The sequence below is a fragment of the Lissotriton vulgaris genome, chromosome 2_1 (assembly GCF_964263255.1).
Source record: "Lissotriton vulgaris chromosome 2_1, aLisVul1.2, whole genome shotgun sequence".
Lineage (NCBI taxonomy): Eukaryota > Metazoa > Chordata > Amphibia > Caudata > Salamandridae > Lissotriton > Lissotriton vulgaris.
The window spans coordinates 1,516,138,472-1,516,282,650 of NC_141687.1; the positions used below are offsets into that span (position 1 = coordinate 1,516,138,472).

Below are 144,179 nucleotides of genomic sequence, written 5' to 3' on the forward strand. Positions count from 1 at the left end.
GAGGTGTAGTTCAACAAGCATGGCATTTTAGTGTGCAGGGGTGCCTGTGTGTGTGAGAGTAGGCTACCTAGATGAGTACTGTGGTTGGCTCTAGGAGTGCTCCCTGTCTGGGTAAGGATACCTCTCTGTGTAATGCCTGTTCGGGTATGGGTGTCTCTAGGTTTACCTTACCTCTCTGTGAAATCCTTGTGTGAACACGTTCTTCTGTCATTTGTATCAGTGTGCACATTCGCATGTATAAGTTGTGTCTGTGTGTGCTTTTATTCCCTCAAAGTTTAGTATCGCTGCGCGCATTTCACAGTTTGCTTTCATTGCTTCACACAATACACCGGAATCTCACACATCCTCTTCATATCCTAAAGTACTCACATTACTACCCTTTTAAGTTAGAGAACCAATCGTTTGGATACATATCACCGCCGCTATTATCAAATCAAAATATTATGATCCGAGCTTTCTGGAGCTAGTCACTTAAATTAACGAGGACATTTCACAGAAACCCTGTTTTAAATACATTTGCATAAAGCTCACACTCAGAATCCATTAATAGGTGATACAAATGTGATACAAATGTGATTCAGTCTATCTGTTTTAGGTTTTGTGCACTTAACAATGTATGAGATACATTTTTCTAGAATACTAGCTGATTTTTTTTATCTTAAAAAGCAGCTGGTAAATCCTTGAGCTAAAAATGTTTTCTTTTACACAATTGTGATAGATGTTTATGTTATTTGTAGCGCATTCCCCTGACGAAGGTGCATACCGAAATGCATTGGGACATGGCTTCATAAGTTGTTTGAGGAATCCATATTTTCTTTGATGAAAAAAGAAGAATAAATCTATTTTGAAGAAAGGAAACACAAAGCATTGTTTGAAGATAATTTATTTTGGTGTTTTTTCATGTTTTCAGCCCAACGTGTATAAATGTTGATACAACTTTCTGAACAGTAAATATTAACTAATTGTTTTTTGATTTAATATTGTTGAAAGATGAGTAGACAAAACAAAGGATAAAACTCAACACGTAATTGTGTATATGTGAACAGTGCACCCCATACCACAGGTTTCTGTGAATTCATTGTAATTTGTACCAACTTGACTAGGGGCTAGTCAAGATATGGGTTAGCACCATTTATAATTTTGATTAAACTTAGATTAAGGAGTTAAAATAGGAGTGCTTAGCACATAACATTATTAAATCCTTGAGCTAAACATTATATTGGGTAGATGCATAAAGCATAATACTTAATATAATGTACATATTTAGAGGGCTAGATTAGTCCACATACCAAATAGTGAGATCCAATTAAAATTTCCGGAATGACTAATAAATATGCGACTAATGCCCAATGAAAATCATTGTATGGAATTTGCTTCTTTCATGTACATTGTGAAAATTCCGGAACTGTCAAGAAGGCCACTCTCAAATAAAATGAAAATAAAACTGGTTTTAAACCCGTTTTATTATGGTTTCATTTAAATCCACTATACCCTTCCCCAGGACTCTGAAGAATCTTGGGGGTGGTCCAGAGGATGACACTGCTGGTAGGGGAGTGGTAGTGCACTCCCTTCACTGCGCATGAGAGTTTGGCCGGCCATCTCAGGCCAGCCCAAACTCTCTTGCGCAGTAAAGCTCTCTCAAGCCCCAGCTGTGCCTAGAAGCAGGAAGATCGCGATGCGGTGAGAGATGGCGTTGTTAAGGTAAGTTTATTCATTTTTATATTTTAGCCCTGCACCCCTCCCTCCCCTCCCTAATTCCCTCCCACCTGCAGCTTACCAATTTAGCAGGGGATGGGCCGCTACTGGTCCCATGTCCCCCTTGTCCCCATCCCATTCATCACTAATTAGGTTTTTTTAACTCACAAGAGAAAAACGAGCAGAATGCTACATATAATCCTCTCCCACGAGTCTGTAGCCTATCAACTCTATACTTACCCGGCATTGCTACTGTTTTTTAATGTCTCGCTCAACATGGACGATGGGGAAGGAATACTATGCAGGGATTGGCCCACCAACAAAGTCATTGGATTTCTGGGCTCCAGGCAGGGTTGGATTGGGATTAAAAATCGGCCCGGGCACGCATACAAAAATCGACCCACATTTGTATAATGCCTTCTCTCAAATCACAGCTTCAGCGTAATTTTACATAAAGGGGGGAGGGGGGAATATGCACGCATCAGTTTACACTAGTGAAACACCCCTGAAAACAAGTGAGGCTACTTCTGCACAGGGCCCCTGCCCCGCTCAGTATGCCTACATTAATGGGAGGCCCAGCGAGAGAAAAGGGGTGACACCTCTACCTGTTGCTGCTATACAGGAGGTAATGAGCGCCAATCTCCCTCCAGAAAGGCGACTCAGACGCCCACTGGGCAGCTGGCGGCATCGAACAATAGAGACTCCACCCAAATCAGCCCCCAAGCTGATCAAAAGCAGCCCTCAGGTGGAACTCAGACCCCAGCCCCTCAGGCATTGCCCGAATGCCCTCGTTACCAATCCGGCGCTGGCTCCAGGTCAGCTTGGTGGGCCTTGGAAATGTCAGGTGTCTCTTCTGCGCTGCTGGGCTTTGCAGGAGAGGCAGAGGAAATGGTTCCTCAGAGATCTGGGGAAGCTGAGCATCTTGCAGATCAGCTTTTTGTGACACTGTACACATTTGCTTTCTGTGGTTCCTGCGCATGCACGAGGATTGGAAGTTCACAAATGCGTGATGGTGAGCTAGTTTGGACTCCTAGTTAGAAGAAGGAGTTTTAAGGTGGCAAACACAAGTAATTCCACATAGCGGTTTTTGTTACCTGTGGAATTGTGAAATAATGAGGAAGTGCATAAAAGGAGCTGGGATGTGTCCTTTTCTTCTAATTCCTCTTCTTCCTCTCCTGTGAGGCCTCGATCTGGGGGGTTTGATGAGTGGCTGAATCACTTAATTAGAGATGCGGCAGGAGTCTTTTAGAGCCCGTTCTCCTGGGACCTCGAGTTCAGAAGAGGATGTTCTTGGGCTAGAAGAAAAAAAGGTAAATGTAAAGGGAAGAAGGTTTTGCCTGAACTGTTGACACATGTTAAAGACAACATGGGTTTCCAGGAGGAGGTGGTGCCTGCGACCTCATCTTCTGGATTACTGTGGCAAATCTAGAGTGCCTCAGAAGTGGATTCTCCAGAACATCCTTTTATTTTGGAAGTTCTAAAAAGGGAATGGGAAGACTCAGACGAAATAATTTCGCCCTGCTTCATGGCTAAATTGTATCCTTTGAAAGACATACATATACGTTTACCTGATTCTGTGCCTTTGGATTCTTTTGTTGCCAGTTTGGTGGGCAGGACCTACATGACAGAAGATGTTATTATTAAAGACATGACATATATAAAGGTGGATTCTGCCCTCAGAAAGGTTTATTCTGGTTCTCACTTGGCACTGAGAGCGGGTATTTATGGTTCCTATGTTTCTCAGTCCTAGCTGTCTGACATCAATAAATTGTTCAATGCAGTTGATGGGTCTTCTGACTGCTCCTCTTGCTGGACCATATTGGGAAACAAGTGGAATTTGTGTTGGACATTGTTTTCGATGTTATACGCACTTCTGCTTTTGCTGGGGGTGTTTGTATCACTGCTATGCGTAACCGGGTTCTGAAATACTAGCAGACCATTGCTGCTTAAATATCCTCTGTTTTAAGACTGCCTTTTCAGGGTCCGCAGCTGTTTGGTTCAGACTTTTAAGAAAAACTGCATAAGGTATTCAAAGAGAAGAAGCACTTCTCATCTTTGAAGCAGTCTGGCTCAGACAAGGTGAATATCCAGAAGCGCCCTTTCTTTCATCAAACCACTAGAATAAAAATATTATCCTAACAAGGGGGGACAGAAGAAGCCTTAGTCTCCCCCTAAGCGGTCCTGAACCTTTCTTCAGGACTTTCAGTTGGAGGCAGACTTCTTCACTTCGGTGCAGCATGGGAGGCCTCTACCTCCGACAAATGGGTTCTCCGCACCACCAAAAAAGATTACAAGTTTGAGTTTGTAATTCCCACCTGGGATTCCGGAGTAAGGCAGATTCCATGGCCCAGGCTGAAGAAGACGCAAAAGGCTCTGTCTCAAGGGGTGGAGTCTCTGCTACTGCAACAAGTGATAGTGCAGGTGCCTTTTGCCAAAAGGGGTCAAGGGTGTTACTCAATCGTTTTTCTGGTGAAGACGTTTTTTGGGAGGATTTCAGATGATCCTGAACCTGAAATCTCTAAACAGTTTGTGCAGGCAGCGCCCTTCAAAATGGAGACTTTACAGCAGGTGATTCAACTACTCATCAGCAACCATTTCATGTGTAGTCGGAATGTCCAGGACACTTATTACCATGTGCCCATTCATCTCCTCGATCAGAAGTACTGCGTTTTTGTATTCAGAACCAAAACTTTCAATTTTGAGTCCTGCAGTTCGGCCTCAAGACGATCCATGAGTCTTACCAAAGGTGCTGGTTCCACTCTTTTCCTTGTTCCACCTTTAGGGTGCCTGCATATACCCATATCTTGACGACTGGCTACTCCATGCTCCATCCAAGTCCCAGTTATGTCAGGAGCTCGAGGTGGTTTACCAGGGAGTCCAAGATGTTGGTCTTGCAGTCCCCGCCTCTCCAAGTATCCAACAGGCAGTCTCTTTCGGTGAAGTGTTGATTGAAACTCATGGGTCATATGGCAGCAGTCATGTTCACAGTTCCATAGACCAGGTCCCATATGTGACCCTTTTGGACTCATCTGCATGCTTGGTGGTGCCCTGCTTCGGGGGACTGCAAGGTGCAGGTTCCAGAGTCACAAGACATTAGGAAGGATCTTCTTTGGTGTATGGATTCCTCCTATCTGGAAAAGGGTGTTTTTCTTTAACCCAACCCCTTCTGAGTACGTTGACAACGGATGGCAGCTCATTCGGTTGGTGGGCTAGTCTGAAGGGGCAATCACTTTTAGCCAGATGGTCCCTACAAGACAGTAGACACTCCTCTAACTGGAGGGAGCTCATGGCTGTGTTTCAGGCTCTCTTGGACTTTTAAAAGGATCTGGATGGTTGCAATCTGGTGGTCCAGCTGGACAATATGTTGGCAATGGCATATCTCTCACAATCATGGGGGATCCAGGTCCCATTCCACGAATCAGATTGCAGCCTAATTGTTGCAGTGGGGAAATTATCACCTGGCGTCCCTTCATGCAGCACACATTAAAGTAGTGGAGAGAATGGTGGCAGAGAAAATGTCCCTAACCAAAAGGGTTTTTCTCCAGATTTGTGTCAGGTTTTTGGAAACCAAGCCTGGCTCAGTTTTCCTCCTGCAACAAAGCTCAGATTACCCATTTTTGTGCTAGAGTTCCTCAGGAAGGAGCTTGGGGGTTGGATGCTTTGTGGACTCCCACGTCCTCTGATAACAAAACTCTTGGCCAGGTTGATGTGGGAACACAGGGAGTTTATCTTGGTGGTCCCCTTTTGGCTTAATCGGTCATGGATTCTTCTTCTAAAGTGCCTCACTGTTAAAGATCGTTGGTTTCTATCTCTCTTTCCCTCTCCTCTGCAGGTGTCTCATTTTCTCTCAGTCCAGAAGCTCTACCTCTCGGTGTGGGGGTTGAAAGGAGGACATTGCTGAACAAGAGATTGCCCAGACATTTAGCTATCGCCACTCAGCAATCTTGGAGGCCTTCTACCTTGAAATCCAATGGTCATCACTGGGACAGTTTTCAGAGGTTGTGTTCCTCCTTGAATCTTTCTCCTTTGGACTGTACTTGGTAAAAAAGTATTTCGTTTTTTGGGATGAGTTTGAGAAGAAGCTTTCTGTATCCACTCTGCATGCTCAAAGGGCAGCAATTCGAGCTCCAGATCGCCCCCTCTCTGTACCTCTTGCAACTCACTATTCACGCAGTTTGCCCTAGCAGAGAAGTCTGACATCCTTGCTATTCTCAAATCCCTCAAGTCAAGCTCTCCCTCTGCCCCGTGCCCAGCCAGAGTCCTGGCTGGGGTTGCAGATATTGTGTGCACTGAAGCTACTACCATTCTCAACTGGTCACTTCAGTCGGTGACTGTACCGGGGCAATGGAAGCAGGCTAAGCTTCTACCTCTTCTCAAGAAACCAACGGCGGACCTCTCTGTACCAGTCAACTATCGCCCAATATCCTTACTCCCAGCACTGGCCAAAGTTTGCGAAAAGGTGGCTTTCCGCCAACTGGAAACCTTTGTGGAAACATCTGGGGCTCTGCATCCGGCCCAGTCAGGCTTCAGAACATCTTACAGCACAGAGACAGCACTGGTGGAGATGGCGGAGGCAATTAGGGAGTGCCTGGACGGGGGCGGCAGAGCGGCTCTGATTTTATTGGACCTCTCTGCCGCCTTTGACACTGCACCTCACCAGCTTCTTCTTGCCCGCCTCTTTGCCATTGGCATCTCTGGGGCAGTGTGGGCCTGGCTGAAATCTTTTTTGGAAGCCCGCACTCAGCATGTCTGGATGCCTCCTTTTTCATCCTCGGCCAGGGAGGTCTCGACTGGAGTCCCCCAGGGCTCGACTCTGAGCCCCTTGCTTTTTAATATCTATTTGACTCCATTGATCTCCCTGGCTGAAGAGCTGGGTGCTAAAATCATGGCTTATGCTGACGAGACCCAGCTTCTATACACTTGGAATTGCTCCGACCTGTGCATGGGGGCTGCGCAGAGTTGCATTGCCGCCATGTCTACATGGCTGGCACAGGCCAAACTCAAGTGCAACAAGGGGAAATCTGAGATACTGTTGTATGGGCAATTTCCACCGCTTTTCACAGAAGCCTTGTGGTCCCCTGATTTCCCCCGCCCAGTTTCTGAGGGTGGTCTGGCTAAAAACTTGGGAGTTTGGTTCGGGGAGGATCTCAGGTTCTCTGAACTCATCAAGAGACTAACGGGTGTCTGTTTCGGTACTCAAGTCGCTGAGTAGATTCTTCCCTATGCTCCCTCAGCCGGCGAAGGAAATGGTGGCACGGGCACTCATCCTGTCCTGTTTGGATTACGCCAATGCGCTTTTTATTGGCATCCCAGGATACTTGGTGAATAATCTTCAACTGATCCAGAACGCGGTGGCCAGACTCTTGTTCAACATCTCTAAGAGATCCAGTATGAGGTCACACTTGCGTGACCTTCACTGGCTGCCCGTGGTCCAGCCGGTGCAGCTTAAGGCCCTCACTTTAGCTCACAGAGCTCTGCATGACTCAGGACCCTCCTATATTAGGAAATGGGTGGCCTTTTACACCCCGCATCGATCCCTACGATCTGCTTCCCACCGTCTGATGGCCACTCCCCACTTCCGCCGTTCTAGGATGGGGGGGCTGTCACTTTCGGCCAAGGTAGCTACTCTCTGGAACAGTCTTCCTGTTCCTCTGCGCCACACCCAGGACTTCTGTTGATTTAAGAAACTTCTCAAAACCCATCTTTTTAATCAGGTTATCTAACCTTTCTCCTTCCACCAGTCTGCAGTTCATATCGCGCCAGGACACTCATGAGTAATTGAGCGCGTTACAAGTCTCATATAACATATAACCTAACATAATAGATCTCCCTGGGGTAATCTGGCAGAATCTGATGATGTGGTTGCTTGTTTGTTGAAATGTTTCTCTATTTTCAGGCTTCCTGGTTTTCCGTCCTTTTGAGCATCTTGATACTGTGGCTGTTAAATGTTTTTACAATGAAAGTGGTCTTTCTTGTCACCATCACTTCTGCTAGGTGCCCAGGGATATTGGGTGCATTGTTGGTAAAAGAGCCCTTTCTTTACTTCTGTAATGATGGTGCAGTGTTATGTCTGGACCGTTCTTTTTGCCAAAGGTTTCCTCTAAGTTTCACAGAACTCAAGTGATTATTTTGCCTGCTTCAATTGAGGAGACTGGGTCTATGGGAGATTTTCAGTGGCAGCTGATGGATGTGAAAATGAACCTTTGGGTGTATGTGAATAGATCCAAATCCCTTCATTGGTCTGCCTCACTGTTTGTTTTGTTTGGTTCCTCCAGTAGAGACGAAAACGCATCCCCAATGTCCATTCGTCACTGGATTAGATAGGTGATTTTCTTAGGCTTATTCTTTGTCGGGTTTTCAGCCTCCCGAAGAGATTCAGGGGAATTCAACGAAATTTATGTCAGCCTCTTGGTCAGAAATACATGGGGTTTCCATTTCTGAGATTTGTTGTACAGCCACTTGGGATTCTCCAAATAGTTTTGTCCACCCTTATCTTTTGCTTAATGTATTGTGGGTTGGTGCCAATTTAGATATGGGTGTGCTGCAATCTGCATTATATTGAGTTGCTCTTGTATGCTGCTTTATAATGTATGTATGTACTGGGTTTTGCAAGCAAAAAGTGGTTGGTGTGTTCTTTTAATTTTTATTCCTGCTGTGCTTGATGGCTGGCTTGAGGTTGCTCTGGTATTCCTCATTAGTGATGAATGGGATGAGGACAAGGGTGACCCAAGGCTAATGTCCTATTACTTACAGGGAATCTTGATTACTCATGGGCCTATTGTCCTCGTCCCATTTGTTATTCCCCTCCCTCTCTCCTGCCAACCTGACCTACTGTTGGTGGAGATCTGGGATTTCAGGAGGAATGCTGGGTAATTATATCCTTCATAGGCTTAAATAGGCCTTCCGTCTGTCCTGGCATTTCAGTTTAAACTCATAATTCTGGGACTCCTAGTTTTACTTTTAATATTTAATAAATCCCAGCACACAAATATCCTCAATACAAATTCACCATTTTTTTGGTTTGGGATACTAGCATAAAAAATCACTGATTCCAGCTTTTATCACTCTCAATAGAATATATGGTAGCAAGTAATTTTACTTAGAATGGAGAATCATATCCAGATCTGGGATTATAAAATCCTTTTCTATCTATTTTCCCTATTGCGGGAAGTATAATGGGCCCAAACCCATATCCGTTCATCACCTGCTTGTTTTGTTTTTCCCTCTGGTTCAGCTGGAAGGGGATGGGTCGTTTCAGGGCCAGGAGCATTGGGGAAAGTTGAGAGCGCGTTTGTGGCATCCCCATAGTGCAGGAAGAGGGCCTGGCTGCCATAACTGCTTGCAGCCTCAGCAGCTCCTCTGTCAGGTCTGTTCTTTCCAGGCAGTGGCGACTCCTCCACTAAGATGGATGTGCGTTGCCCCATGCTTCAGCTGCAAGCTGAATATAAAAAAAAAATAATAACAGCGTTTGTATCATGTGTTTTCTGTATTCAGCTCGCATTCGAAGGCAGGCGAGGCTGGGCTGGGCTGCCCGTGTCACAGGGGGAGGAGTGGTGGCAGCACCTAAAGCTAAAATTGGCCGGCCGTCTCAGGCAGGCCAATGCATCATGGGCACACTGCATGTTCTCCACGCGCCGTGTATTACAGCCTGGGTGGATAACATGCACAGCCTGCCAGCCCCTGTATGAGCACTGAACCATGGCGCTCAGACTAATCACAACACTGTGTGGGTGTCCAATGCAGATTTGGCTAAGAACATATTTAAAAAGAAATGTAGCGCTTAGAATTCTCTGTCCTATACCCTTAATCCCTAAGTTTTGGACACTTTCCAGAACACAGGCACTTACCCCACCCACACAAATCAGGTATCATTTTACTCAGGAGACTAAGAGGAACGCTGCGGGGCAGGACATTTGTGCTGGCACGGTGATTCCCTGCAAAAATATGTGGAAAATGTGTTTTCTTCAGCTAAATTTTAGGTTTGCAGGGCATTCTGGGTAGGAAAACGTTGGGGGATCCATGCAAGCCATACCTTATTGGACTCCCTCGAGTGTCTAGTTTTCAGAAATGTTTGGGTTTGGCAGTTTCCCAAGATAGCCGCTGAGCCCGGGGCCAAAACCCCAGGTCCCCCTCCCCAAAACCAGGTAGTGTTGTTATAGGTAATTTTGAAGTCCCCACAGTATGATTTGGGCCATTTCCTGTTGCAGCCACTATGCCTACCCACACATTTGGGGTACTATTTTTATCGGGAGATCTGGGGGAATGCTGGGTAGTAGGAAATTTGTGTATCCACGTAGATTCCAGAACATTTCCACACAGAAGTTTGAGAAAAAGGTGATTTTGTTCAGCTAAATGTACAGTTTGCAGGGGATTCAGGGAAGGAAAACATTGGGGGACCCACGCAAACCATACCTCACTGGACTCCCCTGGGTTTCTAGTTTTCAGAAATGTGTGGGTTTAGTAGGTTTCCCTACTTGGCCGCCAAGCCCAGGGCCAAAAACTCATGGGACCCCCTTGCAAAACCAGGTTGTTTTGTGATAGGTAATTTTGATTTTGCCTCAAAAGGTTTTGGGCCCTTGTCTGTCGTGGGTACTTGACCCACCCATGCGAGTGAGGTATAATTTTTATTGGGAGACCTGGGGGAAGGCTTGGTGGGAGGAAATTTGGGGATCCACGCAGATTCCAGAACTTTCCAGCACAGAAATGTGAGAAAAATGTGTTTTTTTACACATTTTGAGGTTTGCAAGGGATTCTGGGTAACAGAACCTGGTGAGAGCCAGTCTAGTCACCCCGTCCTGGATTCCCCTGGGCGTCTAGGTTTAAAAAATGTTTAAGTTTGCTACGTTTACCTAGGTGCCAGCAGATCAAGGGCTCAAAATCTACATCTAGGCACTTTGCAAAAAAAAAGGACCAGTTTTCACTGTGAAAATGTGATGTGTCCATGTTGCATTTTGGGACGTTTCCTGTCGCGGGCACTAGGCCTACCCACACAAGTGAGGTACTATTTTTATCGGGTGGCCTGGGTGAGAGGAAATTTGTGGATCCACGCATATTCCAGAACTTTCCACCACAGAAATGTGTGGATTTTTTTTTTGGGGGCACATTTTTAGGTCTGCAAGGGATTCTTGGTAACAGAACCTGCTAAGAGCCAGTCAAGTCACCCCATCCTGGATTTCCCTAGGTGTCCAGTTTTAAAAAATGTATAGGTTTCCCTAGGTGCCGGCGGAGCTTGGGTTCAAAATCTACAGCTAGACACTTTGCAAAAAAAGGGTCAGTTTTCACAGTGAAAATGTGGTGTGTCCATGTTGCGTTTTGGCCCATTTCCTGTCGCAGGCACTAGGACTACCCACACAAGTGAGGTATCATTGTTATTGGAATACGTTGGGAAATGCTGGGTGGGTGGAATTTTGTGGATCCATGCAGATTCCAGAACTTTCCACCACAGAAATGTGAGGAAAATGTGTTTGTTTGACAAATATTTAGGTCTGCACAGGATTCTGGGTAACAGAACCTGGTGAGAGTCAGTCAGGTTACCCGATCCTACATTCCCCCGGGTGTCTAGTTTTAAAAAATGTATAGGTTTGCTAGGTTTCCCTAGGTGCCGGCAGAGCTAGGGTTCAAAATCTACAGCTAGGTACTTTGCAAAAAAAACTGTCCATTTTCACTGTGAAAATGTGGTGTGTCCACATTGCGTTTTGGGCCATTTCCTGTCATGGGAATTAGGCCTACCCACTCAAGTGAGGTATCATTTTTCATAGAGGACTATGGGGAACGATCAGTGGGTGGAATTTTGTGGATCCACGCAGATTCCAGAACTTTCCACCACAGAAATGTGAGAAAAATGTGTTTTTTGGACACATTTTTAGGTTTGCAAGGGATTCTGGGTAACAGAACCTGCTGAGAGCCAGTCAAGTCACCCCATCCTGGATTTCCCTGGGTGTCTAGTTTTAAAAGATGTATAGGTTTCCTTAGGTGCCAGCGGGTCTAGGGTTCAAAATCTACAGCTAAGCACTTTGCAAAAAAAGGGTCAGTTTTCACTGTGAAAATGTGGTCTGTCTACGTGCGTTTTGGGCCGTTTCCTGTTGCAGGCACTAGGCCAACCCACACAAGTGAGGTACCATTTTTCTCAGAAAACTTTGGGGAACGCGGTGTAGGTGGAATTTTGTGGAATCACACAGATTCTAGAACTTTCCACTAGAAGAAATGTGAGTAAAATGTTTTTTTTTGAAATTTTTTAAGGTTTGCCAATCAAGTCACCCCATCCTGGACTACCCTGGGTGTCTAATTTTCAAAAATGTATAGGTTTGCTAGGTTTCTCTAGGTGCCGGCAGAGCTAGGGTTAAAAATCTACAGCTATGCACTTTGCAAAAAAAGGGTCTGTTTTCACTGTGAAAATGTGGTGTGTCAGCATTGCGTTTTGGGCCGTTTCCTGTCACGGGCACTAGGCCTACCCACACAAGTGAGGCACCATTGTTCTCGGAATACTTTGGGAAACGCTGGGTGGGTGGAATGTTGTGGATCCATGCAGATTCCAGAACTTTCCACCACAGAAATGTGAGGAAAATGTGTTTTTCTGGACAAATATTTAGGTTTGCACAAGTTTCTGGGTAACAGAACCTGATGAGAGCCAGTCACATAACCCCATCCTTGATTCCCCTGGGTGTCTAGTTTTTAAAAATGTATAGGTTTGCTAGGTTTCCCTAGGTGCCGGCAGAGCTAGGGTTCAAAATCTACAGCTAGGCACTTTGCAAAAAAAGGGTCTTTTTTCACTGTAAAAATGTGGTGTGTCCACATTGCGTTTTGGGCCATTTCCTGTCGCGGGCACTTGGCCTACCCACAAAAGTGAGGTACCATTTTTCTCTGAGGACTTTGGGGAACGATGGGTGGGTGGAAGTTTGTGGATCCACGCAGATTCTAGAACTTTCCACCACAGAAATATGAGGAAAATGTGGGTTTTTTGGACAAATTGTTTGGTTTGGACGGGATTCTGGGTAACAGAACCTGGAGAGAGACAGTCAAGTCACCGCATCCTGGATTCCCCTAGGTGTCTTTTTTTCAAAAATGTATAGTTTTGCTAGGTTTCCCTAGGTGCCGGCAGAGCTAAGGTTCAAAATCTACAGCTAGGCACCTTGCAAAAAATGGGTCCGTTTTCACTGTTAAAATGTGGTGTGTCCACCTTGCGTTTTGGCCCGTTTCCTGTTGCGGGCACTAGGCCTACCCCAACAAGTGAGGTGCCATTTTTATTGGGATTCTTAGGTAACTCCGAATTGTAGAGCAACTGCTATTACCTATTGACTTTTGATGCATTTCTGCCTTTCAAATGGAAGACAATGCGTAAAAAATAAGTCATGTTGAAAAATGGCCTATTATTCTCATGCTAGTATGGGTGCTCTCAATTTCGGAAATGTGCAAATGTCTGCTGTTTCTAAACTCTATATTTTGTTCAAATTTCAGAAATACATAGGTGTCTTTCATAGCGATTTTTCCATGTATGTATTTTCCCAAATTAATTGCTATGTACCCGGTACATAATATAAAACCATTGCAAGACGCTGCTCAGTTACTGCCTCTGGGTTCGTCAGATTCTTGGTCCCACAACGAGAAATTTCCAGCGGATGTAACGGTATATTGCTTTTAAACAGCTATCACAATTAGAAGAAGTTACAGGTGAACACATTGGCACTAATGGCTGTTTTTTTAAAACAAATTTTCAAGTTTTCCTATATTCAATTGTTAATTTCTATAAAGAAACCTTGAAGAATTTACACAAATAACCCCATGCAGAATTCAAAATGTTGTCTACTTTTTTAAAATGTATAGTTTTCCAGGATCTATTATTGCTTTCATACCCGTTTCTACCATTAACTGGAAGAAGGTTGAAAGCACAAAAAATAGCAGAAATAGGCTATATCCCAGTAAATTGCCAAAAATGTTGGTTTTACGACTAAAGTCTGCCAGTCCCTAAAAGCTGGGGAAATGGTATTTCAGCCCCACAAACCCTTTGTTGATACCATTTGCAGGGGAAAAAAGAGACACTTTCATTTGCAGCACTTTTTAAAAACATTTTTCCCCCAAAAACAAAATTTTGCTGTATTTTGGCTAATATCTGGTTTCCCTCCAGGGCAATCCAATAACCCTGGGTACATTTAGAATCCCCATGATGTTGGAAGAAAAGGACACACATTTTGCAACGGTTACCTTATGTGGTCAAAAAGGTACAGGGGACTAAGCACAAACTCCCCCATATACTCATAAAAGGGTTTAGCGCAGGGCGTTAAAAGGCCTAGCAGTTAAATATTAGCCGTAAATGAGGCACAGTTTTATTTCAGTATATTCCAATTTGATTCATCAGTCATGCTTATACAAGTTACACATTTTATTTGAGGGAAGGAGGGCAATAAACTTTGTTACCCAGGGGTTAGCTAGTGTTTCTTTTCCACTGCAAATACTGGCATACTTGGGGAAATTCTTTGCATGTGAACACCTGTGGCAAAAGGCCTGTAGTAGAACGCAGGAGGTAATTCTTGGCATAAAGGTGGAAGACCTTGCATATGGGATGGTGGCAACCATGACAAAATGCTGGCCCTGACATAGTGAGGTAATTTTTGATGGAAGGGCCACCCATGGATACAGATAGCATAAATAGCAAAATTCTAGTAGTGGCAAATTTTATGGCATGTTTGATATAAGGAGCCACCCATGGAATAAGGTGGCATCCATGAAAAATCGTCAATCCTGGCACAATGGAGGAGTTTTTGACATATGGTGGCACCCATGGCCCATTTCGAAAACATGAGGTAAACTCTTGATGAACGTTTGGTTTCATTGGCTTAGCCCACCATGAGGAGATATGAATATTTAATGAGTGCCTTTTCATTGCATGTCATTTTATCAAGTGTATGTGAAAATGATGCTTTAAAATGCACTATTTCACCAAAATATTTTCAAATGTTCCTCTAAATGAGAATTCCTATATACAAGGTCTGGCTTACTTGCTTCGCTCACTCACTACAATTCAGGACTAGTAATATGGCACAGACCTTGCATAGATCAAATCAGCACCATAATATTGGTGGTATCTAAAATAGACATGTGTCTGTGTTTTTTTGTTATACTCATAATGCAGTTGTTATGAAGCTTCAGAAAAGTACATTTGTGTTATGTTAGGGTCATGTGACAAGCCTTCCTGGAAAAAAACAAGGTCAAGAGTCATATTATGGTCAGTTCCTGTGAAATCAATTGGATCAAAGTGTTTGTGATGTCACTTCCGCTACCCCAGGCACTTTGGTGTATTGACGCCAATGAACTACACTAATTTTATTCAGGAACACGGGATTTGAGGTCTAGTCGATTCAGCTGAGATTGGAACCTGTTGTCCTCTATTAACAAACTTATCTCTGCAGTGAATACATTAGTCACCCAAGGGGTTTGGGGTTTCTGTCGAGAGACAGGAAGTATGCCCATGTATCTTTTCTTTTTTGAGCTGCGTTTTTATTATTTTATGAGTTGTCTTCGTTCATTGTCAATTCGAAGATTTATCTCAATAATAACTCCCAAGAAGGCTCACTCTTTGATTTTAGTCATATTGGTGTTGACATTTTATTACATCTTAGTTTTGTTTTATTGCTTTGTGTTTCGGGTTAGGGTGCACATTAGCCATTTGTTAAAGAAAAGAAGCAACTGTGTCTATTTCGCCTTCATTTTATGAGCTGGTACCACAAACACTACAATATGTATGGTGGGCAGGAGTAGAGAGGGCGAAGATTCCCAAAAATAGGCTGATATTGCGCTATTTTAATGAATTCCTTGGTAGTTTCCATCATTATCCTTTTAAGTTTCCCTTAAAACATTGGTACCAGGTTGCTTTTCAGTTGTTGTGAGATCCGCCACAAGCTGACCCCTCCCCCTCATGCATTGTTCTCCACTCTCTGCCTTGGCCGCTGCACCTCCTGGTGGGGCAGGTGACGGTGGACCCTAAATCTGTAGATACAGGTGTAGTCAGGGTTTCCCCAGTTGCTGAGCACTCTCAAGCGGATATACTGGAAGGTGGTCGTCTTGTTCTCCTAAAGAGGGACCAGAAAGGAAGCAAAATACAACATTAATGGCTATTGTGGTGCTAGTGTAATGAAGGGCTATTCTGCAACAGATCAGGTGTCAAGACTTTGCACACTTTATTGGGGGACTCTGGCTCTCTTTTCGCAGGAGTGTACTTTGGTTTTGGAAGGCCAGATCCATGTAAATATTTCAAGATGTCCACATGGGAAACATTTACAGATGGGCAGTGCTTAATGCGTAAAATGCAAATATCTGGACCGGGATACTTTTTCAGGAGGCCAACATGGTTGACACTATCCTCAGTCTCTGCCATTACTGCTATGTACTAACCATCACACAATACAATTGTGACATTTGTGACTATTCCAGGTCACCTAAGGTTGTAAATATGGCCTTAACCCACTGCTTTTAATTTTTTTAATCTGACATACAAAAACGTGCCCCCTTTCTCAGTGAATTTATGAGTAAGGACCAGATAAACAATTTCATTAAACCTTGGTATAAATAAATATACCGGACTAGGTTTAATGAAATTGTTTATCTGGTCCTTACTCATAAATTCACTGAGAAAGGGGGCAAGTTTTTGTATGTCAGATTAATATAGGGTCCAGCCCTCCCTCAGCCCCGCCAAGGACCTATCTCCCTTTGTGTGCTTTAATTTTTTTAAAGCATACTTTTAGACCAATGAAAAAAATCGGAGTTTTGCTCCAGCAAATGGCTGGAGTAACTCCACTTCTAGGGTGGGAAGGGAAGAGGACCACTTCCAGACTTGGAATAGGGTGTATGGGTTAAGAATGTTCTCTGTAGTGAAAAATACTCTCTCTATAGAGAATAAAAGAAAAATGTGCAATTCTACATTGGGTTCCATTTCGTGGGTTTCTGTAATTGTACATGATGTACTATTACGCAATGGGGAGCATTCAATATGGAATTCCCAGTACTATACCTGGAAATCTCTGAATGGAGAAGCTTCCCAGGCACACTACTGGGAATGTTTGTAAAGTCCATTAAAAGTAGTCAGAGGCTTATTTACAAGCCCCTTGCGCCGCCGGTGCATCACATTTTATGTGCTAAAAAGTGACATCTTGGCGACGCAAGGGGCTTGTGAATAAGCCATTCAGGGGCAGATTTACAAGAAAGTGACTCATCTGTAGTGATGCGTCCCTTTTCCTGTGCAACCCTTGCACCATCATGGATGCACCGTATTTACAATATGGCTCACCATGGTGCAAGGATTGACAGATGCATCAGAAAATCTGATGCATCAAGTCACACATTGCTGGAGTCGTGTTGCAAGCATGATGCAACTCCAGCAATACATTTTGAGGCCTATTCCCACTAAACTGCATCACTCATTATGCCTGCTTCAAGCACGTGTAAGGTTTTGACACAGTGGCACAGTGAAATCTTGTAGATTGGACTGCATCACTTTTGTGAGGCTTTCATGCGTGGGAACGCCCACTCTGCATACATTATACCGGACACAGGTATAATGTGACCAGAGCTTTACAACATGACACATCTCCCTAGATGTGTAACGTTTTAAATTGGGCGCAAGTCACAAGTGACGCAACGACGTCGCTAAAGTGTTGCAAGGAGCTTGTAAATATGCCCCTCAATCTGTACCATGTGTTGATGTTACTACAGGTGCAGATTTAAAGCCTAAGGAATATAAATGGAAATCACTCACATAGAGGCTAACCAGAAGATCTCCCTCTTGAACTAATATTGGGAAACTATAACCTGTTGTTTTTTACTCTCAGCACAATATCAATAACATAATCAATGAAAGTGATTGCACCCGCAGTGGCCTAACAAATGCCTAAGTATTCCATTTATTTGATCGTTGTACTGTATGCATGCAAAGCATCTTGTATGGAATTAAGGGATGTTCCATTTTATTATTGATGTTCACTACTCGGACTCCTTCTGTTCTGCTATTAAGATGATTCCTCAAATTAAGAAAATGTCAAATTCGGTTAAAGAGTATGATGTAGTTATACAGAAAATGTGATCCCACTTATGTTTCATACCAAAATATAAAAAAAGTAACCATAGCAAATCTCAATGAGTTGTTAGTAGTACTGTGGTGCTAGAGCTGCCACCAATGATACATGCAAAATACCCGGGTGCCTATTTACTTGCTCCACGCAAGCTGATGCAAGGGCGATGTAAGTCCTAAATGAGATTTATGAAGTCACGCATGGCCACTCTGCATGGGCCTGAGTGGTTCCATACATCTGGAGTAAAGCAACACTGTGCAAATCGCTGTGTTGACTGACTCAGCCCTGGCTTAGCATTCCATGGGTGTTGCGTGGGTGTTCCCACGCAATTCCCATGTTTTTTGACACATTCCCAGATTTATCAGTACTGATACGCATTCCCAGGAGTAACGAGGAGAAATATCTCTCCAGCACACATCGAAAGAGGACTATGCCTCTCAGGATTGTTTTGTTCCCACGCAACTCCCATGGTTTTTAACACATTCCCAGATTTATCAGTACTGATTAACCTGGGAATGCACCAAAAAGATACGCATTCCCAGGAGTAATGAGGAGAAATATCTCTCCAGCACACATCGAAAGAGGACTATGCCTCTCAGGATTGTTTTCGCGCAGGAAGGTGCCCATTCCTGCACAAAAACCGGCAGATAAGAATGGTGTTGGATTTTCTACATTATGTGAATACAGCCTACTTCTTTGGTGTCTCTATAACTCTCATAGACAACCTCGCATCAGCCAGAATGGAAATGCCTACTACTAAACCATGAAGGGACCTGAATATCCCTCAAAGGAAACTAGACCCCAGTGTCAATATTAAAATAAACATATAGTTGGACGCAGTGGTTAACCACACCTTTGGACCTCCGTGTCTCTGCACCTACTGCACTAATGACAGCTAGATTGGAGGGTGCCCTTTCAGAAATTCTCAAAGGGCACCTTCTCATATAACTGCAGCGGGTGGAGCGCAAACAGGTTCTCCTCCCACCTCCGGGCTCTGGTGCCACTGCACCGCCTGTTCTAATGGTAGCTATGTCCCTGTCCTTTTGGATGTTGAACACCCACTCACATTTTCTGATATTTAATTTGAGTGGACCCCAATGAAATACCAAAAATATACGGTGGCTGGAAAAAAAGAATTGATGGAGTGACAATTTGTACCATTTAAAACAATTGCACAGCTACCGTGTTGCATGTTATTTCACTGAGTCATGCGCCACAAAAATGACAATGATCCCAATATGGAAATTATGTTACTTTTCAATGTACCTCCAGAGGAAAGGTTTGGACTGGTTCGCCTTCAGAATTGTAGGTGAATTGCCCTAGAAATGTTCCATTTTCCTCATCTTCTTCGTTCAGGCCCTGAAAGGTTGACAATCACTGTGTTAAACAGGATATACATGAAATAGTCAATGTTGATTTTAAACCCTGCAACGTGACTAAAATGGGGTTTCGCATTCACTATTAATTTTTTTTCACTCTCCTTACAACGTTTTTTGCCTTTCCTTGCCATGAAATCATTTTCCATATCTTTCCACCCACAAACAAACCTGATCATCTAATCTTAGCCACCAGAGTTCTTTTTTAGCCTGTTCTTAGTCCGCGTTTGACCCAAATGTCCTTCATAGGATAATCTGAAAAGTTTTAACCACAGTCCAATTGGTGGTACACACCTCTCACCCTCACAAAGGGCTTTACTGACTACGCATCTGCACTTTCCTTCAGCCCACACAGGCAATCCTTATAACTTCCTTTAATGTAAAACCAGAATTAATTTCTTGCTCCCACTCTTGAAGTGTAAATACACTTGAACCAAAGTTAAAGGCATCCTGCAGAGAAACCACTGCCATTTCTTTCCTACTGGCGACTACACAAGGTCCATCAACTAATTCCCAATCCAACAATTTAAGAGAAAGTCAGTCCGCTTGAGCATTCCACCTTCCTTGCACATACAATATAGTGAAATATTATAATCTGGCAGCTAGTCTCTCCAATCTTGCAGAACATTTCCCTGTGCCACTTGGGAGCAAAACTTTCGTCTAAGGTTTGGGATCAATTCATAACACAATCAGTGTTCCCCACAAATATGTGCAAAGTTGTTCTGCTCCCCGGGCCACTGCCTGGGCTTCTGTTCAATGGCGGAATAATTCCTTTCTGAAGACATAAGAAATCAAGATGCAAATGGCACTGTGTTTTCTTTCCTTGTAAATAAGGCACCCTTTCACGCTGTATTTAGAGTGAAGAGGGAGGGCAGTTGGTGTTGCTGGCGACGTTCCACCACAACACTCACTGATTTTGATTCTGCCTCCTATTTACAAGGGTGGTGTAAATAGGAGGCAGCACCAACATTAAGACCAGGGGAAACTTGGTCTTAAACAGGCGAACCAAGTAGAAATGCTTTATTCCACCTCGTTTTTGCTGTTTCCATGTGTGCTGCCTTGTGCAGCACACATAGACACAGCAAATTGCCTATGATTGTTATGTGCGGGAATGTTCCCCTTCCTGTACATAAACAATCATTTTAAAAAAATGCTGTTTTGCAACTTCTATGTGTGCTGCATTAAGCAGCACACATAGAAGATACAAAAAGGCATTTAAAGATTGTTTATGTGGAGGAAGGGGGACCTTCCTGCAGATAAACAATATTCCCCTCAACACAGGAACCCTTGCACTATGGTGCAAGGGTGCCTGCATTGGTGCTAGGCAACTACAGTTGGCACCAGCACAGGGGGAAACGCAGGGCTGCACCATATCATAGTAAATATGGTGCAGCCCTGAGTTTCTAAAGTGACGAAGCTTGTTGTCAACCTTCTTGGCTTAACGACACGCTTCTCCACTTTATTGTAAATTTGCCCCTTTGTTTTATCAGCAAATTTAGAATAGCATTCAATAATGTCCACTAAGTTTTAAAACAAAAATAATAATGTCCATTAATGACCTTAATTGATCCTTCTAAGCAGGTGAAGGTGCAAATTCAAGTTGATGGCATCTAAAAGACTTTGTTTGGGTTTTACACCTTCAGTTGATATGGTCTAAACTAAATATTCAATTTGTTCTACTCAAAACTTGCTTTTATCTTGACGCAATGTTAGACCTGCCTCTGCCAGTTTGTGTAATACTTGTTTCAACACCAAATTATGTTCTTAAACTGTTTTACCAAAAACTAAAACATCTTCCCAAAAGTAGACAACATTGTGCATTCCTCTAAAAATATGTGTCATCATTCTTTGAAATACACTCGCCACTGAGGGCAAACCAAAGGGCACACGTATAAACTGAAACGTACCCTCCATAGTGATAAAAGCAGTAAGTCATTTGGATTCATCATGCAAGTGAATATGATGATAACCATTTTTCAATTCTAACTTTGAAAAAGACTTACCACCTTTCAAAGACAACACAAGGTCATTAATGTTTGGTATTGCAAAAGCTTCAACCACCAAATGTTGATTCAAGGGCCTAAGGTCCAACAAAACCTTAACTGGCCAGTGTTCTTCACTGTGATCATTACAGGGAAACCCAACTGGATGCTTCTACTGGCCCAGGGATACCTTCTTTAGGCATCTCATCCAATAGTTTCCTTACCTCATCACAAGCCACTAAAGGAACCCTTCTTACTTTGTACTGAAACAACATGGCATCAGATTTGGGTATCCAAGCTTTGAAGTCCAAGCTTCTCATTAAACATTCCTTGCCCCATTTGTAATCTCAGTTGTACTCTTATCTTCCACAACCATAATTTGTTTAGTTGCTCTAGGATTGATTGTGATATGTAGATCACATTGATACATCCATCCTAAATTAGGCAGCCCATCTACAGACAAATACACCTTACGTTTCACTTCACATTCCTCAAAAAATATGGTAGTTGACATATACCCTAAAATGTCAATACTGTCTCCCTTGTAGTCTCCTGGACAAATGTCTTTGGGGAGAAGAATGACATAAGCCAATGCATATGGAACCATTTGTTGGGTATACTACTGTACATAGATCCAAGTCCACCATAAGTTCCACCCATTCACCTTTTATGACAAAAATGGGTCTGCACATTCTGCCCTTCTCAACACCAACAGCTTTAGCACTCAAAAATCGATCTTCAGTATCCTCCCTGTGTCTTTCGTCATGCACCCCACTAAGCCTGTTCTTACTACCACCTTTGAACATGCATTCAAAATTGCCCTATCCCCTACAGTCTTTGCTAATTGCAATGCATCCCTTTGATGCTGACTCATGATACATCCTGCCACATCCCAAGACGGCTAGGAACATACTGACTGATTGCACACTACGGAATCCGCCCAAGAATTCTAAATACATTGAACTTAAACAATATAACCCATTTGAGCATAAACAATATAAAACTATGCAAAGTGCATACTTCATTAATGGCTTATAATGGTTGACAGTTGGGTACAAAGCAAGGCTTATAATGGCTGACAGTTGGGCATTAAGCATGGTTTATAATGGTTGGTGGTCGGACACTAAGCTTGGTTTATAATGGCTGATGGTTAGGCACTAAGCATGGTTTGAAATATTTTACAGTTAGGAAGTAAGCATGTTACTTGCTTTCTTAACAGAATGTGTGGCACTTGTATAGAAGGGGTTCTTTATCTCAGGAGCACCTGGTGCTTGTTAGAAGAAGACGTAAGACTCATTCTAGCCTCTTTACCTCATCCCTTCATCTGCTCTGTTCATTCTCTACTTTCTCATTTCATAAATTCCTTCTCTCCTTTCTATTTTCCACCCTCGGTCATTACTTTTTTAGCTGCCTTTGTTTCTTCCTTTCACTTTGACTTGCAATGCTTCCTTCCATTTCTGTGGTTTACTTTTTTCTTCCTCCCTTACTATTTGTTGGTGCACGTAGATGAGAAACAAGCCTCAGAACACTAGTTTGAAATGGCACCAAATGTATATCACAGGTTGTTCCCTCTATTTAAGATCTTTTTAAGATCCCTTCATTCCTTTTACATGCCTTCTCTCTATCCTGATGTGTGAATAGAACAGCTGTACCTGGGAATTAGATTGGTCTTGTTAGGGTTGTCTGTGAGAATATCACAAACAGAAATATTGTCTGCCATGAATGTCCTGTTCTGAATATTGTTTAAAAACCTCATCCCATTAAGTGTTCATTTTCTAATATTAACTCAAATTGTCTATTATTTAGCAGACTATATTTATGTCTGACATATTCTGACAATTATATAATGGTACCACATCTCTATGGGGTACACCCTTTGATGTTCTACTATACCTTTTTTCTGCATTTTGTATTCTGCCTCTTACTTTGTGTTCAGTATTTGACTTACATAAATAGCAAAATCCTTGGGGGCACTAGTGATCTCCGCTAGTCGTGGAATTTCCATAGCAATGTGGTGCAAGGTTACAGCGGCTGGCTGGATCTTTTCTGCCAGCTTCACCAGAATCTGTCCCTGGGCACTGGGGAAAGGCCAGCAGTTTCCAGGATGGACATCAGGCTCCAGAATGACATCTGGGTTTGACGTAAAGCTCCACAAAGCAAAGTTGTGCCAGCGCATCTGGGCCAGGTTCTTCCTATAGCCTCCTGAGGTCCTGCTCCTCACAATGTTGGCGCGGGCAGATTTTAAGGCATATTCTGCTATTCGAGTATAATTTTCATGCACTGTTTTCATGGCATCATTTACTATTCCTGTAACTTCCTGTGAAAATGAAAAATACATCCAAAGTTTTCAAACGGAAAGAAGACCTGTAAGTCACACACACCAAATAAGGCATTCAGGAGTCGGGAGGTATCTCCACATCTACATAACTTGAAGATATATATGTCACCAAGGTACACTTAGGTATAGAAATGTATAGAAACTTACCTTTTGATATTTTGTTCCTTGATATTGTGGTAATAATATTCTCTCCCTTTGATATGTGGGATTCAATATTTCTAGACTACACCATTTGACTGGCAATGGATAAGAGATACAATACTAATACATGCCAATTTCATCCTGATATTGCACCATCTCTTATGATACTTCTGTTTATCTCTATACAGAAAGGGTGTTGTAATGTCATAGACCGACTGCTCTTATCTCAACATAGTTCTGATGCAATGAATGAGCCTGTCATAATAGTAATACGACTGTGCGCGATTTAAAATCTCAGTACAATAAATACAATTATACAATTTTTATTTTAGCAACATTAAATAAACAGAATTATATTTTTCGAATAAATATTACCGGGTAGATTCAAGAGCACAAAAGAAAAGTGTCTAAATAGATTTAAAAGGAAGAGATTAATACATATTTTTTGTTCCTGTTTAATGTTTTTTTCGTTTTACTCAATGGTAATCATCTAAAAATATTACAAATATATAAAACAAATGTCCATTTACACATGTTCTTATTGTTAGGCTGATAAAGATTTTGAATCTGATGAGAGAGAAGCTTTCTGTGGTTGTCATGCTTTGTCAAGTATTTGCAATGTGTGCTTCCAAAACGTCACTACTGGAGGATGATGCAGTTGCCTTTGAGGGAGAACTTATGCAACAGCTGATTGGATGGCCCTATTAGCCACTTTGTTGAAGATCAGTCAAAGATAATTGTTACACAAATCTGGCATTGCTGAACAGAGGGCTTAGGGCACAGAGGTGACAGACAGGGTTTGCTCAGGAATCCCTCTGCAACAATCCTTGAATTCTAGGATAGAGAGATACAGCAAATGATGAGCTTTTAGAATTGCTTTACCTAGCCAAGTCCTGGGTGGTACCAATACACCTGACATTGCCACTTCATTAAAGTTGGAGCTAGCCAAGACTGTAAAACAAATCAGAAAGTGAAGTAGGCAGAGTTTAAATAACCTTCACTCTGAAGTGCTAGTACATTTAAAACCTAAAAATAAAAAGCATTGGCAAAGTCAACAGTATTTGCTGTGACTGCAGAGCTGTTTGCTGTATCTGTTCTTATTTCTTTTACAATATTTTCTTTTTAGTCGATCATTCCAAGAAAATGGAATGCTAAACTAATTATAAAGTGTGGAAAAAAGCATAACAAGACAGCTTTGAGTGCATATGTGCGCAGACAGGAAACTTGTAAATATTTTTGTTATATTTTGTCAAAAACATTCTAAGATTGCCACTGATGCATGCACATGCATTCACATGCATGCATACTCAGTTATTGTCCCATTTGAATGATTCATGAAAATAATTTACTGTCAATGCACCCACATGCACAAGCAGCTGTTTTAGAAAATTGTTCACAAAGTATAGCAGAAAACATTATAAAATGACTCCCTAGGGTTGTATGAATGCATGTGTAGCTTTAGGAAATGTGATTACTGATTGAGGGGGTTAAACCTACTCAGGCACAATCACAATTGTTGTCAGGGTGGCACATGAGAAAATCCAAATTAACAACCCTCTGGTAGCTTGGCACAAAGGAGTCCGGCTTAACTTAGAGGCAATGTGTTAAGTATTTATACAGCACTCCAAACAATATTCAATGAAAACACAACACCAATTTAGAGAAATCAAGTAATATGTAATATATTATTTGACACCAAAATGACAAAAACCAAATAGGTAGAATATGAGATATGCAATTTTAAATATTTAAGTGGAAATAGTGCCTAACGGCATGAAGCCATGCCGAACCAGGACAAAGTCATAAGTTCATGCCTCCATGATGACACACAGGCCAGACACAGGGACCAAGTTAGGTACACTGAACAAAGAAATTTAAATCCAGGATGCGGAGCATTGAGAGATCCTGTGTGGAGAATGCTGATGGACTACGATGTGAGGTCCTGCATTGAGAATCCAGAAGGATTTGTCATGCAGCAGTGATTCTGGGGTGCTGCAGGGGTGCGATACGAGGTCCTGCATCGGAGATGCAGCAGTGGTTCCGAGGAGTTCTGGGGCTGTGATGTGAGGACCTGCGTTAAGGAGGTTGCAAATAGCTGTGTCAATTCTGCTGCGTATCCGCAAGGAGATGCGTTGCACTTCATCAGCTCTGTTTGGATCAGAGATGGGCTGGCAGAGCATCTTGAGGCCCACTTCAGAGTGTTCAAGACTGGGGTGGCACCACTTGTGGGCAGGACTTGAAGCAGACAGAGTCCAGGTGCTGGGTTCAAAGTGGTTGGAGCTTTTTCTGTCCCTGACACTTTGATCAGGGGGTCAGTCAACTAGCCCTTGGAGTCACTCTGGTAGTCCTAAGTTCAAGATTCAGGTCCACTCGCTTTCACTCAGGGAGAAGAGCAGCAGAGGAGCAGGGCAGGAGTCTTTCTTTCAACAGAGTAGCACAGACTTCCACAGGTCAAGAGGTGTATTGCAGAGCTAAGACTCAGAGTCCACTATGTATCTTTGGTGCCAGGTTTCAGGTTGGAGAAGTTTCTAGAGAGCTCCACCCCCAGAGATGCTCGGAATTTCCTGGGTCCCTGTTCTGGCCTCAGCTTTTGCTTTATCGCCTCAACCTCATTAGGTGCATGCTGGGCTTTCTTGCTGGCACATATTCCATCAATGATCCCCCATGTTGCCCATGTGATGGTCCCTCACTCCAGATCGATTTGCACATTTTCTTTTTGTGTACATTTTATTGTAATCATCGTGAGAGATTTTTAATTCCAATTATGCGTAGGCTTAATTTTAGGCAATGTCCCCCAGCCCTATACTTTTTATGAATGTTGCTCGACCTTTTAACCTGCTTTTGTGTTGCTTCCTTCCTATGTCTAATGTTGATAACCAGGAAACTGTACATTTTTTCTAGATACATTGTTTTTTAATGGGTTCTTTTCTTTTTAAATGTTTTGATTTCTTCATAGCTTATAAGCTTATATTTGTGATGTTAATATGAACCTTTATGAATAAAATTGTATTAATCGAATAAAGTAATTGAATCGAATCTAATCAACTGGAGGTGTCACACGTTTACCCTAATTTCTAGATAATGTAGTAAAAGAAAAAGCAAATATTCACTATGAGAAATTACTTTTGCCTATATTTTTTATAGTGTACTCCCTTAACGCTCGCTACATTTTCAGTTTACATGCAATATTTAACATTTATTGAATATTGTGAGAAAATATTTGTGTCTCAGGTGTGCCGGAGAGCCTACACCCACGGTGGTCAAAGTTTAGAAATGTTCTGAGCGTTGACACAAAATTCTTCGCAATCCGCATCTCAGCTCGACCCCATGTACCAGAAGATCGCTGAGACTGCTCAACCTATCATGCTACCTCATTGGGAACCCTTCTGGCCTGCCACAGCGCCTGGTTCAGGAGGAGGGCTGTCCTGCTGCAGTCTTGCAGCCTGGCATGGCGAAGTGGTGCCATGCACCACAAGGCCCTGATTACACCGGAACAGGAAGGAGTGGAGCCACCAAGTGGTGCACCGGAGGATTCGACTAATATACGTAAGTGGAGATGACCTCCGCTCATAGAAGGAACAACCATCAGGCCAGTTAGGGTGCTGGTGAGAATGAAAAAGTGGGGAGGTGCCAGCTGAGAAGACTGAGTGGATTCAGGTGTGGCCTCAGTGAGGGTGCATGGGGATGAGGCCTATTCTGTTGCCTAGCAAACTTTACCAGACGGCGTGAGCAGGGCTTGCATCATCAGAGAATCTGACTCAAATGGATTGAAGTGTTTTCATGGGCCATGAGTGAACTGTTTTGTCATCTGCCCTAGAAAAGAGCAGAAGACTTTTGGGACGGAAGTCCAGTGTACAATGTATGCTGCTGCTGCTCAAGCTTGCTTTGCTATTGGGTGATATGTCTTGACTGCTGCATGCATGAATTGCAGAAATTGGAAGCTACTAGAGTCCGTGGAGGCCCACCATCACCAGGTAGCTGAATTGGACAGAAAGCTCCTATTGGCTAGTGCACTGTGGGCTGTGCATGCTTACGCCTTTGCATGTCTTCGCTATTCACTGTCCCCCTGCTGTATTTAATGTTGATGTCCTCGTTGTGCTCCTCCTTTGTGGCTGTAAGTATTTTTAAAATCTTATCAAGAAACTGCGGGGCAAGGTCTGAGGCCTCAGTGAATGAGGTTAGCAGATAGTGTCAACTGCTACATTGCCCTGTCTACTGCTAGTCCTCGACCGACAAATAGTAGGCATTATAATGGGAAAACATGACCAGGGGAAACAGCCTTTACAACGCGGGCTGATCCATGCATGCCATTTCCCCGCAAGTGTAACAATGCTTGCCTGAACCACACATCTGCCTTAACCACTCATATGCGTGGTTAAGGCAGACAGCTGTCTAGTGTCAAGATGGGCGAGGAGAGAACATGAAGCATCGGAATAGGAAGCTCTGGATGCGAACAGGTCAGTGGGGCTTGGTTTGGGGGTAGTTTTTAGGGGAGGGGACGGTTTTAGGGTGAGGGGGGATCGGGGTAGTTTTGTTTAAGGTTGGGAGAGTTGGGGTAGTTTTCAAGGCTGGGGCAGGGTTTGGGGTAGTTTCTAGGGGTGGGATTCAGTTTCAGGGCACGTTAGTATTTTTAAAGGGAGGCAGGGTTTTATGGCTCAGGGAGGGGACATCGGGGTTGTGTTAAGGGTGGGTCGGTTTTAGAGCTCAGAGCAGGGAGTTGGGTAGGTTTTTTGAAGATGCAGAGTTTTAGGGTTCAGGGTGGGGGAAGAGGTAGAGGTAGTTTTAAGAGCAAGGCAGGAATAGATACGTTTTGGGGCTCAGGGCAGGGGGGGCTGGGATCAGGGTAGTTTATGGTAGCGGGCAGAGTTTTAGGCCTCAGTGGCAGGGCAAGGTCGGCTTTGGGGCTCAGAGTGGGGAATAGGGTTCAGGGCTTAGGGTAGGGAGAAGAGTTTGGGGTAGCAAACATGCTTTATAACAACATTTGTTGTAAAGACATGTGTGATAAAGGCATGCGTGTTAAAGGAATGCATGATTAAGATGCATTTGTTGTTGCGACCTCGTTGTAGAGCCACACGTGGTTCAGCCATGTGTGCTTCTGTCATGCAACCCATTGCCAGAAACAGGCAAAATTGCCTTTTGAAAGTTTTAAAGATCACATAATTGAGCTGAAGACTGAGGAGGAAGACCATGATATGGGATGTATGGACCACATGAAGGAGCGCATGAAACAACAGGTAACATGCATGGACATGGCAGAGAGGTATATCTCCTGCATCAGTTGAAAAAATCCCCTCAGAATAGAGAATGTACTGGACATGATCTGTGCTAAATTTGAGGACTTGGAGGCGTGATCACACTCCAATAATAAACCTGTAAGAGTAATACCAAAGGCCATGAAAATAGGCAGAATAGAAACATTTTTGCCGTTCGTCATCGAAGTATTAGAGAGGCCCGTCTCTTTATTGCGGAGTGGGCAGATCGATGATTTGACCCTCGTCGAGTCACTGGGCCTCCCCAAGACTAATGCACTTATTCTGAATTGCAGGGAGTAAAATACCATGTTACTTGTAGCTAGGGAAGCAAGTGGCATACAATTGCAATCTTCTTGGACTTCACCATTGTGATCCAAGAAGCAATAAGAACCTTCCTGAATGTTAAGAAAGCGCGTCAACATATCTGCCTCAATCAGTCTGAAAATACCAAGGACAAGGTGCATATATTCAGAGATCCCAAAGCTGCAATGAAGTTTCTTAAAACTCCCATTGTGAGAGACGCAGTACAGAGGTCAGAACCTCTGTAACTGGACTCTCCATTGTACCTTGATGACACCGACTGACTGTGGGGTGTTGACACCCTTCTGATCTGGAACACCTCTTGATATTCTGGAATATGCATTCACCTTGTGCACCCTTATGGTATCCAACCTTCCTATCCATCATTGACAATGAAAGTTGCTTACAACAAGTGTCTAGGAGTTGTTAACTAAGTGCTGACTGGGGAAAATATAACCAGAAATTATAATATAATAACAATTCTATTTCTATTCTATTTTTGCCTTTTATTACAGCTAATTTTTGCATATATGTGCTTGCCTCTAGGTTCTCACACATTGAATGTGAGATGAGGGTAGATTTCCAATGGATTGAGATGTTTGGACTGAGTGGAGAAAGCAGAGGGTCCTGGGATGACGGTTCATGTGTGCTACAGAAGATATGTTGGAGAGCAGTGAGATCCTTGAGATTGAGAGCGGGAATGGTCACATGACGGGTGGCACGAGTTAACGACTCTGTCGTGTGCATTGCTAACCATAACAGATGATTTTTTGTGGTTTAAGCCAGAACCATCGCTCCCTTTGAGCTGTTTTTCAGAGAATGTTGTTGTTTTTTATGATTTTCATAATTTTCAGATCATGCTGTCCAGTTTGGCCTTGCCCAAAAGGAAGGAGAGTCGCTACTGTTGGTGCAGCAAGTGCGGTGGCACTGGGGCAAGAGCTTTGAGTGAACCATTCAACCTTAATATTTGCTGTATTTTATTACCTCAACTGCAGACAAAGGGGCCATTTTCTTGGCTTTCCCATGCTAGGCTACACAGCGGTTGGACGCAGGTATGCCCTGTGGCCAGACCTTGCAACTAACTTGCAGAGAGGTTTGGCAGAGGGCCTGGTTTGTGGTCAGGACTTGCACTCTACCTCCTGACTTTCATGAAAAGCTGGAAACTCATTTTAGAGTTTGGTTTTGCTTGTTCTTTTTTTTCTTTACACTGCATGCAACTTGAGATTCCGTCTCAAGAGTCAGGATTAAAAAGGTTATCGAATCTGCACTTACAATTGCCACCAACAAGCTCAAGAGTAGGGTCTGACTGCAGGGCAATGCACCAAAAAGCACACTTACCTCAAGAGGGGCTCATATTTTTCAGTCTTTTAGGTACTCCTCACCACTGTGCTGGAGTTGGTCACCTTTTAGAGTTGTCACCCCCCATGGCTTACTTGCAAGTTTCCAATGGCAGGGAAAAATATTTCAGTCCTAATCCAGCTACTCACATTGTGTAAAAATTCAAAATGTGATTGCCAGAATTAGCTAATGAATTTAACCTAAAATGATGCACATACGTGCTTAATCTTTTAAATCCTGCCAGTATCTTTTTCAAATGTGAATATTTCAAAAACTACTGTACAGTTTTACACCAAATTCAAGAAGCACACTTTCTGAAATAAGCTGGACTTTTATATCAACTTTGGTGTAAATCAGTTCAGTGTTTTTTGCTCTCCCCTCGGAGACCGAAAATAGAAAATAAAATACTTTTTCACCCCAGTTAACTTTTGTTTTCACATGGATTGTTCATAACAGAACTTGCTATGCCAAAACCTAGCTGCCTGCGTTATTAGATTGGAATGTTTTGTACAAATCCACCCATGGGGGTCAAATGTTATAGGCAAATCAAAAATGCATTTACAACGAAAAGGGTGGCTGAACCATGCTTACGCAGTAATTATATTTGTAATTGTATTTACATAGCGCTTACTACCCCTGACGAGGCGCCGTTGTGCTTTTTGGAGAGTAGCGCACTACTCTGGAACCCAAAAAGCATTAGTGGTGAATAGGTATTGGGAAATATGAATTCATTTGAGTGGTGGACATGTGAGTCTGTTAGTTGAATTGCAACCTGCGCTTACTACCCCTGACAAGGCGTCATAGTGCTTTTTGGAGAGTAACAAAAAGGATTAGTGGTGAATTAGTATAGGTAAATATGAATCAATTTGAGTGGTGGACATGTTATTTGGATTGAAAACTAATGTTGATAGACAGACAGACAAAGAGATGGAAGGATAGATAGACATTTTTAAACAAAGGTCTTATCTGACAACGGACCTAAAATGCATCTGGAAAGGTTATTTAAAGCAATATGTTGACTTCCATCCTGAATGACAGCAAGTGCTTGCCACAAAGTTGTATACACCTTTTGAGTTCTCAAGTTTAGGCAAGACACTTCTAAAAGGTCAGATAAGGTAGCTGTCTTGCGATGCCATGTAGTCACAGTGCAAAGTTACCGAAGAAGCTACACGTGATCTTTTTAAGAACACGGGGAGCAGCAGGCAATATCTATTTTTCTTCAGCACTGGGAATCCCTGCAGTGTTCCTGTATTCAGTTTCTGGTCAATATTCAGGAGAAAGATATACTCTTTCGTATATTGTATGTCATTGTTGGCCAAACGAAAGCAGACGCTTTAAGGAGACAACGGAAATGGTAAACAACACCTCCTTTGTATCTTAAACTCTTGTCGAAAGGCCTGTTCAGGATACAGCATGAGAGACTGTGATAGAAAGAGGTATGACGTAAATTCACCTGCTCGGTCAGTTCTCCCTTCTCCCGTTTATGCTGGATGACTTGTTTCACAGCGCCGAGGGCTGCGCCTTGAGCCAGCTGCATAATGTTCCGCATCTCTGCCTTCAGCCCTTCAACCGTATCCTGGACAGGCTTGATTTGTTTGTACAGGACCAAGTAGTCATCCCTTAAACAGAGTGATGGTAAAAAACACATTAAAACAATGAAGGCGAGCAGCATATTTTCTTCCTCCTATTTGAAGGCGTCAATAAATGGAAATCATGGGAGCTTGAGGTCACCCTAGTTATTAATCCTGAGCTACACGTTCTCTAGGTAAACAACCGGGGGACATATTATCTAGAAGTGCGTTAAAAAACGCACATCGCACATCTTCATATCGCCGACTATCGCCGGATTTTTTCGCAGTGATAGCGCGTAATTATCAATGCACAGCACGTAGGCGAAATTAAATCCGGCGATAGTCGGCGATATGGAACATTAGCGCATGAAAACAAACGTTGTTTTCACGCGCTAATATGTGCCTTGATAATATGGGGGGGTGGATTCAGCGTTATGATCCAAACCCCCATGTTATCAATGCCTTAACGCCTGGTCAGAGCAGGCGTTGGGAGACCTGCGATAAACGAGTTTATCGCAGGTTTTTGTCTCCCAACGCCTGCCTTGGTAATAGGGCGTTCCCACCTCCAACCACATTTTACATGTGGTTGGACGTGGAACGCCCACTTTGCATGTCATTAGCCATGTTTCTTGCTTACATGCAAAGTGGGCTTGTGGCAGGCGTTAACATGCCCTTGTGGATAGGGCTCTAGAAGTATCGCCGCTTTCTCGACACAATTTGCCGAAAAAGCGGCGATACTTCGCCTTGTTACTATGCCCTCTGGTTCCTGTACAGTAGGCAGGGCCACTGACATTTTGCAGCGGGAGATCAAATTATGTGGCAAGAAAAAGGCAAACAATGCTGTGGGAGGCGGCACGTAATGTACAGTATTATTTCATTTTGTTGCCGTTTAAACACATATTACTAGTATTTGTGACCAGTTTAACCCTTAACTAGAACAGTCAGCAAGCAAAATGTGAACATAAAGTCTTTGCAAATAATTGAGCAGGAAACATTTATGTATTGAAATCAGCAAATTATCCAGCACATAATGGATAAGTGGCAAGTGTGCTAAACCCACAATAATGCTGAAAATTCCAGTGTCTCAGAATTGCTTAACTCCAGTAGTCTGGATTATAGGTTAACACCTAACTATGCTGATTTTAAGGGAGCTTGAATATGATTCTGGCAGGATGCATATACATTTACTTCGGGTACTGCTTGTACAGTAGTTGCCAGAAATATGACTCCTGTTCCACACAGAGTTCCTCCACATATCAATGAATTAACCCCTAACACATCCCTAGTCATGATTAAGCTTGCTTTATCAATTTGACACAGCCACCAGAATTATTCTGCCGGGGAGCATCAAATTATGCGGCAAGAAAAGGCAAATTTTGCGGCATAATGAGGCACATTTTCGATACTACATTACATATGGTAATTTGGGCAAATATTCCATCTCATTAGCTCCGGTTGAACAACCAAAAACAGAAATAAGCAACTGAAAAATAACCAGCCAGCATTTTAGAAGGGCCTCCTGCAAACATGTCGCAACGTTTTTAGTAACTTTTGGGCCATTTGGACTAGAAACTATTTTGCTTTGTTGAAATTTGCAGATTATTCAGCAGACGAAGAATATTTGGCAAGTGTGGTAAATCCAAAATTATGCAAAAAAGCTGCAGCCACAGAATCGCATAATTCCAGCATCCCTGCACTTTGGTAAATAGGGGGCCATCTTAAATTCATTTAATTGCTTCCACTACGGCCATTTCTCTGAATAGAGGAATTGCAATTTGGGTATCTGTCAGATAGTCTGAATGTTAGATCAAAAAGTATAGCTAGCTGCTGTGTTGTCGATAATGGTGCACTCATTTTATTTTACCAAAATCCAGATAATTGTTTAAACACTTTTTTAATTACCTATTCGGAGATTAAATTTAAATCTAGCATTTGTCTATTCTGTAAACGCATAATTTATGGATAATACTTGGATTTTATCATTTAAAACGTAACAACATGTTCAAAAACAAAGGGGAATATTTACAAGCCCCTATCGTCACCAGAGAATACATTTTTTGAACGTAGGGGTGGCGATAGTGGCTTCACCTTATTAAGAAGGCAGCATTAAGCCACTAAACATGGCTTAACGCTGCCTTGTAAATAAGGTACTCTCTCTCGCTATACTTAGAGTCAAAGGGGAGGGCACTGGGTGTTGTGGTTGGCGTTCCACCACAACACCCATTGATTTTGACGCTGCCCCATATTTACAATGGTGGGATAAATATGGGCAGCACCAAATTAAGACCAGGGAAAACCGAGCATACATTTTTAATTTCTCCTTGTTTTTGCTGTTTCCATATGTGCTGCGCAGTGGCGTAGCTAGAACTTCTGGTGCCTGGGGTTATCCCTCAGATTGCTGCCCATGGCCGATAGAGGGAGGGGGGGCTGCGGAAAAAAGGACTTATATGCTCCGGAGCCCCCAATGAAGTCAACCGTGTAGCTTGGCTCTATCGCGCCAAAAACCTCCAGCTTGTTATTGATATATAGAAGTTAATTTCACACAAGGCCTAGTGACTTAGAGAAATCGCACACTGCTTTTGTGTTCTGACATTCTTGGCATGCTTTAAGTCATATTGTTAGACATATTCCATTCCGTTACCATGTATTAACATTATTCCTCATCACCACATTCAGTACCTTCCAGCCTGGGTTGTGACCCCTAGCTGTGTGTGTGCCCACCCATTTCTGGTGCTTGTATCTAGCGCAGGACATTATGAAGTTGTCTGCTCCCTCAGTGCAGAACCAGTTTTGAAATGCATGTTAGCGCCCAGGACTTTATGAAACTGTCTGCACCCTAAATGCAGCACACTAGTGTGCAGGACATTATGAAGTTTTCAGAACACTAAGTGCATAACCTGTTCCGCAGTGCACGCTAGCGCAGGACATTATGAAGTTGTCTGCTCCCTAAGTGCAAAACTTGTTTTGCAATGCATGCTAACGCCCAGGACATTATGAAGATGTCTGCTGCCTAAGTGCAGGGCTTGTTTTGCAGTGCACGCTGGCTTTCAGGACATTATGAAGTTGTCTGGTGCCTAAGTGCAAAACTTATTTTGCAATGCATGCTAACGCCCAGGACATTATGAAGTTGTCTGCTCCCTAAGTGCAAAACTTGTTTTGCAATGCATGCTAACGCCCAGGACATTATGAAGTTTTCTGAACCCTAAGTACAGAACCAGTTCCGCAGTGCACGCTAACGCAGGACACTATGAAGTTGTGTGCTCCCTAAGTGCAAAACTTGTTTTGCAATGCATGCTAACGCCCAGGACATTATGAAGTTGTCTGCTGCCTAAGTGCAGGGCTTGTTTTGCAGTGCACGCTGGCTTTCAGGACATTATGAAGTTGTCTGGTGCCTAAGTGCAAAACTTGTTTTGCAATGCATGCTAACGCCCAGGACATTATGAAGTTGTCTGCTCCCTAAGTGCAAAACTTGTTTTGCAATGCATGCTAACGCCCAGGACATTATGAAGTTTTCTGAACCCTAAGTACAGAACCAGTTCCGCAGTGCACGCTAACGCAGGACACTATGAAGTTGTGTGCTCCCTAAGTGCAAAACTTGTTTTGCAATGCATGCTAACGCCCAGGACATTGTGAAGTTGTCAGGTGCCTAAGTGCAGGGCTTGGTTTGCAGTGCACGCTGGCTTTCAGGACATTATGAAGTTGTCTGCCCCCTAAGTGAAGAACCAGTTTTGCAGTGTACCCTGGCGCGCAGGACAATATGAAGTTGTGGGCATTCTCGCTGTGCCAGAAGGCTGGTCTGACAGTTCATAGTGTAGGCCGGTTTCTGGTCTCTTGGCTCAGTTTTTACTGTTGATTTCCCCGATATTACCGCACACATTGCCTTCAGCATGCAGTTTCCTATACCTTGCAAAGCACATACACAGCGTCTCTTTACAAGTTCAAAACTGATCCAATTTGCAAATGTGGGCTACTTTTTTAAGTTATCAGTTTAGTTAATGGGGGTCCCTTTATTTTGGTGTAAATGTAAATGTATTTGAGCTTATATCCGGGGCTATTTTCGGTCACAGACCACCATGTCCTTGATGGAACCAACACCCGCGCTGAATGTACTTTTTCCATATTTGCATCAGTAAAAACGCGAAAAAATCGTAGATATGTGCATAAATTGCCACAATTTCTCTCTTGTCCCAAGCCCAAGTATTTTATCCTTGTTGGCATTTTATTCTTCTTTTGATGTTTCTGCAGCTCATAGTTTGTTAAATACACCAGAGCACAGATACTGAAAATTAGGAGTATTTCTATAAGGAACATCGGCACTTAAACCTTCTAGACAAGTACCGCCTAAGGGAATAGCTGAGGTGTGAAATAACCAAAGCTAATTATCCTAATTGCAAAATGTCCAGGTCAGGGCATTACAGTCATCAACGCTGCTTAGGTCTCAACTTCCGCCCTCTGATACACCAACTGAATACTAAAATAAATCCGAAGGCAAATTCAGAAGTGGTGCAGAGAAAAGGAAAACTGCAGTTGATAACACAATATGCGTGTGAGTGCTCGGCAGCACACCAGACAACTCCCAGGCCATTGCTTCCCATCACTCTAGGTAAATCACTTAAGAGAAGGCCATTCTACACCTCCAACTCCTGTTTGGTTCTTAAAATATACATATTAAAATTGACACATTCATACATAAAAATGCACACATAAGGGACGATGGGTTCTAAATAGTTTTCCAGAAAAAGTATCAGATAAAATGACCTGTCACCACATGTCGGAAGCAGGGACACAGGGCCACCCAGATGTGCCTCGCGTCAGCGGAAGAGGCTGTCAGGACCCAGAGGCTGGTGCTCCGCTAACCACTTTGGAAACCATGGATGCAAGGATTTCTGAGGTCACAGGTATGTGGCAGTGGGTCCAACAGTGGAATGTGCCGACAGCACTAGTGATAAGGACATTACCAAGCATGTGCTGGCGATATGAAAAAGTGCCTCACTGAAGCAACATCACTCCAAGGTGGCGACAATGGTGTGACACAGAAGCCATTACCACTCCCTCCACTCTCCAGACTCGAGAGTGCGTGGTGGTGGCGCACGTCACTGCAATGCTTTCAGCGCATGGGGGCTGCCAAAAATGATTCCCAGAGCCATCATTGGTAGCGCTTTCACACGCTACAAGATTGATGGCTCTGGGACCCACATATGCGGTGGCAGCGCGGCACTGATGGCCCATGATGGGGGCCTTTATAATTTATTTGGGGACACTGTGTCAGTGTCCGAAAATAAATTATAACGGCCGCCGCCATGGGCCATCAGTGCTGCATGGCCACCATCCCAAAAATAGTGCCGCCTGGGGCGGACCGCCCCCACCGCCCCCCCCTAGCTACTCCAGTGGTAGCTGTGTTGTGCAGCACACATGAAAACAGCAAAACGTCATTGATTGTTTATGTGCAGGAAGGTGTCCCTTCCTGCACATAAACAATCATGAAAAAAGTTATGTTTTGCAACTTCTATGTGTGCTGCATTAAGCAGCACACATATAAGTTACTAAACACCATAGAAATATTATTTATTCGCAGGAAGGGGGACCTTCCTGCACATAAATAATCTTCCCATGCATTGCAGGCACCCTTGCAATATGGTGCAACCCTGCTTTTCATAAGTGGCAGAGTGTGATGTTAAGCCAAGAGGGCTAACGCCGCACTCTGTCACTTCCATTGTAAATATGCCCCAAAGTGTGTCAGCATATGATGTCTCTAATGCTTATAATTACCCATATTACATGCATAGGACACTATTCAGCTACAGATGCACTAAAATAATTGATCAGCATATTGAAGATGGCAGCAATGTAGTCTAAGATCTAAGAGGCTAACCTTTGGCCCTGGACACTTGATTCTAATCTTGACTTTGTCACTTGGGTAAATATTAAGTAATTTAGGGCAAATCATTCAGGGCCTGATTTAGGTCTTAGCGGACGGGTTACTTCATCACAAGGGTGACGAATATCCCTTCCGCCGAAATATAAATCCTAATACATCCTATGGGATTTATATTTTGGTGGATGGGCTATCCATCATCGTTGTGAACGAGTAACCCATCTGCCAAGATCTAAATCAGGCCTTTAGTCTCCCTGGGCCTCAACTTATAAAAGTGTGAAGTGTAAAAAATTAGCTAGATAAAACCCAACTTAACATAGACAATCTCAAATTTACTCTTAAGCTCCTTTGCTGTTCTCTTCATAAATGTCATGTACCGCAATCCTTTGTTTAAAGGCAATTTGCTGGCTTTTGAATTGAATATGTTCTTCAATGCACCCCTAGTTATGATTCAAATTGTTAAATCACTGGCCCATACGTTACCTCAACTTGCCCTCTGTGCACACATCTCACCCATATGTGTACAGAAGCTGCTTTTGTGTCTTCCTTTGGGCACAGCTCCCACCACACCCAAACCTTTCCATCAAAATCAGGGGCTGCATTATTAAAAGAGCACTGGGTGCTAACAGGAACAGTGGATCCTATTACAGATAATGCGCTGCCTCCAGGGCAGGCCCAAACGCAAGCCTACCCTGGTGGAATTTCGTTAGTGAGAGGTGGAGCAACTGTTTGAAGGTTCCGCTCCATCTTTCAAAATGCAGGTGGCATGCAGCCTGCTTATCATGAGGGCAGAGATTCCTCTGCAGGCAGGTGCAGTGTGTGACTGCACTCACCTGCAGTGGGGAATCCATGGGACACCCTTCCTCCCATTTCAAAGGGCACCCTCAGGGGGCCACAGTGGCTGTACGCCACCTCTTTGGGGTGCACAGGCAGTGCACTTCTCACAGCCTCTTAACCATCTTCACAACATGGCACGGGAACAGAGACACAGTGTTCCCCTCATTTGTATTTGCTCCACACCCCAATAAAAACAAGCATTTGCAAGGCAATAGTTCTCGCATTCATGCGAGTTTGAGCTATTTGCATTGTAAATGACAATGCCTTTAACTTATGTTTTGGGTTTTAAAACATAAAAGGCATTGTCATTTACAATACTAATAGCCTAAAATCTCGTAAATGCGACACCTATTGCATTGCAATAAAGGGCCTCTCGACCGCTAGTTAGATTGTAAATATCAGAGGAAGAGACCGGCCTGTGATGTCTTCAAAAGTAGTGATGAATAGTGCAGTGAAGATGTGTAAGTGTTGTAAATTACACAGACACAAAGTGTGAACTGAGAGATACATATGATACAAGCTATAAACACTAGGAAAGTGCTCCAACACCTCTTGCTCTGTCATTACATTGTTGTGGCTCAGGAGGAAGAGTGGGGGGGGCTATTTCCTGCCGTCTCCGTGCTTTTGTGTGCAGTGTGGCATTGCGTAATGTCATTGCTATCTTTGGCCTAATAAAAAACACTCCAGCTGTAGTAGGGCCCAGGCGTCACCTCCTGTTGCAGGGTGGGCTTATGGCAGGGATGGAGGGAGAAAAGGATAGTCTCGGCTGCAGCTCTGGCCTCATACAGTGCCCCTGCTATTGCTAGTGGGCGAGAGGCACTGAGGTGATGGTATTGGTATTGGTGGTGGTGGTTCTTGTATCTATGGTGGTGGTGGTAATGGTGGTGGGGGTGAAATTGGTGGTGGTGGTCTTATTTCTGGTGGTATTGGTAGAGGTTGTATTGGTGGTGGTGGTATTGGTGGTGGTATTGATGGTAGTGGTGGTATTGGTGGTGGTGGTATTGATGGTGGTGGTGTTGGTGGTGGTGTTATTGGTGGTGCTGGTATTGGTGGTGATGGCGGTATTGGTATTGGTAGTTGTATTGGTGGTGGTGGTGGTATTGGTGGTAATATTGCTGGTGGTATTGGTGGTGGTTGTATTGGTGGTGGTGGCATTGGTGGTGGTGGTGCTATTGGTATCAGTGGTGGCGGTGGTATTGGTGATGGAATTAGTGGTGGTATTGGTGGTGGTTGTATTGATAGTAGTGGTATTGGTGGTGGTGGTATTGGTGGTGGTGATGGTATTGGTTGTATTGGTGGTGATGATGGTATTGGCATTGGTGATGGTATTGGGATTGATATTGGTACTGGTGGTGGTATTGGTACTGGTGGTGGTACTGGTGGTGGTATTGGTATTGGCGGTCGTGTTGTTGGTGGTGGTATTGGTGGTGCTTGTGGTATTGGTGGTGGTGGTATTTGTGGTGGTGGTATTGGTGGTGGTAGTTGTGGTGGTATTGGTGCTGGGGTGGTATTGGTGGTAGTGGTATTGGTGGTGGTATTGGTATTGGTGGTGGTGGTATTGGCATTGATGGTATTGGAATTGGTGGTGGTGGTATTGGTGGTGGTTGTATTGGTGGTGGTGGTGGTGGTTTTGCTGCTGGTACTGCTGGTGGTATTGGTGGTGGTGGTATTGGTGGTGGTGGTATTGGTGGTGGTGGTGATATTGGTATTGGTGGTGGTATTGGTGATGGAGTTGGTGGTATTGGTGGTGGTGGTATTGCTGGTGGTGCTGGTATTATTGGTGGTGGTATTGGTGGTCGGGGGATTGGTGGTGGTTGTATTGGTGGTGGTGGTATTGGTGGTGGTGGTGGTATTGCTGGTGGTATTGGTAGTGGTGGTATTGGTGGTGGTTGTATTGGTGGTCGTGGTATTGGTGGTGGCGGTGGTATTGGTGGTGGAGGTATTGGTGGTGATGGTATTGGTGGTTGTGGTTGTGGTGCTATTGGTGGTGGTGGTATTGGTGGTTGTATTGGTGGTGGTGATGTTGGTGGTTGTGGTATTGGTGATGGTATTGGTGATATTGGCGGTGGTGGTGGTATTGGTGGGGATTGTATTGGTGGTAGTGGTATTGGTGGTGGTGGTTGTGGTAGTGGTGGTGGTGGTATTGGTGGAGGTGTTGGTGGTGGTGGTGGTAGTATTGGTGGTATTAGTGGTGGTGGTATTGATGGTGCTGGTGGTATTGGTGGTGGTGGTGGTATTGTTGGTGGTGGTATTGGTGGTGGTGGTGATATTGGTGGTGGTGGTGTTATTGTTGTTAATACAATAGGCTTTTAAAAACAACCTGTCAGGTGGCTTTAGTGCAAATAACATGTAACACAGAAGTGCTGTTACTTCAGCCCATTAGCACATGATAATGTGCTACCTGGAATTCACATGACTTAATTTGCTAATCATTTCTAAATCCATTTTACTAAGGGGGTTGAAACAGACACAAGATAATGTCCGGTTAATGTGATTGAAAGCAGGCGCCTGTGTTACTGGGACAGCTGTGCTGCTTAAAAAAACACAAGCAGTTTCAGCTGAAGCAGCGCGTGTCCAGCCTGCAGAAAGAGAAACTCAATAAAGTAAATAGTGCTTACAGACTAAATAACAGTTCCTGTGTCACAACCAAAGTAAAGAGGCCAGTCGCCATGGGAGATTACAAATGAAGACAAGGCCATATTAAGGAGGGACTAACAACCCTAATAATGAATCCGAAGGCAGTATTTACGAAAGACAATGACACAAGCCAATGAAAAATATAGGCGGAGAGTGGGGGCAGTTTTTCTCCAATACTCTACTACAGCAGTCTCGCAGAGCGAGTAGTGCACGTGTGCTGCCGCTAGGCTCGACCTAATGAGGGAACAGCTCTTTAGGATCATGCTGGCACTTTAAGTGAGCTGGTGTGATGGGTATGATGGAAGAGGCTACGCAAGCTTCTGTGGCGCATTCTATAATACCAATGTGCCTCGAAAATTGGACACTCATCACAGTTGCAACTCACAAGCACTTTGTATAAAACAGCCCCAGGTGTTCAGTCATTAATAGATCTACAGGTATTCAAACTTCTAGTTGTTGACCTTCTTTGATTTTATATTATCAGTTTGTATTACTTTTGTTTTACTACAAATCACTCTATTTGTACGGCCCTACTGCAATTGGGAGAAACAAGACAATATCAAAATAGAACCACTTGGCTGACTAATCAGCATCTGCTTTGGGGTTGACTGGGTTATGCCCCAGCAAATATCTCAGTTGAATGTTTTGCTATGTTTATTGAATATACCGGAATTTCTGCTCGCATCTAGATACACCTCTTCATTCCTTTACAAAAAAGACAAGCAATTTTACTTACTGCAATGAATCCAGACTATTCTGACATTGTCGAATTTCCTACAAAAAAAGAAAAACAAGTCAGTAATCACATTGAAGATTGATGAAGTGCTGTAAGGGAAAAGCAGTTGAGGATTTAACATATGGCTAGGATGCCATGGGGCATATTTAAAAGAAAGTGATGGAGCACAGATTAGCTCCAAAATTGCTAACACCGCTCTCTGTCACTTTAGAAACGCAGGGATGCGCTGTATTTACAATAATACGGCATATCCCTGCCTGTCTCCTTGCGCTGGTGCTAAATTCAGCTGCCTAGCGCCAGTGCAAGCAACCTTGCACCATAGTGCAAGGGTGTCTACGTTAAACGCATGAGTGTTTATGTGCAGGAACGTGTCCCTTCCTGCTCATAAACAATCCAGAATGGCAATTTGCAACTCCTCTGTGTGCTGCATTATGCAGCACACATTGAAGTTGCAAATCATCATTTTTTTAATGATTGTTTATGTGCAGGAAGGGACACCTGTCTGCACATAGACAATCATTCACAGCAATGTGCTCTTTCTATGTGTGATGCACATAGAAACTGCAAAAATAAGGAAAAATAAAGAATTTCTCCTTGATTTGCCATGTTAAGACCAGGTTTTCGCAGGTCTTAATTTTGGTGCTGCCTCCTATTTATGCTACCCTTGTAAATAGGAGGCAGCATCAAAATCAATGGGTGGTGCACACCCATTGCCCACCCCTTTCACGCTAAGTGTAGTGTGAAAAAGGGCCTTATATACAACTCTGGGGTATCTGTACAATAGAAGTGGCCGAGCATGGCATTACCCTCCTTAGCTTAACGCCACTCTCCGCCACTTCTGAAACGCAGGGCTGCACCATGTTCACAACAATATGCTGCAGGCCTGCCTTTCCCCCTGTGCTGTACAAAAGGGGGTGGTGGGGGGGGGGGGTGATTGACGGAGCATCTGAATCAATCAAACACTCACACCCAGTCAAAAGATCTGGGTTTAATCCATCACCGTTCTTTAGCCCACTCTGCCACCCCAGTTCAGACATGGCTATATGCAAATCAGTCTGACCCTGTGCCTCATGGGAACAGTCCAGCCCGAACTGCCAAGCCATGTCTTCCCTGGACCGGAAACAAGCTTCCGAGGACCGGTTTCTGGCATTCCAGCCGTCTTCAGCCCGGCTTGCTTGAATCCAGTGGCAAAGTGAGCAAGGGACTCACGTCTGAGCATACCCTGCCACACTTATGGCGGCCAAAAGCGGTACAAAAGGGGGTGGTGATGGACGGAGCATCTGAATCAATCAAACACTCACACCCAGTCAAAAGATCTGGGTTTAATCCATCACCGTTCGTTAGCCCACTCTGTCACCCCAATTCAGACATGGCTATATGCAAATCAGTCTGACCCTGTGCCTCATGGTGCTAAAATTAGCTACCTAGCGCTAACGTAGGCACCCTTGCACCATAGTGCAAGGGTGCCTGTGTTGCAGGGAAAGATTGTTTATGTTCAGGAAGTTGTCCTTTCCTGCACTTTAACAATCTTTACATGACGTTTTGTAACTTCTATGTGTGCTGCTTAATGCAGCTCACATAGAAGTTGTGAAACATAATTTATTTAATGATTGTTTATGTGCAGGAAGGTACACCTTCCTGCACATAAACAATCAATGACGTTTTGCTGTTTCCATGTATGCAGCACTCATGGAAACAGCAAAAAAACGAGGAGAAATAAAAAAATTCTTCTAGTTGTGCCAGGGTTAGACTAGGTATTCCCTGGTCCTAATTTTGGCACTGCCCCATATCTTCACTTGTAAATATGGGCAGTGTCAAAATCAATGGGTGTTACAGTGTAACGCCCCCAGTAACACCCATTGCACTCCCCTTTCACGCTAAGTATAACGTGAAATGGTGACTTATTTTCAAGGAAGAGTTAAGCCACGTTAAGTGGCTTAACACTGCTTTGTAAATAAGTAGCGACCCCTATCACCACCACAACGTCATGAAAAGAGACATTGTGGTGGAAATAGGGGCTTGCAAATATGCCCCATAGAAAGGTACGCCTCCAGTACAAAAAAGTATGCTTTGACACAGTTTAACACTTTCCCCACTCTGTATGTGTGTTGTAAAAGGCAGCACAACTGCAAAATTGGAAACCTTTTGTGAAAAGACAGCTTTATTCAAACGTTATGCCTGCTTTGAGAAGGTGTACATTTTTGGCACAAATACTCGTCTACCAATGTTAGTAGATAGGGTGAAAAAATCCATCGGTGGTTGCTTGCAAGCGCCCAGGAACAATGCTTGGAGCTCCCCCTTGACACAAAGTAGCCAATCGCTATAACTTTAGGCTACTTTACAACTGTATTTCAGTTAGAAAGTACTCCCAATCGGCCACTTTTTAACAGGGTTGCGTCACTTTTTTGACCCAGCACAATGTGTTTATAGATTTCTACCTTACTATTGCAAAAATCTCTCCGAGTTCTATGGTGCTTGAAAAGTAATCTTAAACTGAAAGACATTTTACGTCCCTTCGATCTACCCCCTTTGATCATACTAAGTTCCTTTAAAAAATGATTGCTGACTTTGATTCCTAGTTATTCTAGGGCTTAGAAGAAGTAGAAAGAATATTTGGACTGGCACCTCAAACAGATATTGACTACCATACTTGCTTACGTGGAAGTCAATACTTTCCAAAATTTTAAGCATGAGAGTATTTAGGGGCAGATTTACAAGCCCCTTGCGCCACGTTCACCCCACCTTGCATGACGCAACATCGGCGTAAACGTGGTGCATTCCTGCGAGGCATTTACAATGTGACGCATCTAGGGAGATGCATCACGTTATAAAACCCAGCACCACAATGGGGGCATTCCCACGCAGGGAGGGCGTTCCGCCGCCTGAGCGCCTCGCAAAAGTGCCTGAGTGAAATTTACAAGATTTCACACAGGCACTTCGGCGACGCTGCTACGTCAATTCCTTAAGCCTGCTTGAAGCAGGCGTGAGGACTGATGCAGCATGTTAAGTATTGGGCGGCCCTGAGCATTGCTGGAGTTGCGTCGCGCTTGCGACGGGACTCCAGCGATGCGCCGCCCTTACGTCATGAGATGCATCACGCATCTGCCTACCCTTGCGCCACGGCGCACGGCATTGTAAATGCGGCGCATCTGCCGTGACGCAAGGGTAGTTTTGCGTAACGCATTTGTTCTGGCGTATCTCTGCTGATATGCGGAGATTCGCCAGAACTCGTAAATATGCCCCTTAGACTTTAAAAAATCCACTTACATCCATTTTGTTAGACATATGGGGGTATAGATTCTCTCCTTAATACGTTCTTAAAGTACTCTAGACAGTTAAACCATTAATGCAGAGGACACACTGGAAGCTGGGAGCCATTTGCAGATACAACACCGATGCTCGGAACTTCTGTATATGTATTCAAGAAGTTTCTGGTGAAGGGACAAACCTTTAGATCTATAAAAGCAAATGAAGGCTAGTTGCAGTGTAGACGGAGTCATATGAGGGATCTCACCTCCCATTCAAAAGTGGATGGCTCATCTGCAATGGCCAGAATATCTTCTGTAGTATTCAGGTATAATGACTCCTCCATGTTGATGTATAGAGTGTAAGCCACAAACATACCGAAGACAGTGTTCCAATCACAAATGTGTCTGCAAATAAGTCAAAGAAGGAGAGTTCAAATTTGTGAGGACAATGAGCATTATGTGCTCCTAACAATTACCTGACTGGTGAAACATACACATACCCTAAAATAAAGGTCTTTTAGATGCAACAATGGTAATCTCAACCAACAAAACAAATAGCAGAAGCGAAATACCACTTATAAGCCTTTTAAATTTCTTAGGAGACCAGATTCATTTGTGGAACGGAAATATGAAGTAGTCATGCATTTTGGTTGGCCATTGGCAGGATTTCAAGTTGTTTTGCAGGATTTGATGATCTATGACTCATGACCACCTGCCCATTGATAGGGTAGTACAACATGCATTTTGGTATTATTTATGATTATGAGATCTACTAAGCTCAGCATATGCAAAGTTTGCCTTCAAGGTGATGAACACAGGATTGGGTCAGACAATGTATTCTACAGGGCATTTCCACAGTGGGCTTGCACCAGTGCATGGCGGTTCTGAACGCCGAGGAGCCATTCCTAGTGCCTCTGTCCTCCTCCTTAGCTCCTTGAGGTTAATTGCAGCAGGCAAGGGAAGGTTCACGAGAGCGGGAAAGAAGGAAAGGAGAATGGGGAAAGGTAAGGAGAAAGTGATCCAAGACGGAAACGTGAGATAGGGAGTTGAGACGGACAGGGATGAATGAAAGGAAAGAGAGATTGCACAATGAGACAAAGGGAGAAGGGCTGGTGTGAGCATTTGTGCCAGGGCTGCTTTTGGTTCCCCTCTATGGCCCTGCTTTTACATCCCTACTCTTTCTGTTGTAACAAGGCAAATGATGGTCTCAACTAACTGCTGATTCACAACCAGACCTATTCACAGTTGAATCATCCATAACGTGACCCATAGCAGATTTGCAGTTGACTTTTCTGAGAAATTGATTCTAAATGACTCTGTCTACCTCCTAACAGGCCACTGCTGCTTCTTCTTCAACCAACCCTGCATTGCCATGCGCTTTCAACATGCTAACAGGATCATAACATTAGAACAATCCCTGGTCCACACATGGGGACAGAACGCTGCATGCACTCAACTAGAATACAATTAAACCTTGCAACCAATCTAATACTTTGAGGCCAATAAAAAACAAGTACTTGCATGCTTAACATCGCACCTATCCAAGAAATCACAAATGGTGTAAGAAGTAAACTGAACATGATTGTCTATAAGAACAAATTCATATGCCCTCTCTTTGCTATAAACGTCACAGCAGTGGCTGTGCATTCATTGGGGCGTTGGGGCATTGCCCCATTAATGCCACGGCCCCATTCATCGTTTTAATACATTACAAATAACAAATTCTTTGTTCTAGAACGAGGGACGCCGAAGGGGGTGGGGCTGCGGCAGCACTCAGAGTTTGAGTGACAGTGCACTAGACAGCAATAGTGCGCATGTTCGGTTTTGGGCTGGTCGTATGACCAGCCTGAAAATGCGCAGTAGCCTTCCCTTTAGGAGAGCGAGTGTTGCTTCATGCCGCAGCCCCCGGTCTCCAAATGGGCGGGGAGTATCCCTGCTGAAGCCAATCCTGGTGCTGCTGGAACAGCATCTGGATTGGCTGAGAGGGGTTGCCAGCCACTCCAGTGACGCAGAAGACGTTGAAGGTGCAAACGCGGGACCCCTGCCAAGCAGCCGAGGTGGCGCGGGTCAGGTACGTTTTTTTTTTAACTTTATTTTTTACCCCCCCCCCCGCAACCGTGTGCCCCCTCCTCCACTAGTATTGTGAGCCGTGACTGTCAGTTGAACTGCAATGGTTGCATTCTGTCCTTGCACCATTTTGGTAAGCATACCCCATTACACAGTGCCGCCTCCCACCTAGCGCGATTTGCACACAAAACAGGTGATGGACCGAATGTGGATCAATGTCACACATTCACCCCAGTCCGAAGATCTGGGCCCAAATCCATCGTTTTTTTGCACTCCTCACCACCCTGGGTTAGACAATGGTGATATGCAAATCAGCTCTGACCCTGTGCCCCATGGGAACAGTCTAGTCCGAACTACAAAAGCCATGTCCTTCCCAGAACGGAATCAAGCATCCGAGGACCGGACTGGTTTCGAGGTAACACCTCTCATCAGCCCGGCTAGCTTGACTCCAGTGGTGTGGAGTGCCTGGGACCCACGTTTGAGCATCCCCAGCGCTCTTAGGGCGGAATTTGCATACAAAACAGGTGATGGACCGAATGTGGATCAATGTCACACATTCACCCCAGTCCGAAGATCTGGGACCAAATCCATCGTTTTTTTGCACTCCACACCACCCTGGGTTAGACAATGGTGATATGCAAATCAGCTCTGACCCTGTGCCCCATGGGAACAGTCCAGTCCGAACTACAAAAGCCATGTCCTTCCCAGAATGGAATCAAGCATCCGAGGACCGGACCGGTTTCGAGGTAACACCTCTCATCAGCCCGGCTAGCTTGACTCCAGTGGTTTGGAGTGCCCACCTAGCGCGAAGCATTCTATAACATAATCCAGGTGTCGTCGACTTTGCCTACCCTAAATCATCCTTACGCAATAGGAGCAAAGAGGGAAAAAGGCGAAGGCTACCTCCACTCACATTCATTTAATCAACAAAACCTGCCCCATATTTAATAAGATCTCTTAGACAACACCTGTTTCCCTAATTAGTGAGGATAATTATAGTATGTGACATTTCTGCAGTACTAACAGGGTGTTACCATCTCCTTTTTAAAATCTTGGCTGTGTCTGTGTCTCCACAAATTCCAAACACCCTTCCAACTTAAAGAGTGTAACTTGAAAAAAGTGTGTGCAAGGTGGGAAGGAACCTCACGGAAACGACCACCAGGGAACTACTAACAGGTACTCATCAGTTTGTTCCTCCCACCAAAATATTAATAAACGTGTAAGTAGCGTGTGCAAATTAATGGTAAAACTGGCTACAAGAACCTACTACAATCTGAAGCCTTAGCTAGAACACCAAGATCCACTGTTCTAGCCCACAAAAAACAATCTAGGTACTACTAGCACTATGATCAACTTTATTCGCTGCTGGGTGTCGGCTCACATTAAAAACCAAAAGCTACTGTTGAGCTTCGTTTTAACATATATGAAGCCAACATGTTTCATTGCCTATCATTCTTTGTCGGCAACTTCTTCAGGCTATGGGTCAGTCCAACCCTACTGTGACTTCACAGCAGTAAAGACCTGTAGAACACAGACACAGACACAACACATAAAGACATACACAGAGTGACACAGATCAATAATTGCCCCAGGAACAAAAGTTTAGTTACATTGTAATTTCTCATTGGACATACAGTTTTACCTGGTGGTTGCCACTCTCTGGCATACCTGCAGCCACCAGTATAAACAACGTGTGCGCATCCACGTCTGGTAATCCCAATTGCACTCCGTCAACCTGTAAGCGGGATACACACATATACTGCCATTTCAAAGGCCTTGGGGTTTCTCATATACACCAGGTTTAACTTCTGCCACACTGTTAAATATTGCTCTCATAGGGCTCGATTCACAGAACTAACTTAAGATAAAATCCTAAACTTACTACCATTTTCGTACTCACAGAAGGCACTTACTCATTTTGGTATTCACAGAAGACACTTACTCATTTCGGTATTCACAGAAATTAGGAGTCCTAACTTTAGGACTCCTAAATGCCATCTGTGAATACCGAAAGTCCTAAAGTTAGGATTTTTATCAATTTAGTAGTAGTAAAGTTAGGCCTCCTAACTTTAGGACTCCTAAATGCCTTCTGTGAATACCGAAAGTCTTAAAATTAGGATTTTTCTCAGTTCAGTAGTAGTAGAGTTGAGAAAAATCCTAACTTTAAGACTTTCGGTATTCACAGAAGGCACTTAAGAGTCCTAAAGTTAGGACTCCTAACTTCTGTGAATACCGGAATGAGTAAGGGCCTTCTGTGAATACCAAAATGAGTAAGTGCCTTCTGTGAATACCAAAATGGTAGTTAGTTTAGGATTTTGTCTTAAATTAGTTCTGTGAATCGGGCCCAAAGTCATCAAATTCACCCCCACAACACAATGTAACACCACCATCACGGGTCCCCTCTATCCAGCGCACTGCCTATGTGTGGCGCATGAATTGTAGTGTTGTTATCATCCCAACTAATTTATTCTTTTGCCGCCTGCTTCTCCGTGTCATGACATCAATGCACCGCGTAAATTACACACGGCCCCCAAGAAGGCTATTCACTTTCGGATTTACACCCACTGCTGACACATATTTCCTTCTATTGCGGTTCCCCTGCGCCCAAATCATTCCAAGTGCGCTGCAGAGTACACCTGCATCACACTACTGCAGCGGTTACCTCCAATTACGCAAGCCCACTCTTACCGGACCTTGACCGATGCATTCGGTATCAAACTCGCCGCTATGCTGCTTCTCCAACACAGGGCTTTTAAAACTCTTCCACCGGGCGAACTCGGATGCCCTTACAACCTGTACCCTCACTAGTCATGTGATACGTGACTACGGCGGCTATCTTAGAGTGGGTAAAAAGTCCAAACTAACCAATGTACTCCCCCTGTGCTCATGATATAAGTACAAATCTACAGTTTCACTCGATGTACTAAACTCCTACTCCTATGGACATATTTTTAGGAGGCATAAGTTAAAAAAAAGAATATTTTTTAAAAAAAGGCCATGTCTTTTAGAAAAAGCCCCAAACCTTCACTCGTAGTTAGCTAATGGTGCCCAGCAGAGCGGATTGCTATTCATCACAGAGAGAAACATGTTTTTATCACGCCCTCTCTACCTCCCTCCTAAAAAAGAGGGGGGCATGGAGGGGCAAGTTTATGATGATCCCCAAACAATAGATTGTACACGAGGCATCTGAAGAATTCAAAAGGATTGACACAATCCACTGATAAATGCGGTAGATATACTGTTCTACATGTCAGTTTATGAGGCTTTGTGCGTGCTATTACTTTATTCCTCTCGATCACATCGTTCAACCCTGTTTTAACTGCCTTCTCCTGGTATATCCAATGGGCTTCCATGGAGATCAATCTGTTTTTGATATACAATGGATCACCCCATACTTTCTCCAGAACAACCCATCTGATGTCCCTGAAGCCATGAGTTTTTTCGCGGCAATGCCTTACCAGTCGAGTTGTCAATTTGCTGGCTTTGATAGTGCTGAGATGTTCCTGAATGCGGATTTTAATGTTACGTGTGGAAAGACCAATGTAGTGAAGCCCACATGGACAGGTCAGTCGATAAATAACATTGGCAGTGTTACAATTCGTGAATTTATTCAAGTGCCACGTTCTTCCGTCCACCAATTATACACTGCTCACTCGCTTTGTGAAGTCACACACAGAGCATCCACCACACGGATGGTGCCCTCCATCTTCTTGCAGGGCACCATCCGAAAAAAGATTGATCGCGGAATGTTCCCCGACTCTGTGTTACTCTTGTATCACAGTGTTTCAACCAAATTCAGCCAATCGCCACCTTGCAGAATTGTGAAACGTGAGCTGGCAAGCAAGATTTGGCATCCCCTAGCATGCTTTTCTAATGTAGGCGGACACTTTCAAAGGGCTGCTTTTCAAGTAGATTTGCTGCAGCTCGAGTAGATTGTCTGCTTGATTGGTAGCAAAATCATCTTGAATGGCCGCCCTGAGCAGTTCTTAGCCATGTTATCCAATGGGAGGTGGATAACATGGATAGGAGCATAGGCTCGGTAATGCCTGAATATCACTGAATTTTCAGCGATATTCATGCATTGCAGCCGTTTATTATCGCATTTGCGATAAACCTTGGTAATACCAAGGTTTATCTGCGATAAAAATCGCCGCAGCTCAGCGGTAAATTTTTGTCTCTAACCAAGCAATAGCGATAATTATCGCTATTGCTTGATAATATGCCCCTTAGTCACATTTTTTATAGTACTTGGTTATTGTATTAAAGATCCAAAATCAATGCAATTAAGTAAGCAGTTCTGTCATGAGTCTCACAATGCGAAATATAAAATTACACATTAAGTTAAAATAAAGCTACGGCTGATTACAAGAATCCATAAGAGGATCATTTAGGTAAGAGTTTCCGAACACCTATAAAGGCAGGAGGATGGTTTCAGTAGAGATCTCTAAATATGACAAAAGGGATCAAGCTAAGTCCAATAAGGAAAAGTCCATGGGTAAGGGGAGTGGAGCAATAATCAGGAAAGATCAGCTCTGGTATGTCATCAGGCAGCCCTAAGGTGTCCAAAAGGTATGTTCAAAAGCAAAATAGCATCAGTATAAGGGGAAGGAAAATAGCTCTTTAGTAGTAGAGTCCATAACCAATTGAGCATCAAGAGCCTATCAGCCTTATTCATGAAGGCTAAATCGGCTCGCAAAGGGCCGGATTCTGAGAATCCGGCCCTTTGCGAGTGCGATTTTTGCATTTGGGATTCAGCATCCCAAATGCAAAAATCGGTAATTGCTAAATCGCTAAATTGCGAGGAATTACATTTAAGGAATCTCAATTTGAGATTCCTTAAATGCAATTCATGAAGCATTTTAAAATTGTGAAAATGCAATTTTGGGCCGCTATTTACCGAGAGGTCAGACCTCTCGGTAAATAGCAAAAACTTAGAAAAATGCTTTTAAAAGCATTTTTCTAAGTTGCATGTTGCACACACACATGTCCTTTGGACATGTGTGTGCGCAACACCTGTTTCAATTTGCATTTAAGGGGTGCTACAGGGTGTCCTTTGGACACCCCTGGCACCCTTTAAATCGCTATCTTATTTGCGAGTAGCAAATTGCTAATCGCAAATAAGGAATACTCCCCATGCATTCCTATGGGCCTTTTGGCCCATAGGAATGCATGGGGAGTTATTCCTTATTTGCGATTAGCAATTAGCTAATCGCAAATAAGGAATCAGTGGGAATCGCAATTAATATTGCGATTCCTACATGATTACCGTTTTGCGAGTCTCAAATAGCGATTCCTTATGATTCGCTATTTGAGCCTCGCAAAACGGCCCGATCATGAATCAGGCTGAAAGAGTCCTGGAGTTAGAGCCTAACGCCAGAGAGAACCAGCAAGCGATTGAGTCTGTTAGACAAACAGTCAAATGTGACAATTGTTGTCGTACCACCATGGTCTGATTGCCATGTGACTCTTCTTCCAATCACAAGGTACAAATTGGTAAGATTCAGTTTTCTTCCAACAAATGTCATGGGAAATGAGTGTTCATTCCGTCCACACATGTTAGTCAACACAGAGCTTATTAACTTTGTTGCTCTTCATGGATTGAAGTAAAAAATCGAGTTCCCATACTTTCACACAAAGAAGTAAAGGAAAAGTAGCTTTTTGCTTCAGAATGGAACAGAAAAAGCATCAATTGGAGAAATGCAATTAAAATTCTCCAACTATGAAATAATAGAAACCTAAGAGAAAAAAGTAAGTTTCATGCATTTAAAATTAGCATTGTTTATTTAGTAAAATAAACTCCTAATTAATTTCAAGCTTAACAAAGATCAATAAACATATCATGATACAGTGAAATAATTCTAACCTTAGTCAACGAGGTTCAATGACAAAATATTGAAACCCTAAATAACGTTGTAAAAAATATTGTGTCAAAAATGTGGAGCATAAAGATATCGTTTTGCTATACCTATAATGCAAATGCCAAAAATATCGAAAAAATATACTGTTTTACACTAATTTCTAAAATGTTTAACGAAAATGTAATTTTTAAAGGTATATATAGTTAAACATAGCAAACGTTACATATATGTAACACTAATACAATGTAAATTAAGGTTCAAAAACAAGTTTATTTAGACAATTGTCCTTAAAACATTCTAAAAGCACACTTACAATGTAAATGAACTATATTTAAAGAATATAGAATATTACCTACTGGTGGTCGCCAGTAGGTAGTTTTAGTTAGAACTTAGTTTCCATAGGAAAATAATTTTTTGATTGCTAATAACTTTGGCGTTGTTTGACGAATCTTAGCGAAATTCTCAACAAAAAAAGTCTGTCCAGGTCAACTCCTATCGTGAAAGTGGGGGTGATTCGTAAAGCCAGGGCTGAGAAAAAAGGGGCGTCCCAAAACGCATTTTCCCCATGTTAATTTCCAAAGGAAATTTTGAGACTGGCTACAGCCTGAACTGCTGAACAGAATTACCCCAAGTTTGGCAAAAAGGTAGTGCCTGGTTCAGAGGGAGACCATTTTTGTTAAATGGTGTAAATCCATTCAGTATTTGCTGAGAAATTCAAAAAATAAGAGTCAACAAATCAATTTCCTATAGGAAACTTTAGGCAAGGCTACAGCCGAAACTGCTGAACGGAATTACCCCAAATTTGACAAAAAGGTAGTGCTTGGTTTCAAAAGCGACCTTTTCTTTAAATGGTGTAAATCTGTTCAGTAGTTGCTGAGAATTTAAAAATATAAATGTTTTGATATCTATGTCCGCAGTGGAGTCGGGACCCCTCCCGACCACAAGCTTCATTCTAGTTGGCTGTCAACACTCCAAACCAGGAAGTGTTGGCAGCCAGTCACAAGAAAACAGAGAAATAAGCATGAAAAAACAGGAAAAAGGGGCAGGGTAAAAACACCCAGGCCCCCTAACCCTGCACATGGGGTCTCACATGGACCCCCAGACCCAAAAATATAAATATTTTTTAAATCGTCAAATTCACGCTGGGTGCGGGAATCCGAACAAAGAAAAAGAATAGAGTGCGGTCTCCAGGTCCCGGGGGCATGCAGAAAATGTATAGCGGGAGCCCACGGGGGATCCAGCAGCCCCGGGGACCACCACCTACCCGGGGCTATATCTTTTTTTAAATTATAGTGTGTGTTGAGGGCTCGAGCTCCCCACACACGCCCCAGGGACTACCACCTCCCGGGGCTTTGAAGATATAAGCACAGGGGCACGTAGCCACCCCACAGCCCTGGGGACCGCCACCTCCCAGGAGCTCTCATTTTTTTAAACAAAATCTGTGTGGGTGGCTCGAGCTCCCCCATACGCCCTGGGAACCACCATCTCCAGGGGCACTAATTATGCAACGGAACCCCAAGCCCCGGGGACCACCAACCCCCAGGGCTTTGCAATGGTTGAGAGGGGGCCACACAGTACCCCTCCTGGAGCCCTTGATGGCCCTGGGAACCGCCACCCTTCCAGTGCTGGCTCCGGCAGTGTCCCGGGGTTCCCACCTGCAGGACACTGCTGTTTGCTATGGTAGGGTGGGAGCACGGCTCCCGCCCCACAATAGCAAACTCTGCTTTGCTTCATTGAATTGAGAGCAGGGAAACCTGCTCTCGCTTCAATGAATCAAAGCAGTATTGCTTTTCCACAAGGAGAGCTTCATGTCAGAAGCTCCCCGTGTGGAAAAGCAATGCTGGCTCCCACAGGAGGCGGGGAGCCACTACCCTGGGAGCATTGGGGCTCCCCCAACGGTCTCCAACAGATAGGGCCGGCCCCATGGCTCGGGAGGGGAGCGACACGCCCCCCCCCCTTAAATAAAATGTTTCTTTTTTTAAAAGGCAGGCTCGTCTCCAGGGTACGAGGAGGGGGGCCACGCTGCCCCCTCAGAGAAAAAACAGATTGCCAGGCCCCGGGGGATGGGGTCCCCGGGGCCACAATTGGAGTAGGAGAGGGCCACGCGATCCCCCTCCTCATAATAAAGAAATTAAAAAAGGGAGCAAGGACCAGGGCCAAAAGTGCCCAAGGATAAGGGGGCCATGCAGCCTGCCCTCCTCAAAAACTTTTTTCAAAACGGAACCAGCAAATCGCTGGAGGTCCCACTCCCTCCCGACACTACTGTGCAAACGCGCCTGTGGCGGGATTTAAGGTGGGGAATTAGTTACCATTCAATCCTGGTAGTCCCTGGGGGCCATCTAGCCCACCAGGTACCTCCAGCATGTGCCGCAGGGCTGCGTTGCAGAAAGGTGGTCCGAGGCCAAGCCCCTTTTTGGACCTCTCTGCAACGCAGCTGTGTGGCGCTTACTGAAGGCACCTGGTGGGCTTGTTGGACCCCTGGGACAATCAGGATTCAAGGGGACTTAATCCCCAACTTAAAATGTGGCACAGAGCTTGTTTGCACAGTGGTGAATGGAAGGGGCAGGGCCTATTGTGACATGTGTGCAAACACGTCCAGTAGCATGTTTTAAGTTGGAGGATTGAGTCTACTTGAATCCTGAGGGTCCATGGGGGCGAACTAGCCCACCAGTAAGCGCCACAGAGTTGCGTTGTAGAGAGGTGTAAAAAGGGGCATGGCCTAGGACCACCTCTATGCAACACAGCCTTGTCGCACTTACTGTAGGTTCGTTCCTGGTGGGCTAGATGGCCCCCAGGGACCCTCAGGAATCAAGGGGACTTAATCCTCCAACTTAAAACGCATCACAGGGCATGTTTTCACACTTGTCACATCAGGCCCGCCCCATCCTTGCACCACTGTGCAAACAGGCCCTCTGGCGCGTTCTAAGTTGGGGGATTAAATCCCCTTGAATACTGAGGGTCCCTGGGGGGCAACTAGTCCACCAGGTACCTCCAGTATGTGCCACAGAGCTGCGTTGCAGAGAGGTGTTCAGAGGCCACACCCCTTTTTATACCTCTCTGCAACGCAGCTCTGTGTCGCTTACTAGAGGTACCTGGTGGGCTAGTTTGCCCCCAGGGACCCTCAGGACTCAAGGGGAATAAATCCCCCAATTTACCATGCACCAAGGAGCGCGTTTGCATAGTGGTGCAGGGAGGTGTCGTGGGCTGATTTGACAAGTGCGCAAATGCACCCTAGGGCACGTTTTAAGTTGGAGGATTAAGTCCTCTTCAATCCTAAGGGTCCATGGGGGCCAACTAGCCCTCCAGGCTCCTCCAGTAGGCACGAGGGAGCTGCATTGCAGAGGGGTGGTCCAAGGACCGCCCCCTTTTATACCACTCTGCAACGCAGCTCTGTGGTACTTACTGGAGGTAGCTAGTAGGCTAGTTGTCCCTTAGGGATGCTCAGGATTCAAGGAGACTTAATCACCCAATTTAAAATGTTCCACAGGGCGTGTTTGCATACTTGTCACATCAGGCCCTGCCCCCCTCCCTGAACCACAGTGCAAATGCACCCTGTGCCGTGTTTTAAGTTGGGGGATTAATTACCCTTCCATCCTGAGGGTCCATGGGGGCCAACTAGTCCAGCAGGTACCTCTTGTAAATGCCACAGGGCTGCTTTGCAGAGGGGTGCCCCAAGGCCATGTCCCTTTTTACACCACTGGGAAACGCGGCTTCTGGTGGACTGCTGGTGTGGTGATGAGGGCCTCTTGTGTCCTGAGTACCTCAAGACACAACTGGACTTCATCCTCTGAGAAGCAGTGCTCCAGAAGCCGCATTTGCAGGGTGGTGTACAAAGGGGCGTGGCCTCAGAACACCTCTCTGAAAAACAGGTCTGTGGCACTTACTGGATGTACCTGGTGGGGTACTTGGCCACCAGGGACTTTCAGAATTCAAGGAGACTTAATAGGGATGTCATAGTTAGAAATTAGCTTTTAAAAAACCTTTGATATTTTCTGAAAAAAAACATAAGTTTCAGGTACGTTATTGTTAGAAATTAGCATTTAAAAAACCTTAGAAATTCACAGAAAAAACAATAGGTTTCAGGGACGTTATAGTTAGCTGGACATTTCACTCTTACAAAACCATAGAAATTCCACTGTTATAGTTAGTTCAGCTAACTATAACTTGCGCACCTGCAATGCACTGCTCAAGACGTCACATACTACATCATTAATGACATGGTCAGTGACATCACTGATGACATCACTAATGACATGTGGATGTATGTGCATCAAACTAGGAGTCACCTCCCTCTCACCTCCCTCTCAGTTGTACGTGGCCCCCTACGTTTGATACCCACTGGATGTTGTATGTAGCCCAAGTACTCCAGCCCGGCAGGAACCCAGTTGTGTAGCAAGGGGGCAATTGTCCCTCCTGGCTCCTGGCTCGGTGTAAGGAGTACTGGAAGGCCAACCCACAATTATGATAGCCCAGTCATAGCGGGTTAGCCCTCTCTACTGGCCCTCCATCCAAGTGTACACCCTATCAGATTTATAGGGCAGCCCCATGTATGATATAGCCCGATGTCCCTACTTATATTTGGATCCATTTTCCCGAGCACTTGCATCAGATCTTGCTTGCAAAGCTCCCCCTTGCTTTAAGTTCTGACAGGGGGGAGGGTGCGGTCATAGAGACCCGAAAGGGAAAAAGCAAGTAAGAAATATCTAGAAGAGACAACAAAAGAACTACCCTTCTTTGGGCACCAAAGGCGCTTTGGTGCATGGTTCCATCTGGCCAGCGGCCGTGCAGCACCATCTGGTCCTCCAGTCAGTGGGAAACGGGCTTCGCTCACGATGGTCGCTTTCAGTACTTGACCCGGTTCTGCCGGCAACCGATCTGCTTCCAAGTTCTGGTAGCAATTCCCAAGGCCTCCACATTCTTTTGTTTGATCTCCATCTCCGTCTCTGGCTTGAAACTGCTGAATAAGTGTCTCTTGTTACTTTTGACTTTCTTTTTTCGTGGGTCGTGTTCGTGAGTCTTTTCCATTGTGGCATCCTCGTCTCTTCTTTGTGGTATGCTCAGATCCTTCCTTGTCCTGGTGCGGGCCTTCCGAGTTCCCTTCCACAAAGTCCACTCTCAGGGCCTACTGTTCTTCTTGAAGGGTTCTCACTGCATGCGTTTCCTTGTCAAAAACACAAAGAGTAGCTTTAAGGGATGCCCCCACCTGTAGCATATCTAATGGTCCCATAAGAAGGTGGTGACGGGACGCAGGGACCTGCGGTGCTGGAGCATCAGCTAGGAGAGATCTTGATAGATGCCTCAAATGGGATGGTCGCCATGTCCCAGGTAGCCTCCATAATGACTTTTTTCCTGTCGATAGGAGTGCAGGCCTGTGAGGATATCTTGGGGTTGTCCTGGATACTTTGCCTGGTGGCCCGGCCTATGTGTGCAATCCAAAACAATCTCTTGACCTTCTTGTGATGGGCCGCATGTCAGAAAAGCCGGGTCATAAACTTCTCCAGCCGACCCGCATCTGCATGGAGAGGAACTCCTTTAATACATATATTCGAGCTTCACAACCTATTTTTTAAAGTCCTCGAGTCGCATGGAAAGTTCTTCATTGCGGCCTCGCAGATCCATCAACTCCCAAGCATGCAAATGAAGCTCTTCCTCCCTACCATCGCCTGCCTTTTCTACGGTGTCCACATGTTCCCCCAGCTCGCTAAAGTCTTTCCTGACCAATTTCTGATCAGGGAAGACGTTCTGTCTCAGCGCTGCAAAGTCGTCCCGCAACTTAGTGAATAGTTGTTGAATCATGGTTCAGAGCCTCGCGCAGCACTGGCATGCGTCAGGCCAGCCCACTCCACTTACGCTTCCAGGAAAAAACAAAAACACAAAATTGCCCTGATTTCCATTGTACTGATTTATTAGTTCCAGGTCTAGTTGTCAAAATGGCACACACATACTGCCTCATGGCTGGTATGCGGAGCGCTCGTACTCTCCGCTAATTTAGACTTGCTCCCAGAGCAAGCGCTGTAATGGTCCGTTCAGGTGGTTCAGACGCCTCATGTAGGCACAAACCACCGAGTACAAGGGCCCACCACTACGTGCCTGGCCTCTTTGGTCACTGAGTTAGTGGTACCGCAAGGACTGAGCGGGTGAGGAACCCTCGCTGATGATGGGAGCACGAGTATGTCGTTAGCCATACCGATATCAAGACTTGGCACCATATATCAGATTTCTTGGTGACAGAGTGGGACTGCATGATGTAGAAGGTGTCCTGTCCACGAAAAGATGAGCAGTGAGGCCTCAGTGCGCATCGGAGAGAGTTGATGGGGTGCAGCAGACTAGATACAAAAAAGCGACGTAGCGATTTAGGAGTACACAGTCCTGTATACCGTATCTTATTGCATTAAAAAAAAATCCAATAGCAGGAACGTTTTTATAATCGGTCAAATATCCGATATATAAACTCTACAAATTGTTGTTTTTAAATGGGAGAGGAAAGGTGTGTGAAAGGGCGATGTAATTCTACTCCACATTAAGATAGTAACAAATACCAATCATAACATCTTTCTTTTACTATCTTTTAGATGTAGAGCTTCAGGGTGCATTATGTCCCGGCACGTGGTGAAAAACACACCGGTGACAGAAAGGTGAGCTGCGAATATTCTTTGCAGTCACTCTCTCACTTCCTCACTCATTTGATAAACAAATGACCCACAATGTTAACTTCCTTTTTAACTTACAGGTTGCGTTTCACAAATTGGCATTATCCCCCCAAACACCTCCAAAGCTCTACGTTCATGCATTCTTCGATGATGGGTGGCCATCGTAACAACGTCTGAGAAGGCTGCTTCGACACGTGGTACACCCTCTTTAAATCACGCCAATGGCACAAGGTGAGCAAAGAAGCTTGTTTCCGTAACAACAACAAGTCATCTGTGGACGGAGAGAGTGGATACTGTGCAGCAGCTTGACTACATAGGAATGTACAATTACCTCCGAGCTGTGAGAATAGATAGGTTACAACAGTCTGAGAGGCAGATTTACAAGCCCCTTGCGCCACTTCTGTTTTACTTTTCACATGGGAAAAGTGGCACAAGGAGCTTGTAAATCTGCCTCTGAGTTTGCAAGAAAAAGCACTCACCTCCGGACTCTGCGTGTCAATGGGGTACAACAGTCTAGGTACGCAATATTGAGAAATCACCGCTATGCAGTAGGAGTGCATGGGATATAGTACTTTGGAAGAAAAACAGCGCACAGACACCTCCTTACAGTGGAAGTTGATGAAATACATTATCCTGAGTGTACAATTAAATAAAGCCAAAATATACTTGTACAGTTGTATGTACTATGCTGTTACTATCTCTATATACTATCTTTCAGATCACTAAACTGGAGGGTGCACTATGAACCAGCACGTGCTTGGACACACAACGGAGGCAAAAGGTGAGCTATGATTATTTTCTCCAGTATTAACTGCTCCATCTATAACTTTCTCTCTCTCACAGTTTTAATGTCGTTTTTTCTCTCTTTCTCTCTCTCATTCTCTCTTACATCGTTTCTCTTTCTCTTTTAAAGTTATGGACGCCGCTGTCCACTCTGCTGTGTACAACCAAAGCTGAGTTCAAGTTGTGAACTCTGTTGGTCACAGTGTTTACATCAAGGTAAGCAGAGCAGCCTAGATATACAATGCCTCCAATTAAATGCATTAGAAATAAAAGAGCTTTTTTACAAGCCCCTTGCACCACTTTTGCATCACTTTAACCATGGGAAAAGTAACGCAAAAGTGGCACAAGGGGCTTGTAAATAAGCCCCAAAGAATATTGTCCTGCATAATGACTTGATCTCTCACCTAAATCTGTCTCATCTCTGAACGATTTTAAAGACCTGTTGGTCCATACTGTAAATCTGATGCAGTAGGCACTTCCGTACAGACACCTCTTGAACGTGGGCCTGTAAGAGAGGTGGAATGTATCAGGCACACTTCAGACGTGCAAATAACAAAATATTGCCAAGTGTTACCTTAACTTGTAATGTTTGACCTCATTTAGTCTCATCGATCTAATTTTGAACACTTATTTTCATTTTTGTTTCGCAGATTACCTACCCTACTTCTATTGGAGTCCGTATCACATTTTGTTTAATTGTTTTTCTAAAGTTATGTTTCTAGTTATTTATTTTATAGTTATCTTTAAGTTACGTTTCCAGTTATTTATTGTTGTTTTAATAAAAGTGAATGAAAAAAAGTATATATGTTTTCTTTTTCTGAGAACATTTCACTATTATTTAGTGTGATAATAATACAGTTAGAAAACATTTAAAAATAGAAATAATATTTATAACTTGAAGTATAATACTGAGGCTAACTCTTTACCTGCTCTGTACCAGAGTCTTTAGCTACGACTAACGGTTCCTATGGAAAACTTTTAAAACTCCAGCACAGTAACTGTTTCGATTAGCAAGATTGTCTGGTGAACTGCTAACCTCTGTGCTCACTTGAGTGTTCCATGAACTGTTACTATGGTAACAGGCAGTAAGCCGTTTGGGGTAGGGTTGAATGGGACTGGCTGTACAGAAACCGTTATATTTAATCAGGTCCCCATGACAGAAAGGAAAGCAAAGCAAAACAAAACACTGTGTAACAGATTTACAACCCCGTTGCTCCACTTTTGCGTCCAGGGCCCCCCCTGCAAAATTAGAAGTTTTGGGGGCCTCAATGACCCCCCTCAAGCCCCGGGAACCACCACCCCTGGGGATTTGTGTATTGTGGGAGGCAGACTGCGTGGCCCTCCGCCTGGAGCCCTCGAAGGCCCTGGAGACTGCCACGCCCCAGGGCCGGCTCCTGCAGTGTCCCGGGTGCCTACCCCGGAACACTTCTGTTTGCTATGAGAGGGCAGGAGTCTCACGGCTCCCGACCTCCCATAGCAAACTTGGCTTGGATTTTGAAAGAAAGAGCAGTGAAATCTCTTCTCACTTTCAAAATCCAAACCAGATTGCTTTTCCCCCTGCAAGTTAGCATCACCCCATGTGGAAAAGCAATGCCGGCTACCGAAGGACGCGAGGAGCCGGTGGGACCGTGGGGGCATTTTGGCTCCCCCCACGGACCCCAACATTTTTTTAAGACCCGGGGTATATTAGAAATTACTGATAGGGGCTATTTTTTTACAGTAAAATTAGAAGTGGCACACCCAGCGCAGTGCTCAGTGCAGCCCGATGGTGTGCATGTGCTGGATGCACGACTCATAATCTGTAGGGTGCAGCTCCCCATGTGGAAAAGCAATCTGATTTAGATTTTGAAAGAGAGAACAGATTTTCTTGCTGTGGGCCACAGAAACTCTAAGACCATGGGCAGATGAAGGACACACAGCTGCACTGATACTGTTGGACCTCAATGCAGCATTTGATACAGTCTCCCCTGGCCTACTCCTAGAGAGATTAGAATCTTGTGGTATCAGTGGTAGGGATCTGTGCTGGATGAGGCTGAAGAAGCTGCAATCAGTCCAAAAAGCTGCTGCCCGGCTCGTGCTGAATCTACCTAGAAGATAGTCCAACACAAAGCTCTGCATTGTTTGCCTGTGGGATCCTGTTCAAGGCAATGTGCTTCTGCCATCGTATCCTAGCAAATAAAGGCCCGTTATCTACAAGACATGATTACACCCTACACCCCCAATAGAAGCCTAAGATGTGAAGGAAAGTCATTGGTAATAGTACCCAAATTTAGGAAGGCCAGGCTAGGAGGCTGCTCTTTCAAATACCTGGCAGCAAAACATTGGAATTCATTACCAATGGATTTGAGGAAAGAGCCATGTGAAGCTCCCTTTAGGAAATGGTGAAGACTTGGTTTTTCTCCCACCTATAAACCAGAATAGACATTGAAACATGACATCTAGGGCTCTCCTACCTATCTCATGTCATTTCTGAGTTTCTGTTCAGCGCGGGTATACACCGCTGTTGTAACCAGGTGCTCTACAAATGCTTCTGATGATATATATACATATGCACAATAAATAGAAAATCAGAACAGTAAAACTGTAAAAAAATTTCATTACACGTGAAAAAGCAGGCACTATAAAAGAATACATTTTGCAAAAAATATATTATAAAATACAAACATTACTAATTAAAAAACAATTTTAAAAAAACAGATACATAAAAATAATATCATTTAAACAATATAAGCAAAACTACAAAATTATAGGAATAATACATTTACTATTTCCACTCCAGTCTGTGCAACAGTAGGGAAAGTGTTAGACTCAGGAGGGTTAACATTCACTATTCACACCCCAGTCTGTGCAACTGTAGGGAAAGTGCTGGACTGAGGAGGGCTAAAATGTACTATTCCCACTCTTGTTGGTGCAACAGTTAGGAAAGCATTGGACTCAGGAGGGGTAGAATTTACTATTCCCACTCCAATCTGTGCAGCAGTAGGGAAAACGTTGGGCTCAGGAGGGGTAAAATGTACTATTCCCACTCCAGTCGGTGCAAAATTAATGAAAGCGGACTCAGTAGAGGTAAAATTTACTATCCACACTCCATTCTCTGCAACAACAGGGAAAACTTTGGACCCAAGAGGGGTAAAATGTAATCTTCCTACACTAATCAGTGAAACAGTAGGGAAAGCAATGGACTAAGGAGGGGTAAAATTGACAATTTCCAATCCAGTCTGTACAACAGAAGGGAAAGTGTTGCACTCAGGAGGAGTATTATTTACTATTCCCACTCTAGTTGGTGCAACAGTAGGGAATGTGTTGGACTCAGGAGAGGTGAAATTTACAATTCCCACTCGATTCTGTGCAGCAGTAGGGAAAACCTTGAACTCAGGAGGGGTATCATTTACTATTCCCACTTCAGTCGGTTAAACAGTAGAGAAAGCGTTGGATTCAGGAGAGGTAACATTCACTATTCCCACTTCAGTCAGTGTACCAGCAGGGAAAGTACTTCACTTCAACCACATACCTCATTTTAATACAAGTATTAATTGAATAAAATTATAAAATTATTAACTTAAAAGTAGATATATGCATTAAAAAAACTATGAAACTATTACAATATTTAGAAATGAATAAAATAAGAAAATAGTAATTATTCATTCATTAAATTTCCACTCTACAGTGCCACATACCTAGCAAACACACATTTAAAATATATCTATGAATACCCAATTTACAGTTGTTAATTAACAATTAATTAATTAATTAATAATTTAGCAATAATGGAGGAGGAGCTATGCTACGACCTAAGATGGCCGCGTAGACTCTCGGCTCCGCCAAGTCCGTCCGCTGGCCCTGATATCCTGCCTGATATCCTGTCCCCCAAGCCCTGCAAATTCTGCTGAAGGTCGCGCAGTGCAAGTGGTGCCAACTCCGGGACACGGGGACCGCCGGATGCCGTGGATGTGCCAGAATTGAGTCCGGGCCTGCGGGAGTCAGAAGCCGGGCACCAGAGTGGCTGCACCGCCCGCATCTTAATTGATAAACAATGGTGGCCCATTCCGGAAGTTGCCGGCTTGGTCCGCCGAGACGCTGACTTTGCGGGGTGCGGTGGCAGCTGAGAAGGACGGCGCTGCTGCGGGTCCTGCTTTGCCCGCCCTCCCTCCCTTTCTACCTCACTGATGCCCCGCTGTGACTGGTGGCCTTGGGCGCTGATGTGATTGACGCGCTGACTGGGACCTGCTGGCCAGATCTTGTATGCGCAGAGAGGCGGGTTGGGGTTGGGGCTTTGGTGTGGGGGCCCACCTCCTGCTGTGGTCAGTTGATGCCCGCCGGGTTTGGAGGCCCTGGATGCTGCAGAAATTCTAGCGCCAAATGGGGCCCGCAGATCGGACCCTGAGAGCGGTGGGGGGGTAAGTGTGGGTCGGGGCTTTGTTGTGGACCCGCCTCCTCTGAACCCTTTGCTGAGACACTGCATCGCTGGCAGGGGGAAATCGCTAAGTTTGCAAGCCGGATTCACCAGGGGTCTGATTGCGGGACCTGCATCTGCGAGTGGGGACAGGAGCCTCAGACGTTGTGGGCTTGAGGATCTGGACAGCCTGCCCAGAGTGTTGAGGTGCCGTGGTGCCTGTGCTTACCTTTCCTAGCCAAGGGGCCCCAAGAAGAGACGCTTGAGGGTTGGGGTGTTGGGGGTGCCTGGCCTGGCTAAGTAGTTGACAGGGTGGCGGCCCCCTCCCTTTAGAGGGTGGCAGACCCTGAGACCAGGCCTGAAAGTAGCCAAACCTAAATTCTGGTAACTAGTAATACCCGGTGCGGTGTGCAGGAACAGAGAATTGTACCTGGGACCTGCATAAAGCGTAAGATGGCTTCCAAGCCAGATGGCAAGAGGCACTCCTCCAGAGGTCAAAGAGCCCCGAAATCTGCCCAGTCCAAAAAATTGGACCGTATACCTTACCTAAGGGCTCGCCGTCCGGGGCGGGTTCTCCTGCCGTGGTCCCTAGTGTACTCACGGACGGGGGGGAGAAGTCAAGCTACAGGATGTCATGGGGGCTATAGATGGCATCAAATCCTCCCTGGGGCAGCAAATGGTGTTGTTGAATGACAAATTAGATACAGTATCTATAGAAGTAAACCTCACACGAGCTGGCCTAACTAAAGTCAATGAGAACGCCAAGTCCCTGGACATTAAGACATCCAACCTGGTGGATGATGTAGCTCAGCTTCAGCAAGACGTGAAGGTGCTGCTCAAGGTCTCCCATGAGTCTGCAGAATGCAAACTGGATGATTATGAAAGCAGGGCCCGGCGAAACAACGTCCGCATTTTGGGTGTACCTGAGAGGTCGGAAGGGCCCGCCCCTGATTTATTCCTGGAGGATCTTATCCTTAAACATCTTCCACCTAAAGGCCTCAGTAATTTTTTTACTGTTGAACGTGCGCACCAAGTACCCAGTGGGAAACAGAGATCAGGGACCCCTCCTCGCCCTATGATCGCCAGAATATTGAACTTTAGAGACAGGGACCTCATCCTTCAAACAGCGAGAGTTGGAGGCCCGGTTCATTTTGAGAATGTCTCCCTTTCCTTCTTCCCGGATTTCACACAGGCAGTACAGAAACAACGTCGTAATTTTCTGGCAGTCAAAAAGAAACTAAGAGACAGGGGTTTGAAATATGCCATGATGTTTCCAACACAGTTGGAAGTGGAGGTGCGTGGGAAGGTTTGGTTCTTTGACAATCCGGATGTGGCGCTGATTGGCTTGATGCTCTCCCTCGGGATGAAACAGAATCACCGAGCCGATCGGAGGAGGCAGCGGCTTTGGAACAGGAATGACACTGCTACTAGTCCCTTCAGTGTAACTTAAATTTGTGATGTGTTAGTGCATGTGTAATTTTAGGTTGTTGCTTTGCCTTCTGGCAGTGTGGATATTGATGTGATTAAGGGCTCGGGAGGGATCTGGTTGTATTTGGGTTTGGGGGCGGGGGTGGTGTAGCGAGATCCTCTTCCAGTTTTTCTTTCTTTGAAGTATTAGGGGTGACAGGCACTCTGCAGTTTTCAGCGGGCAGTTTGGAGCCCAATGGGCAGGGCAGCTGGATGGGGGAAGTTGGGGGAAAATGTTAGTTTTTTATATTCAGAGATTTGTAGGTTTCATCAGCACTGTATACTGGTTTAATAGGCAGCATGTAGGGGGATGCAGGCGGTGCTGGGCAGACAATGGGGGGTAGTGAATTAAAAGTAGGCCGACTCCCATCTGTTACTCCAAGACATACAGCTGCCGCAGTAAATGGTCAAAATATCAATTCTAAAATATAGACAATCCAAAATATCGTTTTGAAGGTAAGTAATGTAATATCGATTTTAAAAATATAGACAGTCAAAATATCGAAAGTACATAATGTAGTTTATTAAAAATATCGATTTTTTTATATCTAATTTTTAAAGTGTTTTTATGTTAGTATATGGGTGAAAAGTGTATATATTTTTGTAATTTATTTTAAGTAATTAATTTTATGTTATTTAATTATTGTGTAATTTGATTCTGTAGCGGGTTGTGGGTTTATAGGGGAATAGGGTGGGAAGTAATTTAATTATAATTAATTAAATATGTTCATTAATTAATTGATATTTATTTAGAATACATTGTTAATTCATTTTTAATAGGTAATTAATTAATTCTTAAATGATTATTTTTTATTAATTGATTAATTGATAATTATGTGAATAATATTACTTTATTTTCTGTAGCGGGTTGTAGGTTTATAGGGGAATAGGCTGGGAGGAAATTTAATTATAATTAATTAAATATGTCAATTAATTTATTGGTTTTTATTTTGAACAAATAGTTAATTACTTTTTAATTGTTAATTAATTAATTCTTAATTGATAATTAATTGTTATTAATTGAATAATTGATAATTATGTGAATTATATTAGATTAATGCTATCCAACGCTTTCCCTACTGTTGCACTCTCTGGATTAGGAATAGTAATTTTTACCCCACGCTATCCAACGCTTTCCCTACTGTTGCACTCTCTGGAGTGGGAATAGTCATTTTTACCCCTATGCTATCCAACGCTTTCCCTACTGTTGCAATCTCTGGAGTGGGAATAGTAATTTTTACCTCTACGCTATCCAAAGCTTTCCCTACTCTTGCACTCTCTGGAGTTGGAATAGTAAATTTTACCCCTAAGCTATCCAACGCTTTCCCAACTGTTGCACTCTCTGGAGTGGGAATAGTAATTTTTACCTCTACGCTATCCAACGCTTTCCCTACTGTTGCACTCTCTGGAGTGGGAATAGTAATTTTTACCCCTACTCTATCCAACACTTTTCCTACTGTTGCACTCTGTGGAGTGGGAATAGTAGTTTTTACCCCTACACTCTCCAACGCTTTCCCTAATGTTTCATTCTCTGAAGTGGGAATAGTAATTTTTACCCCTACGCTATCCAGCGCTTTCCCTACTGTTGCACTCTCTGGAGTGGGAATAGTAATTTTTACCCCTACGCTATCCAACGCTCTCCCTACTGTTGCACTCTCTGGAGTGGGAATAGTCATTTTTACCCCTATGCTATCCAACGTTTTCCCTACTGTTGCACTCTCTGGAGTGGGAATAGTCATTTTTACCCCTGCACTATCCAACGCTTTCCCTACTGTTGCACTCTCTGGAGTGAGAATAGTAATTTTTACCCCTACGCTATCCAAAGCTTTCCCTACTATTGCACTCTGTGGAGTGGGAACAGTAATTTTTACCCCTACCCTATCCAACGTATTCCCTACTGTTGCAATGTCTGGAGTGGGAATAGTAATTTTTACCCCTGCGCTATCCAACTCTTTCCCTACTGTTGCACTCTCTGGAGTGGGAATAGTAATTTTTACCCCTATGCTATCCAACGCTTTCCCTACTGTTGCACTCTCTGGAGTGGGAATAGTAATTTTTACCCCTATGCTATCCAACGCTTTCCCCACTGTTGCACTCTCTGGAGTGGGAATAGTAATTTTTACCCCTATGCTATCCAACGCTTTCCCTACTGTTGCACTCTTTGGAGTAGGAACAGTAATTTTTACCATTACGCTATCCAACGCTTTCCCTACTGTTGCACTTCCAGGAGTGGGAATAGTAATTGTTACACCTCCGCTTTCCTACGGTAATAATATTGTGTATTTTTTATTAATATTATGTTAATATATTTATATGTTTTAACAGATATGATTGTATTTTTTTTATAAGTTAAATTAGTTATTTAATCATTTTAAGGTAATTTAAGTATTTTTAAGTATATTTTAGCTATTTATTTTTAATATTTTTTTAATTTTACATTAATTTTAAGAAATTCAATATTTTTATAATGTATATATGTATAAACGATATTTTGGGGTCGATATTTTGGTACTTACCTGTTCGTAGATAGGAATTTGATATTTTGTCTGTCGATATTTTGGAATCTATATTTTGGGTAGTCTATATTTTGTCCCTCGATATTTAGTTAGTGATCCAGCTTCAGCACCTCTCCCTTGAAGAACTTTTTTTATTGATAGTGAGTTGACGCCTGACGAGATCGCTTTGGCTATCCGTTCTTTAAACTCCGGCAAGGCATTAGGCCCCAATAGTCTCCATATTGAGCTTAAGCCAGATCTCCTTACACCCTATCTTAGGGAAATGTTTTTGGAGTCCAGGGACAGAGGAATTCTCCCCAGAGACCAGAGGGTTGTATTGATAGTAGGTATACACAAAGAGGGGAAGTTCAAAACTAATTGTGTCTCGTACAGACCTATTTCTTTGCTTAATGCTGAGCTTAAGATTTTGGCCAAATTATAGGCGAATAGACTGGTAAAGGTCATCACTGATCTAGTACATCCTGACCAATCGGGCTTTATACAACACAGGAATACAGCTTTGAACTTACGTAGATTACACAGAGTTTTAGCCAGGGCTCAGACACTGCAGGAGCCCGGTATAGTCGCGTCACTACACGCAAGAATGGCATTTGACACTATTGAATGGCCGTATTTGTGAGCAGTACTGACTAAGTTCGGGTTTGGCCCCAGATCATTGGCTGGATACGACTGTTGTACTCAGAGTGACTTGCACAGGTGGTAGTAAATAACAGAGTCTCGGCTGCCTTCTTATTGGGGCGGGGTACCCGACAGGGTTGCCCACTATCCCCCTTCTTTTCTCACAGGCTGTTGAACCTCTTGCCGCCTGGATAGGTTGGGAGCCTTCGATCAGGGGTCTGCAGTGGTCCCCCGAGTGGGAGGGCCGCATGTCCCTATATGCGGATGACATTTTGCTTTATTTGGCCTACCCCGTAAATCTCTTACAGTGGTTTTTAATGTCCTGGCCTCCTTCGGGAGGAATTCAGGTATTTCGATCAACTGGGAAAAATCTGTTTTGTTTGTATTGAGGGGTGACCCTCCGGTACCTCCTAGAAACTGTCCCTTAAAGTTTAGCGTAGAAGGGTTTAAATATATGGGGGGTTTCGTGTCTCTGGACCCCTCAGTTAGATATTCTTGAAATTTGCTTCCCCCTCTCCATCGACTTCGGAGTGATATCTCCAACTGGAAGAAGCTTCCTCTTTCATTATTGGGCAGGGCGGCCCTGTTTAAAATGATGGCCCTCCTACGCTTTATTTACGCTTTGCAAAATACTCTAGATGTGGTGCCATCAAGTTACTTCTAGAAATTGAGAACTTACAGCGGAGTTGATGTGGGAGTGGAGGCCCCGCATTGCATTACATAAATTGACTGTTTCTTGGTACGACGGAGGCATCTCCCTCCCCGATATTAAAAGGTATTACTGGGCGGCCCACTTAGTGGCAATTAACCAATGCACATATGGCCGGGTCGATGACCCTGGCTATGCCATGGACAAATGGCTTCTACCCAGTAACAATTATAACAGAGCCCTCTACTCCCGTCCTAACAGGGTGACAATAACAGCCCCACTAAACACTCCGTGCGTGTCTGGCATATGGCCACGGACTCATTGGGTTTGAGGAATAGGTTGACTATGGCAACCCCGCTTTGGGACTCCGAGAAGCTTGGTAAGCTGTGGAAGATGAAAGGCTTCGACAGGTGGGAACTCATAGGCATATCCACAGTTAAGGATGTCTGGGGGAAGGGGAAGATCAAATCGTTTGAGGAAATACAGGTGGAGTATAAACTCGCGCACTCCGAGTACTTTCGGTATGGACAGGTTCGGCATTCCCTCCTGTCATTATTGCCTGGTGAGGCGGAACTTCTCAGAAGCTTCCCCTCTGGAAGATAGAATACTGGATGGACATCTTCCCGACAAAACTATCTCTCTAATATATAAAAAGTTGATTAATCACAGGACTGACTCTCTTGAAGCGCTTAGAGATAAGTGGGTACAGGATGGCATAGAGCTAGATGAGGAAGACTGGCAGGCGGCGGTGTCCTCTCCTAAAGAGGTCGCAATCCCAGCTCGCCTCCGACTGGTTCAACTTAAGATTTTACATAGGATTTACCTTACGGGACCCAGAATGGTAGATATGGGACTTTCGGACTCGGGATGTGCAAAAGGCAATGTGGGCTGGTTGGCACCTTTATGCATATTATTTGGGACTGTGAAACAGTCACCTCATATTGGCGCAGCATACATACCACTATACATAGATTACTTGGTGTTTCCCTTTCTCCAGAGGCAAGAAGATGTTTACTTAACATATGGGAACCAACTGATTTATATAATTCGCAGACACAATGGGTCACACTATGTTATATGATCGGCAAGCAGAATATGGCCCAATTGTGGGGAGCCGAACAGTCCCCTTCCTTGGAAGGGTGGGAAAAAAACTTGGATTAGTGTATGTTTAGGGAGAAGACTACTTATCTTGCGAACGAACGCCCTCGGAAGTGGTCACAGATATGGGGGCCTTGGACCAGCTACAGAGGAGAAATTTGTACACCACCCATGAGCACTGTCCTTGACGATTCCCCCTCTCCATGAAGTTCTGCTCTAATTTCAAAAATGTTGTGTTTATTCTGTGACCCCAAGATGTATGCTTGGCCACTGTAATTGACCCTCTGTAATGTAATTTTTGGCTGATGTTTGTTTAATAAAAAAGAAATATATAAAAAAAATCTGCAATAATTATTAATTATTATATTATTATTTGATTACCTTCCCAACCTTTACCCCTAAAACCCAACAATCCGCACCTAAAATATAACATGGCAATTATTATTTACATACTTAATTATCAAATAAAGAATTATTATTCATTTTAAAAACTTCTCACCCTGTACCCCTACGAACCTCACGAACCACCTCAACACTATAAATTACTATTTTACAATTCAATAAAAATAAAATCACTTAAAATTGCAAACTATATTGAAATCAATAATAACAATTGCACAAACAGTATAAAACATATACAATTAAAATATTAACAGGCACATGCATCAAAGCTTTCTGTGATCGTGTACAGTGCAATTCGCAAAAATCGGCCATTTGCAATCGCAAAATTAGCTTTTGCGATGCATCAAGGGTCAAGGCCCCTGCAATTTGAGAATTCGCTATTAATTGCGAGTTCTCAAATTGCGATTGCATTTAAGGAATCGCATTTTGCGATTCCTTAAATGCAATGCAAGAATCACTTTGAAGTAGTGATTTTGCTGCTAGGATTCGCAAATCACCATGAAGTTGAACTTTAGTGCATTTTTCGAAGTTGTAGGTTACCCACATGTGCGCAACATTTGTGCACAGATCAATTTCAGGGGATGCAACAGGGTGTCTTTTTGGCACCCTTGCACCCTTGAAATTGCATGCATAATTTGGGAGTACCAATTGGTACTCGCATATTCCGCATGCAATTTCCCATTGATTCCTGTGGGCCTGTAGGTCCTTAGGAATGAATAGGAAGCCATTCCTTATTTATGAATCGCAATGTGCGACACGCAAATAAGAAATGTGTAAGAATCGCTATTTTTATAGCGATTTCTACATGCATTGACTTTTGCGTGTCCTTAATTGCGATTCTTTAATAATCGCAAATAAGGACTTGCAAAATCCTAGCTTGATGCATGTGCCTGCAAATACATATTGAAACTTAAAAATCAACATATTTTACCTTAAAAAATCGATATTTTTTTCAACGATATTTTTGCACACAACATTTATGGGTCACAATATTAAAAACTCAATATTTCTCCAGCTCAATATTTTGTCTAAATGTCTGCCCACGATTATTACATGGAAATGATCAACTCTAAGGGCCTGATTCACAGAACTAACTTAAGACAAAATCCTGAAATTACTACCATTTTGGTATTCACAGAAGGCACTTACTCATTTCGGTATTCACAGAAGTTAGGAGTGCTAACTTTAGGACTCCTAAATGCCTTCTGTGAATACCGAAAGTCTTAAAGTTAGGAGTTTTCTCAGTTTAGGAGTAGTAAAGCTAGGAATCCTAACTTTAGGACTCTAAATGCCTTCTGTGAATACCGAAAGTGTTAAAGTTAGGATTTTCTCTGTTTAGGAGTGGTAAAGTTAGGAAGCTTGTGCATTTTTGTCCTGAAACGGTTTAATCAATTGCCTCAGCCGCCAACGCCTTTCGCTGGTAGTGTGGCAAAATTCCTGTCGGACAAAGAAGGAACCTCCATCCCTAGTTCTCTTTGCTTCTGGTCTGGCCTTTTCAAAGATAGGTTGACGCAACAAAAAGTTACCGAAATATACTAGAATGGCCTGTGGTAATGCACCTTCCCTCACTGGTTGCTTTTGTACAAAGGGGATTCGATGAGCGTGTTGCACCTCTTGGGCCCAGTTCCAGTCTGTTAGCTCCAGGAACGCATCTCTTAACAAATCCACAACATACAAGCAGAGATCTGTCCCCTCGACACCCTCGGGAACCCCGAGCATCCGCAGGTTGTTGTATCGTTGGTGGTTCTTGTGTTCCTCCAACTTCCATTACATGTCGACTAGCTGGGCCTCATGAGACTTAGTTAGTGCCTGGGTAGTTGTAAGGTTGGAATCTGTAGTAACAAACCGTTCCACAAGAAAACTACAGGTTTTGGTCAACTTTCTTACCACCCCCCGCACCTTTCACATCGCTGACTGGGACTTACGTCCATCTTGAGGCGTCTCATCACGATTCATCAATACGGCCTGAAAGATGGCTTCTAGCGTGGAGGGGTTGGTCCACACGGATATGAGACTGGATGCCACTAGCCCCGGGATCGGTAAGTTTGTTTATAAGAGTGTAATCCCAGGTAAGATCCCTATCTCCCGGCTTTCTTTTTTTCTCAGCACAGTTTTAGCCTGGGCACCATTAACCTCATCCATATCCCTTTTTCTAACATCCATAGAGGTGGTCAAGCCATCTTCTGACCACTCACCCCATCTGACACAGAAAAGAAATAGTCACTAGGCTCCTTGTCCAGATCTTTATCCAGGACCTTCTCCACATTTGACTTGTCAGCCACGCCAGCTTCCTGAGATCCCTTTATCAGAGTCAAACATGCTGAACTTAATAGATCTTCCGGCCTGTGAAAAGCCACTGCCTGAGATGCCTGACTTGGGGATTTGAATCAGACTGGAGGAAGGCCCCCTTACCCCCACCCAGATTTGCCTCACATAGGTTAGCTTCCAGGTTTCCTGTATTTAAAATGTTAGTGCCAGTTTTCCCTGTTAGCTGTCAGTTGGAGAGGGGGGTTATCCACTTCTGACCTACCTTCCTTCTCCACTGTATTCCGATCCTGTCTGTCATCGAGCAGTGCAGGAGAGCTGAATCCCTTGCGCTGCTCCTCGGCACCTTACTCAGGGCTGCCTCTGCAATGTCCTGCATCACCGTAAGCCTGAGCCATCCTCTCCGCAGAGCCTCTCAACAGCTCAACCACTGGAGGGGCGACCGGGTGTACCTTCACTGCAGCCACACCTTTTCCTCTCTTCTCCATTTGTTGCTTGCGGTGGTCACGTAGCTGGGCTTGTTGCCCTGGCACCCCTGCCGGGGCATCCGTGCGAGTGAAGCTGCAGCAGCCACAGCTTCAACTCTTAACTCCCCAGTCTCCAGCTAGCCCTTCTGTGTGAGACGTGCAGCCCTTGCCTTTGCGTTTCCTCCAGCTGGCTTTAGTCCCATATCCTCGACTTCTGTGAATACCGATGCACCAAAGAGGTATGATTCGCCGATCTGACACTCTAGTACTGCTGTAATCAAGCTATTGATATGCCTCAGAACCACCAGCCCAATTATCGTTCCTATCAGGTGCACATAGTGCCTGAAAACTCTTGGGGGCCTTCTACCGCTTCGCATCTCGGGGGTCATCTCTGCATATCTCCTTTGTCCTTATCTCAGCATGCAGTCTGATAAGGGCTCTCTACTGGTCTGTGCACTGCTACGGTCTCAACCGACCGCCATTTTGCCTCCCACCACCGGTAGACTAAATGAACTCTTTGAGTTTTTGTTATTTTTTTGTTTTTTTATTTACATTGAAAGGGTGGACTGGAGAGAGGATATGTTAACCTGGCGGCTTGAAACAAATAAAGAGTGTATTATAAGAATCCGAGTTCATGCATTTATGGGGTTTTCAGTACATGACAACATTGTATCTAAAAGTCTTTTATTTCTACAAAGCCAAGCACACTTTTGCAGGGCTGGTACTTCTTTTCTCAGTTCCAGTATTATTTTTCTAGACTTGTGCAAAGTGCACAATAGTTTTCGTTTGCCAAAATCATTTATTAAGCCATGTACAGATTAACCAGCTTTTACACTCAAGCGCCAATTTGTGTATTTTCCTTCCAAATTATATCTCATGTATCTGAGGTGCCTGTCTGAACTGGCATACTAGGAGATCGATTCTAAGCACAAATATTAAAGGGGATAGGGGCATCCTTGTCGTGTACCCCTAGTCAGAGAAAATACTTGGGATGCTTGACCATTTATTGCTATCTTTGCTGTAGGCAGTCATGTTATTAGCAATAACTATGGCTGTAAATTGTGGGTCCATCCCAACAGCTTCCTGAACTAGACCCTGGAAGTTCCAGACCACCTGATCAAAGGCTTTTTCGGCATATAGAGTGACAAGGAGTGCAGGGACCTTTTTCTTCATTGCCTTTCTTGACCTGGTGGACTAGCCAAAAAAGTGTATTGTGAGTCTGTCTCCCCTTAATGAATTCCTTTTGGTTTGGGTGTATAATTTACAAAAAGGAAATCGTTCAGTCTGTGTACTAATATTTTTGAGTAAGCTTGACATCAATATTTAATAGAGCAAATGGACTGTAGACATCAGTTTTTAAGGTCTTTGCTGGGTTTCAAGACGATGGAGACAACAGCCTCCTTCATAATGGGTATCACTGAGCCACTTGAGGCAAAAAAGTTGAATAAAGGCGTTAACTTTGGGAGTAATATATGCATAAATGCCTTATAGAAGGTGCCAGTGAAAGCATTATGGTCCAGGGCCTTACCCACTTTCAACTGGTCTATTGCTTTCTTAACTTTCTCTTCTATCATGGGAGCCTCCTGTTGTACTGAGTAAGAAGATGGGATTTTAAGCAGGTGCAAATCAGATATGTAGCATTTTGGGGATTTAGCTGTACAAGACTCGCGTGGAATAGCTTCTCCAAAAGCTTCCAAAATCCAATAATTTTCTCAGGTTCCCTCTGAAGAGGTAAGCAATCCCAGCTAGTTTTTTCTCACAGTAGCCATGCAGGTTGGGGTCCAATATTATTATGCATTTTGTATGAGTGGGATTTAAGGTGGAGCAGAGTAAGTTCCTCTTTCTAGTCATAAAGGCTCTACGTTTACTCTCACTGTGGTCAGCTGTTGCATCGGAAACAGTGCATTCATATTGGCATGCTATGGTGCTAATTTGGAATCTAATTCTAGGACTTCTAAGAATCGGCACCTTTTTAAATTCAATAAAGCTCGAGCTGGGACCAAACCCTTTCCCTACTCCTCAGAAGGCAGGTGAAGACCTTGATTTACCAGGCCAAGTGACACACTCTCCCTGATGTCATCAAAAATAACAACAAATGGGTATCAGCTGCCTGGATACAGAGCTTTCCTTTTTTCAGCTGAGTACCCTGTCCAAAGTCAATAAAAAAAAGACATTCCTTTTTTAACGTTAGACCCTCACCCACTCAAGTAGTGGCATGCTCTATCATCAGGTCTCATCCTGGTCCCTAGAGCCAGGATGGTCTCAACCACATTCCAGGGAGTACTTTGAATATTTTCGTGATGAGGTACCTTAGATTATATAACAAATACCTCCAACCAACCTCAGTTTCTCCTTTATTGGTTGGTTGTCTGGATATGGTTAAAAGATCTGAACCAGGGATAAGGATATTATGTCTTCTACCCAGTAAATCGTCACCACCTTTCAGTACCTAAACTCTGGCCTGCAAATCCTACCACACCACACAGGAAGAGGGGTTGGCATTAATGTATGGGTGTAGGAGTTATGTCAGCATAGATGCCTCTATGTGATATAAGCCAATTCCAGAATAGAGGGCACAGGTTAGGCACACCAATGACCATCCAAATGGTTTCAGAAAGAGGTGCATGAAGCATGAAAGTCAGTGACATCAGGATGGGTGAGATAAACTTTAATACTATAAATACAAACAAACCATAAGAACATAAGTGTGCAAGTTGCAAACTGCACATTCCAAAAAACTACATAAAGGTGCTGTACTATAAGCCTTGGAGAAGAAAGAGACAAATTCTTTGAGCCGAACGCAGGGTTTGAGAGGTATCTCACCCAACACACAATAACACTACAAGGGGGAAGGTCACATGTCCTTAAGCTAGCCACTCATACCCTCCCCAGCCTCTTTTCACAAAGATATATACAGGCACTTGTATTAATATTGAAACACGAAATTAAAGAGCACCTCAGGTTCCAGCAAGTTTGATGCATCAAAGGTGGCATGCCTGTGACACTTAGGCCCTAATTAAGATGTCAAGCGGATGCCATATCAGTCTTGAACCACCCAACCTTAGATCGGTGGTTCCGACTGCCTGATTTGGATGTGACCAACATCCATTTTACAATGGAAGCTTGTATGGCGGGTGGAATAGGCCAGCAGCCAGGCTTCCATTGCAGAATGGATGTTTGAAAACATCCCTGCACAGTGTGGCAGGCACCATGCAGTACCAACCATACTGTGCAGGGATGCCCCCCCCAAGCCGCAAAGTGGAGGGCCAGGGGGAAGGGGGTCCTGCTAGGGGCCTCCAAGGACACGTTCAGACAGAATTTCTATCTTGGAAAGGCTGACTTGGAAAGACTGTCAGAAACTGCCATCATGATCCTGATGCCATCATTAGGAGATTATGGTGTGTTTGGATGCACTGACGGGATCCCGGATGGAAGCACCGCAAGCAGTCCGCCCGATGCCGCCACCTGCCGCATCATAATGGGGCAGGCGGACCGCAGGGGCAGATGTCAGTGGGCCAGACACTGACATGCCATTGGTGTTGGACTCACCCACATTATAATCAGCCAAGAGTTGTAAACCTAGACCAGCATACAACTGGCCGCAGATTGCAGTTGCACTTACAGGCAAAACTCCTGCAACGATTATCAATTCACAAACCTTGGGCCTTTAAATCTTAGCTTGGTCCTTTTGCCTGGTTTTGCAATGGATTTATGCCCCTGTTTCATTCCACTGCCAGTCAGTCCTGCAAAAGGCAGCATAGCCAAAGATCCAGCGCCTGGAGATGCCACTGGCCAGGCTGACACATCCAGCAACTCCAAATAAACATCTTTGCAGCATCCTATTTGTGAAGTGATATGCTTTTTTGGCCTTTTCAAAGAGTAGACCAGAGGAGAAAACCATTAATATCTTATGTTGTCAGCTCTAAGTTTGTCCGTAATAGGACAGAAATACTATTGTCTCTGTAGGTACACTGCTGATATGCTGTGGCAGACATACTGGTTGTAATCATGAAAAGAAAAGGGTTGTGTGCCACTGGCTGCCTCATTGAATCCTCTTTCAAAGTAAAGTGATTGAGTTTGGCCAAGATGTCCTTGGTCACTTATCAGGGTATTGCAGCAGGCCCACTGGATTGTCCCTATTTAGCTATGGTGGATTACTGTTCTCAGCTGGAAGGGAAGAGAACATGTGATTAATGTCTCCAGATAGTGAATGACTCCACCTTCCTGAAAGCCCTTGACACAGATGTTATCTCAGCGGGAGAGGTTCTCCAACTCTTTGCATTCTACCCAACATCAATGTAACCAATGATGACATTTTCAGAGGTTCTAGCGACAAGTTTCTGACCAATTTATGTTGCATTTACATGCTTCTGCCCCAACACTCATGCCTCTTGGGTCTAGGGACCTAGTCCCAAATAACTCTATGCAGGGCGCAGTGTGTCTTATATGTGATTCAGTTCCTCAAATAGGGTCTAAAGGCCCTTGTAAAGTTCTAGTTTCAGATCTTTGAGTTTTTTGCAGAATTTCACTAGGATATCAAGTAGGTTCAACTTCATGAGAGCCATTACAGCGGGCGAGAGGCCCCTAAGGGGTTACTCCTGAGAAGATAGCTGTGAAGCAGAGGCAGAGAAAAAAGACCTCAGGAACTTCTGAAAGGTGTTGTATATTACGTACCTTATTTTATGTTTACACTGTTTAGAATGTAGATTGATTACAATGAGAGTATTTTGTTCTGGCGTGTTAGCGAAGGATTTCTGTTGCAGCTGCTTATGAAGACAAACCTGTTTCCTTACCTCCGAATAAAGAAGATTTCTCTACATAATCTTGACTGCTGAATCGGGAAAAAATCGGGAAATGATGCCAGAGTACTCCGATAGCAGTAAGTCTCTTTAATTTGAATTTTTATGATGCACTGTGTTGACGGCGATTCCTTGCAGAATTAAGCTTTCATTGAAAAAGCAATTGTCAGTTGCAACTCACCAAGCATTCCTTGAATTCAAGAAACGCACATCTATCAGCGCACGTCTGGTGTTCCCTTCCGAATGTAATGACGCAAGCGCAGTGCAAGGAATTTTGTGATCATCTTGTGATGCAATTACGTGGAGGTCACGCAGCGTGACCCTAGAGAGCCGCCATTTTGGAAAATGAATATGTGATTTTACATTGGAATGCAAATTTTCGATATTCAGTATAACGAGGTCTCAGCTCTCAACAATTCATTCCTATTGATCCAATCACCGCCGAATCAAGAATTCAACAGGAAACAGGTAGAAATAATCGGCATTAAGATGAGAAATATTTTTTTTATCAATAAAAGTAAAGGAAAAGTGTTTATTTCATAATTTTCAAATAATTTATTTCATTTGAAGGGAAAGTGCTTTGCTATTAAGCCATGGCTTAACAGAATTTCACAATAAATCCCCCACATAACTTTTGGGTGTCTGGTCGTGAACTAACTATGAAGTGGGTGGAGTGGAAAGAGTATTTTGAATATTATATTTATGCAATTGATGAGAATCAAAAAATGTCTGATGAACAGAAAAAAATAATTTTTGTTATTGTCATTAGGTCCTATTGGATTTAAAACCTACAACAGAATGCCGTTGAGTACTGCTACTGGTGATGCAAATGTTTTTACGATTGCATTGCAAGATCTCAATAGGTACTTTACCCCAAAAGTATGTATTGGGATCACCAGATATAATTTTTTTCAGGGGAAACAGCTTAAGGATGAAGCTATAGATGGCTTATGTGGCTGAATTGAAAAAATTAGCTATTGACTGCAAATTTGGCACTAACCATGATGATTTCATCAGGGACCAGTTGGTCATGCATTGCAATAATAACACTATCCAAGATAGGTTGTGGATAAACAGAGATTCACCTCTAGAAGATGTAGTTAACACAGTACGCAAGGCTGAAATGTCGGGTAGATGTGACAATGAGTTACAACAACCAAACATGAGTAGTAATCATGTATGTAAGATCAATCCACTGAAACCTGAGCGTAATAGGAAGATGGATTACAAATCTAAGAATAACCTTGTGAAAAATAGTAATCAAAATTGGAGGTGCTACCGTTGTGGCAGTAAAGATCACCTGGCATATAATAAGTCTTTTCCAGCCTTGAAGCATAAATGTTCATACTGCTGTGTAATGGGTCATTTTGCAAAGTCTTGTCGCAAAAAGAATTTTAAAGTGAAATGTCTTCACGAAAATAAAAGTCCAAGCAGTAGTGATAGTGAAGGTGAGTTTGAAAAGAAAGCAAGTGTTTTAAATTTACAAGATAGAAAACTAGTTTTAAACGTTCACGAAAAAAACACGAAGGGAAAACCAGAATGCAACATGTCTATTGGTGGTGTGAGAATTAATATCTAAGCTGATTCAGGCTTTCCATTCACAATTGTAAATGAAGACGTATGGAAAAAGAATTTCAGAGATAAAATCGAGGAACAATTGTTTCCCTCAGATATAAATCCTGAAAGCTATACAGGTGAAAGAATTGACATTATAGATTACAGATGGTTATGTTTTGCCTTCAAAGGTAGACATGCTCATGGAAAACTCTATGTAGCAAAATATTGACCATCTGTTTTGGGTTGGCATGACCAAGGAAATCCACATATAATTTTGGATTCTAATAGAGCGGAAAAAGTTTTAGTGATCGATGATTGCAACTCCTTCAGCAAAGGAATAGAGAGGGCATTTCCTGAGGTGTTTAACAGTTGTCTTGGTACTCTCAATGGATTTGAACATAAGATAGTTCTCAAACAAGACGCTCTACCAAAAATACATAAAATGAGAATGATACATATGTCTTTACGTGATGAAGTTGAAAAAGAACTGGAGAAACCTAAAGAACTTGATGTGATAGAGTCAGTAGAATCATCTGACTGGATTTCTCCGGTTGTGGTGGCACGAGGCTCTAATGGTAAAATTTGTCTATATGTAGACTTACGCCATGTTAACAACAATATTCTAATAGACCGGTTTACCTTACCAAAAATTAATGAAATGGTGTCTTCACTTAAGGGAGCTTCGTGGATTTCTACAATAGATGTATCAAGCGCATACCACCAGATTCTACTATCTGAGGAATCTAGGAGAATTACAGCCTTTGTCAGGCCCTTCGGTTGTTTTCAGTATAAACGGATGCCATTTGGGCTGGCATCAGCTGCAGCCATATTCCAGAGACTAATGTATAATCTGTTTGGGAAAGAAAAGGGCGTATTGTTTCTTCAAGACGACATTTTAGTTTTTGGTGGTGATGAAGATAAACATAATTGTAAATTACATAATGTTTTAAGTGTTTTAAATGACAAAGGTTTGTCAATTGAATTGAGCAAATGTAAATTCAGAGAGAGGAATGTTGCTTACCTTGGTCATATAATTAGTGAAGAAGGGCTAAAGCCAAAACCAAGTTTAATCAGTGCCATCGTTAATGTTCCATCTACCAGTAGTACGGATGAGGTAAGATCTTTCATGGGGATGGCAGAATTCTGTGCAAAGTATATACCAAATTTTTCACAGAAGATATTTAATATCAGACAACTCCTTAAACATTTTTTAAATTTGGCTGGGATTCCTTGTGTGAAACAGAATTTCAATATGTTAAAGAATATTTGGAGACCGTTCCTCATTTATCTAGCTTTGATCCCAATTTAGATACTTACATTTCTGTAGATGCAAGCAATAAGAGTTTAGGAGCTGTCCTCTCACAAAAAAATGTGAACGGTAAGGAGGCAATCATATTATTTGGCTCAAGGTCTATTTCCCCGACTGAGGAAAAATACCCTATAATAGAGGTGGAGGCATTGGTGTGTGCATGGGCACTGGACCATTTCAGAGCGTCTGTCTGGGGAAAGCCTATTGTAATTCGCAGTGACCATAAACCACTTGTGAAGATACTTTCCACAGAAGGTATCTCTTCATCCTCTGCTGGGTTAGCAAGACTGTCTATGATCATGAAGGATTACATTTATAAAACTAATTATGTACCTGGTAAAGAAAATTTGATCGCAGATTTTTTGTCAAGAATGCCAAACCTTTTAGAGATTTATGAAGATGATCCTTGGAATGATTGAAAAGTAGCCCTATACATGATTCTGGTCCATCTGCATTTGAGATAGCGACTTTGTTGGAAAAAAAATCTGAAGATAAGGTTTTACAAGATTTTATTAAATACATGTCTAATGGTTTGCCTAAGAAAGAAACTCTATCTAAAGAATGTAAAGCATTTTGGGAGGTCAGGCATGAATTTTCTCTAGAAAATGATGTTGTGTTTAGAGGTTGTTAGATTGTTCCTCCTACAGGGATGAGTGACTGGATTTTAAGCCTTTGTCATGAAGGACATTTGGTATTTTTAGAACAAAGGGGCATATTATCAAGCCTGTGCGCTAAAATTATCGCCGCTTTATCGGCCGAAAACGGCAGATAAAGCGGCGATAATGGGCTTGATAATATGCTCTATCGAATTCCAATCGAAGCACATGTTAGATGTGAAGACATCTAACATGGGCTTCGATTGGAATTCCACAGAGCATATTATCAAGCCCATTATCGCCGCTTTATCGGCCGTTTTCGGCCGATAAAGCGGCGATAATTTTAGCGCACAGGCTTGATAATATGCCCCCAAGAGTGTAGTCAAAGCATCATTTTGGTGGCCTTCGATTCACAAAACTGTTGAAGCATGTGTGAATGATTGTCATGTTTGTTCTTCCTCAGATAAAACCTTCTGCACTTTAAGGCCACCAATGTTGGAATCGAATGTTCCTAACCAGCCTTGGGAAAATGTCACAATTGATTTTATGGGTCCAGTTGGTGAGTCTCAGGAATTTATTCTGGTTTTAATGGATCTGTTTACTAAATGGCCGGTTGTGGAAATTGGGAATAAAACTGATACTGACACTGTCTTAGGATTTTTAGATAAAGTATTTTTATCTGAGGGGATTCCTATTACACTCCTAAGTGATAACAGAGTACAATTCATGTCAGCTGCAGCACACACTTATTTTAAAAGAGCTGGTCTCAAGCTTAAGACTACAGCACTTTATAACCCAAGTGGTAACAGTAATGTTGATAGATTTAACCGTGTTTTGAAAGGTGCCGTACAAGGGGCCTTGTCCAAAGGAACGGACTGGAAACAAGCTGTAATAAAAACTGTGGGCTTATAAATTAACAAAGAATGAGGTAGCTGGGTTTTCACCTTTTGTTATGATGAGAGGCAGATCTCTAAGGTGCTAATTTAACCCCAAATGGTTGACTGATTCTTCTGTTCAGGAGTGGTCTCCAGAGTTAGTGAAAGAAAAACTCACTGAAAATAAAACTAAAACTAAAATCTATTATGATCACCGTAATGGTTTTAAAGATGTTTGTATTAAAGTTGGTGATCGGGTGAAAATCAATAAACCATTTAAAGTTGTCAAAGGTATCAGTCGATTTTATCAACCGAAAAAAGTAATTGAAGTTTCGAAGAATGCAGTTCAAATCCTGAATGGTAAAGTTTGGAACTTAAAAAGGGTAATTTTATGTAAACAGCGTCAAGTAGAAAATATGGGTAAGTCTAGTATTGTCAATGATCCTTTGTGGTCTTATGATATTTGTCACAAATACCTACGGATGCTCCGTTATTGGAAAATGTTGATCATACTTTGGATCATAATAAGGATGTGTCAGACGAGACAAATAATGATTTAAATAAAGGTTGTACATCTGTAAATGAGAAAAGTCCTAGGAGCAGACACATTCCTGGTTGGTTGAAAGATGTTATTGTTGGTTAGACATATGTGTATATATGATTATTATTAATATATTTTTTTTCAACTCTCTTTCCTTCCTCATTTTTTCTTCCTTTTTTTTATTTTATTTAGGTCATATTTTGTCTCATTGTTAATTGAAAATTATATGCTTTCCTTGTTATTTACTTGAATGTTTTTATAAGAAAGGGGGTGTTGTCCTCATTCAGTATATTATAGTTATTATTATAGAAAAGAGAATAAGTTCTTATTATAAAGAGGGGGATGTTGTATATTGCATACCTTCTTTTATGTTTACACTGTTTAGAATGTAGAGTGATTACATGGGGAGTATTCTATTCTGGAGTGTTAGCCAAGCATTTCTGTTGCAGCTGCTTTGAAGACAAACCTGTTTCCTTATCTCCGAATAAAGAAGATTTCTCTACATAATTGTTGTAGCGTTTATACCATAAAAGGGTATTTTCAGCGGCATTCATTCAGGCGAGTTCTCAATCAGGTCCGCAATCACCTCCTCAGGAGATAAAGCTGCGAAAAGGCAAACCAACAGCATCAGGTCTCAACGTCGGTCAGTGAATTTATTGTAGGGCCATAGCACAGGCATCTGATGATATACAGCTGAAATACAAAAATCAAGGGAATGAGGCCAGAGGGACAGTGAGCTGTCTAACCAGGTTCTCCAAGGAGTGAGTACAGGGATGACTGGCCTTAGCCCCATCTGCACCGATCAAGACAGCATCAACCTAGAGCAAATACCACAATGCAAGGATTGTCGATGTCATCAAAGCTGCAGGGCCTGTCAAATCACAGTAGAAATTAACCTTAGCACACAAAACATTAAAATTTAGACAATGCATATGGTGAGAGAACAACAAATTGATTTCAATCCAACAGATGTTTCTTGTGTTCTTTTTAATTAGGAGTTCTATACAACGCAGCCAGCCGACATGTGTTTCATCAGAGATAAAGTTATCTCTGAATCTTCAGGGCTGTGTGTTAAGTAAAACTCCAGAGTGGTAATAAGCTGAATTATTTATTATAATGGTAAGATACCAACAGAGCTTCTTTCCTCAGTCCTTCTCTCTGGTCATCAGCTTGAAATAATGCAGCGTGACCAGTGAGAACAACCGACAGGTAGGAATGTTCACTACAAATAATAACATTCTGTTAATGACATATTGGCTCTTGTGGCAACACGAGAACACATTACTAGAACTAATTCCTTAAAGGTACAAAACAAAACACATCTTCCCCTTAATACACAAAATAAAATACAATTGAAAAAAATAAGCAATTATATATTCCTTTCCATCAGAATCTACCTGTGAAAGCACACTTGCATCTACAGTTATTACATTATCCAAATTCGGGTCAAAAGCGCTTAAAGCTGGAGCTTTTGCAATCTCACTTTTAATGTTCTCAAATTCCTCTTTACACTCAGCAGACCACACAAACTTAGATTTGTTGTTTAACAATTGTGTGACATTGAACATTTTACTCGAAAAACCCTTTACAAACTTCGAGTAAAATTCAACCAGACCTACAAAAGATCTTACCTCATCTTTATTATTTGGATTCGGAGCATTAATTACTGAATTCACCAGGGAAGGTTTACTGGAAATCCCTTCCCCACTAACAACATGTCCAAGGTAAGTAATTGATCTCAAACCAAACTTGCATTTAGAATGCTCCACTGTCAAACCTTTTTTTCCAGAACACTTAAAACTTCTTTCAAGATTGTGGTATTCCATTATCTTATGTCATCTAGAACCTTCCCATGTCACTCAGTAGAGTGTTAGGATCTTGGAATGTTTTCCCTTGAAGGCTGTCTGTTTCTGCTGGACTGGAGATGAAGACATCCTTTTCCTCCTGTGGTTGTTAAGCTGTTCTTCCTACGAATAAACCTGCTTGAACCTACTTCTTGTGTAGTCTTCCTTACTACACAATCATTGGCGACGTTGGGAGCAGTGGAGTTTCGAAGACAGCGTTCACTCGTTTTTCAGCACTTCCTGTTTTGCGCAGATTTCATTTTATCTACTGGAAAGAACTATCCCAGGCTTCACTCATCATCCTTTAAAACGGACTTTGATGCAGTTCATCTCAAGCGTGAGTCACCTTATTGGTTTTTATTTCCGCTTTGACTCTACTTTGCGTGTCTACTTTGTGCATTCAGAGTCTGCCAGCCTGTTCTACAGCTTTCGGCCGCATTCATCGAGCGGTTTCCCTATTTTCCAACCGCATTCATCGAGCGGTTTTCAACCATCGTATTTTATACATTTTGCCTTTGACATTGCTGTGCTCGTCTTATTTTAAGGGCAAGAATTGCTGGGCTCGTCTTATTTTAAAGGGCAAGACTTTGAAAATAAACACCTTTGGAACTCACCTCGAGCCGGCTTCAGTCTCGAGTTTCGATGAATCCGTTTCAAGTTTTGCGCTGCATTCTGGGATAAGAACGTCACGGCGCAGGTCATTGCGCACGTATTCACGTTCAAGGCGGCCATCTTAATGTAGTATGAAGCATTTTCTCCGTGTTTTCCTTAATTTCGACGAGCAACTTTCTTAAATCAACATCGGTTTGAAGTTTAATTCCAGTTTAAACATTTCCGGATACCAGACGTTATACCAAACGTTCTGCTATTATTTAATTTGTCAGTTTTAAAACATTTCTGCATTTATTTATTTCTTCTTCATTTCTCAGTTTTACAGTGAAGTGGAGCTATACTACAAATCTTCCAGCATTCTGCACTTTACCACGGTAATTTGTACATTTCTTAGAAACGTCTTTGCAAATTTTCAACGGTGATTTGCACACCTTTTTCAAAAAGGAAAAGAAGAAGATACAGTGGTTTACTTACCCATTTATACTGTACTGCTACTTACCTGTTTATACTGTAATATTATACTGTACTATTTTTGTGTGTTAAGATTAACCTTTATTTACAGGATGTCTAACATTGCAGCTCCACCTCATTTTCATCAAGTTACTGGCGATCCTCCTATAGAATGGGATCTTTGGTTTCCCATGTTTATAGCATACGTGGATGTTTTAGAAAAAGAGGATTGTTCAGCAAAAAGAAAGCTTGCTCTTCTAAGACACTGTCTTGGTGGTGCAGGAATAAAAGAATTCGATAATTTACCACCTTTGGAAGACGCAGGTGATATGGATGTGTTTAACAAAGCTTCTAAGCAAATGAAAATTCGTTTTGGTAGAAGGATAAATACTGTGATGGAGAGGTTCAAGTTCTACTCCCGCGAACAGAAACCTGATGAATCAATTGAGGATTATGTTGCAGCACTACGTTCACTTGCCTGCACTTGTTCTTTCGAAACCATATCATACGAACAAGTCCTCAGGGATCAAATCATGATGAAAACAAAAAGCAAAAAGATTCAAGAAAGGCTTTGGTTGGGTACGGAGACTACTCTTGCTGCAGTAGTGAACATAGCTAATTGTATAGAACACTCTGAAATATTTGTATCCGAAATTAGAGGGAAAAATCTGAAAACAAATGTTCCTGAGGTTGAAGTAGCCATTGTTAAAACCCATACTGGTCATCCTACTTCAAATACTCTCAATACTAAACCTACCTTTAAGAAAGAATACGTAAAGAATTCTAGTGATAATAAGAGTTTTTCTAAGAAAAGTACAATATTTTGTTACAGATGTGGTAGTGCCAACCATGTTGGCAACTACAAAGGTTGTCCTGCCTGGGATAACATTTGTATCAAATGTAAAAAGGAAGGACATTTTGGGAATGTGTGCAGATCTGGTCAGAGAATTAATTATATCTCTCCAGAGGAAGAAGAAGTTCTTAATAGTCTAAACTGTATACTTTCTGTTGATGAGTGTATTCAAAACAATTTTCCTTCTTGTACAGTTTTTATGGATGACAAACCTATTGAAATTTTTGTCGATTCCTGTGCATGGTACACTATTATTGGTAAGAATATATTCGCAACAACAGGGGGTTGCTGGACTGTTCCAATGTAGAACTGGGGAAGATTTAACTGGCGTGACCAAAGGTGTAAGAGTAACACCCTGGGGCATCCATTTTGTTGGATGGATTTGCCTCACACACCCAGAAGGGTGTCATGCTTCATCATCGGCGGTTGCTCCTTGTCGGGGAGGCGGTGCAATCCCCGACGGGCTCACCTCAAAGAGGGGCTCTTTGGCGGAGATCTTTTTATCCAACAGCCTTATGGTGAGGTGTGGGTGTGTGGGCAAAAATTGGTGTATGGCAGTGAAATAGGAAATTAAAATGTAGCTAGGGGTACCGGAATTCACTTTATTCTGGGGGTCCCCTGGCTGCAATTAAAAACAAGGGACTAGCTCACTAGGTGTCAACAAGTTAGGTCAGGTGACCCTAGATGAGACTAGGGGTGAAGATGGTCGACATGTTTCTCGCAATGGGTGATAATTGCCCGCGATTCATCAGGACCTTAAAAAGGTGAAAAACAACATGCTGGTGTCATGTGTGTGATAGTGTATGTTTACCTCTGTGGGTTGTCCTATGCCTATACATATGGAGGAGATAAACAACAGTAATTAAAAACAAGTTTGTAAATAAAGAAAGTAGGTCACGTCAATCATAGGATCTGTGAACAATGTGGCATGCTGTTGGTATTATTGAGCTTTTAAACAACAAAACCACTGCATGCTATTTCAGTTGTATGTGCATAGTATGACAGGTGAGGCACACACATCAACCACTGAGCTGGTGAGGGGGTTTGTGGAGTGGGTGAGGCTTAAAAGACTAAAAAAGTTATATACAGCTATATACAGCAGCTATCCAGGCTAGAAACTCTATTCACCTCGGTTCTTGCCATGGGCAGGTATTGTAAAGAGACAGAGAGAAACACCATTTGTTGTTTAAGGTGGCTAGGTGCAAAAACACACACACATGCTCTGTGGCTATAGGAGCTAAAGGTATGCAAGGCTCGTTTTCCCCACTTACCTACTGGTCAAGAACTACAAAGCCACATGAGGGGTCGGCGGGACAGGACATCAAGGATGAGCCATTGGGTTTTAGCTAAAGTTAGGTAAAAGATTGGCGCCAAAGGGTTATTTGCAGGTGAAACAACTCTTAGGAAACCAAAGGGCTCTTGTCCTCCCTGCCCCCGTTTATCATTAATGCACTCACCTCTAATCTCATGTGTCCGGATGGTATGACCTACCCTTCTCCGCCGAGCTCGAGTAGATATGTGAGCTCGGCGGTCAGGGTTATTTAACCAAAACAACACGAATCGGCGTGTACCACGCGTCTCCGCCTCCTGTGACGTATCACGTGATTCTGGCTGATCGGGGCGCGGCCATCTTAGACTGGTGTATCGGTGTGTAGAGGGCTGGTCGCTTGTGTACGCTCGCTCTGTTATTAGTGACCAATGTACCGGAAACCTTATTGGAAGTATGCCGCTCTGTGTCCGACATTCACAGGAACAACCGTTTTATCTAGCGGACATAGTGTATCATATCCCGCCAGGGCGGCGTTTGCGACGTGTCATAGCCCCTAGCGGCGTATCACGTGATATTGACCGATGTTATGGCGACCATATTGGACTGGTGCCTCGGTGCCTATGAGACTTAAGCTTATCAGAACTATGCCTAGTGTTACTAAAAATATGCGTATTTAGCAGGGCATAGGCGGTGTGTAAACGACAGTAATTTGGCGCTGGGGGATCCAATGGCTTCCTGAATAAATTGGGATAAACCCCCTTGTCTCGTGTGTGTTAGGAAGACAGCGACCCAGACGCAATTAGCACAGGGATTGCACAGGGTCATAGAGTGGATGAGTGAGTGGCAAAAATGATGGCCATGGTGTACCAGAGGTATGGGAGCCAAGTATAGTGTGTGTGTTAGGCACTGTATGGTATGGTACCTATGGGGGAAGGTATTGGAGGAGAGCTGAGTCATAGAGTGCAGCTCAGTGATGGTCATAAGGCTATATTTTAATGGTGGCAACAGTGTAATGGAGGGAACTGGATGGCTCAAAGAGAGTGCCACGGAATGTCTTCGTTGAGACCCTGCTTGTCTGAGGACAGTCGATGGACCCATCTCTGTTCCTTCTGGAAGAGGGCATTTTTCGGGCAGTTGGGGCTAGATTCAAGTACTACCCACTTCATGGAATCTTCATCATGGCTGTGATCTACATAATGTTTGCACATTTTAGTGTGAGTCTTCTTGCAGCGAAAGTTGCTGCGATGTTCAATGATTCGGGTTTTGATGGGACGTGTTGTCATCCCGACATATTGTAAGCCACAAGGGCACGTGAGTAGGTATATACAGTGTGAGGTGTTACAGTTTGTGTGGTGTCTAATCTCCCATGTGAAGGTCTCTGAGAGCTGTATGGTTTTGACTGTCATAGTGTATCTACAGACGCCACACATCCCACAAGGATAATGGCCCGTGACCGGAGGTAATTGCCACAATGTTAGTTGGGTTTCCTTTCTAGTTCTCTTAGGTCTGGTGCTAATTAGGATAGCCTTTAGATTTTGCGATCTCTTAAAGGCGAACCTAGGTTCTTCCAGGGTCATGTCACCTGTGTTCAATATGTCCCAATGATGTTTAATCGTGTTCCTAATTTGGTTGGACAATGGGGTAAATGTAGTCACACAAGTGATAGGTTGGTTCTCGACAGGGACTCTTTCCTGTCGCTCAAGCAGTGCCTCACGATCAATGAAGCGTTTCCACATTTTGATGTTGTTCCGAAAGGGATTAGACTCATGGTGTATGTGTGTACATTCAAACTTGGCCATATACAGACAAGCCACCGAAGGGGCAAAAGTACTGCCCATAGAGGTGCCTTGGGTCTGGTGGTAGTACTTGCCCCTAAATTCAAAATAATTCTCTGTCAGCGCTAGGGTGGCGCCACCCTAGCGCTGACAGAGAATTATTTTGAAACGCTTCATTGATGACATCCTGATCTTGTGGAAAGGCCCCCCAACCTCACATGAAGCGTTCCTAGAGTGGGTCAATACATTAAATCCCCACTTAAACTTCACCATGGCCGCCTCACCAAAGGAGATCGCCTTCTTGGATCTAACGATAAGACTGGATGAAGGGTCCATAAGCACGACTATGTATCGTAAACCCACCGACCGCAACAGTCTCCTTCACTACAAAAGCCACCATCCAAGGGCCTTACGCACCAACTTACCTTTCGGCCAATTCCTGCGGATAAGGCGCAATTGTAGTGCTGTGTCTGATTACAAAAAGGAATCCACAATCCTTTCCAGGAACCTACTCGACAGGGGCTACCCCAAAAGCGAGGTCTTGAAAGCTAGAAAACGGGCTAGGAACAACAATCGTGAGGCACTGCTTGAGCGACAGGAAAGAGTCCCTGTCGAGAACCAACCTATCACTTGTGTGACTACATTTACCCCATTGTCCAACCAAATTAGGAACACGATCATTGGGACATATTGAACACAGGTGACATGACCCTGGAAGAACCTAGGTTCGCCTTTAAGAGATCGCAAAATCTAAAGGATATCCTAATTAGCACCAGACCTAAGAGAACTAGAAAGGAAACCCAACTAACATTGTGGCAATTACCTCCGGTCACGGGCCATTATCCTTGTGGGATGTGTGGCGTCTGTAGATACACTATGACAGTCAAAACCATACAGCTCTCAGAGACCTTCACATGGGAGATTAGACACCACACAAACTGTAAAACCTCACACTGTATATACCTACTCACGTGCCCCTGTGGCTTACAATATGTCGGGATGACAACACGTCCCGTCAAAACCCGAATCATTGAACATCGCAGCAACTTTCGCTGCAAGAAGAATCACACTAAAATGTGCAAACATTATGTAGATCACAGCCATGATGAAGATTCCATGAAGTGGGTAGTACTTGAATCTAGCCCCAACTGCCCGAAAAATGCCCTCTTCCAGAAGGAACAGAGATGGGTCCATCGACTGTCCTCAGACAAGCAGGGTCTCAACGAAGACATTCCGTGGCACTCTCTTTGAGCCATCCAGTTCCCTCCATTACACTGTTACCACCATTAAAATATAGCCTTATGACCATCACTGAGCTGCACTCTATGACTCAGCTCTCCTCCAATACCTTCCCCCGTAGGTACCATACCATACAGTGCCTAACACACACACTATACTTGGCTCCCATACCTCTGGTACACCATGGCCATCATTGTTGCCACTCACTCATCCACTCTATGACCCTGTGCAATCCCTGTGCTAATTGCGTCTGGGTCGCTGTCTTCCTAACACACACGAGACAAGGGGGTTTATCCCAATTTATTCAGGAAGCCATTGTATCCCCCAGCGCCAAATTACTGTCGTTTACACACCGCCTATGCACCGCTAAATACGCATATTTTTAGTAACACTAGGCATAGTTCTGATAAGCTTAAGTCTCATAGGCACCGAGGCACCAGTCCAATATGGCCGCCATAACATCGGTCAATATCACGTGATACGCCGCTAGGGGCTATGACCCGTCGCAAACGCCGCCCTGGCGGGATATGATACACTATGTCCGCTAGATAAAACGGTTGTTCCTGTGAATGTCGGACACAGAGCGGCATACTTCCAATAAGGTTCCCGGTACATTGGTCACTAATAACAGAGCGAGCGTACACAAGCGACCAGCCCTCTACACACCGATACACCAGTCTAAGATGGCCACGCCCCGATCGGCCAGAATCACGTGATACGTCACAGGAGGCGGAGACGCGTGGTACACGCCGATTTGTGTTGTTTTGGTTAAATAACCCTGACCGCCGAGCTCACATATCTACTCGAGCTCGGCGGAGAAGGGTAGGTCATACCATCCGGACACATGAGATTAGAGGTGAGTGCATTAATGATAAACGGGGGCAGGGAGGACAAGAGCCCTTTGGTTTCCTAAGAGTTGTTTCACCTGCAAATAACCCTTTGGCGCCAATCTTTAACTAACTTTAGCTAAAACCCAATGGCTCATCCTTGATGTCCTGTCCCGCCGACCCCTCATGTGGCTTTGTAGTTCTTGACCAGTAGGTAAGTGGGGAAAACGAGCCTTGCATACCTTTAGCTCCTATAGCCACAGAGCATGTGTGTGTGTTTTTGCACCTAGCCACCTTAAACAACAAATGGTGTTTCTCTCTGTCTCTTTACAATACCTGCCCATGGCAAGAACCGAGGTGAATAGAGTTTCTAGCCTGGATAGCTGCTGTATATAGCTGTATATAACTTTTTTAGTCTTTTAAGCCTCACCCACTCCACAAACCCCCTCACCAGCTCAGTGGTTGATGTGTGTGCCTCACCTGTCATACTATGCACATACAACTGAAATAGCATGCAGTGGTTTTGTTGTTTAAAAGCTCAATAATACCAACAGCATGCCACATTGTTCACAGATCCTATGATTGACGTGACCTACTTTCTTTATTTACAAACTTGTTTTTAATTACTGTTGTTTATCTCCTCCATATGTATAGGCATAGGACAACCCACAGAGGTAAACATACACTATCACACACATGACACCAGCATGTTGTTTTTCACCTTTTTAAGGTCCTGATGAATCGCGGGCAATTATCACCCATTGCGAGAAACATGTCGACCATCTTCACCCCTAGTCTCATCTAGGGTCACCTGACCTAACTTGTTGACACCTAGTGAGCTAGTCCCTTGTTTTTAATTGCAGCCAGGGGACCCCCAGAATAAAGGGAATTCCGGTACCCCTAGCTACATTTTAATTTCCTATTTCACTGCCATACACCAATTTTTGCCCACACACCCACACCTCACCATAAGGCTGTTGGATAAAAAGATCTCCGCCAAAGAGCCCCTCTTTGAGGTGAGCCCATCGGGGATTGCACCGCCTCCCCGACGAGGAGCAACCGCCGATGATGAAGCATGACAGCCTTTTGGGTGTGTGAGGCAAATCCATCCAACAAAATGGATGCCCCAGGGTGTTACTCTTACACCTTTGGTCACGCCAGTTAAATCTTCCCCAGTTCTACATTGGAACAGTCCAGCAACCCCCTGTTGTTGCATTCTTAGATACGGACACACGCTGCGACTGGACCTTCCACTAACCCGAGTGGTAAATAGTGTCTGTTGATCAAGTGATCACTTTTTCTTCCTCCCTTCTTTTGACAATAAGAATATATTCGAACAGTTGTGGCATAAGAGAGAACTCTCAAATACGGACATATATCCTGGTGGGTACACAGGACGAAAGATTGCACTAGAGGGTTTCTTTTGGGCTAAATTGTTTTTTAAGAACTGGGATATCAAAGCTAAGGTTTATGTTGCAACCAAGGGTGTTTCTATCCTTGGTTGGCCTCATCAACGTGCCTTAGGGATCAAGCTCGATCCAAATTCTGTTCCACCAGTTTATGTTGATGAGCCCCGGCTTGAAAAGCACATTACTGACTCGTTAGTTAATTTAACTTTGAACACATTTAGCAACACTGATTTCACTAAGAGTGTACTCAAGAATTTTCCTGAAATTTTTAATGACAAACTGGGAAAATATATTGGTTTCAAGCATAAAATTGTCTTAAATGATAATGCTGTTCCTGTCAGGCATAGGGTAAGAAATGTCCCTTTAGCCTATAGACCCAAATTAAAAGAAATACTAGATGACTTAGTAAAAAAGAATATAATAGAACCAATTGAATCTTCCCCTTGGGTTTCGCCTATTGTGATTTCTCTTAAGAGTTCAGGCGAACTTCGCTTATGTGCGGATTTGCGCAGCCTCAATAAAGAAATATGGATTGATAAACATCCTTTGCCAAATATTCACGAGTTAATTTCAAATGTAGAGTATGAAGATATTTCATTAAGACGTAGTGAGCGCGTGAAATGTGCTCCTTCAAAGTTTAAAGATTATATTAGAACTTAAATTCTTTTGCATTATCTTGCTTCTGTTAAGTTTTTGTTTTTTTTTTGTGGTTTTTTTTGTTTTTTTTTTAAAGGGGGGGAGGTGTGTGGTATTCCATTATCTTATGTCATCTAGAACCTTCCCATGTCACTCAGTAGAGTGTTAGGATCTTGGAATGTTTTCCCTTGAAGGCTGTCTGTTTCTGCTGGACTGGAGATGAAGACATCCTTTTCCTCCTGTGGTTGTTAAGCTGTTCTTCCTACGAATAAACCTGCTTGAACCTACTTCTTGTGTAGTCTTCCTTACTACAAAGATGTTATTATGTACCGCTTTATCTTTTCCAAAAACAAGAATATCATCTTGGAAGCATCTTACATTATCGAATTTACTGAACAATTGGCGCATTAATCTTTGAAAGATAGCGACAGCAGATGCTAAACCGAATGGTAGTCTCTTGTATTGAAAACAACCCGCGGGGGTAATAAATGCAGTTAAAGATTTACTTTCATCAGTGAGTGGTATCTGATGGTAAGCGGCAGACAAGTCTACTGTTGAAAACCAACTAGCATCCTTAATCAAACTTAACATTTCTGAAATCTTAGGCAACGGAAACTTATCAACTATGATATTGTTATTCTAGTGCCTTAAATCAATGCAAAAGCCTCAATTTTCCATTGCTGCGTCGAGCCACCACAATGGGAGAAATCCATTGTGATGACTCGATAGTTTCAATGATATCCGCTTGAACAAGTTTTTCAAGTTCTAGCTCAACTTCTTTTCTTAACACAATAGGAATGTTCCTCACCTTGTGCACTTCTGGACATGCATCTGGTTTCAAAACAATTTGATGTTTAAAATCATTTAGTCTTCCAATATTCTTTTTAAAGACATTTGGGTAAACATTCAACATTTCCTTGCAAAGATCTGAATTATCATGTAGTAGCATCACTGGATCCTCAATATTAGGATTAAGTATTATCCCATCCTCGTTGCCAATTTGGTAAGTAAAACTCCAGAGTGGTAATAAGTTGAAGTATTTATTATAATGGTAAGATACCAACGGAGCTTCTTTCCTCAGTCCTTCTATCTGGTCATCAGCTTGAAATAATGCAGCGTGACCAGTGAGAACAACCGACAGGTAGGAATGCTCACTACAAATAATACCATTCTGTAAATGACATATTGGCTCGTGTGGCAACACGAGAACACATTACTAGAACTAATTCCTTAAAGGTACAAAACACAACACTGTGTGGCGCGTTCAAGCTCCGTGTGATCCCTCAGCCGGTGTTGAATCCAGCATGGATTGAGGTGGAGCCGCCAGGATACGATCGCTGCACTCCGTGAAAATTTACAGACACAATACTCGTGTACCACGTAGCTGCTTTTTTACACTATTTGGATCCTTTTCGGATACTGACTCACCGTTTCCGTCTTTATCAGCTATTGGTGTGCCCGTACAGGCGTTATGGACAGTTTTAAATACTAGCTAGACTATTGTTACCTATGCAAATTAGCATCCCCCACTCGATATTGGCTCCTTCACTTCTTTCATGTTTCATGCCTTTTGGCCTGATTCAGCATACGGTGCTTGCGTATAAGCCACTCATCTGTTACACTCAGACCCCACCGGGTTGGAAATATCACCGGCTGAGGGATCACTCGGAGCTTGAACGCGCCACACAGCCCTGAAGATTCAGAGATAACTTTATCTCTGATGAAACACGTGTCGGCTGGCTGCGTTGTGTAGAACTCCTAATTAAAAAGAAAAATACAAGAAACCACCGTTGGATTGAAATCAATTTGTTGTTCTCTACCATATGCATTGTCTAAATTTTAATGTTTGTGTGTGCTCGGGTTAATTTCTACTGTACATGTGACAGGGTTTCCCAGTCCAAATTAAGGGGTTATTAGGATTTCCCCTTCCCAGGCTGCACCACACTACACTGTGTCTTCATACATTTACGAGAACCTGCTGGGCGCCACCACTTCCTGGATACTCAAATCCTACCTCTTTTGCCACTATTCCGTCCCATCACAGGGCTGTTCGAGATCCCTCCCTGCCTGCAACCATCAGTATCAGCTATGATAGTCAAAAAAGAGCATATCTGCTTGGTGATAATGTAGGGAAGGTAGTCATTGCAGGGGGGGAAAAAGCCCAGCCATTACACCTTGAGAGACGATTCATCACATGGAGATAATCCTGTGAAGTCTCTGCTCTCCAACCGGTCGGGGTCCGTTCCCAACCGGAGGCAGTATCCATGTCACACCGCTAGGCTAGTAGTCCAAGCTGCTCTAACACAGGGCCTCTTCCTAGCGCAATTGGTCTGTGCTGCTGATCTCTCCAAAGGTGCAAAAGCGCACAAGAGAATTCCTACTTAGGTTCCACTAGAGCCTTGACGTCTCCCCAGACTGCTTCACCCAGCATGTTGACTCCGATCACCGCTCCCATGAGGTGTCCAGCATCAAAGACTAGTCCGGCAGACATCTTCCTCAGTGAACCCCTGCAGCACTGCACACATACATCCACAGGGGGACGGATCTGCAGTTGGGGTGCCTTAAGAGAGCGATATTAGGTGACTGGTGAGGACTGAGTTGGAGATGCATCCCATCAAGTCCCCATCTTGACTCCAACAATAACATTTTAACCTTCACTAGCCAGGTAATATATTACAGCAAATACTTTTCCTGTTAGGCCTTAACCTTTGTCCATCAACAGTGGATAGATAGGGATTGAAAGTTCTAAGCCATGGGTTCATTTCATGGTGGAGTTGCCTCGTTTCTGTAAAAACATAGGGTTCATATTCCGTGTACTGGACCTAATGAAAGTTTATGGAAAAAATGTGATGTACGAGTGGTCTTAACTAGTAAGTCACACTTTAATAACACAGTCTGTGCTGATGTTAGCGTTAGGATAACTGTAGAATGGAGAAAAACATTTAGAGTTTGTTACAAAACTAAAGTGACACAGTATACGACATAAGACTCTAAAAACTACTATAATGAAGAGTTGAAAAAGTCACAGCAGTATGGGAAAAACCCACACCTGGTAGGGTCTCAACTATCTATTTTATCCCTACGAAGCCTGTTAAATTCGAGGATGATAAGGATGACATGAGAGGATTCCACAAAGGATGAATCCATCATAAACCACATTGGCCACCACACGTCTTCGGGGAATAATTTAATTCATTGTCCATTCAAAAGGCAGAATATTGAGGTATTACTTATAAACCTCATGTTCCAAGTGCAATCAAGAGTAAGGGTGGGCATGCACTTTGTAAATGGCGTTTAACAGAACAAAACATACATTTCTGCACTTAAGAAATACACAACAAAGTTCTTTCTGTCTCACGACTGTGCTGTGAATCAAAAACAGAATCAGTCTTACCTAAAGCATGCTGCAACCATTTTAACCATCCAGTAACCGAAGGCACCAACAAGGTATTTGGTAGAAAACAGGAACAAGAATACATAAAAAATGGCCCCGCGTGGCAGCTGAGGCTGTGGTGGATGCTGTGGGGCATCAGTTTGGCTATTGGAAGCATGTAATATCCTGGTTACCACGGTGTCAGAGTCAGAGTGACTCCTTGTTATATTACTTCTGCTCTGGGGGAAGCTCATTGCACTGTTACTTTTCATGTTTCCACCTGCGCTTAAAATGTGTGCCTTTTCTGTAACACTGGCCAACATAAATCCCTGGAAATAGACAGTGCCTCTGGCCAGCTGGTCTTGTTCAGCCTTTAGCCCCAGCCCCTTCCCTGCCCAACTCTAATGATAGCGATAGATCACACGGGCTGTTTCCTAGCACGCTTCCCTTGAAAGGGGCAGCAGCCAATGAGGATAAACGAGGAAGGAAATAGTCTGTGACATCACAGTGGGAAAAGAGGACTCGCTGCTTAGCGAGAACATCGACTGATAGGACATTTACGTAAATATACATGTTTCTATAAAGCCTTTAAGAGATTGATTTTACTTGTAATAATAGCGCTTACATTTAAGGATGGGAAACTTAGGATCAAAGGATGAAATCACTTCCCCAGGATAACGCACTTTAAGTGAGATTGGATGGTCTGTAGGATTAGAATTCAGAGCTCTTCAACCTTTAGGCCGTGCTTCCTGGATGCAGATATGGTAAGGTAAGTAAGAAACACATGGGACTTGTTGCCTCTGGTTAGTGTTCGAAGACCAGCTTTTTGATGGGTTCCGAAGACAACCTGCCCGTGGTGGGTATTGTGACTTTGACATTCTATCGACTGGCAATACATAGATGTGTTTAACCTTCTTTGAAAATAGTTGAGCAACAGATTATTATTTTATCTTCCCGCTCTTCGCAACTTATTACCCACAGATCTGGATTTTAGGAGAACTTGATATTTATTACTCAAGTTCTCCATCTTCGCAATTTAACTGCTGTAGCTGTTATTGTCGTTAATAATAATTTTGCTTACCCAATGCGCTGTACATCATTAGTTTCTAATCGGCCTCATACTCTGTATAACTTCACGCATTAACCAACATAATGCAATGAAGTTTGACCTTATTATCCCGACCCCTCCCCCCCCTTTCTGGGGGAGCCACATTGTTGCTTTTCCCAGTCGTGTTGTAATTTAAGACTCACCGGTTTGTTTACGATGCAGTTTGCCTAAACTCAAGTCGAGTCAAATCAACTTTATTCGGTCATTATATAAAAGACCATAAAAGCGTATAAAAACAGTACATCATAAAATAAAGCATAGCAATTTAAAGCAGCGCCCCCGGAGTTAGATCCTAGTGCATGCAAAATACAGTCCAGAGGGGTCGGTTCCAAACATAATGCTGCAATGATAAGACATCTGCCATAGAAATACTACACATACATAAAATGCATCTCATTCAGAAAAACTGTGCAGTCAATACCAAAGAAGATTAAATACAGATACAGAAGGATATTTTTATTGGCAGAGCTGCCCGTGCAAACCTCAAAAAGGAATAAACCGAAAAGGCAATCTCCTTAGATCCCAAGGATTGTAAAAGGTACACAGCTTCTGTGCAACAAAACAAGGAATGCCTGATTAAAAAGGGTTTAAGAACCATAGATCTATGGGCGGAGTAAAAAGTGCAAAAGAAATTACTTGTAAAGTGTTTGAACTGATACCTGGTAACGTAGGTCGGGCACTAGGTTACACCGGGGAAAGGTGAGTAGTCTATGGAATATGTTAAGTCAAACCTAAGCAGAATAAAGTGCTTGCAGTACTGTGCATCAAATGTTAAAATAGGTTGCATGCAGCTATAGGGATCAAAAGGCCACATGCATCATTGTTGCCGTTTGCGGTTTCTTAATTGCGAAAATTAAGGAATCGCAATTAAGAAATCGCAGACGGTTATGCACCAAGAAATCACATTTGTTTTTGCGATTTCTTAAAATTCCTTAATTTCGATTCACAATTTTGGAATCGCAATTAAGGAATCCCTTCCCATTGATTCCTATGGGCCTAGAGGCCCATAGGAATGAATGGGAAGTCATTCTCAATTTGCGATTAGCAATTTGCGAATCGCAAATTGAGAATGCAATTTCAAGGGTGCAGGGGGGTCCAAAGGATCCCCCCTGCACCCCTGAAATATAACTTTAAGTGCATTTTTCACCACAAATGCCACAAGGGCATGTGTGTGTGTGTAAAAAGAATCTTTCAAAAATGCACTTTTGTGCATTTTTGAAAGTTTTCGCAAATTACCACGAAGGTCAACTTCATGGTAATTTACCTCTCCCTATTTGCAAATTCGCAAATTTAAAATGTTCTTGCATTGCATTTAAGAAATCGCAAATTACGATTTCTTAAATGCAATCGTAATTTTAGAAATTGAAACATGATTGCGATTTCTAAAATTGCGAAAAACATGATGCATCCCAATTTTGTCAATTGCATTCGCAAACGGCCGAAATTTTGCGATTCGGACCGTTTGCGAATGCAAATGACAATGATGCATGTGCCCGTAAGTGTATATATTAGTGAACAGAGAAGAGTGGAGACACCCTGGCCCATCTTTCTTTGATTCATTAAACATACAGCATGTACCCCTCAGTGACATTTTGGGTATAGTGTGAAGGGATCACAACGTTCTTCCCACCTGCACAGTGCGAATGACAAGTTCCTAACACCTCTCAAACAGGGAACATCTAGGGACCGTGAGAGAGCTACTCAGTCCTTAATTAACAATTGATTTATGGAGAAGGCCTCATTCACCCACATCCTACACCACAATAACAATGGACGAGTCCTTAAAACATCCTCAAGGGACATTGCCCTAATTCCCTATGTGTAATTAATGAGGAAGTGGATGGTGGTAAATCCAAGAGGCGTACTGTAAATGTATTTTCATTAACCTGTAATGGAGTTAACGCCTGAGACCCCCAAAGCCCTGCACTGTAACTGGCAAGACCAACACATTTAGCACGTTAAATGGCCAACATGAGAGTGAGCGATCTTTTGCCCAATTTAGCAGTAAAGGAGCAAACCGCATTGATACTCCTTGCAAGCTGAATATTTCTGTTGTCTGTCTGCAGGTTCGGGACACCCTACAAATACCCTAGTTCAAATTAGCCACATGTTTGACAGGGATTGCCAGAAGCTTAAAAGAGGAACCCGGAACCAACCTATGACCACAGGACATTACGAAAGATTTGCTAGTGTTAATCGCATATCTAGCCCATCCATAAAGGAGGCAAAGGCATTCAAAAGACGTTGCAGAGCAACTGGATATTTGACCCATGAAGACAGCGTCGTCTGCATACAATATGTCTGGTCTGGGGCGATTTCCGATTTGGTGCATGTCTCCACACCTTAGGACCAAGTCTATCTCCTGATGGTTAATGTATAGGGAGAATAGGAATGGTGAGAAGACATAACCTTGTTTGACACCTCTAGGCACCCTGAATGGTTCCAAGTACTTCCCACCCAACCTGTACCCAAACAGCAGCACTAAAATCGCAGTAGATTTCCCTGATGGTGTTAATGCCTGCTCTATCTATGCCCAGACCTTCCATGATAACCCACAGTTTCGAAAGAGATACACGATCAAACTTACAAGACAAGTCCAAAAAACCCAGGTGCAAAGTGTCACACTTGGCAGTTGTATATTTCCCTTGGTAGAAACACAGATTGATACACTGGTCTTCTGCCCCATACCTCTCCTGAACCCATACCGAATGTACGGTAAAGTGCCGCTCTCCTTTGCCCAGATTTCCAAACGGGATAGCACAATGGTGAAATGAGGCTATAGCAACTAGGGTCCTCCTGAATGGATTGCCCTCCGTGAAGTTTGGGATGATCAGAGAGGTGGACCAAGAAGGAAGCTTGGAGGATGAGCTCACTGCTCTAAGGACATTGGCAATGAGAAGTGCCAGTAGTTCCAAATTTCTCTTAAATAGGTCCAAACACACCCCCATCTGGGCCAGTGGCTGTACTGGCCGGGCTGGCCTGATGGCCGTAATCCCCTCTTCCAGTAGAAGCCCTTTGATACTGGCTGCATCGGCCTCTGCATCTAGGCAGATCTCAAACAAAGCGTGGTTGCCTTTGACCGGCTGAGATATAAACAATTTGGGATAAACAACTCCCATTTAATGCCGGTGCCCTTACTCTTGGTGGCAGTGTTGCCAGTGATTTTCCTAGAGCTAACCAGGTCGCCCTGCCAGCTACTAATGTCAATAAAAAAGCTTCAGGAACTATGGAAACTCATGGCGAGATTATGTATAGACTTTCCTCTTTCCATAGCAGCTAGAAGGAAAGGCAGTAAAATAAAATCAAATCCCTAACCCGGCCGTCTACCTACAAAGGTTGGGGGGGAAAAAACCATTGATAGAAGTATTCATTCGCAAAGCACAGGTTGAATATTACCATCAAGTAACTGAGATTACTACCAAATGCATCATGAAAAAAGTGGAAAGGATTTCCTTCACAGTTGACTATTCCACAATCATCTTTGAGATCAGGGGTGCAAGGATGGGCATTAAGTTCACCAACCCCAGATCATGCCAAACTCCTTGCCTGCTCTGGCATTGAGAAAGTCCAGATAGCGGTCCAAGTTCATCAGAATACTGCCTCTATCTGCTAATGGGATGTTGTCAAAGTTCAAGATATCCAGTCCTGAACCTGCTGCAAATTCCAGACCCAGGATCTGAAAGACTGAAGTTTCTGCAGTACAATGAAAGAGTTTTGCATTAATCCTGGTTGAAATTCGTATGGCCAATCCCCTTTTGAGCACACAGAGAAAGATGGAGCGACTGGTAGATGGAATGTGCTAAATCCATTAATAGGGGCAGGCAGGACAGTCCATGTTTCCTGCATGCATACAATTGAGTGGGTACACACAAAGTCAGTCCACGTGTGGCCCTCTATTTTGCCTCTAATTCTGACCACATTCCACCCTAACAAGGACAATTTGGGGGAATGAGTGATTCCAGGGCTGCTGTCAGGCCATTCCACTATTCCATCTCATGTTTTATCTGAGGCCGAGCAATAAGGCTGTCGTTCAAACGTGGTGAAGATATCCACACCCTGCTCGCCATACAAGAACTTGCTGTCCTGGTGGGGATGAAAAGGTGTGGGGAAAACACATAAAAATCCAGTGACTATATTTGGTTTTGGGCATGGGAGTGCACATAGTCCATAAGCAGTGTAAGGGGTGCTTCCAAGGTTAGTGGAAAGATGGTAGAGATTCGCCAAGGGGAGCCTATTTAGGGCTCCATCATAGATTCGCTGCCAGCTGGTCGATAAAGGCAGGCTTTGCATTCCTGTGAGATTATTTGCAGACTGCTGACATTCTGAGGTAATGTCTCAATATTGGGCCTGTGCATTCACACTTATAGGTGACATTGAAATCGGTAGAGATTTATATAAATCGGAGTATATTGCACCTAGTAGAATTTCACTAGCTGGTGCACTAGATACACTCGACGATGGGAGCAATTAGCTAGGCTAGCAAGGTGGTAGCATTAGTGAAACCTCAATTCCCCATGTAGAAAAAGTACCCTTAAGTTGCCAAACAGTGTGAGCGAGGTCCGGAGTACAAATGGTGATGGTAATGTCGCTCCCCCTTTGGGACTGGTTTTCTCTAAATTCCATAGACTCAAATTGCATGGAATTAAAATAACATATTCCAGTAGCTACCCCAAGCAACTTCAGAATAGTACTCTTATTGAGTAAATCATATTTGCTAGAGACATTGAGGCATATTTACAGACTGCAGCACACATGAAAAGAGCAAAAAAGGAGGAGAAATTAATAATTTCTCCTTGTATTGCCATCCTAATGCCTAGTATTCCAATATATATTTCTTTAGTCCTGGCGAAAGCCATAGACCCATAAGGGCTGTTCCAGGCTGATACATGTCGACCCAACCACTAGTTGTCGTGGACCAGTGACTCATCCACTAAACACTGCCTTGTTCTTTATACTTATCCCTATCCTACTCTTTTCCTACAATAAAGATTCACCTAAAGAATAGGAAATACTTTAAATCCACCTACCACTGTCAGCATCCAGACAGTCTAGAGGTTTTGATGTCACTTGTAGAAAGGGACACTCAAGTGACAAGACCCAATGATGAGGCTATCTACCGAACAACAATAATTGGAGATTACATACACTGCAGTCTGTGAACATGTTTTTGAGGGTCTCCGAGATAAAACGTATAGTGTTCCCCGAGACACCTTCATTCTACTCAAATATGATAACTAGCACAATACAGTGAATATGTGTTTACTATTGGAGACTGGATAAACCTTTCCAGAACCTTCCAGGATCAGCTGTGCTTCATGTGGACTATTTTAACAACTTTTTCTATAACGGGACCACTTATCACAAGGGTCTCCTGAATTTTCTTGAGGAACTCTCATAGACTTGATACGCTTGTTTGATTATTTTCTGAGAACTGCAATTCCTAAAGACTCAAGCCTTGAAGAAGTTACAGTAGTAACGAAACACCTGTCAGCTGCCATCATCCTCTTTTGACTTGTATAGATTACTAAAGCAGGATATTACATTGTTGAGTTGAGCATTGATAATTGGAAATTAAATAGTGTTTTTGAAACAATTTTTCAAGACTGGTGTTTCCTGTGAATGGCCATATTGAGAATAGGATACATTGATTTGTTTACTGTCTAAGAATAGAGAAAAGAATATTAAGAGTGTCGAGGTACTGCGTTTTTCATCATTACTTTGTGATGTGTTCAAACAAAAGCCGCCTACTACAAGTGCAGTTAGGCAAACATAGGGGAGAAACTACTGTATGTCCTACAAGGAATTCACAGCAACACTGGTTTGGCCAACTGGTATGCCATACTGGTTGCATCAGCTGGTGAGTTGCTCCTGTTAGCCTCTCCCCTTTTTAGGGTATTGGCAATGTTTATTTCCAATCCTGAGGAAATGGAGTGGTTGAAGACTGTCTCCAGGAGGCACAAGCCTTCCTCCAGCAGATCAACAGCATGGACTTTGGCAGAGGTAGTCAGAGTAGTGCGGCATATGTCCAAAGGGTCAGAGTTAGCATGGTCTCTTCCTTGTGCGGTACTAAGGGGCGCGTGTGAGTCAGTTGGTAAAGAGCAGGATTTGGAGTTCTCCAATTTCCTGACCTACCTGCCAGGGTTAGAATTATTAGAAGTAAAGTAATTCGTAATCCTGGGTCTCTTGGGGAGGGGTGAGTTCAAAAGTCATATGGAGCCATGCTTACAATCTGGTAAGGATTACGCCTGCAAATTTCTAAATTCACCGCCCTCAATCTCAGTGGTAGTAGACATATCACTCTTGCTCTCTTGGCATGCTGCTTGGAGGTTTTATTCCCACACCCCTTCTTGTTGGTTGTCTGCTTACCAGCCCGCTGTGTTCTCCCTGAATGCATGGTAGTAAGGGCTGATGCAGAGTACCAAAGATGAAATCTAAAGATGCAAAGACTGAGGGCAGATGTCTGTAAGTTATATATGGTATAAAATAGTAAGGCCTTTATTTACAAGCCCCCTGCACCACCGGTATGTCACTTTTCCCCATATTAAAAGTGAAGCACCAGCAGTGCAAGGGGCTTGTAAATAAGCCCCTAAGTGACTATATTGTTGGGACCAGTACACTGAGTCTCAAGCTAGCGCCCCCACCCCCCCTAATCTGAAGCATTTAGTAAGGCAATGTGGGGGGCACCAGCATACTGCACATGGGCTCCGAAGTTGGGTTATGAAGGATTATTACTGATCCTGGGCCACTGCCCCTTGCAGTGAGCAAAGACACATGTTGAGGCGCTATCAGATATGCCCAAGGCGTGTTTAATGCAATAAGCAGCGTCAGTCCAAAGCCTTCATACCGACTCCTGCCTATGGAGGTGATCCAGAGGTATGGGAGCTGCACACTGTTAGTAAGAAATGAAGACTCTTGGGCTGATGCAGAAACTATGCAGGCAACATTTCTGAGGAAAGTGCCCCACAATTCTACGGATGCACAGACCTGTTGGGGGTGTTGGATCTCCAAATAGCAGCTTCATAACCCCAGCAATACAAAGCCACTTTCTCTGCAGATGGTCCTGGGTGAGACAGGCCTGGAAACGGTCTAAGCATCACAGCTACTGAATCGGGTGCATAACCTACATCATGGGTAAGGCGGATCGGACTCAGCCCAAACTCACATTTGACCCGACAACAAAGCAACCTGATCAAAGTGCGGATGACCAAACATTGTCGCAGCAGACGGTGGGAGCGACAGGCGGGGTAACAAATGATGCTGTGCAGGCCATGTTCACCACGATCCAAGCGTCCCTGTCCAACATTGATGGAAAAATAGACTCGTTGACATACAGGGTGAACAGGATGTCCGGACGTATTGACAAGCCCACAGAAAGAATCGACATGGCAGAGCATAGAATATCTGAAGCGGAAGATGGTCAGATACAAATAGACGTGAAACAAACCAAGAAGGAGAAACAGCTAGCAGCAATGGCGGAGGATTTAGAACCAAAGTCCCGGAGAAACAATATTCGCTTAGCAGGAATATCAGAAATGACAAATATGGGACCGATTGAGCAGTACGTGGAAAAACTACTAGTGACTCTGCTGGGAAGAGACACGTTCTCTGACATATTTATAGTTGAGAGAGCACATAGATCCTTAGCGCCGAAGCCACTGATAGGGTCACGCGCCCAATAATAGCAAGAATACTAAATTACAGAGATAGAGAAGCAGCGCTTGGAAAGGCCAGAAAATTGGGAAAGCTGAATCACGACGGAATGGACATCTCTATTTACCCAAACTTCACGGCGTCTGTGCAGGAAGCAAGGAAAAGATTTGGGGTGGTGAAACAAAAGTTGAGAGACTCAAACATACCATATGCTATGCTGTATGCGTCCAGACTACGCATCACGATGGATGGTAAATCACAAATTTACAATGATCCTCAAGAGGTATTGTCATGGGGTTGACCCTTGCATTTACACTGTGTTAAGTTATCATGAGCTTATTAGAAGTTTAAACAGCATTTTTCCTTTCTGCTGCTTTTGCACACGGCACATATTATTACAAATGTTTAGAGTCTAGAGGACTGTTTGGCTTCACATGAGAATAATATGTTTTTCTATACTACCACTTGGCTTGGAAAGCTTTGTCTGAACAGTGAGTGCCGAGGCCTTCAAGGTTATTTCAACACAGTGGTTGTTGTTCGGTCTGATTAGTGCACATTATAGACATAACATATATGCAGCTGCGGCCACCTCTGATTTTGGCGCGTTTAATAATGTACTGCGCAGGCATGCTCACACACACTTTTTGGAGAACATTTGCATGCAGAGAGCTGGTGTAGAAAATGATGTGATCCATTTCTACTAGGACCAGAGGCATGGGGCCGCCCTTGTAAACCCAAGAGACCTTCTGTAGAAATAAAATAACCTAATAGTAAAGGAGTGTGAAATCTAGGTGTAATCTAGTCTATTTCCATTTAGCATTTTAACATGCTTTCTCCTTTTGTATTTTATGGAATATTAACTATGCTGATAATCTTGTTGCTTATAATATGTCTGCTTGTATTAGCTAAGCTACTGCGCCTGAGTACACGGTATTAGAAATAAATATTTCAAACTTGCGCGTGTCTTCATTTACTCCCCATTTTGGACTGATATGAGAGTATAAGGAAAGAGTGTTCATGTGTTCCACATTGCCTGAGGTATTCTAAGTTCCATGTTCTGGGTTGTCTAATCATTGGGGGTATGAAAGAACCAATGAGACACTAATTGCTAGTCAGGTAGGGGATTTTGGCTACTAAGGTGAGTTTTGGCACACCCTAATTCATTAAGGTTCCATGTCTCTATGCACAGTTCTGTGTATGAGCAGAATCACTGCTACAGTATTGAAACTTGTACAACAGAATGGACAAGCGAGCGCAAGGAGGAGATCGCCAAGAGTTGAACAGGGTGAACACTCCACCACATCAAATGTGGAATGATCAAAAGATAAGGATATATGAGATTGTTGTCATGATTGGGGATCTGACCTATCTGATGTGGGTCTAGACGATGATGAGGTGTGAAGCCCGCACAGTCAGAACAGCCTCTCGAGCTGAAGTTCTTAGTGTTATAAATACTAAAGCACATGTTTGATTCTCCAGGACGTGCTCCGACAGATGGAGGGTTTGGAGCGGTGCTGGCAACTGACTGATTGAACTCTGGGACTGTAATGGCGCTAAAGACCAGATACGTTTACAAATGGCATTCTGTTTGTTGGACACTGGGGACATTAAGTTTATTATGATCAAAGTTTTGGTATTGTCTGGGGTTCTTGATTTTTTACTCCTAGACCCATCCATGGTAAGAGAGGGTCTACCCCATAAACAAGTGGGTTGGGGATAACAGTAGGGCTAGTATCTGATGTACAGGTGGAATGGGCGTTTACTCATGTGGGACCAGCTCCACAAGAAATGGAGCAGCAGCTCTGACCCCTCAGTGTGAACCACACAGTTAGTGGATGTTTTTTTTGTGGGTTTTTGTTCTACAGGAGTGGGGAGTCAGGGGGGATATGCAGGGGCAATGTTCTTGGCCTGTCTCCTCTGTGAAGGGATGGGTGGAGTGGGAGGTGGGTGGGGGATGGAAAAGGAAAATGGTTCAGTCAGCTTTACATGAGTGTTTTATAATTGATCTACACCGATACACAATACCCCATGTGGCGGGGGCACATACTGGAAAAGTCACGGAAATGGCTAACAGTAATATAGAAATTCGCACACTGACGTTTATGATGTGGAATGTCCGTGGCCTGCAGAACCCGCAGAAGATACACAGGGTACTGGCATATTTGGACAGATAGAGTGGATGTAGCTTGCTTACAGGTGATGCACCTCACAACACACACAGACACCAGAGTAGGTGCGAGGTGGGCAACATATCGGGTATCTTCCTCGTTCTCTACTGTTGCTGGTGAAGTGGGGGACCCCATTCCAACAGCTGGCTACTATTACAGATGATCAAGGTAGATTCGTCACTGTACACAGTAATTTTGGAGGCACAGTACTTACCATGGTCACGTCTTATGGCCCTAACACCGACGACCCTAGTTTTTATGCAAGCATATGGTCCAAACTTGGTGAGTTGCCAGATGCGCGAGTAGTCTGGGGAGGCGATTTCAACACGTGCCTAGACCCAGCTCTAGACAGATCCACAGGTATTGAAAGATATGGCAAGCAAGCTGCCAAAGCTTTGAAAGAGGGCATGGACACTTGGGGTATGAAAGATATATGGCGCATGCGACACGCTGACCATAAGGAGGGCACCTGCACGTCCACAACACATAACACATAACAAACCGTCTAGGATTGACTATTGGCTTCTCACTCAGGATGCATGTACGTGGATGAAAGACGTTGTACACTTACCCAAGGCACTGTCAGATCACTCACCAGTCCGCCTCACGTTAGGTGTTTCAAGCTATGTACCTCGTCAATTCACATGGTGCCTCCAGGGTAGTGCCCTTTTAGACCCAGTATTTCGCAGTGAGCTACAACAAGTAATAACTGACTACTTTGACTTTAATTCGGGGTCCGTAGACAGTGTGGGTTTGCTGTAGGAGGCGTTTAATGTCACAATACGGGGGCACTGCATCAATAAACATGCTGGCATATTGAAGGCTATCCAACAACAATTGGTCAGGATTGAAAGGGACATTGCGAGGCTAGAAGAAGAATACACTAGGACGCAACGCCTGACACTGTTAGCGCAAATTAGGGAAAAGATGAACGACTACCAGAAATACGCTGCAGAAGAAGTTGATTACAAGTCGCGCAGATCTGAAGCACGCAGGTATGGTGAAGGGGGCAGACCTGGGCTCGCTTTGTCTGGTAAAATAAAACCAGCTCCAACAGTGTCTTACATTACACAGATGGCTTATGAAGATAACCACACATTATATTTTATTTAGTTATTTATTTTTGGTATTTTCTATAGCGCGAACATGACCCTGTACAGGGTATCAGAGCACTTTACAGGGTCTTACAACAATCCAACCCATACATACTCCGAGCCATTACTGGTTTGAAACAATTAGAATTACAAAAGGCATAGCTAAATATACAGTATTCAAACAGATAGCTTATTTTAGCACTAAACAACATAATAAGACAAAATATGAATATTCAGATCCAGTAGTTAGCGTAATAAGACACAACATGATTATACAGGTCCTGTAATTGCAAAGAGGGCTTGAGTTAGCATTCGAACAGCAAGGTAGCATGACAAATACATAGTTCAGCAGTAAGGTATCAGGGAAGAAATTTCTTCATGTAAAATAGATTTGCTTCTTTTTTGAATGTTGTGATGTACAGAATTCTTCTTATGTCCGGGGGGAGGGCATTCCAAATTCTTGGTGCTGCCCTTGAGACTGCTCGGTCATAGGTTTTTTTCTTATGGAATCGTGCTGGTTTCAGTAGTATGTCCTCTTTGCTCCTGGAGGAGCGAGACCCTCCTGACAGTGTGAGTTTCTGGGCAAGATAGACCGGGGATTTGTTGTGTACTGCTTTATGGGTGATGCTTGCCAGTTTGAACTGGATTCGTGCTTCGAATGGAAGCCAGTTGAGAGCTTTCAAATGCAGAGAGATATGGTCGAATTTTTGGGATCCCGCTATCAGTCTTGTGGCTGCATTAAGGCATGCTTTCAACGGGGCTGTTGAGATTTTAGTGAGCCCTGCTAAGGTAGTGCAACCATATTCAATCCTTGAGATGACCAGTGCACGAAAACAACAAGTACGCCACCAGAAATAGATCAGTATTTACAAGATATTGCCATCGCTTGGCTATCAGACACGCACTGCAAATTCCTAGGCCATCATATAACTAAGGATGAAATAGTGGATTCCATAAACTCCCTTCCAAATAATAAAGCTCCTGGTTTGGACAAACTTCCCAGATGGTTTTATAAGACATATAGCGAGGTACTCATACCATACCTAGCGGAAATGTATGAAGAGGCAGATGAAGAAGGCCGACTACCCTCTTCGCTAAGAGAAGCCCTTTTGATAGCGCTCCCCACGCCAGATAAAGATCATACTAAATGTGATTCTTATAGGCCCCTTTCTCTGATAAACATAGATGCAAAGATTTTAGCAAAAAAAGTTGTTACCAGAATGCAACTCCTGCAAGAAAAGTTGGTTCTGCCGGACCAGGCGGGCTTTGTGCCTCACAACCTCCTATCTATCTATCTTGGCATTTGTATAGCGAGCTACTCACCCGGAAGGGTTTCAAGGCGGAGGGGGAGAGGGGTACATTACTGCTCAAAATGCCAGGTCTTGAGTTGCTTCCTGAAGGAGAGATGGTCCTGGGTTAGTCGAAGGTGGATGGGGAGGGAGATCCATGTCTTGGCAGCCAGGTAGGAGAAGGATCTTCCTCCGGCAGTGGTTCTGCGGATGCGTGGAACGGCGGCGAGGGCTTGGCTGGTCGATCGTAGCTGACGTGTGGGGTGTAAAAGGTCAGGCAGTTGTTGAGGTACTTGAGGCCCAGGTCGTGGAGAGCCTTGTGTGCGTGGGTGAGGAGTCTAAACGTGATCCTCTTTCTGACGGGGAGCCAGTGCAGGTTTCTCAGGTGGCCGGAGATGTGGCTGTGTCGGAGGATGTTGAGGACGAGTCGTGCGAAGGCGTTCTGGATCTTCGCACCATCTTTGCTCTGTATCACCATTTAGACCCAGAGGTACTGGCTGTGGCGGCCCTATTAGATGAGGCGAAAGTCTTTGACTCCGTGGAATGGGTACATATGATCACAGTCCTGCCCAGTATGAGATTCCCAGAATGTTTTCTGAAGTGGGTAATGATACTATACCACAGCCCTAGTGCCAGGGTTAGGATTAATGGACAAACTTCTGCTTCTATACGCATAAGCAGAGGAACACGCCAAAGTTGCCCACTCTCCCCTATTTTGTTCACGCTGATACTTGAACCTTTAAGCTGCAAGATTAGACAATTGCACCCGGAGGCGCTGCACTTTATCTTCTGGCCCCTCCACATCTCCCTTTATGCAGATGACATGGTATTATTCACCTGTCATCCAGACACACATTTGAATGCATTGATTAGAGAATATGTGAGATTTGAGCAATATTCAGGACTGCGGATCAACTGGGATAAGTTGATGGTTATACCGCTTACGCCGACCACTACACACCCGAACCTGGATTACCCTCTGGCTTGGAGTGTGGACCCGGTGAAGTACTTAGGCATCTGTATACATAGAGACCCGGAAGTGGTGGTCAGAGAAAATTACGGAAGAACACTGTCTAATTGGATGAGCAAATAGACAGATGGATAAAGCTACCCCTATCACTTGCAGATCGCATCACTTTACAAAAAATGATTGTTCTGCCAAAATATTTGTACTTGTTTAGCAATATCCCAATTTGGTTAACACAGACTCTGTTTTCAAAACTAAGGACGGCAATGCAGAAATTGACATTGGGCCAGTAAACAGGCGAGAATACGCAGGGATATACTGATGGAACTGTATCACAAAGACAGCTTTGGGCCACCTGATTTGCAATTATACTATTATTGCCCTCAGGCGCAACACGCTCATTTTTAGATACAGTCACATGCCTTCATCTTCCACATGGCGGTGGAAAGAGATAGCGTAGACCCGATACCCCTGATAGCATACATATAAGATCCTAATTCCTTCACCCACTTTGACAAAATCACACCAGTCCAATGCACCTCGAGAGCATGGCACATGTTGGCGCGCAGAGCCGAGAAACTACCTGTTTATGCGCCAGCACTACCACTCGCGCACCATCCCAAACTATCGGTCACAAAGGAGAAGGGTATGCTCCAAATCTTGCGGGACATAAAATTGACCACCATGGCGGATACGTTCCTACATGGCAGTTTTCTCAGGAGGGAGCATCCATCGTTAAGTATACATCAAGCACCAATGAAACGGTTTGCCCACATGAGATTGCAGGCTGCGATAAAAGACTTATTCACCACGTACCCGGATGAAACACCTAAACTGCAAACCCTGCTGACTCTATTGACTGCGCCAGACTGCCGAAAACTGATCACCCGACTATATAACACTTCACAACTGGAACAGAGAGAAAAAGGGAACAGATCATTACATAAGTGGGAACAGACACTGGGGGATAATATTAGTATACAAGACTAGGACTATAGTTGTATGCAACTACAGCTCATGACACCAAATTGCAATCTACGTATAGTGCATCTAAAATTTTTACACCAATTTTACTATACACGAATTCAACTACACAAATATGGCCTTCGCCCGACAGACAAGTGCTATAGGTGCGAGACATTGAACGCAGACTTCTTGCACACGGCATGGTCCTGCCCTCAAATGCATGACTATTGGGGAGAAATCACGGGAGCACTCACAATTATGCTATCCGAAGTAATACCAAATGCACCACTGATATGCCTATTGGGTATATATAAGATAACATCTGCGAAGCGGCGGAAGTTTCTAGCCATTTCATTGCTACTTGCAAAGCGCTGGGTTGCCATGAGGATGGGCAGTAAACGCCCCTTTAGACTCAAAGACTAGCTCAAATATATGTCCTATTGTAGGGACACCCTAGAGACATATGCGGAAGAATTGCCTTTTGGGTCCAGACCCAGGGATTATTGGGAACCGCTACATCACTATTTGCAAACCACACAAACAGAGGAGTGACCGTTACGCTGCACTAGGCAGAGGTAGAAGCTGTGACGAATTTCCTAAGGCCTGCAGAGGGAGAATGGGCTCGATGTGACGTCTTTTGACATTGCATAAGAATCTTGCATGGGAAATGTATAACCTGACTGACTGAGATACCCTGCACATTGTCAAGGACCGAGAGAGGTGAATGTAGTGTTGATGGTGTCGAAGTAATGCCCCAAGGAAATGAGGTAAAAGCACCATTGATTTATATATTGTTAGTTATGTGATGTAATAATACGACAAGACTATATATGGGATGTTGTGGATAAAGATGTAACTTTTTTTCAATGCTGACTGAACTCAATAAACAAATAAAAAAAGAAAAGAAATGAAGTCTCAGGTTCAAGCAGTATTGTACTGGGTACACCAGGTGGAGAGGTGGGAAAGCACACTGTGAGCAACAGAATGTATCAAGACCTAGTCCGATCATCTCCGTCACTCACTGGCGCTACCCTTGGATGACAACAATAGTGAAGTTGCCACACCTCACCTTGCTGTTCTCTCTGAGGGAGCCTCAATGACCAACTCCCAAAGCAACTTCTGGCAGTGGCTGTTGCTGTTTCTAGCCCCTAGCACTGTGGAATAAGACAACGTGACTTTTGCTTATCCCCTAGCAAGGTCTTTTTAGGCAAGTAACAGGAGCTCCAATAATGGGGTGACAAGCCACAAACTTGTCCTTTCATACAAGAGCCACTACAATGCCACTCCAGGGGCAGGGCTGCCTATGTTGTAACCAGGAATGTTTTTGTGCAGAAAGGAACAGCGTCCTGTACAACAATAATCTAAGAGGCAGAATGCAGCACACATATAAAGAGGGAAAAAAGGAGAAATAAAGATTTTTACCCTTGTTACACCTCATCTGGGTAGGTGTAGCATTTTAACACATTCCCAGATCAATCAATAATGGTAAATCTGGGAATGTGCCAAAATCCATGGGTGAATGTGTGAGAATACACAGGCTCCATGTATGGAAAGCCTTCCAGGGGCAGAGTAACAAAAGGCAGCATTTTGTGCTGTCTTGCATTACTTCAGATTTATCAAGCCATGCAGGTGAACGTGTGCTTTACAAATACTTATGTTATGCTAACTAACCATCTCCAGGGTTTACGGAGCGATGCATTGCTGGTGGCAGGCTCACCTTGACAAATGTGTGAACACAGGTGGCCACCCTCACTCCAATGCCCTTTCGAGCACATACTGCGGTGATACTCGATCATAATGCAAAGTGTGGATACAAGAAACATATGTAAGTACTGGGTTAGTCTTAGACCCTCAAATATAGAAAAGAGGTCAGGACGGTAGGGATCTTTTCATTCCTGCAAAAAGCAGGGGAATACATAAATAGCCCACTGAAACATGTTGGTCTGCAGTGAGGAGGGGCAAACAGTGCATAATAAAATGTGCTCCCCACCATCCTCTTGGTCATTGGACCTTCTTGACCCTGGCAGGGGAGTCCAGGGATGAAATATGCTTTAGGACATTCCTGAGCTAGTTTTAACATATATTTCTGCACTTATCATACCCTTGATCCCTATTATTCTTTATGTTTGTTTTGTCACCCCCACCCTATTGCCCCACCCCAGGCGTTGGTCTGTGCAGGGGTGTGTTAGCAGCCCTATGATGAAGCATGCCACATTCATGTGGTTGAGGGCAGTTTTTCAAACATGTGTGTAACTACACCATTGGCCTAGGCCAGGGGCTACAAACCTTTGGTGTTTAACGTTGAGTCAAAGAAGACATACTTTTTTTCTTTGCTGTTAAAGGGTGGGCCATTGTCAGATTTGAGAATTTTGGGGATGCCCCACATTGGAAAAATGTCATCAAGCCATTCCATGATTTTGTCATGGGTTGTTGACAATAAGCCTTCCACCAAAGGAAAACATCAATATTTGTCTAAAACCATCATGAGATGATGTCCATTTCTGAAAGGCCCAAAATAATAAGCTGCAACCCTCGCACAGGCATGGGAAGGAATGCCAGACATTGTCCCTTGGTGCTGTGTTACCTTTGGGTGATACCTTTGGATACAAACAGTTGCAAACATGGTATGCTTTCAGCTATTTCTCAACTAATTCATCTAGCCAAGGGAACCACACTCGATCTTTTAGGGCTCTCTTGGGGGCCACAATACCATGGTGTCCTTCATGGGTTAGTTCAACAAACCGCTGTCTTAGGCTCTCAGGTTTAATCATTCTCGAGCCTCGCAGTATTAAGCCTTCTTGGGTGACTGCTAACTCATCCTGTACATTTCTGAACTTTTGGAATTCAGCACCATCGGCAGGGGGCCGGGTATTTCCCCTCTAATAGTGCACAGGTATGAGTTCTTTAATGATGGTCATGCCTTTGTCAGCATTGGTTTCAGCAATTATTTGTTCCACAGACAGAACCAATGGTGTGCTGGATCTCAAAATAAAGTTGATATTTGCTTCAGCTGTCTTTGAGGTTGAACTGCGACCAGATAGCAGCTCTCAAGAAAAGTAATCTGATGGATTTTGATCCTTCTCCGATTTGTGGACCACTTCAAAGTTATACTCTCATAGTCCTAACCCCTACCTCTTGATGTAAGGGGGCATCTTAACCTTTGGACTTTCAAAAATTGGAAGCAGCGCCCAATAATCTGTGATGATTGTGAATCGCTTTCCATAGAGACATACATGAAAAAGATTGCTTGCCCACACCACAGCCAGACTTTCTTTCTCTGGCTGAGATTAGCATGTTCTGTTTCCAACAGGCTTTAACTGGCATAGATCTGAGCATTCAGGTGTCCATTGTGTTAAGAAGGAGTGCCCCTAGCCCTACTGGGCTCACATCAACCATTATATTGGATTGCAACTCATGGTCAAAGTAGGTAAATTTAGTTGCATTCTCAACTGCATGTTAAACATCATTGAAACTCTAGTCATATTCCAGAGACCACTGAAATGGGAAATTTTTACAGCCTCTCAAAAGTGCGTTCACTGTAGCAAAGTTGCAGTTGTATCTTTGACAATAATTGGTTTTGCCAAGAAAGCATTTCAGCATGGTAATATCCTCGGGGAGGAAGTGGGGAGTGAATGACAGTGCTTGCACCTTGTCAGGATATTGAGTTATTCTCCCATCAGAGAATATGCACCCAAAAACTTGTGTTTGGTTTTGTGAAAAACACACTTTGCGGTGTTCAGAGTGTGGCTTTTATCAATAAGTAACTGGCATACCTATGTATCAACTTTGCCAAGTTCTTCTTATTATCTCCCAAAAACCAGTATGTCACCACTGTAGTTGAAAGCATGTGTAACAGGCTGGATTACTCGGCGAATTATGTCCTAAAATATCTCCTCAGCCGAAGATACTTTACAACTCTGTCTGAATAAACTAACATGAGCCGAAAAGAAAGTTAGTAATATACCTGCATTTCTCTTCCAGATCGATTTGATTGCATCATTTATTTAAGTCAAGACAGGAAAATACTTGGGGGGTCATTAGGAAAGTCCGCCCGCCATCCCATCGTGAAATGGGACCGCCCACCATAAGGGCGGGGTCCCGTGGTGGCCATTAGGATGCGCCCGCCACAGTTGCGGGAGCATCCTGCATCCCTGACATTGTTGCGGTTGGTGCACTTAGTACCGCCCGCCACAATGCCAGGAAGGCATGTCGTGCACTTCCATGCACAACGTGGCAGGTACCGTGTGGTGCCTGCCATGTTGTGCATGGAACTGCAGGGTACTCCACATGTGCACCCCCACCCCAAGGAGTCCCTGGGGGCCCGCAACGGGCCCCTGCATGCAATTCCCACATGCCTTTCCGTGGCAGCAATGCCGCCACGGAAAGGCTTGTCTCCGCCCCCATTGTATTATGGCTGGCGGTGTCTAACAGACACCATCACCATGTTAAATTCTTTTCCGCCCGGTTGACTTTTTGACCGGGCGGAAAAGCAGCGGACGATCTTTCCACCCGCCATAGTAATATGATGTGGGGGAAATGGGTGGCGAGCGGGGACGATCTCGGGCGGATCGCCACCTCCATGCGGGCTGTGGCAATCCGCCAGAGATCCTGGTGGCCCCTTTGTCTCCGTTTAACTGCATAATCATGTCCACTATGTGCAGTTCAGGGTGTCTCTCCCTCTCAATGACTTTGTTTGCCTGGGGCAATCAACCCAAATACACACTGTTCCACAACTGTCCTTTTTTGATACTACTACTATGGACGAAACCCATGGTGTGGGGCCTGTGGAACATTCAATGATGTTTCAAAATTGCTTCCAACTCTTTCTCTAAAGCTCCTTGTAGATAAAAAGCAACTCTACAGTGTCAATGAGCAACAGGGCAATTGTTTTCATTGATAGGAAGCTGTACTTTCATTTCATTGAGATTTCCTAGGCCATGGAGCAATGACAGAATCTACTCATGATCTCAGACAGAGCACAGAATTTGTAGGTAAGGGATATCAACCACATATAAGGAACAGTGGCAAAACTGAGCAAACAGGTGCTCAAAAAAGTCCCTTGTAGAACATGAATATCAGATCGCATCAGTGTCTTTTAATGTTGCATTGTCGCTGTGAATGACTCTTTGCTTTGCAATGGCTCAAAAGTGGCCCTGATATAGACCTTTGTGCCTGACGGAGTGAAGCGAGGCACAAGGGATAGGCAGTTAAACTTTTCCACTGGCATGATGTTAATCAATGCTTCACAGTCTATTGATGAAAGTTATTGGGTGATCCTTCACTTTCAATGTGATTTTAGAACCCTGTCCAAATAAAGTTTGTTGCTTTTTTGGTGAGTTTTCTTTGAACTGTGATCTTTTTTGCAGGCAGATAACCCCACATATGCATGCCATTCTTTGGTAGATATCATCAGCATACACCTATCTTCTTCACTGCTACCTGATAGTGAAGTCAAATAGCCTTTGTATGATTAATTTGAACACAATTGATTTTGCCAGGCTTCCACTTGTCATAACTGATATTGCTGTTTGGCTTTAGGGGTATGTTGAGAATGCTTCTAGAACGTTCTTATGTCCTCATTTTATTGCTATTTTGACGCACTTGATTTTTCTTTGGCTCAGCACACAGTTATGAAATGGTTCTCTTTCCCGCAACCTTTGCAGAATTGCTTATGGCTGGGCAATTGCCTTCATGGGGAAACACAAATCTTCATTGGAAGCATAGCTTTGTTTTCTTTTAAAGTGTCGATATACGTGTATCTTGATTAGGCTTTGGCTTACTTTTCTCAGTCTTAAAAAGAAGGGATGTATGACGTTACAACGCATGCTTTTACCACGCATGCCTTTACAATGCGGTTTTTACAACGCATGCCTTTACAACGCATAGTGCTTTGGGGCGCTGGATAGTGAATAGTTTAATTTACTATTCCAACTCCAGTCCCCGTGGATAGAAGGGAAGGTGTTGGATAGTACATTAAACCTATTCCCTATCCTAGAGCGCCCCCCAGCGCAATGCGTTGTAATGGTTTGCGTTTGTAAAAGTTGCGTCGTAATGGTAGTGCATTGTAAAAGTTTCGTTGTAAAGGTTGTTTACCAAAAAGAACAGATGATGGACGGAATGCTGAACAATGCAAACATTCACCTCCAGTCACAGATCTGGGTTTTGCTCACCATGCTACCCCATTGACCAAGGGTATGCCCAGACAGGTACACAGACAAAATATCGATTTTTAAATATCGATATACAAAAATATCGAAGTTTTATTATCGATGGGACAAAATATCGAAGGTAAGTAATATCGACAGTCTTAATATCGATATTGGTATGATATCAGTAATATCGAAGTTGTAAATATCGATGTCAATAATATCGAAATTAATAACTTTGATGTTACTAATATCAATTTTTAAATAAATTTAGTGTATATTATATTGTATTTATTATGTTTTATTATTTATTTTTAATGTAATTTAATTAAATATTGTCTTTTACTACTGTAGCGGGTTGTGGGTTTATAGGGGAATAGGGTGGGAAGTAATTTAATTATGTTAAATGAAATATTAATTAGTAGGAATTATTAATTAATTAATTGAGAAATAATTTGTAATTATTTTTAATTAATTGATTAATTGATAAATATGTTCTGTAGCGGGTTATGGGTTTATAGGGGAATAGGGTGGGAAGTAATTTAATAATAATTAATTAATTGATATATATTTGTACATATTTTAATTAATAATTAATTGGTAATTAATTTCTAATAATTAGTTAATTAATTAATATAATTTTTGACATATTTATAATTATTAATTAGTTGGTAATTAATTAATAGTAATTATTTAATTACATTAATTATAGTAATGTTTTTTATATATAATTTATTGTTATTCCTAATTAATTAATTGGGAAAAATAATATTAATTATTAAATTAAATTAATTACAGCAAATGTGCTAATATATTTACTTTATTGTTATTGTTAATTAATAATTAATTGGTAATTAAATAATATTAATTAATTTTGGGTAAAGGAGTATTTTTAGGGTTCAGGGTCAGTTTTCAGTTTTTGGGTAAAGGGGTATTTTTAGGGTTCTGGGTCAGTTTTCAGTTTTTGGGTAAAGGGGTATTTTTAGGGTTCAGGGTCAGTTTTCAGTTCATGGGTAAAGGGGTATTTTTAGGGTTCAGGGTCAGTTTTCAATTTTTGGGTAAAGGGGTATTTTTAGGGTTCAGGGTCAGTTTTCAGTTTTTGGGTAATGGGGTATTTTTAGGGATCTGGGTCAGTTTTCAGTTTTTGGGTAAAGGGGTATTTTTAGGGTTCTGGGTCAGTTTTCAGTTCATGGGTAAAGGGGTATTTTTAGGGTTCAGGGTCAGTTTTCAGTTTTTGGGTAAAGGGGTATTTTTAGGGTTTAGGGTCAGTTTTCAGTTTTTGGGTGAATGGGTATTTTTAGGGTTCAGGGTCAGTTTTCAGTTTTTGGGTAAAGGGGTATTTTACGGGATAAGGGTCAGTTTTCAGTTTTTGGGTAAAGGGGTATTTTTAGGTTTCAGGGTCAGTTTTGGGTTTTTGGAGTACAGGGATATTTTTAGGGTTCAGGGTCAGTTTTGGGTTTTTGGGGTACAAGCGTACAGGGTAAAAACCAAAAAAAATTACATTAAATCAAATAAATTACATGAAAAAAATTTAAATTACTTTCAATTATTAAGTGTTTTATTTATTTTAAATGTATATGTATTAGTTTTAATTTTGTTTTAATATTTTTATTTAATAGTTGTAAAATTATATGTATTTTAAATTTATTTTTACATTATTATTAATACATTTAAAAAAACGATATTTTTGATTCCGATATTTTTGTACTTCGATATTATTTTTTCGATATTTTTGTACTTACCTTAATGAAGATAGGATTCCGATATTTTTGCTGTCGATATTTTTGCTCCGATATTTTTGCATATCGATATTCTGTCTGTCGATATTATGTCAGACATTCGCCCAGACATGGGTACCTTGCTCACAGTACAACTAGATTCAAGTTAGCCTGGCTGATGAGGGGTGGTACCGCAAAATGGTCCCATGATGCTTGTTTCTGTTCCGGGGAGGACCTGGCTTGGTAGCTCAGGCAGGACTGTATCCATGAGGAGCAGGGTCAAGACTGATTTGCACATGGCTGGGTCCAATCTGGGGTGGATTAAATCCAGATCTGTGACTGGGGGTGAATGTTTGCATTGTTCAGCATTCCATTCATCATCTGTTCTTTTTACTTTTGGCAACCTAAGTGAGAAGGGTATGCCCAGACGTGGGTCTCGTGCTCAATGTGCCACTGGATTCAAGCTAGCCTGGTTGATGAGGGGTGATAACCTGAAACCGGTCCCAGGATGCTTTTTTCCATTCCAGGTAGGACTTGGCTTGCTAGTTTGGGCTGGACTGTTCCTATGAGGAGGAGGGTCAAGACTAAATTGTATGTAACTGGGTCCAAACTAGGGTGGCGTGGTGAGCAAAAAAATGATGGATAAAAACCAGATCTGAGACTGGGATTAAGTTTGCATTGTTCAGCATTCCATCCATTATTTTTTCTTTTTACTTTAAACAACCAACGTCAATTCATTGTGTGCTGTTGCTACTTTCATGTCAGCAGCTTGTTGGTCTGCTCAGTCTTTTGCTCTGGCAGCTATCAGTACTTTTTGAAAGGCAGCCGTCAATGACTCTGAGGCGCATGGCTACTTTGTTGGTGAAGTCATACAGCTTACATCGTTTAATGGGTGCATTGAGTCTTTCAACAAATCCATCCATTGTTTCATCACCTTGTTGTCATTCTTGGTTGAAGACATACCTTTCACAGTCTACATTTGGCTTTTGATTGAAATTGGCCTCTAACATTTATTTTATCTGTTGGTACGATTTTACATCAGTCTGTGAGTTTTTCTTTAGCGCTTCTTTCACCTCTTAGTCTGCAAGGTTTTTCAACTATTTGATAATCTTCTGTTAGGCATCTATAAATCTATTAAATGTTTCGAACAACGCCGTCCCCCTAGCACCACTATTCTGTTTCTTAGAAGTGTTGAAAGGTGGTGGTGGTTTCAGGAAAACTGCTGAGTTGTATTTCCCACTCTCTTCTACCACCATTGAGAGCATGTGCAGTTCAGACAGCTTTCCCAATGCTGACCACTCCTGCAAGCATAGACCTGGTGCTTGAACCTGGTTCACACAATGCTTAACTAGCCTTCAACGGAGAGTACATTTTCTGTCTCTCGTACCCTATTGTTGCTGCCATTGTCTTTGGCTTTGTTTGGATAATTGTTATGTATTTGGGGCACAGCACAGGGTCTCTATCAACCACCCCTTCAGCAGCTATGACGAGTGTTTTAAAAATGCTCCTCGGGGGCGTGGCCAAGATGGCGGGCTGAGCGGTCGCACTTGCCGAGGGCTCCCGGACCCCTGAACTCCTGCATCGCTCGGAACCGCTGATTCCCCCCCGGATCACGCGGTCACTGAGCCTGGTGCTTGCGGCGGAGGTGTGAAGCGCCTGCTGAGCCTGGTTTGCGCCGTCGGGGACGAGATTTTGGTCGAAATAGCCAAGGTCGGACCCCGTGTACGACCCGAGTGGGAGCTGGCAGCCGCGAGTCCCCCGTCCCCCGACCCTCGGAGCGCGACGAGGTGACCGGCCTCTGAGGTGTGCAGCCCGCGGTGGTGCATGAGCTGTTGGAGTGGATTTCGGAGACGGCTTCGCGTGAGGCTGGGAGCTGTCCAGCAGCGGTAGTGCGGAGCGGAGCGGAGCGGAGGTGCGGAACGGTGGCGGAGTCGGCGCCACCTCGCTACGCCAGCCCGTGGCTTGACGTGGCCTGCTGGAGGAGGTCGCCTCGGCTGGTTAACTGTGCGGAATTGGAGACCGAGTCCCCCGAAGCTGATCTCTCCCTGGAGTGGCGGCCACTGGTGACTGTCGCATTGTGACTTAGCCCCCGAGCCGGGTATCTGGCTCCCGGATCGAAGAAGGAGAGGGTCTCCATTTTGGGCGCTGTCCCTACGACACTACTGAGCGGCCATTTTGTGGAGCTCAGCCGGGCAGTCCGTCCCTCCTGGTGCTCTTTGTGTGGATCGCCCCCGACTTGCATTTAGCTGCCTTCTCTGCTGTTCGGCGAGCCTCAGGATCCATTATTGTGCTGCAATGTCGAATGCAAGGGGACAGCGGAGAGGTGATCGGACCTTGCCGGAAATGCTGGGAAGGGGCGCCCTGCGCAGCGGAGGCGCTCAACCGGCCGCGACTTCCCCGGCACCGACTAGGGGGGCAGACGGTGGCGAACCCCCGGTGACGAGGTCCTTTCTCGAGTCCCTGTTCAGCACCCTGCGGGAAGACTTCCATGCACTCAAGAATGAAGTGGCCGGGGAGGTCCGCGAAGTGAGGAGAGAGATGGACTCCCTGGGGGATCGGGTGAACACAGTAGAGGAAGCGGGCCACTCCAGGGATGAGGAGATCACCCATCTGCAGCAGGAGGTCCTACGGCTCCGGGAGCAACAGATTGAGCTACAGGCCCACGCCGAGGACCTTGAAAATCGGTCCAGGCGGAACAACATACGGGTCCGCGGAGTGCCGTCCGGTGAGGAGGGTGAAGATGTGACGCATATCTGGTGGCCCTCTTCCGAGCGATCCTGGGTGAGCCGGAGGACTTTCGGATTCGCATCGACCGAGCGCACCGGGTGGGTCGCCCCCGCAGAGCCACGGCGCCCGCGCCGGACATTCTGGCCTTTCTCCCGGACTTTCCTCTGAAGGAGCGGATCCTCCGCGAGGCACGGAGACAGCAGCCTTATCGATTCCGGGACCATCCAGTGGCACTGTTTCAGGACTTATCCACAGTCACGTTGCAGAAGAGGAAATCCTTCAAGATCGCTACGGACTTCCTTCGCGAACACGAAACGCAGTACTCCTGGGGGCACCCCTTCCGCCTGATTTTCAGGTGGAACGGTGTGCTACATCAGCTTCGGTCCCTTCAGGACGTCTGCGCGGTACTGGGCCTCACTGCAACGGACACGGACACCCCGGCCCCGCGGCGGAGGCGCAGCACCCGTGACGGTTGGCAACGAGCCGAGGGGGGGGCCTCTCCCCCGGCGGAGCGCCCGGGCTCGCCTGCAATTCGGGCTGAAATGGCGGCTGCCATCCAGGAGGCCTCCAGAGTGACGGCGACCGGCGAAGTGGCCTTGACGGCCTGAACTCACTCCGGGGGGAGTCTATTTTAGCTCATTCTCATTGCAGGTGCGGGGTTTCGGGGGGTGGCATGGGAGGAAGGGCGAGTGCAGGAGGTGGTGGCTGGACGTCCACTAGGTTGACTTTCCACGGCCTTGCCCGTTTTGGGCCAGACTGGGACAATGTCTTTTTTGAAAGGTTTTGGAAGCGGGGGAAGGGGTCGGGGTGGATGGGCAGCTGTTTTGATCTTGGGTCCTAGAGGGGGGATTGGTAGAGGGGGGTGGTGTGGATTTGTTGGGGTGGGGGCGGGGGGGGTTTTTTTGGTTGTGGGGTGTTGGGGTTCGGGGACTGTACTGTGCCACTGGTTGCTTCAACATCGCTATGTTTTGAGGTCTCGAAGGGTGCCCTCTGTGTTTGCTGATGGGGCTTTGCCTTGTGATATGTGCTCCTTGAATTCTCTCTTTGATGGCTCTTAAGGTGCTTACACTTAATGTGAAAGGGCTGAATAACCCGGTTAAGCGGCGGGCAGTGTTATCCCTGCTGGAAAACTCACAAGCGGATATCTGCCTGTTGCAGGAGACCCACTTGCTGGCTAAGGACTGCTCGCGGATGCGAACCCCCAAGTTCCCCACACAGCTATTCTCCTCTAGCACCTCCAAGACGGCAGGGGTGGCCATTTTGTTTTCTAGACGGTTCAGGGGAGAGGTGGTGAGCAAGGTGGCGGAGCAGAAAGGAAGACTCCTGGTGTATAGAATCAAGGTGGGGGGCTTAGCACTGACTGTAGGCTCCGTCTACTGCCCCAATGATCATCAGGACCAATTCTTACACAGAGCCCTGGACGACGTTGCATTCACCTCTGATAGGCACATAGTGTTGGGAGGTGACTTGAATCTGGTTTTTGACGCGGCGCTGGATAGGTCTGTGCAGCGGCGCCAGCAGTTGGGCGAGCTTTCGGGCTCGATTCGAACTCGACTTGCGGAGCTGGACCTGCATGACATGTGGCGCTGCCTCCACCCTACCACTCGCGCATACTCTTATTTCTCCCATGCCCATAGATCTTATGCGCACTTAGACCACCTCCTAGTGTCAGGCCCGATGCTCCTTTTGGCCCCGAATGTGGACATGGGAGTCCTCTCTCTCTCTGACCACGCCCCAGTTGAAGGCGCTTTCACTCTACCGCCGGTGGCTCGGTCGAGGGGGGTTTGGCGGCTTCGAGATACGCTTCTGCACAGGCGATCGGTAGTGGATCAGATCAGGGCGGCCATTTTGGCTTTTCAGACCGTGAACGATAATGGGGATACCTCCCGCGCGACACAGTGGGCGACCCTTAAGGCCGTGCTCCGAGGCGAGTTTATCGCGATCTCTGCCGCTGAGAATAGGGACCGACAAATTAAGAGAGAGGAGCTCACCCAGCAGGTGAGGGAGCTGGAGCAGGTTCATCACAGGACGGGTGCCCCCAGGGTGTGGCGGCAGCTGAAGGCGGCGCGGAAGCTCCTGGCGGCCCTGGACACGGATCGGGCGGAGTACGCGGTGCTCCGCCTGAAGCACAAATATTACACGGGAGGCGATCGGTGTGGGCGGCTCCTGGCTAACAAATTAAGGGTGCAGCACGAGCAGCACCGAGTGAAGGAATTGCTAGACCCGGCCGGAGGCCGGGCCACGACCGACGAACACATAGCGGATGTCTTCCGCGGCTTCTATGCGGACCTTTACTCCGGGTAACCCCCCTCGGCCCAGGCTGAGGGGGACTACCTGGACTCGGTTCCGCTCCCGTCGCTGACACAAGACCAGGCCCAGTATCTGGAACGTGACTTCCGTATTGAGGAGGTGGTCACGGCGATATCCCGACTCAAACTGGGCAAGGCCCCGGGTCCGGACGGCTTCATCCCGCTGTTTTACAAGACCTTCTGTCAGGAACTGGCACCTCAGCTGACTCGCCTCTTTAACTCTTTCGCAGACCCCGGAGCCATCCCCTCCGAATTTCTCCAGGCCACAGTCTCCGTGATCCCTGAACCGGGCAAGGACAAGACCACCTGTGGGTCCTATCGTCCTATTTCACTGTTGAATACCGATTTGAAGGTGTTCACCAGTATTTTAGCGGCACGCCTGGCGTTGCATCTCCCCGGCATGGTTGCCCCGGACCAAGCGGGATTCGTGCCCGGTAGGCAAACGACAGATAACACGAAGAGGGTGACGCACATTCTCGAGAAGGCTTCTAGGATCCCTGGAGAGAGGATGCTCCTGTCCATAGACGCGGAGAAGGCTTTTGACAGGGTGCACTGGCCCTACCTTGAGAGGGTCCTGAGCAAATTTGGGATAGGGGAGAAGTTTCAACACCTGATCTTTAACTGCTACAGGTTCCCATCTGCGGTTGTCCGGGTGAACGGCGGCAGCTCTCGGCCCTTCCCAATTGAACGGGGCACGAGACAGGGATGCCCACTCTCCCCCCATCTCTTTGCTTTGTACATGGAGCCATTTGCCCAGAGGGTTAGGCAGAACCCTGACATTATCGGTGTCCAGATGGGCGGGTTTAGCCATGCGATTAGTTTGTACGCGGACGATGTCATTCTGACGCTGGATGACCCGCGGAGATCACTGCCGGCTTGTGTGGAGGAACTGAATTTATTTGCTGACGTTGCGGGCTTTAGGGTGAACCTGGGTAAGTCGGCCGCCCTGGACATCTCGCTATCCGTTGCCACTAGAGTGGAACTGCAGAGGCTTTATCCTCTGAGCTGGTCCAAAGACCGGATCCCTTATTTGGGGATCCTGCTGGCGCCCACCCTCCCGGAGATGGTTAAGGCCAATTACGCAGCTCTGGGCACGAAAATCAAGGAGGAACTGGGCCGGTGGGATAGGGGCACGCTGTCACTACTGGGTAGGGTGGCCACAGTGAAGATGACCCTTCTTCCCCAGGTGCTCTACCTCTTCAGGGCACTGCCGCTCCACCCTCCTGCGGGGTGGCTCGCAGAGACTCAGACCGCCATTGCACGCTTCGTGTGGCAGGGCCGCAGGCCGAGGATCAAGAGAAGCATCGCTATGCTCTCACCGGAATCCGGAGGGTTGGGGATACCGGATTTACGGAAATATTTTCAGGCCGCTCAGCTTCGATACCTAGTGGAATGGAGCCGGTGGGAATCTGATAAACACTGGTTGTTCCAAGATCAAGCGGTGGCGGGTAGGACGCTGCAGGAGGTGCCGTTCTTGCGGCGAGCCCATCGGCCCCCCAATCTTTATGCGTCCTTGGTGACGCGGGCCCCGCTCCAGACGTGGGACTCGGTAGCTGCCAGGTGTGAGTTAACTACTTTCCCCTCTCCCTTCACGCCGCTCATTGGCAACCCGGACTTCGGCCCGGGGCTGGAACGGGGAGCCTATGAGCACTGGCGGGCGGCCCACTGCTGCACTCTGTACCACTTGTACTCCCCTGAGGGAGTTGTCTCCTTCCAGGACCTGCAGCGAGAATATGGCCTCCCCGAGACGGAACGCATGCGATACCTGCAGGCGCGCCACTGGGCGTTACAACCGCAAGTGCGCGACGCGGCACACAGAGAAATCACGGAGTATGAGCGTTGGTTAATTACTCGCACGTCGGACGCCAAACTGATCTCGGACCTGTATAGAATGTTGCAGCCCCCCTCATTTCACATTCACAACCCTGGTCGGGGACGATGGGAGCGGGAGCTTGGGCGCGAGCTGAGTCATAAAGAATGGGACAACATCTCCTACCGAGCGCGCCACTCGGCCTACCACACAGGTCTCACAGAGACCTTCACCAAAATCTCGACCTACTGGTACCGCACTCCGGAGAAACTGCACGAGATGGACAGGGCGATACCGGGGACGTGCTGGCGCGACTGTGGCCACACCGGTACACTAACGCACATATTGTGGGACTGCCCCCTGTTGGCTCCGTACTGGGAAGAGGTCCTGAGCGAGGTGGACAAATGCTTTGGGATAGAACTGCCTAGGTTCCCGGCCTATGTCCTGTTGGGGTTGCCGAATGGGTTGATGTATCCCCTCAGGTCCAAAAGGGGTAGGCAGATCGCAATTGCGCTGGGATCAGCGGTGCAGAATATTCTCATACACTGGCGCACTACAACACTTCCCTCTGTAGTTGGTTGGTTGCACAGATTATGGCATGTTCTTGGAATGGAAAAGATGTCACTGGTAGCCCTGGGGGATACGGATACCTTTGAGGAGTTGTGGGAGCCCTTTCACAGCCTGTTGTGTTCCGAGTTCCGTGAGATTACCTGCCCTAGATATCTTCGCTTGTTGAGGCTGACACCGCCGCCGGACCCGCCTGCCTGAGTGGGTGGGGTTGGTGTTGCATAGTGGAGATTCATGTAGAGTTCGCTGAGGCGGAGACTGTAGATGCTGGCACAGTACAGGGGGTGGGTCGGGGTATGGTAGTTGGGGGTTTACGTTTGGTTAGGTAGATTTTTGGAGCGGGGTTGTTTCTCCTCCCTTCACCCCCCCCCCCTCCCCCTCCCCTCCTCCGTCCCCTCCCCCCCTCCCCTCCCCTTCGCGGTTTGTCAGTGCCCACAGGGGCTGCAGCTAGGCTCAAGAGTCAGACAGAGCCTCTTACTAATTTGCAATTGTATTGTTGTATTGGCTGGATTATGCGCACTGATGAGCGGATCCTGTGGGTCACTTGTTTTTGCCCCTTTGTGTCCTACCCCACCCTGCTTCAATAAAATACTTTAAACCTAAAAATGCTCCTCTGTAGGGCCATTGATCTTTTCTGCAGCCATGTACAGGCTGGAGCAGGGCTTTGACTCTACATGTTCCAGTTGCAGACTACTCTGTATCGATTCTGGGCACATGTGGCATGCACAAACAGTTGGCTGTATTGTTGCAATATTTCAGGGAGAGAAGTCTTGTCTTTCGCGGCACGTATCCCCTACTCGTCACAAGATTGTAGAGTATTCCCCAGCCCAGGAGCATGCAAAATTAGTTACACCACACCAAAGCTGCTATCAAGCATTACTTTATTCCTCAGCACCCACTCACACACTGCACATGACATCACACTTCACTTTAACTACACCTTAACAACTCCCATCGCATTACTTACTTTCTTTTCAAAGTCCACCCAGAACCACGAGGGTCTTAGTGCACAAGACATCAATAAGCTGCACCCACCACCAAGGAATGAATAAGATACTATCAGTCACGAACAGTCAAATAAAGCTAATTACTATCCTATCTGACCACGAGAAAACAAAGCCCACCTCATGGCGTATGAAGGTGAATTCATTACAGTTCTATTCACAGAACTACTGCAAATGGAACCTAACACTCTGAAAGTATCATTTTATTAGGAGTAATTTGTGCTTCTTTGACTGAAATCGCTCCGTGTCGCTGCTTATAGATGGATCACTAAACCTATTTTCACGATGAATGAGCTTAAAGCTCTAATTAACTGCAACATTTGGGATAAAGCAGAATTTTTTTTCAGTCGCAGGCAATTACCCTAGTTTATTAACCAGTCGTCTGCTTATTGAGGCCCCCAGGCCGCAGTCAGCCAGGACTGCCCAGACATCTTTCAGTATTGCATTATCATGCATGTCACATAGCAGGCGGATTGTTATTTGCAGAGATGCCTCGTTCGAAATAACTATAAGTGAGTGCACTGCTTTAATCCATTGTTTCCGTTTAACTTTATTTCTAGCTAATTGCCAATATTAGAGTGATATTTTGTGGGAGAAAAGGCCAAAAATTGAGAAAATGTTCACTGTACCATATTACCCAAGTGCCTCTATTTAATGTGTTACCCGGTCTAGCATTTTTCACCTTTTAGTGAGCCTGCAATGTGTGAAATTTGTGTTTTGCTGGCATAATCTCTCATATTTCTAAAATTTCATGAAACCTAAAATGTGCAAAAGTCTTGCAATTTTACATAACACAAATGTGCACATTATGTTTTGCCTACAAGTTTGAGGAGAAAATGTCAGCTGCAAGGCCTTTTCTCATCATACTAAAGATTTTGGTATTGAACCAGACCCCCTGCAAATATCTCATGTGACTTTTTTGTGTGAGGCATACTCTTTTGGAAAAATGTTGCTCGCTTAGCAGACAAAATGTGTTAACCTACAGGCGATTTCACAAAAATACTAAGGGGCCCATTAGCATGATGGGAGGATCACCACCGGGCGGTGGCAATCTGCCCGCCAAAACACCCCGCCGACGGCCATTTACCCCCCACCACATTAGCAAGGCGGGGGTACCGCAGTAGAGGGAAAGACCGTCATGATTGCCTACCGGGTAGAAAAGGCCCATAATATGGTGGCTGTGCCTTGAAGGCACCGCCATCCATAATATGATGAGGGCGGTGAAATGCCTTTCCATGGCAGACACTCTGCAATGGAAAAGCATGCAGAGTTTACTGCAGGGGCGCGTTGCAGGCCCCCGGGGGGCTGCACTTGGGGGGTACCCGTGGAGGCATAGTGGCTCCCCTCACGGTCCCCAACATTTTTTTATAAGACCTGGGGGATACGATCTCCAGTAATATTAGAAAGTTCTGATAGATAAGTTGCACACCCAGCTCAGTGCGTCTCCCTGTTGTGCACGTCCTGGATGCACGACTTATAATCTGTAGGGTGCGCGACTGCAGCACCTTTGGTCCACGACTTCTATGCGTTTGAGAGACGCCTTTACCTTTCCACAGCAGGAACTACTAACATGCAGCTCCCCATCTGCAAAAGCAATGTAATTTAAATTTTGAAAGAGAAAACATCTTTCCTTGCTGTAGGACAACAGGACGGACACACTGGGACAGTACAAAATCCGGCCCTCCGACAATACATAAAGCCCCGGGCTGTGGTGGTCCCCGGGGCTTTGGAGAGCGTACCATTTTACCATTAAAAAAATAGCCCCCAACACTAATCTTTATTATTCCCGGAGACCCCATCCCCCGGGGCTTACATAAAACGCTGGGGACAGTAGGGGGATCCCCAATACTCCCACGGTCCCACCCGGCTCCCCGCATCCTTCGGGTGCCGGCATTGTTTTTCCTCAGGAATAGCAGCTAACATGCTGCTCCCCCTGAGGAAAACCAATCTGCTTTCCTATTTGAAAGAGAGAGCAGTTTGATCTACTCTCTCTTCCAAATAGGAAAGCAGTTTGCAACGACAGGGTGGTAGCCGCGACGCTCCCACCCTATCATTGAAAACGGCAGTGTCCCAGGGATATTGTATTGTATTTTAATTGCATTTATATAGCGCTTACTACCCCTGACGAGCCGTCAAAGCGCTTTTTCGGCGAGTAGCATGCTACTCCGGGACCCATAGCGGATTAGGGTTGAATTAGTATAGTGAAACATGCAAGAACATTTTAAGTGGTGGATACGTTAATCAGTTATTTGGATTTGGAATGATAGCAGAAGGATAGAGGAGGACAAAGGTTTGTATTTATATAGCGCTTGTTGACGCATGCTATTCAGGAAACTTGCAAAGGATTAGTGGTGAATTAATATGGTGAAATATTAATTTGTAGAAAATGCATTGAGCTCAAAGTTAAATTGTGTTTAGAATACTGTTGCCTATTGCAACCACTGTAATTATTGTGCTTACAAAGTTTATTGCCTTTCTACAAAGTAACTAACTGAAGTCACTCATATTGAGAAAAGTATATTTTTATACCTGTTGGTTCTAAAAATAAAACAACTATCTCTTTTGATATAAAAACAATTGACCTGGAGTTCAGTTCTTGAGTGTGTGAAACCTTTTGCTAACTGACTGTGTACAACAAATGCTTTACACTGTCCTCTGATACTTCTTTACTGCTCGACCAAGCTATCACTGTAGAGAGTAACGTCAGATCTGAATTTAACCTCTGTTATACCTCTGGAGATTGTGGACTATACACACTATACCTTACTTTGGTCCAGTATATATTAGAGCCACTTTCTTACAGCTTGGTTACAAGTGTGAGTAGGAGACCCCCTACAAACCCAGAAGTATAGTTAGTTAGTTGGAAATTTCTCTCGTACAAAACCATAGAAATTCCCCCGTTATAGTTAGTTCACCTAACTATAACTCGCGCCACCGCAATGCACTGCTGATGACATCACATATTACATCATTCATGACATGGTCAGTGACCTCACTGATGACATCATCCAGTGACTGTGTTTTTCTTGAAAGTTTAAATATGTTTTATATATATATGCCAAGGTGTATTGAAGAATGAGTAGGTGTATAAGTGTCTGAATGGAGGATTTAGTAGGTGCGTGACTGACTGTTTAAGTGAGTGATTAAACGTGTCTTACTGAATGCATGGGTTAGTGACTAAACTGTGTGAATGTCTGTATCAGTTTGTCTGTTGTTGTATAAGCTGCTGCATGTGTTGGTCAGTAGCTACATGAGTGTCTATATGGGTTATCAATTGGTTGCCTGAGTATTTGTATGGGTGCCTGTGTGTGTGTGTGTGGGTGGGTGGGAGGTGTGTGACTCTGTGCATAGATGTTTGAGGGGTTGATTCACTGAGTGTATGAGTTCAAGAGTGCATATGAAAACAGCTGTATGAGTGGGTGAGTGTGTGTATGGGTGTGTTGGTGAGTGAATGGATGTCTCAATGGTACATGTCCAAGTAACTAAGGGTGGGCGTAAAATCCGTTTCGCGGGCGAATTTGCGGATTTTCCGCGATTTCGCGATCCGCGAATCTCGCGAAATCGCGGTAAAATCCGCGAATCAGCGGGAACGAATTTTCAGCCAAGCAAGGGTTACAGCAGCAGGTGCAAAAGTTGAACCTAATTTCTTTGTAACCTTTTACAAAAGGGTTACAAACAAATTAACTTCAACTTGGACACCTGCTGCTAATTGCTTCCTGGCGCCTCGTTGCCTACTTTAAACTATTCTCTGACCCTGCTCTGACCCTTGAAGCAGGGTCAGAGATTAGTTACAAGTAGGCAACGAGGCACCTGTCCAAGGAATTAAACCTCATCAGGAAGCACTTACAGATATAAAAAAACAGGAAGAAGGGAGAGGATGGCAAATACACCCATTTTGAGTTGTCAGGAGGGGTTAAACTAAAAGACACCTTTACAGCACAATTTTCATATGCATTTTGCTAAAAATAAAAAGCTGTATGTTCTGTAGGGGCAACTCAGGAATCTGGCCCTTCAGTGATCCGGCCTGTCTTTCTTTCTCTCGTTCTCTCTCTCCCTCTCTCTTTCCCTCTCTATCTATCTATCTATCTATCTATCTATCTATCTATCTATCTATCTATCTATCTATCTCTCTCTCCCTCTCCCATAAACGACTGCATGGGTCACTTCGCTATGCAAGCGGCTCGCGAAGACGCAAAAATCCCCGCGAACACGCAAAAACCCCACAAACACGCAAAAAACCCAGCGAACACGCAAAAAAACAAAAAATCTGCAAATTCGCACAAATTCGCGAATTTTGCGGATCGCGAATTTGCGAATTCGCAAATCCGCAAATTTGCGGATCGCGAATTCGCAAAATTCGCCCATGCTTACAAGTAACTACATATGTAAAAGGCAGTGTATGTGAGAGTTGAAGTATATAAATGACTATACGTGAGAGTCAGTGATTGTGAGAGTGGCTATATGGATGAGTGTGTACTTGTATCAGTGATTGTATAAGAGAGTAAGTATGCATTTGTTTCTAATAAGTGATGTGTGTATAAATGTGTAGGTCAGTAAATGGAAGTGTGATTAATTTGTTGCGTGACTGACTAGGTGTGTGAGTAATTCTGGATGAGTGGTGGTGTGTGAGTGTCTGTATAGGTGTATGAGTGCTTATAATAGTGTTGTATTGATGAGTGACTTCATGTATGAGCAATTGTGTGGGTGAATGAGTGGATGTGAGTGTAGATCTAGAAATCAGTGAGTGCGTATGTAGTAACTGGTATTGGTGTGTCAATGGTTTCGAAAATGGTAGTCTGTGTTTTACAGTGGGTGTATTAAAGGTTATATTAGAGTGGGAGGAGGTGGATCAGATTTTCACGTGGATGATGTCATCAGTGATGTCATTTGATATGTCGTCAGTGATGTCACTGACCATGTAATGAATGATGTAATATGTGATGTCATCAGCAGTGTATTGCAGGGACGCGAGTTATAGTTAGATGAACTAACTATAACGGGGAAATATTTTTATGGTTTTGTACGAGAGAAATGTCCAACTAACTATAACGTCCCTGAAACCTATGGTTTTTTGAGTGAATTCCTAAGGTTTTTTAAATGGTAATATCTAACTATAACATGCCTGAAACCTATGGTTTTTTCAGTGAATATCAAAGGTTTTTTAAATGCTAATTTCGAATTATAATGTTCATTAAACCTATGGCTTTTTCAGTCATTTTGAATTTTTTTTTGTGATATATTGTAACTTTAATACCCTAAAAATAGTTTTTGTATTTTTTTGGTTTGTTAATAAAATAATATAATGTCTTCTGTTTCCTCAAATATTAATATGTATATTTTGGGTTGTTTGAGAAAAAAGTGGAGTCGCGCACCCATCGTGTGCCCATCTCGTTTGGTGTGCGGATTCAAACCGCCATATTGGTAAAGTCGTGAAGGATCCACGTTTCAGCCAGCCCACTCCGCTTACGCTTACAGGGAGGGAACTACAATGCTACATGTCTCAGGTCTTCCCTGTAGTGATCTGCTGATCACAGGTCTAGTTGTCAGCATGCCACAGCCATTCCCTCACCGCTGGTTTACACCCACACCACGCCCATGCAGCAAAGGACATGTGATCCTGTCAATAAAAAGGGCTGGACGCACGTGCTTGATGCCAGTTTCACTCTCTATCAGAGTGTATCCGTGTGCTTGTTATGTTGGTGGCTCTGTGGTCGTCACGGGCCTCCTGCAACGTGGCGATGACTTGAGGTGCACAGAGTTAATGGCAGCCGAAGCACTTTGCCGGACACTGGCCTCCTGCCACGTGGCGATGACTTGAGGTGCACAGAGTTGGTGGCAGCCGAGGCATTTTGGCCGACACAGGCCTCCTGCCACGTGGCAATGATTTGAGCTGCACTGAGTTAGTACCACCAGAGCTGAGTGGGTGTGCAGCCTGCGATGATGCGTAGGCCTCAATCAAGACCCGGTTGAATTGTGAGCTCGACTGGACCGTGTGTACGCCCAAAGGCAGCTGGCTATACAGACATGACTCCTCGCCGTGGTGCAGCAGGATGCGTTGGGGGCCTGTGCCACAGAATCCATCGACAGCTGAGGAGGTTGCTGCGGCATGTGGTAGGTCCTCTTGGAGACTTGACAGTGGCGGCAGGTCAGCATTGAGGTCTGGGTGTGCAGGGTCGGGCAGTCATCACTGGGTGGCGGACTGGTCTGGGGACCAGAGCTGGGATGCTTATGAAAGATGTAGGAATCATGCACACTGCCTATGAAGTTTGCGTTGCCATTCATGTACAGACCCCTGTGGTCCAGTTTTGCCTGCACATTGTTGGAATGCGTGCATTTTCTGTTGCAGTGATTCGGTACAGTGTTGGCAGGGAGCACAAGTAGTACATGTGTGCAGTCAGTTGCCCCCACATGTGCAGGAAGCCTGCTATGGCGTGGTTCCCTTGCTTGGTCTCCAGCTGTTCCTGCGCAGTGTGGGTGAAGTGAACATGAGGGTTTATCAAGCTGAAACAAACTGTGATGCTTACAGGTGTGATAAATCCTGCATAATGAGACCGTAACAGACGTTTGTGGGGTTGTAACATTCCCTTTCTTTCCTACGAAGATTACGACCACACGAACTTCCCTTACGGTAATTTTGTGCAGCATTGATCACACCTGTAAGCATTCCGGTTTGTCCAAGTGCAATACATTGTACCATATTACGTTTGTGGCCATACTAATACTTGACCATTGTCTTTATTTATCCAACAGGTTTCTGAATATGGAGTTTTGGGATTTCCAGGACGATCTACAGTTATTTCAATCCACAAGTTGATGTTCCCTGTTGGCAATGTCACTCGTTGTTTGATGTTTTTGTTTTGTTAATTTATATTTTTCTAATAAAGTACTGTTTTTCACTACTGTTGACTACTAGACTTCATGACCTGGCGCACCCCCATTTCAGTGACTGCAATCTTGGATCTGGAGCACAGAGGCGTCAAGCAATGGCTGGGGTTGGGGTTGGTTGTGCAGGAATACTATGAATTGGGACGAGCGGGTGGTGCGGATACAGTGGCACTACGTTGCTTTTGTAGACATGCATCCAAGACGTGTGAGGAAGTTTAATAGGGCTGGCTGGAGAATCCTCCGATTCTCGCAGTTGTTAGTTGGAAGTTATCAGAGGCCAACAGGTGCAGCACAGCTAGCAGCTTTGTCTGCTTAAGGATGTTGATTGTCCTCTGTGTTGATACCATCAGCCTGTGCGCAATGTGGCAGTGTGCACCAAATTGAGAATGGGGCGATAATTCTTTCACCACTTTTGCTGTGCTAAAGTGCCAATAAGTCTCAACTGTTGGGTTATAGGGTGACTCTAAAACAAGCCCTTGTGTTTATTAGGACTTTGTTGTAGTTACATGCGGATCACAAGAAAAAAAGATGAAAAAACAAAAAAAGTGGGCAGGGTACAAACACCCTGGAACCCTTTAGGCCTGCTCAAGGGATCCCACATAAAGCACCAGGGCCAAAAAATTATTACATTTTTTTTAAAGCGGCTGGGTACACAAATCCGGACAAAAAAAGCAAAAAACTTTGAGGCATATTCTCAAGGACTTTTCGCCGAGTTATCGGCACTTTAGCAAAATAATTATCATCCCATTCTCAACCTGGTGAAAACAGCCGATATCACCAGTTTTACAGCAATAGCTTCAGCAAAATCATTGCCACCAATGAAAGCAACAACTATCAATCAATCAATCAAGACATTTATAGAGCGCGCTACATACCCGTGGGGTCTCAAGGCGCTGGGGGGGTGGGGGGGTGCCGCTACTGCTCGAACAGCCAGGTCTTCAGCTTCTTCCTGAAGGAGAGGTGGTCCTGGGTCAGGCGTAGGTCGGTCGGGAGGGAGTTCCAGGTCTTGGCGGCCAGGTAGGAGAAGGACCTTCCTCCTGTAGTCGCTCTTCGGATGCGGGGGACGTCGGCAAGGGCGTGGTTGGCTGATCGGAGGAGGCGTTTGGGAGCGTAGAAGTTGACTCGGCTGTTGAGGTAGCTCGGGCCTTGGTCGTGTAGGGCTTTGTGTGCGTGGGTGAGGAGGCGGAAGGTGATTCTTTTGTTGACGGGGAGCCAGTGAAGGTCTCTCAGATGTCCGGAGATGTGGCTGGTTCGTGGGATGTCGAGGATGAGTCTGGCTGCGGCGTTCTGGATCCGCTGGAGTCTCTTCTGGAGCTTAGCGGTGGTACCGGCGTAGAGGGCGTTGCCGTAGTCCAGTCGGCTGGTGACGAGGGCCTGGGTGACGGTCTTCCTGGTCTCGGTGGGGATCCAGCAGAAGATCTTCCGTAGCATGCGGAGGATGTTGAAGCATGCCGATGAGACGTTGTTGACTTGCCTGGTCATGGAGAGGGAGGAGTCCAGGATGAAGCCCAGGTTGCGTGCATGGTCTGTCGGTTTGGGTGCGGTGCCCAGGGCGGGAGGCCACCAGGAGTCGTCCCAGGCGGAGGGTGAGGAGCCCAGGATGAGGACCTCCGTCTTGTCCGAGTTCAGCTTCAGGCGGCTGGTCGTCATCCACTCGGCTACCTCTTTCATTCCATCACTAACGCTAATGATATGCAGAATAGGCGTTCCCCTGCAAAAAAAACACAAAAACACCACTCCCCGATATTTTCAACGACTTGCCAAATATGCGATGCGATCCAAAAACAGGTGATAAGCTGTGTTAGCAGTAAGAATTTAACATCTGCCTTTTACTGGTGTAAAGCAGGATGACTACCTACAGTATGTAAGGGAGCCCAGCCCAGAGCCATATCTGAAGACCAACACATGTCTTAGAGATACTGATCATGAACCTCGGACACATAAGAAGGCCTCTACACCCACTGCAACCACCCCCCGGAACCTCCTGCCGGACCACCCCCCACCAACTAACACAGAGGCAGAGTAGAACAGAACAGCGGACTTTCCCAAAACAGCTTGGCTCCTCACCCACACAATAGCTGAATGTTGGGAGACATGGGAACCAAGTATGTGTGACGGAGGCAAGTCACCCATCAATAACAATGCACACAATGCCAAGTGTAACAGTGATGTGCTGGACAGAACTCACTATGCAGTCCATGTATACATATACTGCTGGTGCTTGTACAGTTGTGGACAGTGGATGAAACCATGTTACCACAGGCAGTGGGGAAGATCTCGGTTATGTAGCTATGTTGTCCCCTTCTGTGAGTGGAAGTGGAAGCGGAGTGGGCTGGTCCAACGTACGCCAGTGCAGCGTAGGAGTGTGAATAAATAGGCCAGGGCTCTGTGTGTAGTTCACTTTTGGGAAGAAATCTGCCAGAGCGGTGGCCCTCACCCTGCCAAGAGGTTGCCGCCGTGACTGCTGGCCTCCTCGACACAAGCCCCCTGCGAACCCTGCATCACAGCTCAACAGAGTTATGTCTGCACAGACTACTGCCTTCTATGTACACTGCGGACAGCAGGGCTCACAATTCGGATCGAGTTGCAGTTGCAGATGAAGCAGTCTAGTAGGCAACAGACATTGCTCCCAGTGTGGCCCGACCGGACCACGCATCATCGTAGGCTGCGCACACGCTGAGTGCTTCAGGTGCCACTAGCTCAGTGCACTTATTAAGGCAGAATTTATAGGCAAACAACATTGCTACCAGTGTGGCTCGCCCAGACCACGCATCATCGAAGGCTGCGCACACGCTGAATGCTTCTGGTGCCACTAACTGTGCAATTCAAGTCAACGGCACATGGCTGTGGGCCCTTGCTGACCGCTGCCTCCGGCCTATACTGCGGTCATCAGGGCTCACAATTAAAATTGAATCTTGTTTCATTAATTGCAGAGTCCAGTCAGCAACACACATTGCTCCCAGGGTGGCCCGGCCAGACCACGCATCATCGCTGCCTGTGCACACGCTGAGTGCTTCAGGTGCCACTAACTATGCTGCTCAACTCAATGCCACGTGCCTGTGGGCCCTTATTGACCGCTGCCACTGGCCTACACTGCGGTCAGTAGGTTTCACATTACAAATTCAGTCTGGATTAATTAATTTCAGAGTCCAGTAGGCAACTAACTATAACGTCCCTGAAACTTACATATTTCGACATTGTATCCGATTCATATTTCATCTTTTGTTCCATAAGCCTACACAGCAGTGAGCACAGCTCACTATTTGAATTCAGTCTTGATTTGTTAATTGCAGAGTGAATTGTACTCTAGGTCCTCGAAATTTGTCAAGAGGAAGTGACAAAAAGCATTCCTCGATGTCTCTGCTGACTACTGCCTTCCATCTACACTGTGGACAGCAAAGCTCACAATTCAGATCGAGTTGCAATTGCAGATGACACAGTCCAGTAGGCAACAGACATTGCTCCTAGGGCGGCCCGCCCGCACCACGCACATCGCTGGCTGTGCACATGCTGAATGCCTCAGATGCCACTAACTCAGTGCACCACAAGTCATCACCACATGGCCTTACTGAGGCAGAATTCGTTAGGCAAAAGACATTGCTCCCAGTGTGGCCTGCCCGACCCATGTATCATTGCTGTCAGTGCACACGCTGAGCGCCACTGTTGCCACTAACTCAGTGCACCACACGTCAACACCACGTGGTTGTGGGCCCTTGCTGACCGCTGACTCCAGCCGACACTGCAGTCAGCAGGTCTCACACATATCCAACCCAATCCTGACCTGCAAGGACACGCCATCATTGCTGGCTGCGTTTCCACTGAACTCTTCAAGTGTCACAAAATCTGTGCATCCCAACACATGGACCCTTTATGATTGACTTTCGTGCTGTTGACACCGGACACAACAAGGTCACCTCAGGCAGCAGGAATATCCCGAAGGGACTTTAACAATTTCTTCATATGATCCTGCTCATCTCTGGTGCCCCTACCTCAGTGCACCACAAGTCATGGACCCTTTATGATGCAATCTTTTGTGCGAGATTTACGATCTGGTGCCATTACCTCAGTGCACCACAAGTCATGGGCTCTTTACTATTGAATCTCTGTGTGTGTTCCGATGATCACTGTTGTAGTTGTTGCCAGCACCAACCATTCCTTTAGGGCTGGCTTACACTGACCCCACTCACATCCTGCACAGGCGTCACGTGACATCTGACCCTGGTAATTAAAAGGGGCAAGCACATGTGCCCCTAGCCAGTTCCACTATCTATCTAACTGTGTCTGTGTGTTCATTATGTATGCATGATGTCCCTGGGCCCTACCACATTACATTGTGCTGTTGACTGCACAAGCAACCATGTTACCTCTGGAAGTGGGGAAGACCTTGGGTATGTAGAACTGAGAAAAATCGTAGCTTTAAGACTTTCAGTATTCACAGAAGGCATTTAGGACCCCAAAATTAGGAGTCCTAACTTTACTGCTCCTAAACTGAGAAAAACCTAACTTTAAGACTTTCCGTATTCACAGAAGGCATTTAGAAGTCCTAAAGTTAGGAATCCAAACTTCTGTGAATACCGAAATGAGTAAGTGCATTCTGTGAATACCAAAATGAGTAAGTGCCTTCTGTGAATACCAAAATGGTAGTAAGTTTAGGATGTTGTCTTAAGTTAGTTCTGTGAATTGTGCCCAGTGTACATGGAATCTGAGTTTTTTATTGTTGCCCATGTTGTGCATATGATTGGTGGGGTAACTGGCATTCACTTGTATGGGAGCCTCAAAGTAGGGTCTCCTTCATAGTCGTTCTCAAGCGTGGTTTGCACTTTCAAGGAAGACTGTACGATTATGTCTTAGGGCCATTGGGTTAACTGAGTCCCAGATGTAATTCTTAGAGGGACTGTAAATGAGATGAAAGTGATACAAATATGTGGCTGAGCCACCAGAGGTAGCATGATAAGACTCTGAAGTGTGATGGTGGAATCTTTATATGCAGGTTTGTGGGGGACAGTTTGGCCACTAGGGCTTTCATGCTTGTTGTTGATGCTCTGTATTTTTATCCATTGGGTGTGAGTAGATCGAGCTGTGTGTAAACTGGATGCTAGGTATGTCTCTTTCGATCATGGGTTCTTGCAAACATTTTCCTAGGGGACAAAAAGTTTGGTCTGAGATGTTACCGAGGGCCACATTGATGCCAGCAGGGTGGCGGCCGGGGTGAGTGGTGGTGATAGCAAGGTAGGTGTATGGGAAGCAAAACATATATCTAGTGGCAGACTTGCACAATTGCAAACCAGAAAACCTGGGATTAATCCTGGCTTCCCCAGTTTACCAAATTGTGTGATCCTAGACAATTGTTTTATTTCACTTTCTTTCCTTATTCATCATTGTCACATATAAAAGCACCCCAAACTACATGATTTCAGGATGTAATCTGTACAAAACCTTCTCCTGTGTTTGAGTTAATAAACTATAATGTTGTTCATGTATAATGGGAACCATGGCCACCCAAACAATGCACATAACCAGTGATTTGCCTCTTAGTCCCTATTGGCATTGCTGCCAGCGTAGTGTATTGATGATATGTGTGCTAGGACCCTGGTGGTGCTAGTTGGGCTTTAAACAGGAACTAAGTGCTAAGCGGGGAGGTGTTAGGGTGGGTTCTTGGAAGTATGACATAATATGCAGTGTGTGAGTAACTGCTGATGAGTAAAGACATACTTGACCTCAGATCCTGTGAGTGGCGTGATCTATCTGCAAGCCCCATGGCTAGAGTTTGCAACAGCACTGCAAACTTCTAGTGTGTGCCGCATTTGCCCTGAATTGATGCAAAGCAGTCTACGACTGGCACATCTATAGTCAAAGCCCTACTCCAGACCATACACAGCTACAGAAGGAATTGCAGGCCCTGTAATTTAAAATATTTTTTAAACCCCACCAGTTCTGCCAGTGAAGTTGTTAGGAGAGATATTGTGCCCCGAACATAGATCAATGATTCATATGACGTGAGAAAATGACTATGTACCTGCAAGAGGCTTGTGCTTGCAGAAGTTGTTGAGCCACCCCAGGAAATGCCATCAGCTGAAGACATGGCCTCACGCAATTGTGGCAAAAGGAGCACGAAATACAATGCAGCCCTGTTTCTGAAATCACCACTGACATTCAACACATGTAGGGGCCTTGTTATGAGTTAGGCGGTGCAAGACCGCCCTACTCCTGCACTGCTGAACCCATATTTGAACTGCCTGCCAGATTAGGAGTTTTCCCCTGTCTGGCTGGCTGTTCTTTGGTGTCCCCAGGGCGGTGCCTATGAAATAGGCTCCGCAATGAGAACATCAAAAGCAGTATCTGTATGTCATGGGCTGCTGTGGTGCATGCCATGTTGGTACTGATGAGCATGCACACGGGGGGAGCATATTATGCAACCCTATGTGCATCCACATAGTGTGAGGCACAAGGGGGCCCTGTAGGAGCCGTCGCATCATCATGAAAAGTGTGGCAGAGAGGAAACTCATAATATGCTTTGTGGGGCCACAGCGGCCCCACCAAGCATATTGTGGCCTTAGGACCACCGCACAATGGCATGGAAATGGGGGTACTCTGGAGGTTGCAGCAAATGCGGTGCAAGCAGGGTGGTCTAATCGCATTAGGGGGGGTCGGAAGACTACCAATGTAAATCTGGTGTTCTGTAGACCACCAGACTCATAATATGTAAGGGTGGGTGGTGCACTCTGCTCCGCCAACAGTTTGCAGAGTTTTACCACTTCCGAGCTCCACTGGGAATCGACGAAAACTCTGACTTTGCGGCGTGGCAGAGTTTGCGCCTGCCACCCACCCTTTTGGGACCGTGCCATGGCTTACGTGGTCCTGCATCTGGCATTCTGCACAGTGTCTGGGCTGTCCTCTTGATTGTCTCCTCGTCGGTGGAAAACCTAAATGCCCAACGTCTTCGAAGGACTGTGCATGGGAACACGTGCGCATATGCACCGTCCTCCCAAGATGTACAGTTTAGGGATTTTGGACCAACAAGGAGACAGGAGGAAGATGGCCCGGGCATGGCAGAGAACGCCAGATCTAGGTAAGCCGTAAAGCAGGTGACAGTCTGGGGGTCAGGAACCCTCCAGGTCTGCTGCCTGCATGCATGGTTAGGGATGAGTGGAATTCCACTGAGTTTTTAAGTCAACTCTGTGGAATTCTG

At 44.3% G+C, this 144,179-nt stretch overlaps 1 protein-coding gene across 1 annotated transcript; it reads right to left on the reverse strand.

Moving 5' to 3' along the window:
* Positions 1-15,602: 15,602 nt before the first annotated feature.
* On the reverse strand, positions 15,603-98,854 carry LOC147732826 (SUN domain-containing protein 3-like). Its single transcript, XM_086954747.1, has 7 exons — positions 98,604-98,854; positions 45,651-45,789; positions 42,137-42,174; positions 31,934-32,099; positions 23,060-23,428; positions 19,020-19,112; positions 15,603-15,758 (listed from the first exon to the last, which is right to left on the reverse strand). Exons 1-7 carry the CDS (start codon positions 98,852-98,854, stop codon positions 15,603-15,605), a joined length of 1,212 nt encoding a protein of 403 aa, XP_086810873.1.
* Positions 98,855-144,179: the final 45,325 nt, after the last annotated feature.

Coding starts and splice junctions, on each gene's coding strand:
- LOC147732826 (XM_086954747.1), bottom strand. CDS start 98,854: ATGAAAAGTAACAGTGCAATGAGCTTCCCCCAGAGCAGAAGTAATATA. Junction 42,175..45,650: donor CATCCACTTTTGAATGGGAG/GTGAGATCCCTC, acceptor CTTTTTTTGTAG/GAAATTCGACAATGTCAGAA. Junction 15,759..19,019: donor TCCAAACCTTTCCTCTGGAG/GTACATTGAAAA, acceptor GTCCCTCTTTAG/GAGAACAAGACGACCACCTT.